This window comes from Choloepus didactylus, chromosome 4 (assembly GCF_015220235.1).
Source record: "Choloepus didactylus isolate mChoDid1 chromosome 4, mChoDid1.pri, whole genome shotgun sequence".
Lineage (NCBI taxonomy): Eukaryota > Metazoa > Chordata > Mammalia > Pilosa > Megalonychidae > Choloepus > Choloepus didactylus.
Window position 1 is genome coordinate 120026591 of NC_051310.1, and position 144179 is coordinate 120170769.

General features: G+C 39.8%; 1 protein-coding gene, 1 non-coding gene and 1 pseudogene across 3 annotated transcripts; 1 reads left to right on the plus strand and 2 right to left on the minus strand.

Moving 5' to 3' along the window:
* Window positions 1-26784: 26784 nt before the first annotated feature.
* Window positions 26785-106211, minus strand: FAM81A (family with sequence similarity 81 member A). 2 transcript variants are annotated; one of them, XM_037833822.1, is made up of 9 exons: window positions 105928-106211; window positions 75968-76035; window positions 74652-74925; window positions 59765-59883; window positions 42697-42826; window positions 41081-41187; window positions 33532-33667; window positions 31728-31923; window positions 26785-29327 (listed from the first exon to the last, which is right to left on the minus strand). In XM_037833822.1, exons 2-9 carry the CDS (start codon window positions 76012-76014, stop codon window positions 29203-29205), a joined length of 1134 nt encoding a protein of 377 aa, XP_037689750.1. In that variant the 5' UTR covers window positions 76015-76035; window positions 105928-106211; the 3' UTR covers window positions 26785-29202. The 2 variants fall into 2 exon arrangements, with proteins under 2 accessions (XP_037689750.1, XP_037689751.1); XM_037833823.1 differs by having other exon boundaries at window positions 26786-29327; window positions 75939-76035; window positions 105928-106209.
* Window positions 106212-115598: 9387 nt separating this feature from the next.
* On the plus strand, window positions 115599-115701 carry LOC119533545. Its single transcript, XR_005216672.1, has one exon. It is a non-coding gene; the product is annotated as a U6 spliceosomal RNA (small nuclear RNA).
* A 23403-nt stretch (window positions 115702-139104) lies between these two features.
* On the minus strand, window positions 139105-143562 carry LOC119532777 (annotated as a pseudogene).
* Window positions 143563-144179: the final 617 nt, after the last annotated feature.

The following is a 144179-nucleotide window of genomic DNA, read 5'->3' on the forward strand; positions in this document are numbered from 1 at the left end:
AGCCTGGAAGAGGGGCCCACTTGCAAGTCTCAGGAGCCATACGCCAATACCAAAGACTTGTGGGTCAGTGGCAGAGACAAACTGTGGCAGGACTGAACTGAAGGATTAGACTATTGCAGTAGCTTTAAAACTCTAGGATCATCAGGGAGATTTGATTGTTAGGGCCACCCCCCCTCCCCGACTGCCCAGAAACACGCCCCACATACAGGGCAGGCAACACCAACTACACACGCAAGCTTGGGACACCAATTGGGCCCCACAAGACTCACTCCCCCACTCACCAAAAGGCTAAGCAGGGGAGATCTGGCTTGTGGAGAACAGGTGGCTCGTGGACGCCACCTGCTGGTTAGTTAGAGAAAGTGTACTCCACGAAGCTGTAGATCTGATAAATTAGAGATAAGGACTTCAACTGGTCTACAAACCCTAAAAGAACCCTATCAAGGTCAGCAAATGCCACGAGGCCAAAAACAACAGAAAATTATAAAGCATATGAAAAAACCAGACGATATGGATAACCCAAGCCCAAGCACCCAAATCAAAAGACCAGAAGAGACACACCTAGAGCAGCTACTCAAAGAACTAAAGATGAACAATGAGACCCTAGTACGGGATATGAAGGAAATCAAGAAGACCCTAGAAGAGCATAAAGAAGACATTGCAAGACTAAATAAAAAAATGGATGATCTTATGGAAATTAAAGAAACTGTTGACCAAATTAAAAAGATTCTGGACACTCATAGTACAAGACTAGAGGAAGTTGAACAACGAATCAGTGACCTGGAAGATGACAGAATGGAAAATGAAACATAAAAGAAAGAATGGGGAAAAAAAATTGAAAAACTCGAAATGGACCTCAGGGATATGATAGATAATATGAAACGTCCGAATATAAGACTCATTGGTGTCCCAGAAGGGGAAGAAAAGGGTAAAGGTCTAGGAAGAGTATTCAAAGAAATTGTTGGGGAAAACTTCCCAAATCTTCTAAACAACATAAATACACAAATCATAAATGCTCAGCGAACTCCAAATAGAATAAATCCAAAAAAACCCACTCCGAGACATATACTGATCACACTGTCAAACATAGAAGAGAAGGAGCAAGTTCTGAAAGCAGCAAGAGAAAAGCAATTCACCACATACAAAGGAAACAGCATAAGACTAAGTAGTGACTACTCAGCAGCCACCATGGAGGCGAGAAGGCAGTGGCACGATATATTTAAAATTCTGAGTGAGAGGAATTTCCAGCCAAGAATACTTTATCCAGCAAAGCTCTCCTTCAAATTTGAGGGAGAGCTTAAATTTTTCACAGACAAAGAAATGCTGAGAGAATTTGCTAACAAGAGACCTGCCCTACTGGAGATACTAAAGGGAGCCCTACAGACAGACAAACAAAGACAGGACAGAGAGACTTGGAGAAAGGTTCAGTACTAAACAGATTCGGTATGGGTACAATAAAGGATATTAATAGAGAGAGGGAAAAATATGGCAAACATAATCCAAAGGATAAGATGGCCGATTCAAGAAATGCCTTCACGGTTTTAACGTTGAATGTAAATGGATTAAACTCCCCAATTAAAAGATATAGATTCGCAGAATGGATCAAAAAAATGAACCATCAATATGTTGCATACAAGAGACTCATCTTAGACACAGGGACACAAAGAAACTGAAAGTGAAAGGATGGAAAAAAATATTTCATGCAAGCTACAGCCAAAAGAAAGCAGGTGTAGCAATATTAATCTCAGATAAAATAGACTTCAAATGCAGGGATGTTTTGAGAGACAAAGAAGGCCACTACATACTAATAAAAGGGGCAATTCAGCAAGAAGAAATAACAATCGTAAATGTCTATGCACCCAATCAAGGTGCCACAAAATACATGAGAGAAACACTGGCAAAACTAAAGGAAGCAATTGATGTTTCCACAATAATTGTGGGAGACTTCAACACATCACTCTCTCCTATAGATAGATCAACCAGACAGAAGACCAATAAGGAAATTGAAAACCTAAACAATCTGATAAATGAATTAGATTTAACAGACATCTACAGGACATTACATCCCAAATCAACAGGATACACATACTTTTCTAGTGCTCACGGAACTTTCTCCAGAATAGATCATATGCTGGGACATAAAACAAGCCTCAATAAATTTAAAAAGATTGAAATTATTCAAAGCACATTCTCTGACCACAATGGAATACAATTAGAAGTCAATAACCATCAGAGACTTAGAAAATTCACAAATACCTGGAGGTTAAACAACACACTCCTAAACAATCAGTGGGTTAAAGAAGAAATAGCAAGAGAAATTGCTAAATATATAGAAACGAATGAAAATGAGAACACAACATACCAAAACCTTTGGATGCAGCAAAAGCAGTGCTAAGGGGGAAATTTATAGCACTAAACGCATATATTAAAAAGGAAGAAAGAGCCAAAATCAAAGAACTAATGGATCAACTGAAGAAGCTAGAAAATGAACAGCAAACCAATCCTAAACCAAGTACAAGAAAAGAAATAACAAGGATTAAAGCAGAAATAAATGACATAGAGAACAAAAAAACAATAGAGAGGATAAATATCACCAAAAGTTGGTTCTTTGAGAAGATCAACAAGATTGACAAGCCCCTAGCTAGACTGACAAAATCAAAAAGAGAGAAGACCCATATAAACAAAATAATGAATGAAAAAGGTGACATAACTGCAGATCCTGAAGAAATTAAAAAAATTATAAGAGGATATTATGAACAACTGTATGGCAACAAACTGGATAATGTAGAAGAAATGGACAATTTCCTGGAAACATATGAACAACCTAGACTGACCAGAGAAGAAATAGAAGACCTCAACCAACCCATCACAAGCAAGAGATCCAATCAGTCATCAAAAATCTTCCCACAAATAAATGCCCAGGGCCAGATGGCTTCACAGGGGAATTCTACCAAACTTTCCAGAAAGAACTGACACCAATCTTACTCAAACTCTTTCAAAACATTGAAAAAAATGGAACACTACCTAATTCATTTTATGAAGCTAACATCAATCTAATACCAAACCAGGCAAAGATGCTACAAAAAAGGAAAACTACCGGCCAATCTCCCTAATGAATATAGATGCAAAAAATCCTCAACAAAATACTTGCAAATCGAATCCAAAGACACATTAAAAAAATCATACACCATGACCAAGTGGGGTTCATTCCAGGCATGCAAGGATGGTTCAACATAAGAAAAACAATCAATGTATTACAACACATTAAAAACTCGAAAGGGAAAAATCAATTGATCATCTCAATAGATGCTGAAAAAGCATTTGACAAAATCCAACATCCCTTTTTGATAAAAACACTTCAAAAGGTAGGAATTGAAGGAAACTTCCTCAACATGATAAAGAGCATATATGAAAAACCCACAGCCAGCATAGTACTCAATGGTGAGAGACTGAAAGCCTTCCCTCTAAGATCAGGAACAAGACAAGGATGCCCGCTGTCACCACTGTTATTCAACATTGTGCTGGAAGTGCTAGCCAGGGCAATCCGGCAAGACAAAGAAATAAAAGGCATCCAAATTGGAAAAGAAGAAGTAAAACTGTCATTGTTTGCAGATGATATGATCTTATATCTAGAAAACCCTGAGAAATCGACGATACACCTACTAGAGCTAATAAACAAATTTAGGAAAGTAGCGGGATACAAGATTAATGCACATAAGTCAGTAATGTTTCTATATGCTAGAAATGAACAAACTGAAGAGACACTCAAGAAAAAGATACCATTTTCAATAGCAACTAAAAAAATCAAGTACCTAGGAATAAACTTAACCAAAGATGTAAAAGACCTATACAAAGAAAACTACATAACTCTACTAAAAGAAATAGAAGGGGACCTTAAAAGATGGAAAAATATTCCATGTTCATGGATAGGAAGGCTAAATGTCATTAAGATGTCAATTCTACCCAAACTCATCTACAGATTCAATGCAATCCCAATCAAAATTCCAACAACCTACTTTGCAGACTTGGAAAAGCTAGTTATCAAATTTATTTGGAAAGGGAAGATGCCTCGAATTGCTAAAGACACTTTAAAAAAGAAAAACGAAGTGGGAGGACTTACACTCCCTGACTTTGAAGCTTATTATAAAGCCACAGTTGCCAAAACAGCATGGTACTGGCACAAAGATAGACATATAGATCAATGGAATCGAATTGAGAATTCAGAGATAGACCCTCAGATCTATGGCCGACTGATCTTTGATAAGGCCCCCAAAGTCACCGAACTGAGCCATAATGGTCTTTTCAACAAATGGGGCTGGGAGAGTTGGATATCCATATCCAAAAGAATGAAAGAGGACCCCTACCTCACCCCCTACACAAAAATTAACTCAAAATGGACCAAAGATCTCAATATAAAAGAAAGTACCATTAAACTCCTAGAAGATAATGTAGGAAAACATCTTCAAGACCTTGTATTAGGAGGCCACTTCCTAGACTTTACACCCAAAGCACAAGCAACAAAAGAGAAAATAGATAAATGGGAACTCCTCAAGCTTAGAAGTTTCTGCACCTCAAAGGAATTTCTCAAAAAGGTAAAGAGGCAGCCAACTCAATGGGAAAAAATTTTTGGAAACCATGTATCTGACAAAGACTGATATCTTGCATATACAAAGAAATCCTACAACTCAATGACAATAGTACAGACAGCCCAATTATAAAATGGGCAAAAGATATGAAAAGACAGTTCTCTGAAGAGGAAATACAAATGGCCAAGAAACACATGAAAAAATGTTCAGCTTCACTAGCTATTAGAGAGATGCAAATTAAGACCACAATGAGATACCATCTAACACCGGTTTAGAATGGCTGCCATTAAACAAACAGGAAACTACAAATGCTGGAGGGGATGTGGAGAAATTGGAACTCTTATTCATTGTTGGTGGGACTGTATAATGGTTCAGCCACTCTGGAAGTCAGTCTGGCAGTTCCTTAGAAAACTAGAGATAGAGCTACCATTCGATCCAGCGATTGCACTTCTCGGGATATACCCGGAAGATCGGAAAGCAGTGACACGAACAGATATCTGCACGCCAATGTTCATAGCAGCATTATTCACAATTGCCAAGAGATGGAAACAACCCAAATGTCCATCAACAGATGAGTGGATAAATAAAATGTGGTATATACACACGATGGAATACTACGCGGCAGTAAGAAGGAACGATCTGGTGAAACATATGACAACATGGATGAACCTTGAAGACATAATGCTGAGCGAAATAAGCCAGGCACAAAAAGAGAAATATTATATGCTACCACTAATGTGAACTTTGAAAAATGTAAAACAAATGGTTTATAATGTAGAATGTAGGGGATCTAGCAGTAGAGAGCAATTAAGGAAGGGGGAACAATAATCCAAGAAGAACAGATAAGCTATTTAACGTTCTGGGGATGCCCAGAAATGACTATGGTCTGTTAATTTCTGATGGATGTAGTAGGAACAAGTTCACTGAAATGTTGCTATAGTATGTAACTTTCTTGGGGTAAAGTAGGAACATGTTGGAAGTTAAGCAGTTATCTTAGGTTAGTTGTCTTTTTCTTACTCCCTTGCTATGGTCTCTTTGAAATGTTCTTTTATTGTATGTTTGTTTTCTTTTTAACTTTTTTTTTCATACAGTTGATTGAAAAAAGAAGGGAAAGTTAAAAAAAAAAAAAAAAGAAAAAAGACAAACAAGGAAAAAAAAAAAAAACAAAAAAAAAAAACACGATGTAGTGCCCCCTTGAGGAGCCTGTGGAGAATGCAGGGGTATTCGCCTACCCCACCTCCATGGTTGCTAACATGACCACAGACATAGGGGACTGGTGGTTTGATGGGTTGAGCCCTCTACCATAAGTTTCACCCTTGGGAAGACGGTTGCTGCAAAGGAGAGGCTAGGCCTCCCTGTATTTGTGCCTAAGAGTCTCCTCCTGAATGCCTCTTTGTTGCTCAGATGTGGCCCTCTCTCTCTGGCTAAGCCAACTTGAAAGGTGAAATCACTGCCCTCCCCCCTACGTGGGATCAGACACCCAGGGAAGTGAATCTCCCTGGCAACGTGGAATATGACTCCCGGGGAGGAATGTAGACCCGGCATCGTGGGATGGAGAACATCTTCTTGACCAAAAGGGGGATGTGAAAGGAAATGAAATAAGCTTCAGTGGCAGAGAGATTCCAAAACGAGCCGAGAGATCACTCTGGTGGGCACTCTTACGCACACTTTAGACAACCTTTTTTAGGTTCTAAAGAATTGGGGTAGCTGGTGGTGGATACCTGAAACTATTAAACTACAACCCAGAACCCATGAATCTCGAAGACAGTTGTATAAAAATGTAGCTTATGAGGGGTGACAGTGGGATTGGGAATGCCATAAGGACCAAACTCCACTTTGTCTAGTTTATGGATCGATGTGTAGAAAAGTAGGGGAAGCAAACAAACAGACAAAGGTACCTAGTGTTCTTTTTTACTTCAATTGCTCTTTTTCACTCTAATTATTATTCTTGTTATTTTTGTGTGTGTGCTAATGAAGGTGTCAGGGATTGATTTAGGTGATGAATGTACAACTATGTAATGGTACTGTAAACAATCGAAAGTACAATTTGTTTTGTATGACTGCGTGGTATGTGAATATATCTCAATAAAATTATTTTAAAAAAAAAAAAAAAAAAAAAAAAAAAAGATCAGTCGGCCATAGATCTGAGGGTCTATCTCTGAATTCTCAATTCGATTCCATTGATCTATATGTCTATCTTTGTGCCAGTATCATGCTGTTTTGGCAACTGTGGCTTTATAATAAGCTTCAAAGTCAGGGAGTGTAAGTCCTCCCACTTCGTTTTTCTTTTTTAGAGTGTCTTTAGCAATTCGAGGCATCTTCCCTTTCCAAATAAATTTGATAACTAGCTTTTCCAAGTCTGCAAAGTAGGTTGTTGGAATTTTGATTGGGATTGCATTGAATCTGTAGATGAGTTTGGGTAGAATTGACATCTTAATGACATTTAGTCTTCCTATCCATGAACATGGAATATTTTTCCATCTTTTAAGGTCCCCTTCTACTTCTTTTAGTAGAGTTATGTAGTTTTCTTTGTATAGGTCTTTTACATCTTTGGTTAAGTTTATTCCTAGGTACTTGATTTTTTTAGTTGCTATTGAAAATGGTATCTTTTTCTTGAGTGTCTCTTCAGTTTGTTCATTTCTAGCATATAGAAACATTACTGACTTATGTGCATTAACCTTGTATCCCGCTACTTTGCTAAATTTGTTTATTAGCTCTAGTAGCTGTATCGTCGATTTCTCAGGGTTTTCTAGATATAAGATCATATCATCTGCAAACAATGACAGTTTTACTTCTTCTTTTCCAATTTGGATGCCTTTTATTTCTTTGTCTTGCCGGATTGCCCTGGCTAGCACTTCCAGCACAATGTTGAATAACAGTGGTGACAGCGGGCATCCTTGTCTTGTTCCTGATCTTAGAGGGAAGGCTTTCAGTCTCTCACCATTGAGTACTATGCTGGCTGTGGGTTTTTCATATATGCTCTTTATCATGTTGAGGAAGTTTCCTTCAATTCCTACCTTTTGAAGTGTTTTTATCAAAAAGGGATGTTGGATTTTGTCAAATGCTTTTTCAGCATCTATTGAAATGATCAATTGATTTTTCCCTTTTGACTTGTTAATGTGTTGTAATACATTGATTGATTTTCTCATGTTGAACCATCCTTGCATGCCTGGAATGAACCCCACTTGGTCATGGTGTATGATTTTTTTAATGTGTCTTTGGATTCGATTTGCAAGTATTTTGTTGAGGATTTTTGCATCTATATTCATTAGGGAGATTGGCCGGTAGTTTTCCTTTTTTGTAGCATCTTTGCCTGGTTTTGGTATTAGACTGATGTTAGCTTCATAAAATGAGTTAGGTAGTGTTCCATTTTCTTCAATGTTTTGAAAGAGTTTGAGTAAGATTGGTGTCAGTTCTTTCTGGAAAGTTTGGTAGAATTCCCCTGTGAAGCCATCTGGCCCTGGGCATTTATTTGTGGGAAGAATTTTGATGACTGATTGGATCTCTTTGCTTGTGATGGGTTGGTTGAGGTCTTCTATTTCTTCTCTGGTCAGTCTAGGTTGTTCATATGTTTCCAGGAAATTGTCCATTTCCTCTACATTATCCAGTTTGTTGCCATACAGTTGTTCATAATATCCTCTTATAATTTTTTTTAATTTCTTCAGGATCTGAAGTTATGTCACCTTTTTCATTCATTATTTTGTTTATATGGGTCTTCTCTCTTTTTGATTTTGTCAGTCTAGCTAGGGGCTTGTCAATCTTGTTGATCTTCTCAAAGAACCAACTTTTGGTGATATTTATCCTCTCTATTGTTTTTTTGTTCTCTATGTCATTTATTTCTGCTTTAATCCTTGTTATTTCTTTTCTTCTACTTGGTTTAGGATTGGTTTGCTGTTCATTTTCTAGCTTCTGCAGTTGATCCATTAGTTCTTTGATTTTGGCTCTTTCTTCCTTTTTAATACATGCGTTTAGTGCTATAAATTTCCCCCTCAGCACTGCTTTTGTTGCATCCCATAGGTTTTGGTATGTTGTGTTCTCATTTTCATTCGTCTCTATATATTTAGCAATTTCTCTTTCTATTTCTTCTTTAACCCACTGATTGTTTAGGAGTGTGTTGTTTAACCTCCAGGTATTTGTGAATTTTCTAAGTCTCCGATGGTTATTGACTTCTAATTGTATTCCATTGTGGTCAGAGAATGTGCTTTGAATAATTTCAATCTTTTTAAATTTATTGAGGCTTGTTTTATGTCCCAGCATATGATCTATTCTGGAGAAAGTTCCATGAGCACTAGAAAAGTATGTGTATCCTGGTGATTTGGGATGTAATGTCCTGCATATGTCTGTTAAATCTAATTCATTTATCAGATTGTTTACGTTTTCAATTTCCTTATTGGTCTTCTGTCTGGTTGATCTATCTATAGGAGAGAGTGATGTGTTGAAGTCTCCCACAATTATTGTGGAAACATCAATTGCTTCCTCTAGTTTTGCCAGTGTTTCTCTCATGTATTTTGTGGCACTTTGATTGGGTGCATAGACATTTACGATTGTTATTTCTTCTTGCTGAATTGCCCCTTTTATTAGTATGTAGTGGCCTTCTTTGTCTCTCAAAACATCCCTGCATTTAAAGTCTATTTTATCTGAGATTAATATTGCTACACCTGCTTTCTTTTGGCTGTAGCTTGCATGAAATATTTTTTTCCATCCTTTCACTTTCAGTTTCCTTGTGTCCCTGTGTCTAAGATGAGTCTCTTGTATGCAACATATTGATGGTTCATTTTTTTTGATCCATTCTGCGAATCTATATCTTTTAATTGGGGAGTTTAATCCATTTACATTCAACGTTAAAACCGTGAAGACATTTCTTGAATCGGCCATCTTATCCTTTGGTTTATGTTTGCCATATTTTTCCCTCTCTCTATTAATATCCTTTATTGTACCCATACCGAATCTCTTTAGTACTGAACCTTTCTCCAAGTCTCTCTGTCCTGTCTTTGTTTCTCTGTCTGTAGGGCTCCCTTTAGTATCTCCAGTAGGGCAGGTCTCTTGTTAGCAAATTCTCTCAGCATTTGTTTGTCTGTGAAAATTTTAAGCTCTCCCTCAAATTTGAAGGAGACCTTTGCTGGATAAAGTATTCTTGGCTGGAAATTCCTCTCACTCAGAATTTTAAATATATCGTGCCACTGCCTTCTCGCCTCCATGGTGGCTGCTGAGTAGTCACTACTTAGTCTTATGCTGTTTCCTTTGTATGTGGTGAGTTGCTTTTCTCTTGCTGCTTTCAGAACTTGCTCCTTCTCTTCTGTGTTTGACAGTGTGATCAGTATATGTCTCGGAGTGGGTTTATTTGGATTTATTCTATTTGGAGTTCGCTGAGCATTTATGATCTGTGTATTTATGTTGTTTAGAAGATTTGGGAAGTTTTCCCCAACAATTTCTTTGAATACTCTTCCTAGACCTTTACCCTTTTCTTCCCCTTCTGGAACACCAATGAGTCTTATATTCGGACGTTTCATATTATCTATCATATCCCTGAGGTCCATTTCGATTTTTTCAATTTTTTTCCCCATTCTTTCTTTTATGCTTTCATTTTCCATTCTGTCATCTTCCAGGTCACTGATTCGTTGTTCAACTTCCTCTAGTCTTGTACTATGAGTGTCCAGAATCTTTTTAATTTGGTCAACAGTTTCTTTAATTTCCATAAGATCATCCATTTTTTTATTTAGTCTTGCAATGTCTTCTTTATGCTCTTCTAGGGTCTTCTTGATTTCCTTTGTCTCCCGTACTATGGTCTCATTGTTCATCTTTAGTTCTTTGAGTAGCTGCTCTGGGTGCTGTGTCTCTTCTGATATTTTGATTTGAGTGCTTGGGCTTGGGTTATCCATATCGTCTGGTTTTTTCATATGCTTTATAATTTTCTGTTGTTTTTGGCCTCGTGGCATTTGCTGAACTTGATAGGGTTCTTTTAGGGTTTGTAGACCAATTGAAGTCCTTATCTCTAATTTATCAGATCTACAGCTTCGTGGAGTACACTTTCTCTAACTAACCAGCAGGTGGTGAGTGGGGGAGTGAGTCTTGTGGGGTCCAATTGGTGTACCAAGTTTGCGTGTGTAGTTGGTGTTGCCTGCCCTGTATATGGGGCGTGTTTCTGGGCAGTCCTCACTACATTTTTAATGGAAGTTTTTATTTGTTCCGTGAATGCTTTTTCTTAGTAATAGCTTTATCGAGCTATAATTCACATACCATAAATTCATGCTTTTAAAGTGTACCATTCAGTGAGCTTTAGCTATGTGACCATCACACTTTCTAATCTCAGAACATTTTCATCAACTCCCCCCAAAAACCCCATACCCATTAGCAGTCACTCCCCATTTCCCTGTCCCAAAGACCTTAGCAACCACTAGTCAATCCACACTTCTATGTCTATAGATTTGCCTATTCTAGACTGTTAATCTAAATGGAATCATCCAATATGTGAGTTTTTGTGATTGGTTTCTTTCACTTAGCATAGCATTTTCAAGGTTCATTGATATTGTAGCATATATCAGTACATCATTTCTTTTTATGGATGAATAATATTCCCTTGCATGGATATATCACATTTTGCTTATCCTTTCATCAGTTGGTGGACATTTTGGGTTGTTTCTACTTTTTGGCTACCATGAATAATGCTGCTATGAATATTTGTGTATAGGTTTTTTTTTGTGGGCATGTTTTCATTTCTCTTGGGTATGTACCTAGGAGTGGTATTGCTGGGTCATCTGAAACTATGTTTAGCATTTGAGGAACTGCCAGACTGTTTTCCAAACCACCTGTACCATTTTACACTCCCACTAGCAATGTACAGAAGTTCCAATCTCTCCACATTCTCACCAACTCTTGTTATTGCCCATCTTTTATATTTCAGCCATCCTACTGGCTGTCAAATGGCATCACATTGCGGTTTTGATTTGCATTTCCCTAGTGATTAATGATGCCAAGCATCTTTTCATGAGCTTTCTCTATTTCATTTTATTCTGTTAAATTCATCCCATCTCAGCTGATGACATATGTGGACTCTGTTCCTGTCTTTGCCATTCTTTCAGTTTCTGGTCAACTGCAAATACCACGGGATGCCCTCTTTACCTATAGTCTGTTCTCTGAAAATAATTACTGTACATGTTGGGTCTGGTGACAGAACTCTGCAGTATTCCAAAAAGAATACCCTTTAGATAGGCACTGAATCGTATTTAGCCACCTCTGATAAAGAGTAAATTCTTCTCTCCATAGCCCTAGCTATGGCTGTAGGACTCTCTCTCATCACCACCCACCCTGGGATTGGTTCTGTGTGCCTTTGAACTTTGTGCAGAAGCTCCTTTAGCCTTCTGGGCATCTTCTTCCTGATATTTGCCAGCTTAGTCCCCAATCTATAAAGTCTCCAGACCACATCCATGGAGAAGAACCCACGTCTGGTTTCTTGAAGAAAACTCAACACCTCTCCTTCGTGTCCAGTGGGCTTATTCCTTCCTAGGTTCATTCTCTCCCACCCAGGTATACCCAGATGAGAAGACCCTTCCAGCTCCCTGCCTTAAAGGAGGATGATCTGCTGTCTTGGAAAAGACCCAGTCTGGCCTTTGCCCCTTATGTGGCTGGGGCCCCGCACACAGGCACACTCTCCAACAGCCGTGTGGCATAGCATGTTCTGACTGAGCAGCTGGACAGAGGCTTGCCAACTAGAATGGAGTCCCTCTCCCATCTTTAGTTCCTTCATCCAGAGCAGGGATTTTCAAGATGTAGTCCAAGGACCACCAGAGTCAGACTCACCTGCTTAAAAATGGGCACAACTCCAGATCTACCAAAGCAGAATCTCTGTGGAGTGGATCCTGAAAGACATACATTTGTAGCAAGCTCCTCAGAGATTCTTATGAACACCAAAAGTGTGAAAACAAGAAATCTAGTAGCATTAGGACAGGACATTATTTTAAAGTGTTGCAAGATAGGTCAACTGCAAATACCATGGGATGCCCTCTTTACCTATAGCCTGTTCTCTGAAAATAATTATTGTACATAATATATCATACATATTTTTATAGGACTTTAAAAAAATTTATATTTTTGTCCAAAGACACGTGTCCCATAAGTAGTGGAGTGAGGACTTGACCCAGCCCTCTAAATCCTTGCTGAGTGCCCCTTTCCCCTTGCAACAGCTGCCTTGCTTTTGTCCGTGAAAACCTCAGGGGCAAAGCTTGATGCACAGGCACCTGCTCGATGCCAGAGAGACCTGTCACTTTCCAGAAGGTGAGGGGTCACTGGATCTTGCTGCACCACTTCAATTCTCTCTCCTTGTCCCTTCAAAGCCAAACGTATCAAACCCAGAATCTTGAAATATATATTGAGCAGCCATAGGATAAACATCCATATAATCTAGATATCAGTTAATTTATTACCAATCTTCTCTTATCAACTCATTCTCCAGAAAGCAGAAGTGATTGCCAGCAAGTTTAACTAACCATAGGTCCAAGTCATCTTTTTGTGTCATATAAAAGAGATTATTAGCTTACCTGTGATTGGCTGTGCTTAGTAGGGTGTCCACATTGGCCCAATCAGCTGTGACTAGGGACATAAGGTCACACGATACACAAGTGTGCTGGAAAAGTGTCACTGAAAGAGTTGCAGGCACAGCAGTCACCTTAACTGACATTTCTAGTACAATCCACAGGTGGCCAAGTCACAGAAGGACTACTGAGAGAAAATTTTATGATGGTATTAATGTTCTATCTAATTTAATGTCATTTGCTGATTCGCTAATGCTTCGAATAGAAATAACACTAGCTACTATATATTTCAATACATGTTCAGTAACATTCAATTATTCAGCTATTTTTAAAATTACCTATTAAATATTAGTCTCTTTTCTAGTCATTAGGAGTAAAAATCAGTGAAAAGAGAGAACTTCTTACCACCAACAAGCATTTTCAAAGAGGGAATTCTGAGAATGATGAACTCTAATAGAGGCTTTACTCGAAGGACCAAGCTACCCACAACCCCTACAATGGGCAGGAGAGAACTACTAGAAGGAGGTGTTACAAAAACACCTGAGAAACATGTGGCAATGTGACAAAAGGGAAAAGGGATTTTTCAGACTGAAACTAATTTTACACATTGATGCTATAATGTTAACCCACCTTTCTTCTTTTTCTTCTTCCCTTTCTATAGTTTCAAAACTCTGTCAAGTGCAGTATTAAGTGGATCTGATACAGGAGGTCTCTGAGCAGACTTCCCTCCTTCCCAGATAATTTCTCAAGTTTAGGAATGTGATATGGTTCCAGAACGAAACTCACCACACCCACAACTGAAGGATCTGGGTGCTCAGTGTTGTTTTATCAGCTGTATGACACTTTGAGATTTTTTCTCTATTTGTAGAATAGTTATTTATTACTCATTGGGCTATTGTCCAAATTAAATTAGATGTGTATTTTAAAATATCTGGCCAACTTAAAACCTCCAGAGTGTTCCTATGCCAGCTAAGTCCAAAATCCAGAGGCAACAGCCTCTTCAAGAACATCAACCAGATGCAGTCCCCTTCCCCACAATGTCAACACCCCTTCTCAATATGAACAAGTTAGGATGGTCACTGCTCAGATATCCCTGAAGATTGAGACAGTGATCAAATGAGAGGAAGGCGTAGCAACAGACAAGATAGGATTTAATAAAGGATCACAAATACTGAATCTTTATATAATTTTTTTTCTTGGTCTCTAGGGTATTAGAACAGCTAGAAGGAAATAACTGAAATAGTGGAACTATAACCCATAACATTCTTTGAAATTTGCTCTATAACTACTTATTAAAGCATACTTTTAAATTTATCACTTTCTTGTATATATGTTATATTTTACAATAAAAAATGTTTTAAAAAATGTCTGACATAGCAGATTTTCACTTAAAATTAGTAACTTTGATTTCTTCACCTGAGAATGAGAATAATGACAGTAATGCTGAGTGGTTATAAGGGCTAAATAAATATTACAAATAAAAGTGATTTGTGAATTATTAAGTCCTGTACATGTATCTGGTCATCGAAATTTAAGACATTTGGTGGTGAAGGAGGGAGAGAGAACTTGCTCCATGGTTTCTTAAAATTCTTTGCTCCATGTAGTGATAGGCTCTGTGTAGGTCTGGGTTAGTTTTAGAAGAAGAGCTAAATGAGGTTAAACTGAAATGATTTCTACTTTATGAGTCTTATGAAGCCAGAGAATCTATCCTTCCTAGATTTCAGAACTCCTGTTTAAGAGAGGTCTGAAATAAAGCTTCTTTTTCACACTGCCCAGTGATAACATGAAAAAGAGTTAACATGTATAAAAACATTTTACATGGAGTAAGTGTTCAATGAATAAGTAATTCGGTAATTGCCAATATTTTTACCTTTGTTTTGGTATTTTATCCCCAAATATAAAATATTAAAGATAAGTTTATAAAATTGCATTAATTCATCAATGATGAATTCATTTTATTTTTCATTAATCGAAGACCTCAACCAATCTGGAGCTATTAATCAGAGCTTCTAATTAATATGAGACAGGCAGCTTCACTACAAATGTGCTCTCATAACATAAGACAACATAAGGAAACCTAAAACCTCAGTTAACCTGCAAGGCTTTTCTTGGTTAGCATTGACTTCTGTTAGACATTTTGAAATATTTGGGAAAATGTGACCATGCCTTCAAGAAAATTATCCTCTAGTGATAGGACAGTCATGTAAATATAGTGGGGATAATGTGTTTGAACTATGCTAATTTACTTGTGTCATTTGCCTTTCCTTGCCCGTCACCTGCCCCCTATTCTGCAGATCCATCTATTTGCCCAAGAAGGAGTTAGGATTATTACAGCAGGAATGCAGAGAGAAGCTGTTCACATTTAGTTTTGAAACTTAGAATAGATGTGAAACCAGAGAAACACACAATAGTCTTAAAAGCCAGGCTATATCATGACAGAAAAATTTTTCTAAATTCCTTTAGCTCCTCGAAATGTGTCAAGGGCCAGAGCCGGCAGACCAGCTTGTAAATTTGCTTCCAAAGTGTAGAGAACACACCTTCTATCACTAAGGGCCTTAGATTCCCTCCACCCTCTGGAAAGAAGAAGGAAATGACAGAGAGGAAGCAGAAATGGAAAGCCCAACTCTTTCATCTCAGAGGAGTATAGGGAAGAAAGAGGAAAGTTGAGAAAACTGCCTTCTCTTTCTTCTTGGGGTGAAACCCTGATGTGGAGAAACTGTTAAGAATGCCCAGATAAATTGTATATGTGAATTATAGTGTTTGTTCAAGGGTGTGTGCAGCTAGCTCTCATATGTTCAGAGGACATAGCAATAGATGATGGATGACAGATACGGAGGGAGGGAGGGAGGGAGGGAAAGAAAGAGCGGTGTGACAGCATGTTAAAGTTGGTGGATTGGGGTATCAGGGGAGGGGGGTCAGGGTATGCTGGAGTTCTGTGTATGGGGTTTGTATTGTTTTTGCAAGTGTTCCTATAACTTTGAATTTATTTCAAAATAAAAAAAAAAAAAGAATGCCCAGATAGGTTTGAGGAAGTGAGAACGTTGTGGGGAGAATGGGGAAGGCTGACAGTGTCGTTAAGAAGCTCAGCATCTGGTCCTGCACAGTATTGTCTCAGCAGGAACACAGCAGCTGCTGGATGTGTGACCTCCTGGCCAGGGGTCCAGAGTGCCTGGGTGAGGGGTCTCGGAGGTGCTGATGGGACCAGCAGGGACCTGGGGACAGGACAAAGAGACTGTGCTGTCCAGGACTTCCTGACTGATACAGGAATGAGCGCCTAGCACAGTACCTGCCACATGCAAAAAAAATGTTAATGGTTGAGGTGGTGTTGGTTCGAGAGCACAAGGCAAACAGTTGCAAAGAGCTACATAGCTCTACTGAAGGAGCATGGCGTGGAGAAATGGTGTGATGGTCACACATGCAATTTACTCTCCTTAAGCATTATGTCAGGATCCATTCAGGAAAAGAGAAACCACCCGAGGTGGAATTTCATACAAGGAATTGATTACCCAGGTTATGGAAACTGAGAAGCCAACCAGGGGCAGTGAGGCCTCCAGAGATTGCAATAGCTGGAAGTCCCTATTAACCGTGTGGCTGGAAGGACAGCACAGTGGGAACTAGATGGACACTGAATGCCTGAACTGTAAATAGCTTTATTTCTATAAACATACTTAATAAGAGCTAATTAAATTTTTTAAAAAATTAAAATCAGCTTTAAATAGTTATCCAAAAATGTTGTGTTCTTTAATTTGTATTTTGTCTTATGTTTTAATAATTTTGAATGTTGCCAAAGAAACATAACTTTGAAAAATCTGAAAATTTCAAGTTTTGATTTATATATTTATTTTATGAAAATAGATTAATTTTTTATACTTTAAATTCTTTGTATCATTACTGTCAATAAAATATTATGTGAAAGACTTGATTATAACCACATTTGCTGAAATTAAGGCAAGAAAAATATACTTTGTAGAATTAATCCAGAAAAATGTATAAATTATGCATGTTTTTATTTTATCAATCATCCAAGCATCGCTGGCTCGTTATCAGTACACCTTGGCTTGCCAATAACAATTAAATTAATTAACTTTGGCTTCTTTGATATGAAAACCAAAGCTTTAAACATCAGGTGGGAGAATTAGAGCACAGTTTATTTAAGTCATTTTGATTCGTAATAGCAGATGGGGACCTCATTTGTATTCTTTCCTCTGGTCCTGCAAATACCTCTTCTGTTTTCTGTGTTGTATCCCAAGTCTCCTGTATTCTTCTTTCTTAGTTTACTCCCTCACTTCTGTGTGGCATATCCTCTACTGCTTCCTCCAGGAACTTCCTGAGAAAGGGAGCACTGGAGGTAAATTACAGGTCTGAAAATGTATTTATTCTACTCTAATACATGTTCTATCATTTAGCTGGGCATCAAACTCTTTCTCTTAGAATTTTTAAGGCTTTGTTCCATTGTTTCCAGCTTCCAATGTTGCTCTGGAGAATTCTGACCCCACCATAGTCCTGAACCTTTGTAAACAATTTCCTTTTTCCTCTCTGGAAACTCTCGGGATTTTCTATTTATCCCTGATATTTGAAATTTCAGAAGGATATGCCTTAGTCTGGGGCTATTTCATTTGTTTTACTGGGCTTCGGGTGTGCTCTTTCAATCTGCAGACTCAGTCCTTCAATTCTGGAAAAATTTCCTAACACAATACACAATCATTCTCTCCTCCAATTTTTCTCTTTCCTGAAACCAGAAAGTTGTTGGACCTCCAGGACTGATCCTTTTCTCTCCTGTTTCAATCCCTTTGCCTCTTTGTTGTAACTTCCAAGTTTCCTCAACTAGATCTTCCAGCTCATATCCTGAATTGTTTATAATGTGGCCCCTGCCTTCCATGTGAAAATTTTTCCACAAGTGCCTGGGAACTCCTGGCTGTTTACTATTAAGAGTGAGGCACAAAAAAATTGCCCCGATTGATGGGGAATGCTCTTCTTCACATGAGAATGCAGTTGGTAAGTGTAGATGAAAATAATGAAATGGCAATGAAAACATTCTTTAAGGATCAAACAAAATAATCATTGGGTAAAAGGTTGAAAGGCAACAAGATATTCACATAGAGCAAAAATACCATCCTCAGATTACTTACTGGTCACCAGGGGAAGATGTGACTTTACAACAGCAGAGTCAGACTGCCACCTAGAGGCCAAGGTTGGCATCATCACTAATGGGGGGGCTCCAGACCGAGTATCTGAAGATCATGATGGAATGTGACAAAAATGCCTGCTCGAGCTATTAGGGTTAATTTCCAGCTTTGTAGGAAAAACAGTACAGAGAAGTCAGTTATATGACAACCCAAAGGAGCAGTCAGACAAGTGCAGAAAGTGGGACATCTAGTGGACAACTGGCTCAAGGTCTTTAACAAATTAAAATCATGGAGAAAGTGGATGGACTTTTCTAGATCGAGAAAGACTTAAATTTAACCACGTGTAATTTGTGGCCCTTGGCCGGATCCTGGATTGAACACGCCAGCTCTGCAAGACATTTTGGAGATAACTGGGGATCATTAGATAATATTTGTTAGAGATATAAACTGAAATATTCAGAAGTGAAATGTCATACTATTTTCAATTTTAATTTAATTGAAAATATTTCAGCAAAAAAATATACATGGAATATATGACAATATGAGAGCAATGCTTAAATCTAGGTGATGGGTTTATGAGTGTTTATGGTACTATTCTCTTTAATTTTCTGATCATTGGGAGACATTTTAGAGACAGACAACCACAACCAGAATTTTGACTCTTATAGTCAGATATATATAGTCAAATATCCCTCTCTCTCTCTCTATATATATATACACATATATATATATTTATATATATATATATATGTATATATATGTATATGTATATAAGGATGCTTAGAAAGTTCCTTTAGCTCTAGATTTAGGAAGATGGCAAAATAATTTTTGAGGTCAAATGAACAAGAAACCCAGAATGGGAAATTTAATCTACCATACATTACCATAAATCTAATTGTATGCAGTCAATGCCACTCCCAGTAGGATTCTGATTTCAGCTGCCAGGGTCTCTCAGCTAAAGAGCTGATGATTGTCTACACACAATATACACTCTTTCCATCAGTCCAGCCCAGCCACACATGGGCTCTTCCAGTCTATATAAACAAGCCTCAAATGCCAGATGGCAATCCAGCCCCACCGTTCTGGATTTCATTTCCTAGCTGGAACTTTGGGCTCAGCACACTCGTCCTTAATGTCAGCTTTTCCCCCTCCTGACATGGAGCTTACCCTGCTTCAGTGGACTCGCCTCATTCTAGGCAATTCCTGGGCTGTCTCCATTTTGGTCCCATCTGCATTTCTCTACTGCTTTACTGTTCTTTTGGGTCTCAGGCTGGGCTATCACTTTTTTGGAGGTTAGCCTCACTTCCCAAAGTGATCCCAACAGAGCAGGGACAAAAACATAGACCCCAAATACCATATATATCACAACCCAATCCCACACCCCATTTTTCACCATTTGATGCCCAATATTGCATAAACTACTTGAACATTCTGAAAATTATAAACTAGTTTCCTTTATAAATTATTATAATCTCCATTCTGAATACAAGAAAAGTGAGACTCATAGAGGTGAAGAGAATTGCCCAGTGGGACACAGCTAGAAGAGGGTATTAACAGGAAAACTCCATATAGTTATTACTGAGTTTCCAGAATGTCTTGGTTTGTGATATTTTTCAGGCTGACCACCTAGTGAAGTAACCACAATTTGGAGGATTTTTTCTGGTGTTTTTTGTTTGTTTTTTCTGTTTTTCTGTCATGCTCTATACTCAACCCAACAAAACCTCTATTCCAACATAGAGACCCACAGTCCACTTCCTAGGATAGCCCAGAGCACAGGGGATGAAGTGCATGTGATCCTACAATCCTGTGGCACCACTGACCCCACCTCTCTTGCCTCCATTGACACAACCAGAGGAAGAATCTGACCCAACCTAAGCCAATAAGAGGGACTCTCTTCGGTACTTGGGATTGGGGCATTGAAAAGTGAAGGTAGGGCCCTAATCAAGATGCGAGTGAGGCACTCCACTTCAGGGCTCCATCCCCCCACAGAAGCCTTGAACAACCAGCAAGAACTGGCAGAAAAATCTTTCTGAAAGCTCCAGAAAACAGTTAAAGAACCGCAGTATCAGGGCAAATGCTGAATCAAGAAAAAGGCATCTTAAAAGTGGTAGGATCTTGTGATGCCCTGGCCAGCTCCTACCCCACTCCTCACCAGCTCAGCACAGAGCCAGCCTGTGTTCTCAGTGCAGATCCTGGGTCCCAATTCTGCAGGAAGCAGAGTAACCTTTGTACCTACCGGAAGCATGTATGTCTGGCCCAGTCGTCTTGGTGGCCTGAGGGACTGGTCGTCCCAGGACTTGCCCTGCAGGTAGAATGCAGCTGAAGAAACTCTCCTATGGAACACTGTGGGAAAGCAGCCAAGTGACTGGAACAAGGGATTGCTGGTTGTTGGACACACAGTGGAGTGCCTGGGACTGTGAGAAAACTGTTTCCTAAGACAGAGGGGACATTCCTATTCTTATAAATGGGGGAATTCCCAGGGCCACATGCATATGCCAAAGACACATGTGCAGAAGGGATCAGAGTGGCTCCTACACTTTGGCCTCTAACTATTTTCTAAATGCATTGTATAGATAAACTCTGAAGAACAGCTCTGGCACAGGTCAATGTGCAAAACTGGAAAAGTTGCTTTCTTTTCTTTTTTTCTTTCTCTTTCTTTCTTTCTTTCTTTTTTTTTTTTTTTTTTTTTTTTTTTTTTGTTAGCTCCTGACATTCAAAAAGAGCTCTGTCATTCTGTCATAACACTCGCTGGATAGAAGCTTAAGGAACAGACACTTCAGAGTCTAAATTCCAGTGATAACACATCAAAATATCAAAATGCTTGGTTTTGAAAAAAGATTACAAAACATACAAAGAAACATGAAATGGTGGTCCAGGAAAAGGAGAAATTAAAAGCATTAGAAACCATCAATGAGGTAGACTAGACCTGGGACATATCAGATAAAAATTCTAAAAAAAAAATGGTCCCCAATATGCTAAAAAAAAAAACAACAACAACAACAAAAAAAACAAAAAACAAAAAAAAAAACACTAAAGGAAGACATAGGCAAAGAATTAAAGGAAATCAGGAAAATGATAGATGAACATAAAGAGACTATTAATAGAGAGATGGAAATTATGAAAAGGAACCAAATAGAAATGTAAACCACAGAAACAGAAATTTAAAATTCCCTAGAGGGGTTCAGTAGCAGACTGGACCTGGTAGAAGAAAGAACCAGTGAACTTGAAGATAAGACAATTGAAATTATCCAGTCTGAGAAGCAGAAAGAGGAAAGAATTTTTAAAAGTGAATAGAATCTTAAGAATCTGTGAGACACCACCAAGCACACCAAGATACACACTGTAGGAGTACCAGAAGGAGAAGAAAGAGAGAAAGGGGTGGAGAAAATATTCAAAGAAATAATGGCTGAAACTTCCCAAATTTAACAAAAGACACAGCCAAGATACTCGATAAACTCCAAACAGGATAAACTCAAATAGATCCATGCTACAGCATATTATAGTCAAACTGTCAAATGCCAAAGATAAAGAGAGAATTCTGAAAGCTGCAAGAAAGATGCAAGGTATCATTTACAAGGGAGCCTCAATGAGATCTAGTGCCAATTTCTTATCAGAAACTATGGAGGCAAGAAGGCAGTGGGAAGACATATTTAAAGTGCTGAAAGAAAAAATTTGCCACCCAAGAATTCTTTATCTGGCAAAACTGTTTTTCAGAAATGAAGGAGAGTGAGGCACGGGCTAGGTGAATGAATCTTGAGGGCAGTATATTGAGTGAAATAAGCCAGAAACGAAAAGACTTATTTTATAATGCTTCACTAACACGGACTATAATGTACAAATTCTGAGAATTGAATCTGAGAGCACAAGTTATCGAGGAAAGTCTTATTGTAAAGGTTCCTAGACTGTAAGCTCTTACAGCAATCACATGTATTCCTGAGTTCTTATGGTTATGTCAAAATTCTGAGATGCTGAGCTCCTTGGATATAACCTGATCATTCCCTGGAACTTCAGGTATCTGTGTGACACCTGACACCCAGAGCTAGAGTTCTGCAGCTATGAAAGTGTTCCAGTTTGCTAATGCTGCCAGGATGCCAAATACCAGAAATGAACTGGCATTTATAAAGGGCATTTATTTGGTTACAAAGTTACAGTCTTAAGGCCATAAAGTGTCCAAGGTAAGCCATCAACAATAGGGTACCTTCACTGGAAGATGGCCATTGGCATCCAGAAAACCTCTGTTAGCTCAGAAGGCACGTAGCTGGCTTCTGCTTGCTCCCAGGTTGTGTTTCAAAATGGCATTCTCCAAAATGTTGCTCTTAGGGTGTTTTGTCTTCTCTTAGCTGCAGCTGCTCTTCAGAATGTCACTCTCAGCTGCTCTAGCAGTGAGCTCCTTCTGTCTGAGCTTTTATAGGGCTCCAGTGAACTAATCAAGGCCCATGCCAAATGGGCAGGGCCACACCTCCATGAAAATTATCTAAGCAGAGCTATCACCTACAGTTGGGTGGGTCACATCTCCATGGAAACAACCTAATCCAAAGGTTCCAACTTAATCAACACTAATACGTCTGCCTCCACAAGATTGCATTAAAGAATATGGCTTTTGGTGGGACATAATATATCCAAACTAGCACAGAAAGTCAGCATTAACCCATACAGCAACTGTTTAAAAATCTGAAAAAGAGATCAGACTTCAATTTGAGATATGAATGAAGCTGATCTGGTTAGGACTAAGGCAAATCAGACTAAAGGGTAAAGGGCAATATTGTCTGTGTTTTAAAACTTCAATTCTGTGTGACACCAAAGGAAGAGAATATTTATTTGGTGCAAAATTTATATTTTCTGTAGCACAATATGTAATTTAACTTGTATGGTCAGTCTGTTTGAATACCATGACATACCTGGAATAGGGAGTGAGATCTTCATGGTTTGTACAGGTTAGTGTGATGCCCCGATTCATCCCAGAGTAATTTGGGCAGAGAATAAAAAAGTATTTGCCAAGTCCCCTTGAAAGACTGGGGAAACATGTGGAAATATTAAACTTCCCCACCTGGGGAATTCCTGATAGTCTCGCAGGCATTGGGGATTACCAATTTAATAAGTTAAGCCCTCGATCTTGGGGCTTGCCCTTATGAAACACATTTCTGCAAAGGAAAAGCTAAGCCTGATTATAGTTATGTCTAAGAGTCACCCCCAGAGAACTTCTTTTGTTGCTCAGATGTGGCCTCTCTCTCTAGGTGGGCTCTGCAGGTAAACCCACTGCCCTCCCCTCTTTATGGGACATGACTCCCAGGGAGGAGCCTGGCCTTGCCATCTTAGAACTGAGAATGTCTTCTTGGACCAAAAGGAGGAAGAGAAATGAAACAAAATAAAATTTCAGTGACTAAGAGATTTCAGATAGGGTAGAGAGATCATTCTGGAGGTTATTCTTATGCGTTATGTAGATGTCCCTTTTTAATTTTTAGTGTATTAGAATAGCTAGAAGGAAATACCTGAAACTGTTGAACTGTAATCCAATAGTCTTGATTCTTGAAGATAATTGTGTAAATATATAGCTTTTACAGTGTGACTGTGTAATTGTGAAAACCTTGTGACTGACACTCCATTTATCTAGTGTATGGACAGATGAGTGAGAAAATAAAATAATAAATAAATAAATAATAGGGGGGATAAGGGGTATGGGTTTTTTGGGGTGTTCTTTTTTATTTTTATTCTTTTCTTTTTGAGTAATGAAAATGTTCAAAAATCAAAAGTGGTGATGAATGCACAACTATATGATGATACTGTGAACCACTGATTGTACACTTTGGATGATTATCTGAAATGTGAATATAGCTCAATAAAATTGATAAAAAAAATGAAGGAGAGATTAAGACAGTCCCAGGTTTAAAAAAAAAAAACAAAACCTGAGGGAGTTTGTCCCTATTAGGCCAACCCCACAGAGATGCTAAAGAGAGTTCTGCAGGTTGAAAGAAAAGGACACTAGACAACAGATAAAGATCTGAAGAAATCAAGATCTCCATTAAGGGTAATGACTGGGGTAAACATAAATGCCAGTAATATTGTATTTTCAGTTTGTAACTCACTTTTTATTTCCTATAGGACCTAAGGGGCAAGTGCATAAAATGCAATGATAAATCAATGGTTTTGGACTCGTAATGTATAAACATGTAATTTGTGACAAGAGCTACATTACAGATGGGGGACAACAGGATATAGGAACATAAGTTGTATATACTATTGAAATTAAGTGGGTATCAAAGCAAATGAGATTGTTATAAGTTTAAGATGTTAAATTTAAGCCCCAGGGTAACTACAAAGAAAATACCAGAAAATATGCAAGCTCATAGAGACAGAAATTACAGATTGCCAGGGGCAGGGGACAGAGGGAATGGGATTTAAGGCAAAACAGGTGTAGGGTTTCTGTTGGGGAGATGAGAAAGTTTTAGTCCTGGAAGGTGGTGAGGGTTCTGCAACATTGTGAATGTGATTAATCCCACTGAATGGTATGCTTGGGAGTGGTTGAGATGGGAAAATTCATGTTGTATATATGTTCCTACATTAAAACATAAAACAATAGAGGGGTTGGTAGCACACTATTGTGGGTATAATTAATAGTGCTAAATTGTGAGTGAATGTGATTGAAGGTCATATATGTCACCAGAAGGAAAGCTAGAGGAAAAACATGGGAATGTATAACACAGTGAATCTTCTGGTGGACAATGACTGTGATTAACAGTACAAATAGAAGAAAGTTCTTTCATGAACTAGAACAAATGTAAAACACTATTACAAGGAGTTAATAATAGAGGGGTATTTGGGAGAAAATATACCTATTGCAAACTGTGGACTATAGTTTACAGCAATACCTTTTCTTTCATTAACAGTAACAAATGTACCACATCAATTCTAGGGGTCAACAATAGGGGGAGACAAAGCATATGGGATATTTTGGGTTTTCTTTTATATTTTTATCTTTGTTATTTTTGAGTAATGAAAATGTTCTAAAATTAACTGTGACAATGATTGCAAAACCATGTGATGAACTGGGAGCCACTGATGTATACTTTGGATGGATTGTGTGGTGTGTGAATATATCTCAGTAAAATTGCATTAAAAAATAATTAAAAAATACAAAGAGCGAGCAACCACAAAGACAATGACAATTAAAGCAATATATGATCCTGGATGGGCTCTAACAAGGGAGGACAAGAAGTCTCAAAAGGACATTACTGGAACATATGGAAAAAATTGGAATATAGACTGTAACCTTTATATCAATGTTAAATTTCTTGAACTTGATAACTGTACTTAAAGTGGATACATAAGTGAATATCCTTGTTCTTAGGAAATGTACATGGCAGTATGAAGTGTCAAGGAGCATGATGTATATGCAATCTACATTCAAGTGTTCAGAACAGAAAGACAGATACCTAACTAGCTAGCTAGATGGATTGATAGATTGATGGATAAAGTGATATGGCATATGTGACGAAATGTTAAAATTGGTGGATCTGGGAATCTGGGAAACTCCCATATACGGGTATATTGGAGTTCTCTGTATGGGGCTTGCATTATTTTGGTAACTTTCATGTGGGTTTAAAGTATTTCAAAATAGAAAGTTAAATTTTTTTTTTTTTTTAATGTGAAGGTAGTCAGATGATGGAACTTGAAATTCATGTAGAGATGGCCTGGCTAGTCAGTTAGGTGGGAAGCAGGGGTGTGTGGTGCACTGATTAGGCACCCAGACTGTGGAAGTAGGCTACCTCGCTTGAATCGTGGTTCCCACTTATGAGCTGCATGATTTTGGACAAGTTGCTTAACCTTTAGGTGGCTCAGTTTCTCCATCTGTAAAATGGGAAAACAAAAGGTACTTAGTTGTTGTGAGGATGCAATAAGCTAATATGTGGCACATAGCACACACTCAGGAAAATGCTGGCTGATGTTATTACAGAGGCTAGAAGGAGGCCGAGAGGGGGTTCCCCAGAGACCCACAGGTGGAGCAGCTGCCTGTGACTCTGCAAGTCCCAGAGGGCCTGCTGGGAACTCTAACATTTTGTTGCAACCATCAGAGGATGTGCTGGTTTGAATCTATGATGCACCCCAACAAAAGCAATTTTCTTTTAATCCACCCTAGTGGGTGCAGACTTATTGTGGGTGGGGCCCTTTGATGAGATTATTTCCATGGAGATGTGGCCCCACCCATTTCAGGTGGGTCTTGATTAGTTCACTGGAGTCCTTAAGAGAGCTGAGAGCTGACACAGACCCAGACACTTGAAGATGCAGACAGAAAGACGTTTGGAAATGCTAAGCCAAGAGATGAACCTCAGAGTTGCCCCGGAGAAGCAAAGGGAGAACCCACAGATGCTTAAGGAGAAAGCCACTGGAATCAGAAGCTGAAAGCAATGCAACCTGGGAGCAAAGGACCAACAGAAGCCAGCCATGTGCCTTCCTAGCTAACAGAAGTGTTCCAGACACCATCCACCTTTTCCTCAGAGAAGGTATTTACCTCTTGATGTCTTAATTTGGACATTTTCATGGCCTTAGAACTGTAAATTTGTGAACTAATAAATCCCCATTGTAAAGCCTAATCCATTTCTGGTATATTGCATTTCCTGCAGCTTTAGCAAACTGGAACCAAGGGTTTCTGCAGAAGGAAAAGGGAGGTGTCTCCCATGGCACTTTACCTAATTAAATTTTCACCTGCATTAAAAGTCTTTTAAATTTAAAAATCATACACTACATTCATTCGGTAATTTTATTTTTCTTTTTATTGCAAATTTCTGGTAAAGGAAAGAACACGGAAGCTGATTCTCATTTAAACTTTGGTGATAAGAATAGGCTGTAGCTCAGTGGTCATAACCTTGGCTGTCCACTGAACCACCTTGGGCCTTTAATGTACACTGAAGCCTGCATCCCACCTCCCACCACCCAGAGATTTGCATTTAATTGTCTGGAAGGTGGCCTGGGCAGCGATAGTTTTCTAAACTCCCCAGGTGATTCCAATGAGGAGCCAGGGTGGAGAACCACTGGGATAGCTCATTACTTGGGGGCTGGCAACATCAGAAGCACCTGAGAAATTCAGCTGACAGCCAAGTGTCACCTGCTCATGTCACCCCATTGGCCAGTGTCCAGTTGGCATCCCCCATCCCCCTCTTCCCAGGTGTCAGATGTGCTGACTCTTCCTCCACAGAGACCCCAGAGGAGAAAGATGCTGGAGGGGGCATTGGCTGTGCTGTGGCTTGTGCTTGAAGGTGGAGAACTGCACTAAAAGAAATTCACTTTCTGTCACAAAAAGAAATTCACTTTCTGACTGCAAAAGGGCATTAACTTTTTGTTTTCCTTGCTAGGTGGGAATATTCTACCTATATAGAGATGAAAAGAAGCATGATAAAATAAGGAAATTTGTTTTGGATGACATACCCCTTATACAACATTTTGGGCCCAATTAAAAAAAAATTGTCAAGCCATTGAGGGTAAAATATTACGTACTTTAGCAGCATATTTTATATGGGCAAACAGTAATAGCCAGTTAGATATGTTATTTAAGATTTATCTTAAAAATAGAAAACACTTTTATTTTCCTGAGTCCTTGGCAAACAAACAAAAAAAAAAGTTAATTTTTTTTAAGTATTCCTGTTTTTCTTTTTCCTGGGGCCCCCTCACAGTTTAGAACGGTTTGTCTCACTATCAGCTTTTACACACGTAGGTGAACAGACAGCACTGGTTCCAATTTTCAATGACTAATCAAATGTGGCGATTAAAAATAAAACACCCATCATCTACAAAGTTGCTCAAGATGAAAGTTTCTTGACAATGTTATAAATGCAATGTCAATTTGATTTCCTGTCCATACAAAAGTATGAATTTCTATTCCATTAATAATACTGAATGACTAATGCCTTAACAGTGGTAAAATTTTTAGAACATTTAAAAAATACATAGGATCCCATTTTACATCATAATTCTGATGTATTATCATGCCTTCTATTTTGTCCGCAAAATTTTTCCAGTGCATTGACATGATAAACCCAAGGCACAAGAATACAGTTACAACAAGTGTGTATAAACCCCAGCACGTTGTGCCAATTTTGGAAACATTTAGCGAGAAGACCATAAAGCCTGAAAAATTCTTAAATCCTATTATAGTTAGTGAACAAATAATTGTACAATAAACAGAATGTTAACCACCATTCCATTATTAAATATATGGCTGTTACTATACAGGTAGTGGATAACTGAAAAATAGTTTTCTAGGTGGCCGATGTAGGCATTGTGCCTTGTATTATTTAGATAATTGCCTTAAGTTTCCATTTTAATTTTCAATGTACCTATATGGCAGTTATCAATTTTTAAAACTACTTTTATTATATAAATTGTGAGGGGTTTTCCCCAATTGTTAAAACCCTTCTCCCTACAAAAGATTGAAGATTTATAGGAAGATAACTAATATAAGAAATGCATGGACAACAATAATAAAATCCAAATATGAACTTAAAAATTGAATTCTAATCTATCAGGGCATTCTCTTAATTTAGGGTAAGGAACAACACATTCCTGTAACAATTCACTGGTTTCCAAATTTTAAAAAATCACCATGACAGTTTTCAAAATAGTAAACAGTGTTAGTAGAGCATCAGGCGTTAAAGAAATATTAAGTCTTTTCATCCATAAAATTAAGATGATAAAAGCTTTCCAAAATCCAGCGGGGGTGGGGGGTGGTGGTGGTGGTGGTGGATTCCATTGAATTTAGATAAGTGAAATAAAATGATAAAAATTGTATTTAAGATTTTTAAAGAAATTGTCATCAAGACTAAGGTAAACATTTAGACCCGTGAAAACACATTACTTGGCACATGCACACCGTGGATGACACAATCTCGAATGCAGCAACAGCCTGGCTACAGAGGTATCTAGCTCTTAGCCCCACTGGCAAAACCTTCTCTTAGGTCCTTGTTCCAACTCCCTTCACATGGGAGCTTCTGGCTTCTGCATCTGTTGGATTTGCTTCTGTAGCTGGTCCTTGTCCAGTTTCATCTTGGCCTCGAGAACTTGCCTGAGGGATCCTAAACTTTCATAGATGGCAGTAAACCCTTAAGAAAAGGTAAATTGCACAGGAGTTAATATTTTTTAAAACAGTATCAAAGTCTATGGCATATAGTAATAACTGATTCTGGCAAAAAGTATCAACAAGCCCTAAAACTACTAGGGTAAAAGTTTGATTGGGAACAGAATATTTACAATAGTTTCATAGTATCACCCTACAGGTTACTTTTTAATTACAAAGGGAAAAAGACACCATGACAATGGAGAAATCTGGCAGATAGCACTCTAACCAAGCGATAAAAGCTCACATCACCAACACTGGAAGAAACCAACATTATGTATCTCTGAATCAGATACCCTGAGAAGGACACAACATCACCTCTGTAGTTATTTCTGTACAAAATGCACAACCAGAATCTAATCAAGAGGAAACAAACAAACCCACACTGAGGGGCATTCCACAAAACATTTGCTTATAGTCTTTAAAAATGTCAACTTGTCCGAGGAACTTCCCAGATTAAAGGAGACTAAATAAACATGATGGCTAAATGTGATATGTGATTCTGAATTAGATCCTGGACCAGGGTTTACTATAAATATAGGACGTGAAACGATTGGTGAAAGTCCAAACTTGAAAATTGAAAAAAATGTCATCGGTGTTACATTGTACTATAGTTATTTAAAAGAATGTCCTTTTTCTTAAAGTGTACACATTTAAATAATAAAGGGATAAAGAGGTATCACGACTTGGGCAACTTATTCCCAAATGATACGTGGGGAGGGGTGAGGCAGTGTTCACAAGAGAGACAGAGAGACAGACAGATTAAATATGTAAAATGTTAACCATTCATGTATCTAGGTGAAGGGTATATAGGTTTTTAAAGTACTACTCCTGTAGTTTTTCTAAATTTGCAATTATTTCAAAATAAAAAGCTAAAAAATGAAAAAACCCACCATCAAAAAAAGCTTTTCATATTATTCTGTATTCCTATTGGTAGTTAAAATGAATGTTTAAAAAGCCTATCCTTATTAGAAAATACAGAATTTTCTCTCAGAAAATTTTCTTTATGTGACAGTTTATTAAAAAGGGTGTAAATTTACTTATTAAAAATAATATTCTAAGTAAAAATAATATTCTAAGTAAAAATAATATTACTAAGTAAAAAACAGATTAAAAATCAGCATATATGGTATGTGTCTTCATTTGAAAAGGTACATAGATATCCTACATCTAGAGAAAGATATACATCACAATGATCTCCCAATGAGAGGAGTTATGAGTGTATTTTTAAAAATATTCTGTGCTTTCTGATTTTCTGTTATTTTTTGTAATAAAAATATTTTTTATTTTAAACGGGCTCATATGCATTTCCTATTATGGTATTAAATATTAACAACCTTAGTGGTATGTTAAAAACATGACAATCAATTCATTTAAGAAATGATGTCAAGTTAAAATCAATGAAATATTAAAATACCATATTTTAACAGCCCAAAAGATCAAGAAAGAAAATTCATTTTATTTTCAGAAAATCTCCAAGTCATAAATTTAATTGTAGCATCTACTTAAATAAAGTAATACACTCTTGGTGGTGCTGACAGGATTATTTTTGGGCTAACTAGCTACTTTTATTTCCATGTGGCAAAAATAGAATAATTCTACCAAAGAAAATTCAAGGAATCAAAGAATTGGAAGGGATAGGGGATAATTCAGTCCCACTTCTCATACTGTAAGACTATCTTCTCTTCCCTGACCACCTTCAACCAGTCTGCACTTGAATACTTTCTGTAATGAAGAGCTCTCAAACTCAGAAAGCCACCAGTGGTCATTTTCACATACGTTACTTGAATGATACTTCAGCCTCATATTGAGTTAAAATCTGTCTTTGGGTAACTTCCACTCAGTGGTCTCAGTCTGCATCCCCGAGGTCCTCATGTAACTCTGAATTTCCTTTGCATGACAGACAGCACTTCAGAAACTTGCAATCAGCTCTAGCACTCCCTTCTAAGCAAGTGCTGACCTCTGAGTAGGGGGAAATCACTCAATACCAGGGCAGTAAGAATTTCCTTGTAGCAATACACAATAAGAACTCAAAGCCTCTCAAAGGTGTGTGCATATTTCTGAAAGATACACTGACCTTGCTATGAACAGAAAAGAATCAGCAGATGGTACTAATGAAAACACACAAGTTGCAAGCTTTAGTTATGTTTGCCTGTCCCTCCAGGTGGCTCTTCATGTACTTGCAATGGAAACAGCATTTAGTTTAATACAGCACAGCTACTTAGAAAATCACCGAAGGATGTTTCACTGTTATTACCATTAGCCTGGTTCCTAAGTAGTTGAAAGAGCCTACTAATGAGTAGGTTTTTAGATCAAGTAGAAAATAAACCATGTGAGTTGTTTTTTGTTTGTTTGTTTGTTTGTTTGTTTGCTTTTTTTAGCCTACCAGCATTAACTTCTGCTTTCATTTCCTTCAAGTTCTCAGTCATTTGTAACTCAAGCCTGCTGATTCGCCCATGGACCTTGTCTTCTTCCTGCTTTGTTCTCTGCACTTCTGTATTCTTCTTTTGACTCTCTTCTATTTTGTCAAGTCTGGCTGACATCTGGCTGAGCTTCTTCTCCATGTCCCTCTCACTGGCTCCCTAAGATCCAAAATAAGAATTGCAATTGACTACTCCAATAAAAAAAAAAGCTGCATTGCATATGCATCAGTCATAATATTTAACAACAATGAGCAGGGAACAGTCACAAAGGCTGCTGTCTTCCTTAGCAGACTCCCAATTTTCAGCTAGGTACAAGGTCACCAAGAATAAAAACTATATATTCCACTGTCTCCTGAGTTTGGTGTGGCTATGTGACTAAGTACTGGCTAATGGGATATAAGTATAAGTGTATGTGGTAGCACCAGTGAACCTTAAAAGAAGTTGGACGGGGCATACCCTTGCCCCATCTTTCCTCCTATTCCTGGAATTCAGACACAATGACTGGAACTGTAGCAACCATCTTGAATTGAGAGGACAAAGGTCACTCTCTAGGATGGGCAGGTGGTTAAGCCAGAAGGAATCTGGGTCACTGAGGATTGATGAGCCAACACATCAACCTGTAGTGCCTAATCCAAACTTCTTTTATGGGAAAGATAAATAAAATTCAATCGTATTAAAGCCACCATTATCATGGAGTTTACTGTTAATTATTAAACTAATACGCAAGTAAAGATTAACAGTGATCTGAAGACCCAAAAGCCTTAAAAAATATGGATCTAAGTAAATCAAGCAGTTGGCCAGATGAAAATATGGGCGAACACTTATAGGAAATATTAAATATTTTCTTTCTTTTCCTTTTGCAGCATGTTTAGTTTTTATGGGAATCTGTGTCTGCAGGGGAGCTATGGAGGCCAAGACTACAAACTCCAGCTGTGAGTGGTCTCGGATATGACAGCACTCTCTCAGTGGTGCTCCAGACATTCAATTCAACACCTCGGCACCTGGAGAGAGCAGAGTCGAGATGCAAACTGCACCAGTCACTTCCACTCAGTCAGGGTCCAGTGGGAGGCAGTGCAAGAAAAGAGAGGGGAAAGGGAGAAAATGATGCTAAATAACCAAAATCAGCAAAAATTAAAAATTTGCCTGCACAGTATCAGTTTCAGAGCCTACTGATTTTGAATACTATACATGCAAGGCTTTCTTGATATAGTTTTAAATAGTTTTGCAAACTTCAGTTCTGTGGGAGATTGGGGTGGAAGGAAAAGGAAGATGGAAAAAGAAAACGGTGGATTCTGTTTACACATTGCATTGTGATACCTCATACTGTGGTTAACAGTTTGATGGAAGGATCTGGAGGGAGAAATCTATTTAACGCTGGTAAAAAAAAAAAAAAAAAAAAAAAAAAAAGGAAAACCAGATCATGAAATTAAAATGAACTAGGATGAAGTTTGTAATTGTTAGTTTTATTTACAAATGTAAATAGACAATTTGGATCATTAAAGTCTTAATTTAAATTCAGCTTGGTTGAAATTATTGAAACTGGCTACTTAGCCTTTATTAACCAAAACAAGTCAAAGTGCTTCTATTTCTTTATAAAGAACACAGAGAATCAATATCAACCATGGAAATGGATTCTAAGGCAAGAAACAATCGAAAAGCTTTATGTGGTGTTAAATAAATCAGTGATAAATTTACTAGGTATTATTCAAACATTGTAGGCCCCTACTGAATAACTTTACTATTTTATTGCTAAACATCAATACCTACACTGTTTTCCTTAACAACCAAGGAAAGCTGATCAATTTTCTGTAAAAGTTCTTTTTCTATCCGTTCTTGTTCCTGTTGCAACCAGTTCCGTGCAGATAAAATCTGGTTACTGAGTTCTTCAACTGTACCTTTAAATCTAAAAAAAGAAAATTAGCAAGTCCGATGTTAAAAAACTTAAAAATGACTTCAAACAACCTCAGTCTTCCACTATTGGATCTCTGACAAATATGTCAGCATTAAACGCAGCTCATTCAGAATTAGGTGCTTACCTTTTTGTAGAATTGCACTTAGCGCTAAGCCCACGGAGGGGAGGGAGCAGGAAGGAGGGTACACAGAAAAGCACCTACTGATGATGCTTCCTACCTGTGGGGAGCCGACAGTGCAGTCATGGAAGTGACACACAGTGGCTCAGAGCCAGGCCAGGGGCTGACCTTTATAGCTCAGGTGGCTCACTGTTATCCTGGTGTAGAGGACATGGCGTCCCGGCTCCCCACAAGGCATCCCTCTTCCCCTGCACTCTTCCTCCTTGTCCCTTTTATCTCCCAGGACTGGAGCCTGGTTTCTTTCTCTAATATTCTCCAATTTGCTCTTGCCCCATAGAGATATTTCTTATTTTTGAATCAAAACAAAATTGAAGGAGAAGAAAAAGGAAAAAAAAGAACTCTCCCTCAAGCCTCCATTCCTTCTAATACTCTCTCTTTCCAATTTCCTTAAAATAATAGTCCACAGATGCTGCCTTCTCTTATTTTTTTTTGCTAATTTTTATTGTAAAATGTAATTTTACATTTTTATGGAAAATTACATGCACAAAAGAATATATGCATGCTAAATATGCAATTTAAAGGATAATAATAAGACGAACATCCATTGCAGTAGAACCACTAATTGTCCTGTAATATCTGTTCTCCTTTTCTTCCCTATTAAGAAGCCCTCAAGTGTTAAGTGGTTACACAGCTGCTCAGATAGAGACTACATTTTCCAGCCTCCCTTGCAGCTAGGTGTGGCCACATGATGAAGCTGGGCAATGGGACATGGGATATGAGCAACTTTTACACCCTTAAAAACAGTTTTTTGCCTGGGCTCTCTCTCCTAGTCGCAGGTGGCTTAGGAATGGCAAGGAATGAAGCAACCTGAGAAACTGCACTAGAAACCTGCCCTGAACCACTCACCACTTAATGTGACAGCCACAGTACGAAAGCTGCCCCCTACCTAATACAACTATGCACCCACTGGCCAAGTTAAGACATAGACATTGCCGGTACCTTAGAAGCCCCAAGTATACTCCCCAATCACAAGCCCCCTCCCAGAAGTAGCCATTAACCTGAATTTATTGTTCTTTATCATTTTATACTGGTGGTTCAGATCCCAAAACAATATACTTTTCAGTATTGCATATTTTTGAACTTTACATAAATGGAACTATAATACACTATAAGCTTTCTACTTTTTTTCACTCAATATTATGTTCGTGAGATTTGCCCATGCTGATGTGTATAACTCTAGGTAATTCATTTTCACTGTTAAAAAATATTCCATTTTATGAATATACCACAATTTATCCATTCTTCTGATGACTGACACTTTTTTCCATCTTTCCTATTAGGAACAACTATGTTATGAAAACACTGATACATAACTCCTTGTTCACACATGCAATAGTGCTCTAGGGTATGCATACAGCCAACTTTATTAGAAAAATACCAAATTATTTTCCAAAGTAGTTGTACAACTTTTACACTTTCATCAATGGTATAAGAGTCCCTATTCTCCATATCCTTGCTCACACTTTTACATATCTTAAGTGAATTTTTGTCCTTTGGATTTTTACTATCATCTTAAAGTTATACACTCTAATTCTATTCTATTAGAACTGAAATTTTAGTATTTAAAATTCACCAAATATAATTTACCAAAGTGTAAAGTTATTCAATATCTGTGCCTTGCTCCTGAAAAATTCCTCAGAACACTTTAATTTTGGAAACCTCCCTCCTAACTTACATTATTATTGACCAATATTTAATTCTGCAGTGTTTTTACACTCCATGAATTATACTTTATTGTTGTTTGTTTAGATTTGACTAACAGTCAACATATTCTTTGCTCATCATCCCTTTTTCTTATTTCAGACCTTCCTTTCACATTATTTTCCTTTTCCCTGAAGCCTATCTTTTAAAAATTCCTTTAGTGAAGGTCTATTGGTAAACTCAGATTTTGTTTACCTGAAATATCTTTTTTTTGGTCATGGGATGTATAATTCTGGATTAGCAGTTATTCTTTCTCAGCATTTGAAGGTATTAAACCAACTCCTTCCAGCCTCCATCAAAGCAGTTGAGAAGTCAGCATTGGTGTAATTTCTCTCTGTGTTTTAAGATCTTCTGTGTGTGTGGTTTTTTTGCAGTTTGACGCTGATAAGTTGTTTCAGTTTGGTAAAGCTGACAAAATGCAGTATACCAGAAATGGACTGCCTTTTAACAATGGGGATCTATTAGTTTACAAGTTTCAGTTCTTAGGCCATGAAAACATCCAAATTAAGACATCAACAGGATGATGCCTTCTCTGAAGGCCAGTTACCAACGGGCTTGGGCTCCTCTGTCAGACAGCAAGGCATGTGACGACGTCTGCTGGTCCTCCTTTCCTGGATTTCATTGCTTCTGCTTCTGGCTTCTCCATCTGTGGCTCTTTCTCTAAACTTCTCTGGGACTTTTTCTGTGAGCTTCTCTTAATTTAATCTCTCTTAGCTTCTTGGTGGCTTTCATCCTCTTATGAAGGACTCCATAGGAGGATTAAGACCTACCTTGAATGAGGTGGGTCACATCTCAACTGAAATAACCTAATAAAAGTTCCTACCTACAATTGATCCGCACCCACAGGAATGGATTAAAAGAACATGACCTTTTCTGGGGTACATACAGCCTTTTAAACTACCACATATTCTAGACTTCATTTTTTAACTCCTCTAATGCAATGTGTTGGGCTTCCTAAATCTTAGGTTTGTCGTTCTCAATTCTGGAAAATTCTCTGCCATTATGTCTTCAGATAGGTCTTCTCCCCTATCTTCTTACAGAACTCTGATTAGGCATGTGTTCTCAGTCTTATCTTGTTGTATTTGTTTTCTATTGCTATCATAAAAAAATCACCACAAATTTAGCAACTCAAAACAACACAAATTTATTATCTCACAGTTCTGTAGGTCAGAAATCTAAGAGGTTCGGCTGGGCTCTGCTCTTAGTATCACGAAGCCAAAAACCAAGGTATCCGCAGGGCTGCATTCCTTACCAGAGGCTCTGGGGGAGAATTCACTTCCAGGCTCATTCGGGCTGTTGGCTGAATTCAGTTCTTAGCAGCTATAGGACCGAGGTCCCCGTTTGCTTGCTGGCTGTTGGCCAAGAGTCGTTCTCAGCTTCAAAAAGTTGATTGCATTTCTAGGTCTCTGGCCCCTTTCCTCCGTCTTCAAAGTCAGCAATGGCCAGTTGAGTCGTTCCCATGCTTTGAATCTCTCGTCTCCCTCTTCTGCCTCATCTCTCTGACTACAGCCAGGAAAGGTTCTCCGCTTTTGAGGGCTCGTGTGATTAGACTGGGCCCACTGGATAATCCAGGACAGCCTTCCCATCTCAAGGTCTGTAACCTTAATCACATCTGCAAAGGCCCCTTTGCCATGTAACATGATATTTTTACAGATTCCAGGGATTAGGGTGTGCATACCATCAAGGAGGGGGCATTACTCTGCCTATAATACTTTTATAGCTCTTAATCTTCCACAGTTTACAATTCTTTCTACTACAATCTGGGTAATTCCTTTAGCTCTCTCCCAGTTTACTAATCCACTTTTCAGCTGTGTACATTCTGTTACTTAATTCATCTATACAACTCCTATTTTCACTTATCATATTTTTTCTCAAAGTTCTATTTGGTTCTTTCTCAATTCGTCCTGGTCATATTTGGTAATCTCCTGTTCTACAGTCATACTTTCAAACATACATATGTGTTTCTGGATATGTGCTATTTTGGTTTTCTAAAGCTGACAAAATGCAATATACCGGTAATGTGTTGGCTTTTACAACGGGGATTTATTAACTCACAATTTATAGTTCTTAGGCTGTGAAAATGTCCAAATCAAGGCAAGAACAGGATGACACCTTCTCTGAAGACTGGCTACTGGCGAGCTTGGGCTTCTCTCAGACAGTAAGACACATGGTGACGTCTACTGGTCCTTCTCTCCCAGCTTTTGTTGCTTCCAGCTTCTGGCATCAGTGGCTTCCTCTCTGAGCTTCTACATTTTTCTCCCTTTTACCTTCTGTGTCTGTTTGGATGTATTATGTCCCCCAAAATGCCACATTCTTTGATGCAATCTTGGAGGTAGATGTATCAGTATTGATGAGGTTGGAATCTTTCAAGTGTTTCCATGGAGATGTGACTCAATCAACTATGGATGAGACCTCTGACTGGATAATTTCCATGGAGGTGTTACCCTGCCCATTCAGGGTGGGTCTTCATTTAATCACTGGAGTCCTATAAAAGTGTTCACAGACAGAAAGAGCTGCTGCACCTTACAGAGACATTGTCAAGACAGCCATTGAAAGCTGATGCTTTGGAGAATGCCATTTTGAAATGCAACGTGGGAGCAAGCAAATGCCAGCCATATGCATTCCCAGGTAACAGAGGTTTTCCAGATGCCAATAGCCTTTCTCCAGTGAAGGTACCCTATTGTTGATGCCTCACCTTGGATACTTTATAGCCCTAAGACTGTAACTTTGTAACCAAATAAACCCCCTTTATAAAAGCCAATCCATTTCTGGTGTTTTGCAAAACAGCAGCATTAGCTAACCAGAACACCTTCTGTCTCTCTTAGCTTCTATGTGTGTGTGTGTGTTTTTTTTTGTTCCTGTCTTTTACCCTCTTATAAAGGACTCCAATAAGGGGATTAAGACCCACCCCAGGGCATTCATCAACTGAAATAACCTAATAAAAAGGTCCCACCAACAATAGGTCTACACCCACAGGAATGGATTAAAAGAACATCTTCTTTTCTAGGGAACATACAGCTTCAAACCATAACACACACGTGTCTCTCTGTGTGTGTGTGTGTGTGTGTGTGTGTGTGTGCGCGCGCGCATGTTTGTGTATACATACACACACACACACTTTATTTTATCTAATAATTTCTATATCTACAATCTTTAGAGGTCCGATTTTGCTTTTTGTTGTTTCTTCTGACTCTATCACTTAGTGGCTTGTATCTTTGTGCGTTTTGCAATTCTTGACTGTACATTCATGTTCCTTTTAACTTTATCTGTGGGAGGACTTAAAGACTGAGGATTAGTATTTGTTTCTGCCAAGTGCCTCAGAGCACTATCAAATCAGGTAGCTAAATTATCTCCTGTGATTTTTTTTTTCAGGACACTTGGGTAATATGAATTCTAGCCCTACATTCCTACGAGACTTGAATATGGTCCTCAATTCTCAAGAAATTCTTTTATCCCTCCATCCAGATCCAAGATTTAGACAGATCAGTTTAACTATCATCTCTTTGTGGAACGGGATTCTCCTTGTTCATCCCAAAAGGGGGTGTCACCTTTTAGGTCTCCAATCTAACCTTCTACCTAGCACAGGCCCCAGACTTTGTCTTCTGTCCTCTGTGACAAGTCCATTGTACAGACTTTATAGGAAGAAAAATAATGTTCATGTCTATTGATCTAGCAATCTCTCTCTAAGGAATATCTCCTAAGAAAATCATTCACAAAAGAAAAATATTAAGATATTTATTTTCTTCCTTAGAAGGAAGAGTATTGAGATATTTTTGTATGAATTTGACAAGCCCGCAGAATTTATGAGAAATGGTAATATAACTCAATAATTATATAAATACAGATAATTAGAGGAAAGGAGACATGGTTTTCATAAGAGAATTCCTGGTTAATTGGCAGCAACCCTCATATGGCATTAAACATGGAGGTGATGAAATGTAAGAGCCAGGAGAATGATTTGAATTTTCCAAAAGCTTGTAACAAAGTTGCTTACTCAAGTAATAGTTTAAAAATATATTAAACCAAACATATATACGTATACATACATATATAGATATACATACACAGTCACTCCTGTTCTTTCTTGGCAGGAAAATGCTGAGCTCTTGCAGAGTTAAGAAAGGAAAATGCATCCCAGCTTTGTGATTCAGCAGAAAAATAGCAGATGAGCTTCACCGTGGACAAGTACAAACTTAAAGTGTCACAATAACAAAATGGATAAAATAATAAATTGCAGTGCACTAACTAGATCTCTCAAAATCTCTCTAGTCTGGACCTCTTCCATCTAGCATACTGGCACAAAATGTACCCCTGATTACCGCTCTCCATCTCATCCCCTTGTGATTCATTTTCCAACTGCAATCAAGACCATTTTAAATATTATATATAAATCTGATTATAACTCTCCTCTCAGCTTCAAATCCTCCAGAGGCTTCCTACTTTGTTAGCATGTGGCTAACAAAGCCCTGTGAGCTGGTCCCACCTCTCCAGCCCCATCTCTCACCACTTTGCCCTCACTCTGTTCCAGCCAAACCTGTCACCTCTTGGTTTCTTGCCTGCCACAGGTTATCCCAGCTCACATGTTCTCGCCCCACGCTTGACCTGGTGAATCACACTTGTTGTTCAGATCTCACCCCAAACATCCCCTCCTCGGGAGGCCCCACAAGCAGGTCTTGTTATTCACTCTCGGGACATAGTTGATTAGTTTTCTGTTGCTGCTGTGACAAATTATAGCAAACTTGGTGGCTTCAAACAACATAGATTCATTCTCTTACAGTTCTGGAGGCCAAAAGGTTGATATCAGCTTTACTACACTAAAGTGAGTGTGCTTCAGGGCTGGTACCCTCGGGTGACTCTAAGAGAATATTTCTTTCTTTGCTTTTTCTATAATCTTGGCTTGTAGCCCCTTCCTCCATCTTCAAAGTGCATCACTGCAATCTCTGTCATACAGCCTTCCCTCTGACACTGACCCTCCTTCTTATAAGGATAATCCCCCCATCCCCAAATCCTTAATTCAATCATATCTGCAAAGTTTCATGTAAGGTACCAGATTCACAGGTTCCAGGGATTAAGAGACAGAAATCTTTGGGGGGCCATTATCCAGGCAATTGCAACCATGAACCTTTCCTTAAAAGCACATACCACACTTAGTAATAACATATTATATGATTATTTAAGTTGTCATTTTATTATGTTCATCAACTCCCTAGATTGTAAACTCCACAAGGATAAAAAATGGGTCTGCTTTTGCTTACCACAGGACTCTCAGCACCTAGGCTGGTGCCTGGCACAAAGATGCTCAATAAATATTTGATCAATGGACAGATGGATTACTACCCCACCACTGAAAACAGTAATTATGATATTAAAGTGGCAATGTGCTACATAGAAACTTCCTTTTAACTTCCATTATTGTTTCACTTTGTGCAATAAATAAAAACCAAGAGGAAAATATTGTAGTGTTGAATTCAGCTCATAAGGAACTTCAAGCAAAAAAAAAATTTTTTAATAAATTGATTACTTACTTAGTATCCAAAAGCTGAAGCTGGTGGTTACTATCTCTGTGGGACATCTTCAGTTTGGTGCTTTGCTCTGATATTGACAAATCAACTCTGTTCAAAAGCTGAGAAATCTGGAAAAGACAGCTTGCTTGTAAATCACATCTAACCTTTCAAGATGTCGTTTCAGGGAAAATTTAATAAGCTATATTCTAGTCAATGGCATGAAGGATTCAATCTAACTTAGCAAATTCAATTAGGATTATGCTTCATCTTTCCACCACCATGTTCTTTCATAAACACCCTTCAAAATCAAGACCAGTAGCATTGCCAAAATATTCTTTAGTCTCTGGGCACTTACTCTTACAGTTCTCTAATGAGCAAGTCCAGCTCCTGCCTAGGACTGCTGCTTCTACCAACTGGCATGAAATAAAGTCATTTTGTACCTTGGAATTGATACCATCAATATGACTGCTGGTTATGAGAATGGAATTCTTATTGCTTACAAAATCCATTAAGATCCTGAGTTTCCTTCCATATCAAGTCAGGTCACCAAAAAAGTATAATTTGTGGACTATATCCCTCCTCCTGCTGCTTTCTCCCCCATTTCCTTTGTCTTTTTACTAAAAGCAAATATTAACACTGGTCTTGTGTGAAATGTCTGCATTTTCTGCAAAAATTATGCTGTATAATGTCCCCTACCTAAAGACACATGGAACAAGCATTTATCAGATCCAGAACAAAGAAAAAGAATCTCTTTTGATGGATTTCTATATGTATTCTACCTGCCTTGGCCACCAAGAAACTCAAAGTTATCTTTGCCCATATACTTTTGATGTAATGGTTTTGTCCTCACTCATTCTTTAAAAAAAAAATTATTGGACTTGTCTTTTTAGTATTGTTCCATGGTTTTATATCTGCGTTTTACATAAATAGATTCATATCCTTATTTGGAGTACTTAGTATATAAATTTTTTAATCCAGTAAAGTGACCGGATGTCCCTATTTTACTGGACTAGTCTTTAATCTTTAAATCAAGACGAGCAAATTAGGAAAAAGTCCTAGAAAACAGGCACTATCATGGCAGAGGGAAACTCCTAAGTGGCCAGAAAACAAGCTATAAAATGCCAAGCATTTTGCTTTGTGAAATTAACTGTTGAATTTCAAGGTGGAACACCCTAAAATGAATTAGCTACCCTATTCGCTAGCTTGTCCTAATTTTGTCCCTCATAAAAACTATGTGATGAGAAAGTACATAAAATGAGTCCCAGTGAGAACAGTAACTGTTTCTGGGACCAAAACTGGCCAAGGGGCATGTTGCACTTACCTGTGCAAGAGGCAGTTTTGGAGATATAGTTTAGAATTTCTGGAATATGATAATTGTTTTAAGAATGAGGGAAAAGAATCTTTAAAATTAGGGCTGTACCAAAAAAAATCTTGGCAGTTTGGCTGCCAAACTCAGGCAGGGCCACTCCAATAAAATACAGGGAAAAAAGAAGTAAAGAAAAGAGACACTTTTGATTTGCATAAACTCATGCTGGGTGCCCCAGCTGGTTTCTCCTGTAAGAGACAATCAGCACCATGTAATACTCAGCAAAGAACAAATTACCCACTTTTCAAAGGCTACCTGAAACAAGTCATACCTGTCCCTCTGCATCTTTGATTTTCGTTTCCAAAATAAGTTTGGCAGCTTGCTGTTCTTTATTCAAGTGCTGGAGCCCCTCGTAGGTCGTTTTGTGCTCTGCGGAGAGTCTGGCTATGCTGGCGTCGCATCTGTCCAGACAAACACCAATGCCCACTCTCACTAAAGTTTCAAAAACATGCACCAAAGCTTTCTTACGTGCTATAAAATGCACGATCCCACTGAAAGAAACTGCACTATCAATCATCCTTTTTAGCAGAGGCTCCAGTGAATTCAGAGAGCTGCCCTCATTACAGTTTTTAAGTTAAACCGCAGGGATTGTACTTAATAAGACTAGAGATGTCCCCATGAAAGTAGCAAAGGCTTTATGATGCTCCTGTTACAAAACCATATATGCGGCGTGAGCCTAACTACATAGAACATATAGTGCACAGGATATGGTCTCTTGCTCTTCAGTACCAGCCCTACCCTTTCAAGTTCTGTGCTTCCTTGGATTTTTTTTTTTTAAATCTTCATTTTATTGAGATACATTCACATACCACGCAGTCATACATAACAAATCGTACATTCGATTGTTCACAGTGCTTCCTTGGATTTTGAAGGCAACTTCTACTACAGTTGAAAGCATTACTCCAAACCTTTTACTAAATATCCTTAGAGCTGTATGTTTTGAGTTGGGAACCAGAGCAAGGGAAGGTACAGTGGTTCTCAAAGTACCTGTGGCAGATAAGCTGGGTGTGGAGCCTCTTTCAAGCCCTGACAGGAAAGTCACAGAATGACCCTAGGAATTTACAGCAAAGTCATGCCCTGTTCTAAGACAATGGTTCCTCCATTGAGAAGTAGCTACTGGCTTGCTTTTGGGCTCTAATAGAGATTGAATGCTTAAACATGGACGTTATGTGACCATGCAACCTCGAGCAGTCCATCATGAACACTAAGCCATAAATGAGGGCACATGCAGCAGCACTCCATCTTCAAGGAGAAGGGGTATATAGAGTTCAGGCTCCAGCAGGTTCTAAAGACACAAATAAGCTACATGAGCCCAGATTTCCTGGCATCTACTCCTCTTATGGTGCCAGCTCTCCTTCAACCCAGACCTATGGCCTCTTGAAAAGTTCTCAGGGACCACTTGACTGAGCAAGAAGAAGTCAGGACTGGTTTACAGATGGTCCTACCAGCTGGAAGAAGACTACTGAAACTTATAGGCCTGCTCAGGGGTAACCTTAAGGATATTAAGGATGGAAAACACTCACAGTTGGCAGGATTTCAAATAATATATCTGGGGGTTCATTCTGTCTTGAAGAGATGGCCAGGCATTCATAGGAGGTGGCTAATGGCCAGACTTGGAAAAATTGGCAGACTGGTGACAAGGGGGAAACGTATATAAGTGTATCAATCAGAACTGACACAGAGTATTTGTGCTCTTTATGAATGCTCACCAAAGAGGATCTACTGAGGAGGAGGCTCCCAATAATTGTGGACAAGATGATACAATCATTGGATGTCAGTCACCTTTTTTCCATCCACCTCAGTTGTTGTTCAAATGGCCAACATGTACCCAATGGCCATACCAGCAAGACTCAGCAAGATGGACTTCCCTTTACCAAGGCTGATGTGGCTACCATCACTGCTGAGTGCCTGCCCTATCAATGGCAAGTGCCAAAGCTGTCTCCAATATGGCAACATGCCCTAGCTTACCACCTGATGCCAGGCTGATTGTGTTAAACCCTTTCCATCATGCAGAAGGCAGCAATTAATATCACAGGGATAGACACACATTCCTCGCCTCAGCACCTCTGTCAAGATTACCATTCATGGATTTCCTGAATATCTTATTCATCATGGAATGGTGATATCTATCACAATATTGCTTATGACCAAGCACTCCTTTTACATCCAAAGAAGTTATTCAATGGATGATAGCCATGACTGGTCTTACCAAGCACTCCATCACCCAGAATCACTGTCCTGATAGAATAATGGAATGACCTATTAACCCAGTTATGGGGCTGGCTGGGTGACAACACCCTGCAGGGGTAGGGTGTTCTCCTAACCAGATGTAGTATATTCTCTGTACAAACAAGCAAAATATGGTAGTGTTTTTTTCCCATAGTAAGATACACAGGTCCAAGAGCAAGGAGTAGCTCTTCTCACTATTACTCCTAATGATCCATTTGTAAAATGCTTGCTTCTCTTCCTTGTATCTTTGGACTCTACTGACTTCCCCAGGAGGGTATGCTTTGACCAGGGGTCACAGGAGTGGCTCCAATAAACTGGAAGTTGTGGCCACCATGTGGCCACTTTGGGCTCTTTAGCCTACTGAACCAACAGGCAAAAAGAGGGCTCAGTGTACTGGCTGGGGTGACTGATCACAGTTATCGGGAGGAACAGGTTTACTGCTACTCAGTGGAGTCAAGATGGAACCTGTATGGAATTTTCTTAATACCTCCACGCCAAATGGTGAAAGTTAAAGGGAGGTTACAATAAGCCAATATACATAATGTCCTCTAATGACTCAGTCCCTTCAGAAATGAAGGTTTGGGCCACCCTACCAGGTAATAACCATAACCAGTTGTGGTTTTCACTGACGAATATTTCATGGAATGGGTAGCAGAAGGAGGAAGTTATAATTATCAATATGGCCCCACGACCAGCTATAGAAATGAGGGCTCTGTGCAAATTTTCTTCCTTGTTTTGTACACACATATTTGCATATAGTAACCAATTTTTTCTTTCCCTTCTTCTAGTGTATTGATGATGATTAAACATGAATTTAGTCTTTAAGGTCCAGGTTATCAATGGGGTTTTTGTGACTGAACAGAAAAGGAGTAAACATCACCCAGAGATGGAACCAATAATTGATGGGACTTCAGAATCTTACTTTGGGGGAAAAAACGGGCATCTTTATTTGCACAAGTGATAGTTGCCTACCACTGTGATTGCTACTGTTTGGAGGTCTGAATATGAGGAGGAGGGTATGTACGGAGGCACCATCCCCACCAGTCCAAGCTCTTGTCTGTATAATAGGGGCTAAAGCCCAGAAACCTAACTTCCCAAACTTCCTTGCCAGCAGGTTTGTGATTTAGATTCCACCAATGAGAGGGACTTACGCAAGAGTTGGAAGGAGGAAGAGAAGGAAAAGCCCTTACTCTTTTCATCTTTTTTTTTACTTTCTTTTTCATTCTTTTTTAAATTGTACAACTTTTCTACATGTGTATCTCTGAGTTTTATAATCAGGAAAAACAATTACACAAAATATTTTAACTAAGAGCTATGTATAAAGAATGCATTACAATTTTATGGACTATGAAGTGATCTACCATTTCTGCCCAGGCCTCTTATGAAACAGAAATGAGGCTGGAGAACAAAGAAGCCAGAGCTAGAGACGTGGGATACAGTTAGTGTCATGAAAGTTACATCAGGCTCAGGGTAAGCATTCTTGCAGCTTGGGGGAACTCCTTGCTACTATCTTCTAATTCAATGACTTTATCGTCAACCACATACAGTCTAGAGTTTGTTGGGTCTATTAAGATGACTGTGTGGCTTATTTTCAGGATTTCTATATTTTTCTCTTATCCATTTGTTCTTTCATTTCTACCTTTTTGTTTAACAATTTAGAGTTCTATTTATGGATATTAACCTATCTTTGATTTGTTTATGTATCTTAAATATATTTATTCTGAATTCATTTGGTCCTAGGTTTTTTCTTTTTTCAGCTTTTTCCTTAACTAGTGGAGACAGGTACCTGGCTCCTGTCTTTTGCCATGAGTGGGCCTGGTTCTTGCCCTGTTGCTCCATGTGAACTGAAACTCCCTCTTACTTCCATCTGTTCTCAGATACGGAGCCCCAGCAGCTTATAGCTTTACTATACCTTCTATACCATCCATTTGCTTTTCATTTTCTCCCATTACCTTTTGTCCTTGTGGGTTCATACCTTTTTTATTCATCTGTTCTTATCTTTATAGGTTTTGAGGAAGGAGCCAAGATAAGGGCATATATCTAACCCACCATGTTTAGCTGAAAGACGAGGTAGCATTTTCAATTTGCAACATTTTATTACAAAGTGATTAATAAATAGGTTAGATATTCTAGCTTGTTAGAGAGCCTTCCAAGCACTAATACGTTCTCTAATCTTTATTTATGGCTTAAATACTGACGCTCACTAATATTTATTTTCTCTAGCATTTGGAAGGATTTAATGTAACCACTGAGAATATGCTGTTTTTTGATGGTTGATTGCCAGTATTCTATGTGATTTAGACTCTTTTCATATCTAAATCCTTTAGGGAATGGCTCATAAAATCTTCCAGTGCAGACATACATCTTAAGGAATACATCCCCATTGCATTTAAGAAGACAATTACCACTGAAAGAACCACTAAAGAATGTACTTCAGAAGAAGAAACGAGTATCCAAACAGAAGGAGTCGGATACAAGAAACAATGGTGAGTAAATTGATAGAATTGTTCTTATATTTAATTTATAGTTGACTCTAAAGAAAGTAAGTAACCATTTCAATTAATATTCTAAACCAAACTTCTTTCTTTCTTTATTTTTGGCTTTTATAAAAAGGGGTTTATTTGGTTACAAGGTTACAGTCTTTAGGCCACAAAGTGTCCATCAACAAAGGGTACCTTCACTGGAGAAAGGCCATTGGCATCCAGAAAACCTCTGCTAGCTGGGAAGGCACATGGCTGGCGTCTGCTTGCTCCTAGGTTGTGTTTCAAAATGACATTCTCCAAAATGTCTGCATCAGCTTCCAATAGCCATCTTCAAAATGTCTGTCTCAGCTCCAGCTCGCTCCTCTCTCGGCTTATGTGCATTCTTCAAAGTGTCCCTCTTGGCTGTAGCAAGCTTGCTCCTTCTGTCTGGGTTTACATAGTGCTGCAGTGAACTAAACAAGGCCCATGCTGAATGGGCGGGGCCACAACCCCAAAGAAATTATCCCATCAGAGTTATCACCTACAGTTGGGTGGGTCACATCTCCATGGACACTGAACCAATAGGTCCCAATCCAAGCCACATCAATACATCTGCCCCCACAAGAATGCATTAAAGAATATGACTTTTTCTGGGGGACACAAATATACAAACCAACACACTCCTAATTCAAGATCACATCACCACTTACAGTCTTGCCAAAGGGTTTGAACCCGAGTCTCATCAAGCCTCCAGAACCAGCTGCCAAGTTGTAGGAAATTCAGAACAAGTTGAATTGCGCCAAGAATATGTCATCAGCAACATCCAGCCTGTGGTAAATTTCACAAGTCAAAGGACTCAGGATTTTCAACAGATAAGCTGGACTCTGAAGAAAGACTGCTGGCATCCAGGACACCTCTGTCAGCTAAGGCACATGGCTGGCACCTGCTGTTCCTGCTCTCCCAGCTTTCACTGCTTTCAGCTTCTGGTTCTAGCGGCCTCCTCTCTGAGCTTCTGTAAGTCCTCCCTGAGCTTCTCAATGAGTGTCCCCTAATCTAAACTAAACTTCTTTAAAATCCTTACTTGGTATTGACTTACGTTTTCTCTAAGTTGAACAACTTGTTCAGCTCAATCATTTTGTTAAAATACTACAAACCTTTTGGGGAGTAGCAGAAAAAATCATCAGGATAAAATTTTTCTAAAACATTGACTCAGAACATTTTAAAAATCCAATCTGACAAACTGTCTATGCACATATGAAAAAAGTTCAATTTTTATAATAATAAAATGTATAAAACTTAAAGCAAGTATTATGCCTTTGTTTGTCTGATATTGGAAATCTTTTCTAATGTTAATGTCCAGTTTGGGGGAGGGTTTGTGGAGTCAGGATATATCATACATTGCTGTGGGAATATAAAATTTTCAGACTTTCTAGAAGGCAACTTGTCAGTATCTAACCAACCTCTTAAAACATAAATACATTTCAATCTAGATATTAACTCCGTGGAAACAAAGCAGCAAGCAAAAAAAAAGAAAACAAAATAAACCTCTGTATAAATTCTATATAAATACCCTTGAATAACTCCCTGTTGTTTTAGGATAAAGACTGAAATGCCTTTAAAATGCCCAGAAAGAGATCTCTATCCACCTACCTCCTCAGCCTCTTTCAAAATACATTTCTGCCTCTTTTTCTCTCTGCATCCAACTACACTGACTATATCCCAGGGCTATGAAATTGCCTTACTTTTCCCAGTCCAAGGCCTTGATCCATGCTGCCCTCTCTACCTGCAACACTCTTCCCGACCTCTTCACTTTGCTCAGTTATGATTCATCTCTCAGAGCTAAGCACACAAGTCACTTCCTTAAGGAAACCTTCCTGGAGCCCCCAGAGTAGATCAGGTATGCCGACTATATACTGTCAGAACACCATGCATTTCTATTTTGCTGAATGTCTCATAACTAAACTATTTATCATTTATTTTTAATATTGTTGTTGTTTTGGATCTCAATTGCTCAGAATCGGATTTACCTTAATCCTTACTTCATGACATACTCTCACCATCAGTCCATGCATGGCTCGCCTTTTCAACTAATTACTTTTAATAGCCTCTCCCACAAAAGTAAGCATTTTAAATCCTGTGGACATTCCCTTGCTTTCCTTCTAAGATAATTTATATACATATACATCTTCAAAGTATGTGTGTGTAGTTTTAGTTGAATTTAACTTTTAAAAAGGCATTTTCATATTGATCCATATTGTTATTCATCCATATTAAGCCATATTCATCCATTTATGAAAAGTTTTGGGTGTTCTTTTTGGCTTTTTTTTTAATTTTTATTTTGGAATAAGGAAAATGTTCAAAAATTGATTCTGGTGATGAACGCACAACTGTATGATGGTGCTGTGAATAAATGATTTTACACTGTGGATGACTGTAGGGTGTGAATATATCTCAATAAAACTGTATTCAAAAAAGTAAATGACAGTTCCAGCAATGCACCAGCCAGACAAGGTCTGCTAAATCCACAGGGACCATGCATTTGATGAAACTGGGAGTCTGCATTCTGAAACAAGTGAGTGAGCTGGCTGAAAGTCCAGCGGCCACGCTGTGGTGTGGGGAAACCGTGGGTTGGCATTTGGAGGCAGACTAGTTCCTTTAAAAAAAAAAAACAAAACCCAGGAGCGGCTGTGGTTACAACGGTGATACCATGCAGTGAAGCACAGCAGAAGCGGACTGTGCCAACATCTCGGTGTCTGGCGTGGAGGATAGCCCGCTGCTGATTGTCTCGGGGCCAGTGGGGCAGAGGGGAGCCAAAAGGAGAAACAAACCGCGCCCCTTGCAGCCATCTCCCCGGCGGGCGGGGGACACGCCTGCCCGGGGCCCAACCCACAGCCCAGAAATGCACCAAGAAACCCAGTGAGATGGAGAGTGTTTCCCAAAGCCGTGCACACACACCACAATATTGACCATGGACAGTGGCCTTTAGTGCACCCACAGCTAATTGTCCCGGAGCTGGGAAGGTGGAGCTGTGCGTAAAGGGGGAAATTTACACGCCCCATTCAACCATCTTTAAAGCAGGCTGGGAATGCCCCTGCGTGGCCCGGTGGCCCAGGGCTTCCCTGGAGGACCAGCGCGCACTTGTGACGTGGCACAGCCTTCCCTCAGCAGAGGTCCTGGACGAGCACAGCTGAGAAGGGGGACCTGCTCGGAAATCCCAGGGACCCTACACCAATACCAAGGACTTGTGGGTCAGCAGCAGAGACAATCTGTGGCAAGACTGAAATGAAGGCTTAGACTCTTGCAACAGCCTTAAATCTCCAGGAACACCTGGGAGGTTTGATTATTAAAGCTGCCCTGCTTCCCTAACCACCCAGACACACGCCCCCACATTCAGGGCAGAAAGTACCAACAACACACCCAAAGTTGGTGCACCAATTGAACCCCACAAGAATCAGACCCCCACACACCACAAAGACAAAGTTGGGGAGAACTGACTTGAGGGGAATAGGTGACTCGCGGACACCATCTGCTGGTTAGTTAGAGAAAGCGTATGCCACCAAGCTGTAGATCTGACAAATTAGAGATCGGTATTTTTTATATCTGGAAAGAACCCTATCAAGTAAAGCAAATGCCAAGAGGCCAAACACAATAGAAAATCTTAAAGCATATGATAAAACCAGATGATATGGAGAACCCAAACTCAAACACCTAAATCAAAAGATCAGAAGAGACATAGTACCTGGTGCAATTAATCAAAGAACTAAGGACAAACAACGAGAGCATGGCACAGGACATAAAGGACAAGAAGAAGAGCATGGCACAGGATACAAAGGACATAAAGAAGACCCTAGAAGAACATAAAGAATAAATTGCAAGAGCAAATAAAAAAAATAGAAGACCTTATGGAAATAAAAGAAACTGTTGGCCAAACTAAAAAGACTGGATACTCATAATACAACATTAGAGGAAGCTGAACAATGACTCAGCCTCCTCAAGAACCACAGAATGGAAAATGAAAGAACAAAAGAAAGAATGGGGAAAAAAATAAAAAAAATTGAAATGGTTCTCAGGGGTATGATAGATAAAATAAAACGTCCAAATTTAAGACTCATTGGTGTCCCGGAAGGGGAAGAGAAGGGTAAAGGTCTAGAAAGAGTATTCAAAGAAATTGTTGGGGAAAACTTCCCAAACCTTCTACACAATATAAATACACAAAGCATAAATGCCCAGTGAACTCCAAATAGAATAAATCCAAATAAACCCACTCCAAGACATATTCTGATCAGACTCTCAAATACTGAAGAGAAGGAACAAGTTCTGAAAGCAGCAAGAGAAAAGCAATTCACACATACAAAGGAAACAACATAAGACTAAGTAGTGACTACTCAGCGGCCACCATGGAGGCTAGAAGGCAGTGGCATGACATATTTAAAATTCTGAGAGAGAAAAATTTCCAACCAAGAATACTTTATCCAGCAAAACTCTCCTTCAAATTTGAGGGAGAGCTTAAATTTTTCACAGACAAACAAATGCTGAGAGATTTTGCTAATAAAAGACCTGCCCTACTTCAAATACTAAAGGAAGCCCTACTGACAGAGAAACAAAGAAAGGAGAGAGAGATACAGAGAAATTTAACAGACATATATAGAACATTACATCCCATATTACCAGGACACACATTCTTTTATAGTGATCACGGATCTTTCTCCAGAATAGACCATATGCTGGGACATAAAACAAGCCTCAATAAATTTTAAAAAAAATTGAATTTATTCAAGGCACATTCTCTGACCACAATGGAATACAAATAGAAGTCAATAACCTTCAGAGACTTAGAAAATTCACAAACAACTGGAGGGCAAAAATGAGGAGGAGATGAAAACATTCCCAGATAGTCAAAAGCTGAGGGACTTCATCACCAGTAAATCAGTCCTATAAGAAATGCTAAAGGGAATTGAGCAGGCTGAAAGGAAGGGACACTGAAACCAAATGAAGAAATAAAGATTTCCAGTAAAGATCACAAAGTAAATATAAATACCAATACTACTGTATTTTTGATCTGTAACTCCACTATTTACTTCCTACAGGATCTAAAATACATAAACAGTAATGATAAATCAATGATTTTGGACTCAATGTAAAATTTGTAATTTTTGACAAGAACTACATAAAGGTGGGGGAATGGAGGAGTACAGGAACATAGTTTCCGTGTCCTATTGAAGTTAAGTTGGTACCAAAGAAAAACAAGATTGTTATAGATTTAAGAGGTTAAATTTAAGTCCCACGGTAAACACAAAGAAAGTATCAGAGAATATGACCATAGAGATGAAAAGTAGAGTATGCGTTATGAGAAATGGGGGAAGGCGCAATGGGGAGTTAAGAAATGAGTGCAGGGTTTCTGTTTGGGGTGAAGGGAAATTTCTAGTAATGGATGGTGGGAAGGTGTTAGCATTGAAACATTCTAAATGTGATTAATTCCACTAATGGAATGCTAGGGAGGGGGTGGAATGGGAAGATTTAGATTTAGGCTGTATATATGTTTCCACAATTGGGGGAAAAAAAAAAGATAGTCTAAATAGATAATGACAATTGAATGCCAAGGATGATCCTGGATGGGATCTGAGGATGGAGGAGAAGAGGCTCAAAGGGACACAGCTGGGACAAAAGAAAGAAAAAAAGGAAATATAGAATGTAAGCTTTGTATCAATGTTGAATTTCTTGAACTTCTTAGCTGCACTTAACGGGATTGCATAAAAGAATGTTCTTGTCCACGGGAAAGGTATATGTGAATTATAGTGTTTGTTCAAGAATGTGTGCAGCTTACTCTCATGCATTCAGAAGACAGAGCAATAGATGATGGATGATAGGGAGGGAGGGAGGCAGGGAGGGAGGCAGGGAAAGAAAGAAATGGTGGTGTGACAGAATGTTAAAGTTGGTGGATCGGGGTATCGAGGGAGGGGGGTCGGGGTATGCTGGAGTTCTGTGTATGGAGTTTCTACAGTTTTTGCAACTGTTCCTGTAAGTTTGAATTTATTTCAAAATAAAATTTAAAAAAAATTAAAAAAAGCAAAGTGACAACAATTATGTACATGATACCACTATTGTTAAAAAAATTTAGTGGGTGTGCATATAAAATTTTTTAAAGGAAACACAACTGTGAAAAATGGTATGGTGAGAATAAACAGCATGGGAGGAAAACAAAAACAAACAAACAAACCTAAAAAGTAAATGAACAATGGTGGGGAGGAGAGGAATGGGATGTTTTGGATGTTCTCTTTTATTTTAATTTTAATTTAATTTTTTGGAGTAATGAAAATGTTCACAGATTGATTGTGGTGATGAATGCACAACTATATGATGATACTGTGAACAACTGATTGCACACTTTGGATGATTGTATGTTATGTGAATATATCTCAATAAAATTGCATTTTAAAAAAACCATGCATAAACGCCTCAGGGCTCTAACAAAGCTGCGTGCAAGGCTTAAAATCTTTAGTTGCAATGAATATGATCAGTTGTCCTATTTCATCCTTGAGGCTCTATATTATAAATGAACCAATAACACACTCATTCCAAATTTTTCCTTTTCTAGTCTGAGCAGCTGCAATCTCCCAGGTACAGTTCCTGGTCATAGCCAGCAGGTGGCAGAGTGACTTTATTGCTGAGTCATCCCAAAGATGACAGCAGGGAGAGGCCATCAACAGTCCCAAAGCATGACTCCGACAACAGGCCAAGCAGAACTTTTCTGACAGCTTGTGACCTGGTGCTATAGCACTCCAAAGGCACTGATATTTACAGCATTAATTCAGTTGCTCATTTTCCATGTGGACCTAAACAATAAACATTCATCTGTGCCAGTTTGAATATATTATGGCCCCCCAAAAACCATATTCTTTAATGCAATCTTGTGGGGGCAAACATATCAGTGTTGATTAGGCTGGAATCATTTGATTGTTTCCAAGGAGATGTGACTCAATCAACTATGGGTAAAACATTTGATTAAGTTATTTCCATGGAGATATGGACCTTGCCCATTCAAGATAGGTCTTGATTTAATCACTGGAGTCTTATAAAAGAGCTCACAAACAGAAGGCACTCAGAACAGCTGAGAGAGACATTTTGGGGAATGCCATTTTGAAATGCAACCCAGGAACAGCAGACACCAGCTACATGCCTTCCCAGCTGATACAGGTCTTCTGGACGCCATCAGCCATTCTTCAGGGCAGGTATCTTCTTGTTGATGCCTTAGTTTGGACACTTTTATAGCCTTACGACTGTAACTTTGTAACCAAATAACCCCCCCTTTATAAAAGCCAATCCATTTCTGGTATTTTGCATAATGGCAGCATTAGCAAACCAGAACTCCATCATTAAGCCCTTAAAGCTGGTGAACAACAAAAAGCTTAATGTTAACCTAATACGAGGATCTTTCATAAATTTTAATCACTGATGTATTCCATGGTTCTTCTTGCTCCTATTATTGCATTGGATGGATGGCATGTTACTGAAGAAAATCTGGCAACTGAGCTGATCAGTTTCACTTTAAATTTATAATCTTGAATCTTAAATGTTAAATAAGCCCTCAGCACTTCTGGCAATGTTCCCGTTTCTTAGGAAGCTCGCTTTTTGCTCATTGAGAATCTATTTCATAATTTATTCCTCTCTCTTCAGACCTCCTCATCCATAATGGCTGCCCTTCATATTTCTTAGAGGAAGAGAGAAGCCATCAAAACAAACTCTATAAGCCTGCCGCCACCATGCCCACATCCGTTTTCATCTTCCCGTATTCTCTCCTGTTAAAATGGAGAACGGTCCTGCTTCTGATGACAATTTCTCCACTTGTGCCCCAGACCCGATCCTGCCTCACCTTCTCCAAACTTTGCTCCTTTGGATGCCTGCTTCCCTCTGCTGGATCATTCCCAGCCACACAGACAAACCCGTGTCTCTCACTTTCCTAACCCTGTCTCCCCCTCCCACCACCCTCCCATTTCTGTTAATTTTGAAAGTCGAATTTCAAGTTAGCTGAACTCCCTGCCTTCACTTCTTCATTTTCCGTTCCTTCTTCAACACACAGCAATTCAGCCTGTGCCTTGGCAAACCTCTAAAACTATTCTTCAAGGCCAATAAATACCTCCATTTTAATAAATCCAAAAAAATATTTTCCTGTGCTCATCTTTCTTAACCTCAGTAATAGCACTACAGAGGACCACTTCTTCCTCGTGGTTTCAAAGACATCATTCTCCCCTGTTTGCCTCCCCTCTCACTACCCACCCCTTCTCTGTCTCTTTTGCGGGGTCCTCCTCCCCTACTCACAGGGTAAATTAGTTGTTTCTCAGGGATCAGACACCAGAACTTCTGCTCTAGTTCACTGTCTCCCTGAGTACTATACCATCCTTACATCAGTGTGTCCCTAATTTACTTCTCTAGCCCTGACCACTTCTTTGAACTTTTGACTACCATAGCCAAGAGTCAGGGAGGCTTCCAAAATCTTAGAGATATACCAACTTAAGATTCTGAGAAAAGAAAGACAGAAAAAAAGAAACAGAAAAGAAGGGAAGAAGGAAAAGAACAGAAAAGGAAAAATGGAAAGAAAAAAAAAATAAGCAGGAACACTGTATTTCTTTCAGTTCAATTTCCTCTCAAACCTCTCATTTCTCTCCATCCCCTTCCAAGTGAAGTCTCCTCCATTCACTAATGGTAACAGACCTGGGACCATCCTTGATTTCTCCTTTCACACCCCCTGCACATTCACTCCGCTGGCAAGTCCTAGTGGATTTCTACTGAACACCTCTCAGACCAGTCCACTCCTCCCACCCCACGGCCACCCTGGGCCAGGCCAGCAGCTCCTCTGCCCTGAGGACCGCAGCATCTTCCTCACCAGATTGCCCATTTCCCCTCATCCCCTTCTTGAGTCTGGTCACTGCAAAAGAACTAGGGTGATCTTTTAAAATTTATCTATCAGATCAGGCCAGTCACCACCTTAAAATCCTCCTGTGGCTTCCCATCACACTCAAAATAAAATCCAAAACCTTTCTCGGGACCACAAGGCCCTGTGTGGTCTGGCCCCTGTCTGCTTCTCCAACCTCATCCCACACTGCTCTCTTCCCCCTCACCATGCTCCTGCCACACTTAACTGCCTGCAGTTCTCCTTCTCTTTTCTGCCCAGCACGCCCTTTCTCCACCTCTATGTACAGCTAGCACTACCTCAACCTTCAGGTCTCAGCTTGAAAGTCGCCTTCTCAAAGAAGCCTCCCCTGACCACAATTCCTAAGGGAGGCCCCCAGCCCCAGCCTATTATTCTCATCTGGGTCCTTGTTTGTTTCTTTCATGATATGCACCAAAGGTTTTAATTATTTTATTTGTTATTTATTTTTCTAAATATTGCACAGGAGAAAAGCTCCAGCGGTCAGTTTTATTTACGACTGCACTGAGGCCAGGGCGCAGACCTTGGTCCTCTTCAGAATCTACACTTACTTCCTTGGTGATCTCATGCTATCTTGTAACGTTAAATGCCAAAAGCCATCCTGATGGCTTCCAAGTTTATATCCATAGCCTCAGTTCCAGATACCCATATCCAACTGCCTATACTCCATGGCCTGGCCCCTGCCACCTCCCACCTCCTGCACATCTCCCTGGCTTACTCCACTCTAGCCAAGGTGTTCTCGTCATTCCTTAAACACACCAGGCATGCTCCAGGATCCTTGTTCTTTCTTCCTGGGGACATCACTCAGCTAGCTCCCTCCCTTCCTTCAAGTCTTTTCTCAAATGTAATCTGCTCAGTGAGGGTCAACTGAGATAATGCATGCAAAGTACTTCTCAAGGCCTATGGGAATTTCTCAAGCATTAGTTATTTTTTTGGTGAAGAAGTATAGGGGTTGAAAGCATGGGCTCTAATGTGAGGATACCCAGGCTCTTACTCAAACACTTTTGTATCTGTACTTGCACATCAGTTAAACTCTCTAAGTCTTACTTTCCATATTTGTAAAATAGGATCTATAGGCATGTTTTCCCATCAATTACATCACCAATGGATCCATAAATATTATAAAATGAAATAGCACATAATACAGCAGCCTAGTAATTTAAGAATATCACTTTGAAGGTTCATACTCTTTCAACACAATCACATATTCAATGCATGGAAGCCAAAATTCAGCTAAAGAATTTTTATTTCACATGAGCTTCAACAACCTAAGTCTCATTATCATTCCAGGGAGAAGACAAATATAGCCACAAAACAATTTAAAAATCCCTAGTGCTAGTAACAAACATTTTTGATGGTTTTAGATTAAAAATATTTGTCACAGGGAAGGAACAATTTTGGTAGAGAAGTTTATAAGAAACTATAGGAAAAAAGTGTAGAATTCCTGAAAGTATTTCAAAATCATTTCTCCATTGTGTGATTAGAGCCAGTATCATGAGGATAACTTCACTGCTATTGCCCCTGAGATAATCATTGCTACCATTTATTGCCGGACCTCCCCAGCCCATGCCTAGCACTAAGCCTCTTACAACTACAGCCACAATGAAGATCCTCAAATTCCCCTGAAGCCCCTAGTTTGCCCTGTAGCTCTGAAGCTCTAAGTCCTCACTGTTCTAAGTCACAACAGAGCCGACTGGTTTTGTTTATTGGTTTCTTTTAAGCCAAGCGCCACAAATGAATCCAAGGTTTTTCCGTCTGAAAACAGCGATTTTTTTTTTTATCATTAATTCATCCAAACAATTATTATCTATCTACTGTTTTCCAGGCACTCAGGCCACAGATATAAAAGATAAGGTACCCCATGCTGAGACAGTGAAGAGAAGAGAGTGAGGCAGACTCAATAGAGCAGAGAGTGCTAGGGGAGCTCAAGGGAGTGGGCTGTCAGGGAGGAGGTGACATCCAAGCTGAACTTTAAAGACTGGCTAGAAGATAGAAAAGAGGGAAAAGCATCTAGGTCCAAGAACAGCAAGTGCAAAGGCACAGAGGCAGGAGAACATGGCCCATTCAGGGAATAACAAGCTGTTCATCACACCTAAAAGGAACAGAGCAAAAGCAGAGAGGGTGAGGAGGTGGCTGCAGAGGCCAGCAAGGTGTCTGCCGACAAGGGTCATACTAGGGAGATTAGAGTTCATCCTGTCAAGGACAGAACACTACAAAAAGAGGGTGGTCAGTCCGTCTTCCATTCAATCCACTCAGCTTTCTGCTATTAGACAGAACTATTAGCTAGATCCAAACACACATGCCCCACATTCAAGGCCCTTCATTGCTGTCTCCACAAATAACTTCAACACCTACCCCCTCTCGGCTCCAAAAGAAGCCTTGGATCCTGTTCTTTCCTGCAGCCCCACCCCTCATAGACCACCCTCACTTTCACCTCAGGGTGATCCAAATCAGCCCATTTGCTCCACAGGTCCATGTAGCAACACACTCATGTGCTTGGTTTTAGTAGCAGCAGAAGGCAGAAGTGGCCTATAAATACTTTGGACAACTTGGTCCCGGTCAGTAAAATCAATCTTAGAAACAGTCCTTGTGCAGTGCTTCTCAAACTTCAACATGCAAGCAAACCCAACGAATCTCATTAAAATGCACATTCTAATTCAGCAGGTCTGGGGTGGCACCTGAGATGGCGCGTTTCTACCAAGTTCCCCGGTGATGCACAGGTGCTGGTCTGGGAACCACACTTTGAGTTGCAAGGGGCTAAAAGTCATGTTTTGTAAATTTCCAATCTATCACTGACCAACATTTTTAGAAAATAAAAGAAAAATGAATTACTAGATGTAAGAATAATTAACAGCGCTGAATGGTGCATGAGTGTGGTGGAAAGGGGAAGTTTAGAGGCATTTATGTCACCAGAAGGAAAGCTGGAGGTTAAAACATGGGAATGTATAACACAGTGAATCTTACGGTGGACAATGTCCCTGATTAACTGTACAAATATAGAAAAATTCTTTCATTAACTAGAGTAGATGTATGACACTATTATAAGGATTTAATAATAGAGGGGTATATGGGGAAAATCTACCTATTGCAAGCTATGGACTATATTTAACAGTAATATTTTAATACTCTTTCATCAGCAGTAACAAACGTACCACACCAAAATTATGGGTCAATAATAGGGGGGAATAAGAGGTATGGAAGGATTTGGGTTTTCTTTTTTCTTCTTATTTCTTTTCTGGAGTAATTAATATGTTCTAAATTTGATCATGGGGCTGTATGCATAACTATGTGATGAACCAGTGATTGTATACTTTGGATAGTTTTTATGCTGTGTGAATATATCTCGATAAAATTGCATTAGAAAATGAATTACCAGAAAATGAAATTTAAAAAAAAACAAAGACATAAAAAATATTAATTCCAATTTTGTATTATTGGATTCAAGAGACATAATACTGCCTGTCAAATTACACAGGTCAACTGAGCTCTTCCATCATTTCCTTCCACAAAGACAACTCAAATTGCAGAAACACAAGAAATCATGGCATGCTAACAGTGAGGCTTAACTTCTACTGTTAGATTCCATGGGCAAAGGAGGGGATGTACTAGAAAAAGGCAAAGAATGTGCTTTTATACTTCATGAAAATATTCTCCATGAAAACGGAGTTTATGAAAAATAGTTTTTGATAAGCAGAGTCGCCAACAGTTGACCACCCACCCACCTTGCTACTCTTCCTCGAAGATCCCCCAAACCTGACAGCTGCCGCATCTCCAGAGTCTTTAAAGCAGAGTTAGTTCCATAGCTAATGTTGTCCCGGGCACGGATCTGCTCCTGGAGTACCTGGGTAACACAAAAGAACCACTGAGTCATTTGAGGATCTACATGCTGCCACCACAAAAGCATTTTATAGTTTTAGCAAAAATAAGGATATTTTACTCATTTTTTAAATGTCTCCTTTTTAATGGTCATGTGAAATACACACATACGGAGAGCCAGAACGCTTAGAAAGAGAGAGAAGATCTCAGAGATCACTCACAGTCCAAGTCCTTTGATTTAGCAATAAAAATATTGAGACTCAGATGACAAACCACTTGATCAAGTTTCCACTGTAGGAAGAGTGGGACCCTGGACTCCTAATACATAGTTCAGAGTTCGGACCACTACTCTAGGCTGGGTTTTTTTGGTAGTCATTGTTTTATGTGAACAATCCCTAAATCTCTTAAGAAGGCAATATATCAGGTCAAGAGCAGGGGGGAAAGAGGTAATGAGAGTCAGATGAACAAGTGCAAATCCCAGTTCCTCCAGCTGTGTGATCTTGGGCAAGTGTCTAAACTCATTGAACTTCCTTTTCCTCATCTGTTAAGTGTAGTGGTGACTATACTCTTAAGGCTACTGTGAATATTACATGATATTATGCATGTAAAGCATTTAGCACAACACTTAGTATACAGTAAACACTCAGCAAATGCTAATTATTTTTTCTGGTATTTTTCAATAACAGAATATTCTTACTGTTACCTGAAAGTTACTGAGTGAAACAATGCTTTTACTTAGGCTTGAGAAATCTTATGTAGCAAGGAGGACTTCTGGTTTGAAGAGGGAAGAAAGCACATACACAGAATTTCATGGGTGAAAGAAAAAGATGATCACCTCTGAAAGCTACATATTTGTAATCCCTTTGCAAAATATACAGTACTTGTGAAAAGTGCACCCAAAAGAAAGCAACTAAAAAGTTATTTGTTGCTGCAAAGGAGAGGCTAGGCCTCCCTATAATTGTGCCTAAGAGCCTCCTCCCGAATGCCTCTTTGTTGCTCAGATGTGGCCCTCTCTCTCTAGCTAAGCCAACTTGAAAGGTGAAATCACTGCCCTCTCCCCATGTGGGATCAGACACCCAGGGGAGTGAATCTCCCTGGCAACGCAGAATGTGACTCCCGGGGAGGAATGTAGACCCGGCATCATGGGATGGAGAACATCTTCTTGACCAAAAGGGGGAAATGAAAGGAAATGAAATAAGCTTCAGTGGCAGAGAGATTCCAAAAGGAGCCAGGAGGTCACTCTGGTGGGCACTCTTATGCACAATATAGACAACCCGTTTTAGGTTCTAATGAATTGGGGTAGCTGGCGGTAGATACCTGAAATTATCAAACTACAACCCAGAACCCATGAATCTTGAAGACAATTGTATAAAAATGTAGCTTATGAGGGGTGACAATGGGATTGGGAAAGCCATAAGGACCACACTCCACTTTGTCTAGTCTATGGATGGATGAATAGAAAAATGGGGGAAGGAAACAAACAAACAAACAAAGGTACCCAGTGTTCTTTTTTACTTTAATTGCTCTTTTTCACTTTAGTTATTATTCTTGTTATTTTTGTGTGTGTGGTAATGAAGGTGTCAGGGATTGATTTTGGTGATGAATGCACAACTATGTAATGGTACTGTGAACAATCAAATGTACAATTTGTTTTGTATCTGCATGGTATGTGAATATATCTCAATAAAATGAATTAAAAAAAAAGTTGTTATTGACTAACATGAAAGACAGAATAGCATCTCATAGGAGACATTAAATGAATCCAAAACTGCTTGAAGATCAGGTAACCCCCTAAAGAGTGGCCATCTCGGTATATCTTCAAAGGAAAGAGCAAGTGAGGGGGACCTCCCCAACCACCCAGTGTTTATTGAGCTATGAGGCGTCCTGTGCTGTGCCACCTGCTGACGTGCACCAAATCCCCTCAGCACCACCATGACGGAGGTCCTTCAGGAACCCCCAGCTACAGATGAGGAAACGAGGCACAGAAGGCTAAACGATATGTTCAAGGTCACACAGGTAGTAAGTGGTACAGTGGTTTGAAGCTGTATGTACCCCAGAAAAAACACGTTCTTAAAGTTAATGCATTCCTGTGGGTAGGCTCTGATGTTTCAGGTATGTCTTCCATCTGTCTTGAGGACAACTAATTCAATTCATAAAAGCAACCATCCTCACCTTTAATTCATCCACTGACTTTTGAAAATTAAAGTTCAAGGCGGAAATTTCATGTTGAACTTGGACGCCTTAAATGTTCTAATTATTTTTCATTCAGGGTCTATCTGTTTCCTCAGCAGCTCCCTTTTACTCAGGCCTGCTCTAAGGGTTGTGCTTCTTCTTCCTCTGACTGCTGGGCCCCTTAGGTGTGAAGTTCCTTTTCTCTCTCTGTTCATTAGTCCCTAAGTGGGTGGTTCCGAGCGTGTGGAAGGGACCTGTGGGCTGGAGGTGCAGCCAGTGGGAGCAGAGCCAGTCTCCAGGTAAGACCCCGGGAGGAAGCCTCTCTGCAGCCTGCTCTCCTCAACTTTCCCAGGCCAGGCAGCCGACACACCTCCTCTACTGCCCTTCTCTGCTCCGTAAGGGCCAGGAGGTTGGCACCTTTACCTGAGGGGAGGTGCTGGGACTCACTGGCCCTCCTCCAGACCTAAGCCACAGGGTCTAAACCTCACTCCAAGGATTTCCAGGGCTGCATTTCTGCTGCCTGGCCCAGGCCCTCCTGCCTGCCCACCCCAGCATTTCAGGAAGGTGGCACTGGAACTGGGAATCAAGTGCAGGCAGACACATGTCCCACTACTTCCTGAACAACCTGGTGGTTTCTTGAGAATACATTCAACTCCGTATTTATCTGCATGTATGTCTACATGTTACCAATTATTTCTAAAAACTGGATGATTTCTGGTATACTGACAATTTGGGGTCCAGTTTGCAAATGAACAGAAAAGCCCAATTAAAGACAATGTAATTATGCTTACATAAATTGTTTTTGTGCTCCCTTTTCTCAAGTATTTTTTCCCTTTTTTTTCCTTACATGCAAAAACATGCACTTACATAGATTTTTTTGTTGTTTTTAGGATTTTCAAACTTCTTAGTAAAAAGCAGAATTTAGGAATGTATTCTGTGTTTGGAAACTTGTTGGGGTCACTCTGGATGGAGTGACAGGGATGGTAAAACAACATTGCACTGAGAGGAATTTGGAACTGCTAGTCCTATCAATTATTTGCTGTAGTCTCCAGCTTTTTCTGAATGAACCTGCTCTGTTAAGAGGAAAGCAAACTAGTTACAATCACCTGTGAATGACAAAACATTAGTCATCTGAACACATTCTTGCAAGAAAACTTGAGATATGACTAATCTGGTTCTGACACTCTCCCACTGATGAAAATGCACTCTTGCTTCCTCTCTCCTTTTAATTAATAGAAAATTAACACTTATTCTCTTAGTATGTAACGCTTCAAATCTTTGTTTATAACAAGGCATAAGACAGTGGTTCTTAACTCCTTTGGAGTGCATAAGGATCATCCTGTGACACACACAAGTTCCTAGGCCCCACCCTGAGAAAACCAAAGCTAGGGAATAGAGCCCCGGAATGCAGATGTTTCACAAACAGCTCCAAGGTGGTGGCTCATAGGAAAAGCACTGCATTAGACAACATAGAAATGGCAAAGGCTATAACCAATCTTATTTCATTTTGGGTTGTTTCTCAATCAAAAGAATCACTAAACAAAGAAAATGAATAACAATTCACAAAAGAGGAGCTAGAAATAACCAACACATTTTTTAAGGTTCAGCCTTACCAGTAGGCAGAGAAACAGGAAATAAAAATCATACCACTTTCACCTATTAAAAAGCAAATATGTTAAAAACTTTTAATGCCAGAAAGTATCTCAAAAACTGAAAGGCATGACTTTTCTGGTACAACTTTTCTGGAGAATGGGCCAGCAAAATATACCAACAGGCTTAAAATTCTCATAATTTTTGACCCAATGACTTTAGTTCTTGGAATCAATTTTAAAGGAGATAATAAGAAAAATGACCCAGAAAATTATGCACAAAGACATCTTCTAGAGTGAAATATAGAAAGAGTATTTTATGGTGATACCACAGAGTGCATTTTTATGCAGCCACTAAAGAAAGAGCAGGGCTTTTAAAAGACAAGGGAAAATATGTGCATTTTAATATTAAGCAAAAAAAGAAGAAGAAGAAGAAAAGGTACAAACTAAATACACAGCACAGTTCCAGCTATGTAGTAAGAGGCATATAAAATAAAGCTAGAATGTTAACATTTTGCATATCTCTAAAGTGGGATTTTGGTTGATTCCTCTTCACTGTATTTTCCACAATGGGCTATTACTTTTAAAACCAAGGGGGAAAAATGTGGGTTTCTTTATGCTTAGAAATAAGACAGAAAAGCCCATTTAACGTCCATAATTCTTTTGAAGACGAATATGGTATTATATTAGAAGCACTTTGAATAATACTGAAAAGAACTATACCTGAGCTTAACAAAAAATTCATGTTACCAAAAAATTATGTGAAAACAAGGCATTAGAGAGTTTACTATTTAAAGCAATTCTATAATGAAACCTTAGAAAAACAATCCTTCTGTAAAGCCAGTAATTGTGCCTTAATTTTTCATTTTGCACCAATTATATCATTAAGAAGTATTTACTTCAAAAAGGGTACACATTTTAGTATATTATCAACTCTCCATTACTGTCAATTCAACTCAAGAATTGTGTCTTTTGCATGCCTATTCTGAGCGGTGCACCAAGCCTGCCTTTAGGGAACTCAGCTGCAGCAGGAAAGAATCCAGGGTGGTAAGTGCATAGCCTAAGTGTACACGAAAAACACATTTCACCCTAGCAAAGGGGTCAGCCACCTTGAAAAAGTAATATCCAGGTCTTCATTCATTTTTTTCTAAGATACGACCTGTCTTTAAAGGACCTCCCTTCCCAGGGACATCATGGCACAGGGAGCCCCACATTATTCGCTGTGCTGCATAGCACTGTTTATGCAACGGTGATGACACCATGCCCCCAGGACTCCAAACCATCCAGACAGGCTAAGGTTGCCTAGGAATGTGCAGGAAAGAAACAGCTCTTCACATGGCTCCTTCTTCAACACTTTCTAGATCCGTGAGAACTTGGAAATGAAAGTGTGACTCCGCCATTACCCAGAGAGCAGCCCACCTGCAGCAGGGCATGGCCTTCTCAGGGAGAGTTTCTCCTACATGGCACTGGCTCCCACCTTTTTATCTCTGCACTCAGACTTAACTCCCCTGAGTTGTAGACTCATGTATCAAATTGCTTTCTTGGGCATTTCCATCTGGATATGCAATGGGCCCCTCAAGCTTGCTGAGCCCAAAACAGAAGTCTACTCACCAACAACATCCGGGAATTCCTGTTAGCACTCCAAAATAAATTCAGAATCCACTCACTTCTCTCCATCTCCACCGTGACTACCCTAATTCAAGCTGCCATCACCTCTTCTGAACTACAGCAGGAGTCCCCTAACCCGTCTCCCTGCTCCCACCCTTGCTCCCCTACAATCCCCTGCAAGTGATCTTTTTCTAACATAAATCAGTCTAAACTTCACAAGGGCAAGGGTTTTTATCTTCTTTATTTGCTAATGTATCCCCAGCACCATAAATGTGAATGAATTATTTAAATTCTGTTGCTTAAAACTAAATAATGGCTCCCATTTCCAAATTCCAAACTTCTTATTGCAGCCTTCAAGGTCCTCTATCTGCTCCTCAAACACACGAAGCTTCTTCCTGCTTATGGCTTTGGGATCTGAGGTTCCCTTTCTCTGGAATGTTCTCCCCCCTCTCCCTACCATCCCCTGTCATTCCAGTCTCAGCCCACATGCCACCTTACCCCAACACCCTCTCTAAAATAGCCGACAATCGCTCTCCGTCACATTATCTTGTCTTATCGACGTTAGAGCATTTACTAGGCTGAAATTACTTGTTACTTAGTTTTCACTGTCTGCATACCCCAGAACAGGCCTGAGAGCAGGGCCCCGGTATGCCTGGGTCACTACTGCAGTCCCAGTGTGCCTCTAACGACGGCTGGCTCCCAACAGGGAACTGAGTAATTTGTCAGTATATTTAGCAACATGTTCCAGGATCTGGTCTTCCATATTCAAGGCTCAGAGACTATCTCTAGTCCATGCCTGGAGTTGACCAGGTCCTCAAAGATGGACTCAGACAAACTAAAATATACTGTAGACATAGGCAGATACCAGAACACCACTTTATTAATTTACATTGAAAAACATCCATCAAAGGAACTGAACTAATACTCACATTTCATTCAATTCACTGTTTTATCTCCATAGAGTCAAGCCACATGACAAGCCAAGTCACAATCAGAAGGTGGGTTTTATAGGTAGAGTTAAAACAAAATGAATTTTGGTGATAATCATCAAAGTCCCTCTGCTGGTATACGTGTTTCAATGAGAGCAGATCACTCATCTGCATGCTAAAATTCCCTTTTTAGGCAAAATTCATGAAGTCAGGTAGCCAAGACTCTCCTCACTAGGCAATGAAGGCTACACATTGAACCAAGCTTCAGTCTGCCCCTCCAACTATGCGTTGACATCATTTTCCACACCTCCACTTTGATACTCTAATAAAGCCCAACTCTGCAATTAACACTTGAGTTGAGAAAACTCCTCAGTAGCTCATTTGAAAATTATTAAACTAGCAAACTATGTATAATCTACTCAATTAGATGAAGGCTTGCTGTAGCTTATCATAATCCAAGTAGGTCAAAGCCGACACCCCAAGCTGGTGAGACACTATGAAGCCTGAGCACATGGAAACCAGGAGCATGTCTGCAGATCCGAACCAGTCAGGCGGCAGACCCCAAAGGCCAGTGACACAGCTAAACCCTAGGGGGACACAGGGCCCAAATGATTTCACCAAGCCATCACACTGGCATGGAAGGGAAAACTTACCCCCAAGGAAAGGGCCATGGGCTGCTTACCAGGATTTAGCTTCCAGGGATTGAAAACAGCTTAAAACAAAGACAGTATGGATAATCTAGACATGTATAATTCATACTTGACTACATTACCTCTTCTAAATTTATAATGATGATGATAATTTGTGGAAAGTTTCTGAGGAATAAATAATTGATAGCATACTCCACATCATAAAGCAAATTGCTAATGGGGACAATGGGTGAAGATGGATTTAAACAATAGATTCTTTCATTCAACATTTATCAAGCACCTACTGTGTTCTAGTGCACAAGAGTTATCTATTTTGACAACAGAATCTGCTGATAAAATAGGGGTAATGATTTCAGGGTTCTGGGAAGGGCCAAGGACCCTAGAACTTGTGATTAAGAAACACTGATTGAGTACCTACTATGTACTATATACTGTAGTAGGTGCTAAAAATAGAATAATTACACTTGGTTTCTAGCTCCTGAGGATCATGCGGGCTAATGGTTTGCTGATATATTTTACTTTTCTTCCTGTTTATAACTGTGTTCAGACCTACATAATAGAGAATCATAAATACTTATCTTGGCAAATTTAACAGGATGTAGTACTACTATAGCTCAATTTGACTAGCTCTATCAGGAGCCTGGAGTGAGCTTTAAAACACAAGAATAGCTTCATTTTTCATTTTGTAATACAAAATCACATGAAGGGACAAATTTTCACAAAACAAACACACAGTAGAATTTTACTGAGTAAATCGAAAAAAAGTGTAAAACTAATAAAAATGACTAAAAGTCAGGCAATTTACAGAAGGTCATCAAAAATCTACAAACAGAAAATACTTCTGTTACATCAGTTACATTTGAACATCTTACCTTTTTAGTTTTTAGTGTATTGGAATAGCTAGAAGGAAATACCTGAAACTGCTGAACTGCAACCCAGTAGCCTTGATTTTTGAAGATGATTGTATAACTATTTAGCTTACATGGTGTGACTATGATTGTGAAAACCTTGTCACTCACACTCCCTTTATCCAGTGTATGGATAGATGAGTAGATAAATGGGAACAAAAATTAAATGAATAATAGGGGGGATGGGGATATGGGATGTTCGGGATGTTTTTCTTTACTTGTATTTTTATTCTTGTTTTTATTTATTTATTTATTTATTTTTTGGGAGTAATGAAAATGTTCAAAAATTGATTTTGGTGATGAATGTACAACTATATGATGGTACTGTGAACAACTAATTGTACACTGTGGATGAATGTAGGGCATGTGATATATCTTAATAAAACTGAATTTAAAAAAATTTGACTTCTTCATTTCTATTTGCTTTAAATATGCAAATACCAACCTTTGCATAGTACCCACCTTCCCAAAATTTATATTGTTTATAAAAACTTCCTTTTAATACTTAAAAAATATTACTCTATACCATGGTTTTATTTTAATCAAGGCTGGCTAAAAGATAGCAATTTTTATATCCTATCAAACATCCTAGTGTTGGGTGTTTGTGTGCACATGCTTGGGCTCATAATATACACAAAACCTTATACAGTAAGTGTTTATATTGAAGTCTATTAAATTTCCAAACTCCCTGTTATTTTATTATAACATACAGCTATTACTAGTTATAAAAAAGTAAAGCTTAAGTATTCAAAGTAATTTTTTTGCCAAAATTAGACTTTACTCAGTTTTCTACAACAGAAATCATCTTTTCATTGGCAAAACTACACATTCCAAAAATATATATAAATGGAAAAGCGTGCTGTCTGGGTAGGAGAAGAATAATCATTACATAAAATGTGTTTCAGATGTTGTTGGAAAAACATCAGAATCGAAATTACTTTAAAACTTACTGCATTATAGATTGTTCAAAAATGGTCTTAAATAAATAAGTTTAGGGAAATAATTAGCAGAAGTCTAGATGATTGATGGCTTTGGATTTCTGGGTATGTTTACTAATAACCCTAATAATCTAAGCAATTCAAGTGAGCTTTCATCAAAGGAATGATGGGGCCTGGTCAAACTCCATGAGAACTAAAGCTAGAATTATCTGGTATTATGAACAAGTTCTTCCTGAATGGGAAGAAAGACTCAGAAAGGAAAGAGTGGCTAAACAAGATGGGCTGTCACATTTGAGAGTTGGGTTCTAGGGTTCAGGGTTCTAGAAAAGCGGCCAAGAGGCAAAGCAGAAAAGTGAAAGGAGCAAAGTTTTAGAGTTTGACAACCCACTTGAGTCTCAGTACTGCCACTTACTGGTCTTGAGACCTCGGGCAAGTCCTTTCAGTTCCCTGGGCCTCAGATCTGAAAAGGATGCAGTTTGCACAGATGGCCTCTAGGCTCTCTCCTAGTCCGTTTTACTCCCAGCAAATCTGCAATTGGCTTCTCTCTGAATAGGGCATTTATTCACTCACGTATTCATGGCATTTTGCTCCAAGTATCGAGCTGGAAAATGCCAAGATGAATAAGACAAGGTTCCTCTCTTTTTGAAGAGGTAGTAGATTGCAGAGTGTCCCCCACAAAATTCATGTCTACCTAGAACCTCAGAATGCAGCCTTATTTGGAAATAGAGTATATGCATATGTGATCAGTTAAGACGAGGTCATACTGATTAGGGTGAGCCCTAAATCCCATGACTGGTGTCCTTATAAGAAGACACAGAGAGACACAGGGAAGAAGCCATCTGACAGTGGGGGCAGAGCTTGGGGTGATGCTGCCACAGCCAAGGAGCTTCCAGTATCACAGCACCCACCTGAAGCTGGGAAAGAGGCAAGGAGGGATCGTCCCCTAGAGCCTTCAGAAAGAATATGACCCTGCTGACACCTCAAGTTCAGACTTCTAGCCTCCAGAACTGTGAGAGAACACATTCTGACATTTTCAGCTACCAGCCTGCAGTAATTTATTACAACAATCCTAGGAAACCAATAAAGAAGGGTTCAGAATTTATTAGGGAAAACAGATGTATAAAGAAAAAAATGTCAGTCCTATGCAGAAAATGCTACACCAACAGTACTGAGTGTTAGGAGTACTTTAAGGAAAAGGGAATGGGGGGAACTGGCAGGGAGGGCTTCCTAGAATGAAGGAACAATTAACAGCATTGAGGGCTCCTCTGAGGTTGGAAATCACATATATTTAAATGGTCCTGACAAGTAGATTAGTACTATCAGTTACACACAGCAGCCACAAAAAGAGGAATTATTCCCTGGGTCCACAGTTGCGGCTAAAGACCATCACCTCTTAAGTTGACAGAAGAAATTAGTCCAGGGTTTTCTAAGGTAGGGTTATACTCTATCTTTACCTGAAGGGGGCAATAATGCCAGAATAGGTTGGCTCCTTTCTTTAGTCTACCCACCCACCCATATGAGTTCAGGGAAATACTGGGTACGGAAAGAATCGGGAGAACATACTATTTTCTATCACTGAAACAGGGGCGTTTGTACTTTTTATGACACACTTCTTGGCCATTGACTAAGCAGATGGGAACCTGAGAATCATTATTTATCCCCAATCACTCTGATTTTATCTATCTCCCTCTTCTACTTTTGGGTGTAGCAGGGCCATCTGCCCCCTAATGCATCTCCAACCCTTCTCAAAATTGAAACTTTAATTTGGGGTTCTTCAGTTTTGCGAAGTTGCCAACTAAGGTTGCCAAGTTATTTAACTTCTGGGATAAAAGTGCTTTGGTACCCAAATATAAAATTTGAAAGATCATTCTAAACATACATACCACTTTCTAAACACATGCAAATTACCTATAGCAATCTCTTAATCCTCTATGCCCCTCTAATGTCATTAGAGTCATTAGAAGTCTCTGGTTTTTGACAATCGAATTTGACTCGGGCTAACTTGAGGGAATGAGAAGAATTTATTGGAGTGATATAGCAGAGAGGTGCACACAATTGAAAGGGAGGCTGGCAACCCAGACTAAGGAAAAGACACAAAACAAGGCATTTCATAGGGTCCAGGCAGCAAGAACCACTGGATGGTGTCCTACAAGCACAGCTGCTGCAGGGAAGGTGCTCCCTCCAGCCATTTCCCATCTTAGATCAGTCTGCTCAGGTTTCAAATTCCTGGAAAAGAACATCCCAATGTGCTCACCTGGGTTATGGGTCCCAAACCCCTTTGCTGAAAAGGTGATAAATAGCCACCCCCTTGATTAATAGCCACCCCAGTCTATATCCACAGGCAGAAATGTAAGCCCCAAAGAAAACCAAAGTTCTGTGACCAAAAGAAATTGCAATGGAGGCCAAGCAGCCCCCAAAGCAACAAAGGTCCACCGCACCTTCATACTAACAAACACTTCCTTTTCTTTAAACATCATATGAAGTATGGAAAGCACATTTTACAACCCTGAAGACAAATGCACCTCATTTAGGGTGCAATTCTGAGTGAATCCCTGTCCTTAGTAAGCGTGTAAGAATCTCAAAGAGTAGTGGAAGTCAGTAACCATGCAGTAGACCAGGAAAAAGGAATAAGCTAAATGAGAATTATCAGAAAAGAAAATGAACTATGCAAAAAGTAGCTATAAGAGAGAGCTGGAGTAGCTATATTGATATCAGACAAAATAGACCTTAAAATGAGAAATATTACTAGAGACAAAGAGGGACATTTTATAATGAGAGAAGGTTCAATACATCAGAAAGATATATACAATTATAAATGTTATGCACTGAAAAACAGAGCCTCAAAATACATGAAGCAAAAACTGACAGAATTGAAAGAAGAAACAGACAATCCGACAACGATAGGTGAAGATTTCAACAACTGAAAGAATGAGACAGAAAAGCAGTAAGAACACAGAAGGCGACAAAACAAGAATCAATATATTTAAAGAGACTGAAAGTATGCAAAGCATGTTATGACCACAGAGGAATCAAACTAGAGATCCACAACAGAAATAAATTGGGGAAAACCAATTTTTCCAAAAATAATTTGGAAATTAAACAACATACTTCTAAATAACACCTGGGTCAAAAATAAATCACCAGGAAAATTTAAAAATAATTTGAACCCAATGAAACCAAAACACAACATATCAAAATTCACAGAATGCAGCCAAAGCAGTGTGCTTAAAGGAAAATTTATAGCTTTAAACATTATCAGAAAAGAAGAAAAGACTCAAATCAATAACCTAAGCTTCTACTTTAAGAAACTAGAAAGAAAAGAACAAACTAAACCAAAGTAAGCAGAAACAATGAAATAATATGAATTAAATCAATAAAATAGAAAACAGAAAAATAGAGAAAAACCAATAAAGCCAAGAGTTAGTTCTCTGAAAAGATCAAAGGCTCAATATCCTTAAGATGGCAATTTTTCCCAAATTGATCTATACATTCATAGCAATCTCTAGCAAAATCTCAGCAGTCTTTTCTATAGAAACTGACAAGCTAATCCTAAAATTTATATGCAAATGCAAAGGACCTAAAATAGCAAAAACAATTTTGAAAAAGAATAGAGTTAGAGGACATACACAACCTGATTTCAAATGTTCTCTAAATCAAGACAATATGGTATTGGCATAAGGAAAACCACACAGATTGATGGAATGCAGAAATTAAACACTTACATTTATGGTCAATTTTTGGCAAAGGGATAAAGATATCAAGACAATTCAATAGGGGAAGGTTAGTCTTTTCAATAAATGGTGCTGTGTTATTCGGATATCCATGTGTAAAAACAAATAACAAAAAAGAACTTAGAACCCTATCTCACACTATACCCCAAAATTAACTCAAAGTTGATTGCAGCTGTTTGGGGTGATAGAAAAGTTTTGATAACATATAGTGCTGATGGTAACACAACACTGTGAAAGTAATTAACACCACTGAATTGCATACATGAAAGTAGTTAAAATGGGAAATGTTATATTGTATATGTTACCACAATTTAAATAAATAGGGGAAAAAATAGACCACAGACCTAAAAGTAAGCACTAAAACAATAAAACTTTTGAAGAAAGCATAGGAGAAAATCTTCATGACTGAGTTAGGCAGTTTTCAGATATAAAACCAAAAGTATGAGCCATAAGAGAAAAAAATTGATAAACTGGACTTCATTAAAATTTTAAAATTTTGTGCCTCAAAAGATACTATTACGAAAGAAAATACAAGCCACAGAATGGGAAAAAATATTTACAAATTATATATCTGATAAGGGACTTGTACCTAGATATATAAAGAACTCTTGTAACTCAATAATAAGGCAGCCCATTTTTAAAATGGACAGAAGACTTGAATAGACATGTTGTCAAAGATATTCAAATGACCAAAAAGCTCATGAAAAGATGTTCAACATCATTAGTCATTAGGGTAATGCAAATTACAACCATAATGCGATACTACTACACATCTGCTAGCATGACTATAATCAAAAAGACAGATAATACCAAGTGTGGGTGAGGATGTAGAGAAACTGGAACTCTCATATAGGACTGATGGGATTGCAAAATGGCACAAGCACTTTGGAAAACTGGCTGTGTCTTAAAAAGATGACCATAAGCTTACGATAAGACCCAACAATTCCACTTCTAGGTATTTTACCCTAGAGAAACGAACACTTGTCCACAAAAACACTTGTACACAAATGTTCATAGTGGCTTTATTCATAACAGCTAAAAACTGGAAACAATTCATATGTCCATCAACCAAGGAATGGATAAACAAAAAGGTATATCCATACAACTGAATACTATCTGGCCATAAAAATGAATGAACTATTGAAACATGCTAGAACACACTGAGTCTCAAAAAGTTATGCTATGTGAAAGAAGCCAGATACAAAAGACATCATACTGTATGATTCCATCTATATGAAATGTCCAGAAAAGACAAATTAATAAAGACAGAAAGCAGATCACTGGTTGCCCACGACTGGGATGGAAGTAGGGATTGGCAGCAAATGGATTTGTTTGAGTTTTCTGGAGGGTTATAGAAATGTCCTAAAACTGAACTGTGTTGGTGGTCACTCAATCCTATAAATTTACTAAAAACCATTGAATTATATACCTACAATGGGTGACTTTGTAGCATTTAAATTATACCTAATTAAGCTGTGAAAAAAATAAATTCAAATCTGACAATGGGGGAAAAAAGAAATGAGGCTTAATTTCAGAAAATATAAAGACACAATCTCTGTGTCTTAAAACAAAGATTTTACTTAATCTAGCCATATATCTCTTATTCATATCTTTTATTCATGTATTTTTAAATTGCAGTGGAAGGATATTAACATTGTGCAGTGATGGAAGCCCAAGCCCTAAATGATCTTCAGTTTTTTGAACTAAATCATGTGGTCCCAGTGATTGTTCAGTGAGTAGTAGTCAATTCACCAGTTCTAAAAATAGACAATATTGGTCTTTTATTGGGCCCATTTCTAAGAAAAACAGAGCAATAAAAGGGGAGTCTGAGAAGCAACTCAAATACCTAGATTGTTGGAATAATAAACTGTTATAAAAAAATCATTATGACCTAGAAACATTCAATCTAAAGCAACCAAGGCTGACCCAGTAACTGATTTAATAGCTGTGTTCAGAGATCTGAAGGGTTTTACAGGGAAACCATTTGACTAGTTCTTCTCTCTCTCTCCATTGAGAGCCAAACAAAACAAAGTGGATTTAATAATCAGCAAGGTAAATTTAGGTTAAACATCAATAACAGTGGCAGCAACTGTTATCAAGTACTGGAATAAATTTAACTAGGATATTTGTGCAAGCTGTTTCCTTGGCAATCATTAAGAATAGAAGACAAGCAGCTTTGGTCTAAATTCATCACTGCCTAAGGGGTGGGAATTAGCCTTGGCTACCTCCTGAAAGGCATGCAATGCACTTGACTTTCACACACCTTACCTCAATATCCCGATTAAGTTGCTTCACTATGGCAGTTATGTTTCTGATGTGCTCCTCCAAGAAAAGCCTGGCCAAGCGGTCACCACCCCCTTTGTTTTGCATTTTCTGCAGACTGTTGACAATGTCGTCCTTAATCCGGAAGGCGTGCTCCACCAGGGCAGCAGTCGTCTTCTCGTGACAGAGGATCCTGTCTTCCAGCTGTTCCACTAGACTTACAGATGAGTAGGGGGCCATGGTCAGAGACTGGCTGTGTCGGGGCATGGTTCTAACTCGTCTGTGGAAGGGAACCACAGTGGGAGGGTTGCTAACTGGAAAAAAGCAATGCTGAAAGCTAGAGTCAAGATTTCCCGGAGAAGGAAATACAAATGATCTATCCCTGCAAGCTAACTGGGGTTTAAGGCAGGGTTTCTGCCCAAAAGGGTTTTCCTCATGAGCCAGGCAGCATCTGTAAACAACTGTGTCCAGAGTGATAAATGCACTGGTATCAGGCTCCATGATCTTGAGGAATTAGAGGCCGTCAGAATGAAGCAGATGGGATGTTTCCCCCATATAGGCCATGTTACCGACATCAAGCTTATTGACAAAGTCTCCTGACATGCCCTCCACCTTCTCCCTCCCTCTAATGCAGTGTTTCCAAATTCAAACGCCTGCAGGGGTCAGGCAGAGGACCTTTATAAAGGAGTGAAGCTCACTATGAATGATTCAACAGGAAGTGGTGGGGGCTTTGGAGAACTGGAAAGGGCATTCCTCAGCTAACGGAAGCCACAGTTCAGATTCACCCATGGGTGAGCATCTGGAAATGCAGGTCCATTTTCCCAGATCTTGTGATATTTCGAGAAGAGCCAGGGAATCCAGGCTTGTAGTGAACTTGACTGGTTCTTAAATGTTGACAGCTCTTACTAAAAAGTATTCAAGATCATGCAAGCCAAGCAATGTACTTCCGTGAGCCAATTTTAGCCTATGGACTCCCAACTTGCAACTTCTGATTTAAAAGGGTTAACAGGAACACTAGCCCCCACACCTCCAAAGTTATATTTTGCTGTTGGCAGGAAGTACAACCCTACCGTAGGTTAACTGTGAAATCTTCACCTCTCAGGGTCACTGAGTGGTCCCGAGCATCATACACATTGCAAGCTGGGAGAGGGGACAATACTTCTCTAGCACTTGCTGGAAACCATTCTTAAATAATGTAACTTCAGTGAGGCTTCAATTATAATGACCACCACACCCACTGGCACTGCCCACCCCCCCACCCCGCCATGGGATTGGTGGAAAGGAAAAGTATACCTTAGATGCATATTTTCCATATATTATACCTTTCCTCGGTGACAAGAGAAGGAAATGTAGTGCTCCGTTGGGCCATTTTCTTTTTAATAATTCACATCTGTTGAAAAAATAAGCATTAAATTATTTAACAGTTTATATCTAGAACTTGACCTCAAAAGCTTATCATTAAGTTATTAAGTGAATGATCAATTATGCTGACACATTGATCAGTTATATTACTAAATACCTTATATATTATATTTGAAATAAACAGCAAATGTTTCCAAATAAGGGGAAGAAAATATTGGTCAGTCTTGCTAGACAGATCAACAAGGACCATTAATTGGAGTTTTCCTAAGTGTCCTTGTCTCTAGTCTACATCTCAAGCTTGAAAAGTCACTTTGACAGCAAGGAGACCATTCCTTGAAGAGGCTTATTCTATCTTGTGCCTCTCTGTAGAAATTTGCAGGAAACTACCTTACTAAATTTGATCACAACAAATGTAGTAAATTCCATGGCAGGTTAAAAATTAATCTTGAATAAAATAACACATGATTAATGTGATCTGATTTGGAGAAAGCTATCTATCCACTAAGAGAATGAGAATGATATTCTTCATTAAAACTTTAAAACTTTATTATAAGGCTCGTTCATATCACATCTTGCATATTAAAAGCATTTGATCATCCCAACTGATTAGAAATCTGAGCAAAACAGGAGGGTTTTAAAGGTATTTCATCACCAAGGTTTCTCAATAATATTGTTAAATGCCTTAAAACAATGAATGCCTAGTAACTGTGATGTGATTCAGTAATTAGTTCTCATTTAGATGTTAGATTCAGAAAGCATTTCTGATTGAAACCATTGTTTTGGCATCATCTCTCCAGTGTTTTATTTTTAGAGTTTCAAAATGTGAACATTTCACTTTCCTAGACAAAGAACTTTGAATTTCAAACAAATTACATTTAAGAAAAAAAGTAAATCATGCCAGACAAGTTATGATGTCCAAGGAATTCTTAAGTATCAAGATAACAACTCCTGCCATTTAGACTAAACAAAATTATGCCAGTGGGAAAAAAAAAATCTGTTTTTTAGAATTATAGAAGCTTATGATTTTAAAGTTATAAGATACCTTAGTTGAGATATTAACCTGTGGAACAGCCCAATTAAGAAACATTTACTTGGCACCTATTATACAGCCAAGTAACCTAAGATGGTGTACCTGTTTGTAATACATCAAAGCCATGTTCTTTGATGCAATCTTGTGGGGCAGACATATTAGTGTTGATTAAGTTGGAACGTTTGGATTAGGTTGTTTCCATGGAGATGTGCCCCACCCAACTGTGGGTGATAACTCTGACTGGATAATTTCCATGGAGGTGTGGCCCCGCCCATTCAGCATGAGCCTTGATTAGTTTACTAGAGCACTATATAAGCTCAGACAGAAGGAGCGAGCTTGCTACAGCCAAGAGGAGCTGCAGATGAAAGAAAGTGTGAAGATGGCTGTTGAAAGCAGACTACTGCTCCGGAGAAGCTAAGAGAGGACAAACGTCCCAGGAGCAACTAAGAGTGACATTTTTGAGGAGCTGAAGCCTAGAGAGGAACGTCCTGGGAGAAAGCATTTTGAAACCAGAGCTCTGGAGCAGTCGCCAGTCACGTGCCTTCCCAGCTAACAAAGGTTGTCCGGACATCATTGGCCATCCTCCAGGGAAGGTACCCTTTGTTGATGCCTTACCTTGAACACCTTATGGCCTTAAGACTATAACTGTGTAACCAAATAAACCCCCTTTTATAAAAGCCAATCCATTTCTGGTGTTTTGCATTCCAGCAGCATTAGCAAACCAGAACAGATTGTAAGACAAAAATCCCTTCCCTCGAAGGCTACGCAGACTAGAGAGGAAGGTAGACATCTAAACCAACCATAAAACAATGGGATAAGTGGCTGTCAATATGAACAAAGACACACTAGGAGAAAAAAAGGAGAGGGGTTAACTTTTCCCGGATAGCAGCTAGGACAGGGAAGAACTGATTGGAATGAGTAGGGTTTTCTCAAACTAGAGACTGGAGAGTGGTCCATAACTTCAATTCCCTCGTAAACAGCTCCAACCCTACCCCCACTTTCTTTACTCTCAACACACCATGTTCCAACCCATTTTTTCCAGCCCCTTAAATTTAGCCACCCCTCACCATACTCACCTGCTCCAGCCAAATCTAACCATGCCCACTACCATCCCACCCACCACCACCCTTGAATATGTCATGCACCTGCTACCATCATACCTTTGCTCTTGTGCTCTATTGGAAATGCCCGTCCCATCCCTGCCTAGAAAACTCGTATCAATCCTTTGCGGCCCCACCAGCCTCTCAAATGAATAAAATGGCTCCCTCTTTTGTATTTCTTCCGTCTTTATTCTGCGTGTCTTATGGTACTTATTAGGCTCTATTATTTTTAGCTGGCTTCTGGTCTGCCTCCCCCACTAAACAACTTGTTCCTTAAAAGCACTTTCAGATATTAATAGCATGCTACAACATGGATGAACCTTGACAACCTCACTTTGAGTGAAATAAGCCAGACACAAAATGACAAATATTGTATGATCTTATATGAAATAACTTGAAAATGCAAATTCATAGAAACAGAAAGAAGACAGGGTATCGGGGGGGGGGGCGGTGAGAGCAGGGATTGGAAAGTTAATATTTAATGGGTACAGAGTTTCTGTTTGGAGTGATCGCAAAGTTTTGATAATGGATAGTGGTAATGGTAGCAAAATATTGTGAATGTAATTAACCCTACTGAATCGTATACTTGAAAGTGGGTAAAATGGGAAATGTTATTGTGTATATGCTATCATAAAAATTTTTTTTTAAATCTTAATAGTGGTAAAGCTGACACAAAAGACTCCATACATGTTTGTTAATGAGTGAATGACTAGCATTCCAGGATAAGAAACTGCAGGAATAGAGCATTACAGAACATGGTTTAGTTTAAAAGTCTTGTTCTTTCGTGGTTGTGCATCCCAAACATTAGACACTCAATAAATATCTGTGAATAAATGGAGGCTTTTGGAATCCCCTTCTCTGGAATCATCCTGCCTGTGCTACAGAAGCTTACCCACATCAACTTCTTCTGGAAAAGAAGTCTGTGCACCACTGACTATCTGAGATTGTTTCTCATCAACAACCCTTCCTATTACTGAGCACCTAGTAAGTGCCAGTCATTGCATTCTCTATGACAGAAATTTTATGCAGCATGAATTTACACACCCACATTGATATCTGTTCAGAAACTGAGTGTTTTCACACATGTGGTGAGGATCTGTTTATCTGTTGGGTTGCTTGGTTTGTTAGTGTCAAGAAGAGCAACTAGAAGTAACATTTGAAAATTCTTTGCCAGAGCAATGGGATGGATATTGCATATCAATAAGGATTAAAAATTAATAAATAAATGGATTAAATAACTTCCCAAAGATTGTTTCCAGATCTCCCCATTGTCAGTTCTGGCTTACCTGCCTGAGGTTATCATCTTTTGTATATTTATACATCTGATCTCTGACACTGCAAGTGGGTATACAGCCTTATTGAGCAGGTCTGGGTTGCATGCTATTTTGATTGTGCCATGTCTCACTGTTATAATGAACAATGTTCTGTTTAGAAATTTAAAATACAGGGGGATATTAGAGGAAAGGACAGGTAAGAAAAGTAAGGAGAGAAGACTTGAAAGAAATAAGAAAAAGTAAAAGCAAAATGCCCCAAATATGCAATATATGAATAGAATTTGGAGGTTTACATAAAAGTAAAAAGGAAACGCTACTATCTAAACCAAAATAATCTGTGATTAGGAGGATTCTGTGAAGAAGGGAGAAGCAAAAAAGACATATTTGGTATTTTAATAACAAAAGGAGATAGTAATTAATGCCAAACAATTATGTTTTTGTAAGTAATCTGACATTGTGTAGAAGAAATACCTACAATACTATTTTAACATAAAATGGTACATGAATTTAATAAATTAAAATGGCATTTTTTTTTTATTAAATTCAGTTTTATTGAAATACATTCACACACCATACAATCATCCATGGTATACAATCCACTGTCCACAGTGTGATAACATAGTTATGCGTTCATCACAATCTATCTCTGAACATTTTCCTTACATCAGAAAGAACCAGAACAAGAATAAAATATAAAAGTGAAAAAAGAACACCCAAATCATCCCCCCATCCCACCCCATTTGTCCTTTAGTTTTTATCCCCATTTTTCTACTCATCCATACACTAGATAAGGGGGTGTGATCCACAAGGTCTTCACAATCACACTGTCACCCCTTGTAATCTACATTATTATATAATTGTCTTCAGGAGTCCAGACTGCTGGGTTGGAGTTTGGTAGTTTCAGGTATTTACTTCTAGCTATTCCAGTACATTAAAACCTAAGAGGTGTTATCTATACAGTGCATAAGAATGTCCACCAGAGTGACCTCTCGACTCCATTTGAAATCTCTCAGCCACTGAAATAAAATGGCAATTTTTATTGAAAAATGTGCTAATCACATAAAAACAGTTTTTCGGTTTACTATTAAAATATAGTATTCTGTTGAATGTCAGAATAAAAAAAAATAGACAGGGAAAGCACTTATGACTAAAGTGGTTGTAATTTTATGGTGAAAAAAAAGCCATTTCCTTATAGTTAAAAATAGAGTGAAAGGATAGAGGGTAGAGAATAACTGAAGGTGTGTCTGCAGAGACAGGTGGGAGTTATTCTCTAACTCATCCTAAGGGCCATAAGGAGTGATCTGGTTGTCATGAGACTCAGACAAGTTTCAAGGGTATCCCAGGTAAGTAGACATCAAAAGAGCCACAGGGAGGATGCAGGCCCAGGAATTTCACCAGCAAAGGAAAGGGATCTGGCTTGGGAAGGCGGAAGTGCTTGAAGGCTCACCTAGAGCGTCTTTATTTCCCTCTCTCCTTCTCTTTTGCCTCTCTCCCACACTCTCTTCCAGCTATTCTCCCTCAACTTCTCACTGCTTTCTCTCATTTGATTTCCCTTTTCTTTTCCTGCCGTTGATTACTCTCCACTTGTTTTTCTTTTCCCTTTCCCTTCTCTGTACCTCCCATTTTCACTGCCCATTTTCCTTCCCTCCACTCTCTCTCTTTTCCTTCCTCTCATTCTTTTTTCACAGCTATGGTCCAACATATTTTTCTATCCTGGAAAACTTGGGTGGTGGGGTGAGAAAGACCCTCATTTACCCCTGGCTTCCCCACTGACTAACTGTATGATCTCAGCAGGTGGCCTGTCTGTTGGATTGGGGAATCACATAAATAATAGCTGCTACACTTAGCAAGGCTTACCCTGTGTCAGGCACTGAAGAAGCACTGAAGAATCCATTCAACTCATCCTCACAATACTTTTTGAAGGAACTACTCCTATCTTCATTTATCTCCATTTAACCAGAGGACGCTGAGGCTTTGGAATATTCAGTAAGTGGCCCAACATCATGTAGCCAGGAAGATCAGAACAGGAATTTGAACCCAGGTCCTCGGCCTCTTCATCACCAGGCATTACCCACAGGGAGGCCTTGGGGTATCCTGGACACCCTTCCAGCTCCCAGGCGCTGGATAAGCTTCCAATAAAGACTGGTTCCTTTCCCTTCCCCAGCTACTCTCCCTGCATGTGCATCTGATAGAAAATGTAACTTTATGTAAAAGGTTTGAGCAAAGAGTATTCAATTGTTTTAACTAAAGAGATATTATACTGTTTACTGCCTGGGGTTAGCAGAAAAAATTATTAGGTACCTGTTATAATCTTTTCATATGGCCAAAGCTATTGTTCCCGGCATCAAGGTGTGCTGCTGAGTTTACAGTAGATTGAAACAATGTTACTGTTACTTTTTTTTTTTTTTTTAAACATATGCCCATACACGAAAAGAACAATTAGCAACCCACAAATTTTGTTTAAAGAAATTTGGAACATTTTAAAAAACACCTTTTCTTAAACTGAGAAGTGCTTTTTTGATTAATAAAGAATACAATATTAAAACTTAGCCTCTAGCTAAAGGTGTAAAAAATAATGTGAAAATCACCATTTGGAAACTGCTGCTGTTAATATTTCAGTTTGCATTTTTAAGATTTCTCTCTCCAAAATACATACACTTCCTTTTAAAAATGAAATATATTTTCATAATATGTGTGCCTTTCATTTACTAATTGACACTGTATAATGAACATATTTCCATGTCAAAATACAAAGACAAGCATCACCATTTTAATGCCTGCATAATATTCCATTGAATGTGTATGTCATAATTTTCATGGGCATTTACACTGAAATGTTATTCATAATCATGGTTGAGTTCAACCTTTTGGTTTGTTATTTTCCTTTCCTTTTTTTCTACAAAATGACACAGGTAGTATAGAAAATCAACGGGGCAGATTGCAAACTACTTTCAAAATTGAAGTAAAGGTGAGCCTCTGACAATGACATTTAAAGAATCAAAAAAGGATGAAAACAGCAGATCTGTAAAAATGTTCCAAGAGACTGCCGACATTCACAATCAGACTGAGACACCCATCACAGTTGTGATTCCTGCTTCAGCGTCAGTCTTTTGCTCTGAGAGCTGTATTGCCCATAGCTATATCTCAAGTAGCTGCTCAATAAATATTTGCAGGAGGAATGAATCCCAAGGAGAGCTGACTGAATTGAAGTAACTTCATAAAGTTGAGCTTGATCAACTGAGTTACATTCTGTCTAGAGAATGAATATGCAATGAGAAAGGGAGATGATATACACAGCATGTCTAGCAAAAACTTGAGTCTGAAGAGATGAAATGTATCAGCGTTTCCAGGAACCTAGGAATCTGGGGCAGCAGAAGGCATTCTATAATGGAGAGGGATGCATTAGGCTCTCACGGTCCAATGACATTAGCCATTAAAATAATCCTGCTTACTCTCTGTGCTCTGAGCCCAAATTCACTAAGGACATCAGTTAGCTTCCCACGTGGGTGTGCCTAAAAGGAGAGCACGCGGCAATCAGCAAACATGAGCCACAGTCTCACAGCTACTTCTCTCATTGTGAAATAATATATCGGAATACTGGACTTGGGTGGGTCAGCCCCTGAAGCGTGATTGTCTCTGAATGCACCAGCAATGCTGATTAAACCCACGAAGCTGAAACGTGATGATCACTGCACGGAACTTGGTCTGGCAAACAGACTCACAGGGTGGCCTACCTGATCCCACCTCCTGGTGTTCAAGCCTTGTGTTTCCTCTCCTTGGGTATGGGCGGCACCTGTGACTTGCTTCTAACCTACAGAATACAGTTGAGACCAGCCAAATGAAAGTCACTGGCACATGGTCAGCAGTTGAAGTCAGCTGGTATTCTGACCCCAAATCACACAGGGTATAATTCACAAGGAAAAGAATATTTTATAACCTAACTTTTAAGTCATTTAACAGACATCCAAATGGTTGTCTTGTTTAGGAAATCTCAAAATAATATTCAAGAAAGAATTAGAACTTCAACACATTTTTCAGAACATTGGCTCTGTTCTGGCCAGTGGAAGCAAAGTATAAAATAAATCTGATTCTCTATAAAAAATGAAACAATGAGGAATATCAGTTTCCAGATGTCAACCTCACTATGAATTAGAGAGACAAAATTTCAAATCACAAGGGATAAAATTTCATACCCATCAGATTGGCAAAAATGAGGTCTTATAAGATCAAGTATTGACAAGACAATGGGACAACAGGAATGCCCAAGGGGGATGTGAACTGGAACTACCACTTCTGAAAGCAATCTTCAATATCTAGTCAAGTTGAAGATACACAGACATCACAGGCCAATAATTCCACTGCCAAGAAATACACAAAACACCCTTCAAAAGGAGTGTTCACAAGAAGACACTGACAAGAATATTTAAGGCAGATTTGTTTCTAGTAGCAGAAGTGTAAGGGACTCAGTGGGTAAACTCACTGCCCTCCCCACTACGTGGACTCTGACTCCCAGTGTTGTAAATCTCTCTAGCAACGCAGGAGGATCCTGCACCAGGCACCGTGGCATTGAGAACATCTTCTTGACCAAAAGGAGGAATAGAAATGAAACAAAATAAAGTTTCCATGGCTGAGAGATTTCAAGTGGAGTCGACAGGTCACTCTGGCAGGTATTCTTGTGCACTATATAGACATATCTTTTTAGTTTTTAGTGTGTTGGAATAGCTAGAGGGAAATACCTGAAGCTGTCGAACTGCAACCCAGTAGCCTTGATTCTGGAAGACGATTGTATAACTATGTAGCTTACACAGTGTGACTGTGTGACTGTCAAAACCTTGTGACTCACACTCCCTTTATCCAGTGTATGGTCAGATGAGTAGAAAAATGGGGACAAAACTTAAATGAAAAATAGGGTGGGAGTTGGGGATGGAATGTTTTAGGTGTTATTTTTTTTTTTTTTTAATCATCATTTTATTGAGATATATTCACATACCACGCAGTCATACAAAACAAATTGTACTTTCGATTGTTTACAGTACCATTACATAGTTGTACATTCATCACCTAAATCAATCCCTGACACCTTCATTAGCACACACACAAAAATAACAAGAATAATAATTAGAGTGAAAAAGAGCAATTGAAGTAAAAAAGAACACTAGGTACCTTTGTCTGTTTGTTTGCTTCCCCTACTTTTCTACACATCGATCCATAAATTAGACAAAGTGGAGTTTGGTCCTTATGGCATTCCCAATCCCACTGTCACCCCTCATAAGCTACATTTTTATACAACTGTCTTCGAGATTCATGGGTTCTGGGTTGTAGTTTAATAGTTTCAGGTATCCACCACCAGCTACCCCAATTCTTTAGAACCTAAAAAAGGTTGTCTAAAGTGTGCGTAAGAGTGCCCACCAGAGTGATCTCTCGGCTCGTTTTGGAATCTCTCTGCCACTGAAGCTTATTTCATTTCCTTTCACATCCCCCTTTTGGTCAAGAAGATGTTCTCCATCCCACGATGCCGGGTCTACATTCCTCCCCGGGAGTCATATTCCACGTTGCCAGGGAGATTCACTTCCCTGGGTGTCTGATCCCACGTAGGGGGGAGGGCAGTGATTTCACCTTTCAAGTTGGCTTAGCCAGAGAGAGAGGGCCACATCTGAGCAACAAAGAGGCATTCAGGAGGAGACTCTTAGGCACAAATACAGGGAGGCCTAGCCTCTCCTTTGCAGCAACCGTCTTCCCAAGGGTAAAACTTATGGTAGAGGGCTCAACCCATCAAACCACCAGTCCCCTATGTCTGTGGTCATGTTAGCAACCATGGAGGTGGGGTAGGCGAATACCCCTGCATTCTCCACAGGCTCCTCAAGGGGGCACTACATCTTTTTTTTTTTTTTCCTTGTTTGTCTTTTTTCTTTTTTTTTTTTTTTAACTTTCCCTTCTTTTTTCAAATCAACTGTATGAAAAAAAAAGTTAAAAAGAAAACAAACATACAATAAAAGAACATTTCAAAGAGACCATAGCAAGGGAGTAAGAAAAAGACAACTAACCTAAGATAACTGCTTAACTTCCAACATGTTCCTACTTTACCCCAAGAAAGTTACATACTATAGCAACATTTCAGTGAACTTGTTCCTACTACATCCATCAGAAATTAACAGACCATAGTCATTTCTGGGCATCCCCAGAACGTTAAATAGCTTACCTGTTCTTCTTGGATTATTGTTCCCCCCGTCCTTAATTGCTCTCTACTGCTAGTTCCCCTACATTCTACATTATAAACCATTTGTTTTACATTTTTCAAAGTTCACATTAGTGGTAGCATATAATATTTCTCTTTTTGTGCCTGGCTTATTTCGCTCAGCATTATGTCTTCAAGGTTCATCCATGTTGTCATATGTTTCACCAGATCGTTCCTTCTTACTGCCGCGTAGTATTCCATCGTGTGTATATACCACATTTTATTTATCCACTCATCTGTTGAAGGACATTTGGGTTGTTTCCATCTCTTGGCAATTGTGAATAATGCTGCTATGAACATTGGCGTGCAGATATCTGTTCGTGTCACTGCTTTCCGATCTTCCGGGTATATCCCGAGAAGTGCAATCGCTGGATCGAATGGTAGCTCTATCTCTAGTTTTCTAAGGAACTGCCAGACTGACTTCCAGAGTGGCTGAACCATTATACAGTCCCACCAACAATGAATAAGAGTTCCAATTTCTCCACATCCCCTCCAGCATTTGTAGTTTCCTGTTTGTTTAATGGCAGCCATTCTAACCGGTGTTAGATGGTATCTCATTGTGGTCTTAATTTGCATCTCTCTAATAGCTAGTGAAGCTGAACATTTTTTCATGTGTTTCTTGGCCATTTGTATTTCCTCTTCAGAGAACTGTCTTTTCATATCTTTTGCCCATTTTATAATTGGGCTGTCTGTACTATTGTCATTGAGTTGTAGGATTTCTTTGTATATGCAAGATATCAGTCTTTTGTCAGATACATGGTTTCCAAAAATTTTTTCCCATTGAGTTGGCTGCCTCTTTACCTTTTTGAGAAATTCCTTTCAGGTGCAGAAACTTCTAAGCTTGAGGAGTTCCCATTTATCTATTTTCTCTTTTGTTGCTTGTGCTTTGGGTGTAAAGTCTAGGAAGTGGCCTCCTAATACAAGGTCTTGAAGATGTTTTCCTACATTATCTTCTAGGAGTTTTATGGTACTTTCTTTTATATTGAGATCTTTGGTCCATTTTGAGTTAATTTTTGTGTAGGGGGTGAGGTAGGGGTCCTCTTTCATTCTTTTGGATATGGATATCCAACTCTCCCAGCCCCATTTGTTGAAAAGACCATTATGGCTCAGTTCGGTGACTTTGGGGGCCTTATCAAAGATCAGTCGGCCATAGATCTGAGGGTCTATCTCTGAATTCTCAATTCGATTCCATTGATCTATATGTCTATCTTTGTGCCAGTACCATGCTGTTTTGGCAACTGTGGCTTTATAATAAGCTTCAAAGTCAGGGAGTGTAAGTCCTCCCACTTCGTTTTTCTTTTTTAAAGTGTCTTTAGCAATTCGAGGCATCTTCCCTTTCCAAATAAATTTGATAACTAGCTTTTCCAAGTCTGCAAAGTAGGTTGTTGGAATTTTGATTGGGATTGCATTGAATCTGTAGATGAGTTTGGGCAGAATTGACATCTTAATGACATTTAGCCTTCCTATCCATGAACATGGAATATTTTTCCATCTTTTAAGGTCCCCTTCTATTTCTTTTAGTAGAGTTATGTAGTTTTCTTTGTATAGGTCTTTTACATCTTTGGTTAAGTTTATTCCTAGGTACTTGATTTTTTTAGTTGCTATTGAAAATGGTATCTTTTTCTTGAGTGTCTCTTCAGTTTGTTCATTTCTAGCATATAGAAACATTACTGACTTATGTGCATTAATCTTGTATCCCGCTACTTTGCTAAATTTGTTTATTAGCTCTAGTAGGTGTATCGTTGATTTCTCAGGGTTTTCTAGATATAAGATCATATCATCTGCAAACAATGACAGTTTTACTTCTTTTCCAATTTGGATGCCTTTTATTTCTTTGTCTTGCCGGATTGCCCTGGCTAGCACTTCCAGCACAATGTTGAATAACAGTGGTGACAGCGGGCATCCTTGTCTTGTTCCTGATCTTAGAGGGAAGGCTTTCAGTCTCTCACCATTGAGTACTATGCTGGCTGTGGGTTTTTCATATATGCTCTTTATCATGTTGAGGAAGTTTCCTTCAATTCCTACCTTTTGAAGTGTTTTTATCAAAAAGGGATGTTGGATTTTGTCAAATGCTTTTTCAGCATCTATTGAGATGATCAATTGATTTTTCCCTTTCGAGTTTTTAATGTGTTGTAATACATTGATTGTTTTTCTTATGTTGAACCATCCTTGCATGCCTGGAATGAACCCCACTTGGTCATGGTGTATGATTTTTTTAATGTGTCTTTGGATTCGATTTGCAAGTATTTTGTTGAGGATTTTTGCATCTATATTCATTAGGGAGATTGGCCGGTAGTTTTCCTTTTTTGTAGCATCTTTGCCTGGTTTTGGTATTAGATTGATGTTAGCTTCATAAAATGAGTTAGGTAGTGTTCCATTTTTTTCAATGTTTTGAAAGAGTTTGAGTAAGATTGGTGTCAGTTCTTTCTGGAAAGTTTGGTAGAATTCCCCTGTGAAGCCATCTGGCCCTGGGCATTTATTTGTGGGAAGATTTTTGATGACTGATTGGATCTCTTTGCTTGTGATGGGTTGGTTGAGGTCTTCTATTTCTTCTCTGGTCAGTCTAGGTTGTTCATATGTTTCCAGGAAATTGTCCATTTCTTCTACATTATCCAGTTTGTTGCCATACAGTTGTTCATAATATCCTCTTATAATTTTTTAATTTCTTCAGGATCTGCAGTTATGTCACCTTTTTCATTCATTATTTTGTTTATATGGGTCTTCTCTCTTTTTGATTTTGTCAGTCTAGCTAGGGGCTTGTCAATCTTGTTGATCTTCTCAAAGAACCAACTTTTGGTGATATTTATCCTTTCTATTGTTTTTTTGTTCTCTATGTCATTTATTTCTGCTTTAATCCTTGTTACTTCTTTTCTTGTACTTGGTTTAGGATTGGTTTGCTGTTCATTTTCTAGCTTCTTCAGTTGATCCATTAGTTCTTTGATTTTGGCTCTTTCTTCCTTTTTAATATATGCGTTTAGTGCTATAAATTTCCCCCTTAGCACTGCTTTTGCTGCATCCCATAGGTTTTGGTATGTTGTGTTCTCATTTTCATTCGTCTCTATATATTTAGCAATTTCTCTTGCTATTTCTTCTTTAACCCACTGATTGTTTAGGAGTGTGTTGTTTAACCTCCAGGTATTTGTGAATTTTCTAAGTCTCTGATGGTTATTGACTTCTAATTGTATTCCATTGTGGTCAGAGAATGTGCTTTGAATAATTTCAATCTTTTAAATTTATTGAGGCTTGTTTTATGTCCCAGCATATGATCTATTCTGGAGAAAGTTCCGTGAGCACTAGAAAAGTATGTGTATCCTGTTGATTTGGGATGTAATGTCCTGTAGATGTCTGTTAAATCTAATTCATTTATCAGATTGTTTAGGTTTTCAATTTCCTTATTGGTCTTCTGTCTGGTTGATCTATCTATAGGAGAGAGTGATGTGTTGAAGTCTCCCACAATTATTGTGGAAACATCAATTGCTTCCTTTAGTTTTGCCAATGTTTCTCTCATGTATTTTGTGGCACCTTGATTGGGTGCATAGACATTTACGATTGTTATTTCTTCTTGCTGAATTGCCCCTTTTATTAGTATGTAGTGGCCTTCTTTGTCTCTCAAAACATCCCTGCATTTGAAGTCTATTTTATCTGAGATTAATATTGCTACACCTGCTTTCTTTTGGCTGTAGCTTGCATGAAATATTTTTTTCCATCCTTTCACTTTCAGTTTCTTTGTGTCCCTGTGTCTAAGATGAGTCTCTTGTATGCAACATATTGATGGTTCATTTTTTTTGATCCATTCTGCGAATCTGTATCTTTTAATTGGGGAGTTTAATCCATTTACATTCAACGTTAAAACCGTGAAGGCATTTCTTGAATCGGCCATCTTATCCTTTGGATTATGTTTGCCATATTTTTCCCTCTCTCTATTAATATCCTTTATTGTACCCATACCGAATCTCTTTAGTACTGAACCTTTCTCCAAGTCTCTCTGTCCTGTCTTTGTTTCTCTGTCTGTAGGGCTCCCTTTAGTATCTCCAGTAGGGCAGGTCTCTTGTTAGCAAATTCTCTCAGCATTTCTTTGTCTGTGAAAAATTTAAGCTCTCCCTCAAATTTGAAGGAGAGCTTTGCTGGATAAAGTATTCTTGGCTGGAAATTCCTCTCACTCAGAATTTTAAATATATCGTGCCACTGCCTTCTCGCCTCCATGGTGGCTGCTGAGTAGTCACTACTTAGTCTTATGCTGTTTCCTTTGTATGTGGTGAGTTGCTTTTCTCTTGCTGCTTTCAGAACTTGCTCCTTCTCTTCTATGTTTGACAGTGTGATCAGTATATGTCTCGGAGTGGGTTTTTTTGGATTTATTCTATTTGGAGTTCGCTGAGCATTTATGATTTGTGTATTTATGTTGTTTAGAAGATTTGGGAAGTTTTCCCCAACAATTTCTTTGAATACTCTTCCTAGACCTTTACCCTTTTCTTCCCCTTCTGGGACACCAATGAGTCTTATATTCGGACGTTTCATATTATCTATCATATCCCTGAGGTCCATTTCGAGTTTTTCAATTTTTTTCCCCATTCTTTCTTTTATGTTTTCATTTTCCATTCTGTCATCTTCCAGGTCACTGATTCATTGTTCAACTTCCTCTAGTCTTGTACTATGAGTGTCCAGAATCTTTTTAATTTGGTCAACAGTTTCTTTAATTTCCATAAGATCATCCATTTTTTTATTTAGTCTTGCAATGTCTTCTTTATGCTCTTCTAGGGTCTTCTTGATTTCCTTCATATCCCGTACTAGGGTCTCATTGTTCATCTTTAGTTCTTTGAGTAGCTGCTCTAGGTGTGTCTCTTCTGGTCTTTTGATTTGGGTGCTTGGGCTTGGGTTATCCATATCGTCTGGTTTTTTCATATGCTTTATAATTTTCTGTTGTTTTTGGCCTCGTGGCATTTGCCGACCTTGATAGGGTTCTTTTAGGGTTTGTAGACCAGTTGAAGTCCTTATCTCTAATTTATCAGATCTACAGCTTCGTGGAGTACACTTTCTCTAACTAACCAGCAGGTGGCGTCCACGAGCCACCTGTTCTTCACAAGCCAGATCTCCCCTGCTTAGCCTTTTTGGTGAGTGGGGGAGTGAGTCTTGTGGGGCCCAATTGGTGTCCCAAGCTTGCGTGTGTAGTTGGTGTTGCCTGCCCTGTATGTGGGGCGTGTTTCTGGGCAGTCGGGGAAGGGGGGTGGCCCTAACAATCAAATCTCCCTGATGATCCTAGAGTTTTAAAGCTACTGCAATAGTCTAATCCTTCAGTTCAGTCCTGCCACAGTTTGTCTCTGCCACTGACCCACAAGTCTTTGGTATTGGCGTATGGCTCCTGAGACTTGCAAGTGGGCCCCTCTTCCAGGCTGTGCACCCCGGGTCCTCTGTTGAGGGATGACTGTGCTATGTCACAGGTGAGTGCCGTCCCCCCAGGGCAGTTCTGGGCTGCTGGGCTGTGTTGGGAGGCTCCCAGTCTGCTCAAATGATGGCTGAATGGGGCTCTGTTAATTCACACTGCTCCCCCTTCCCAGCTCTGGGACATTCAGCTGAGGTTGCAGGGAAGGCTAATGTCCACGCCCAGTTTTGTGGTGTGTGCCTGTTATTTGAAGCACTTCCGTCACACTGGGTTGTCTGGGGCAGCTCTGGGCTATGGGGCTGGCGATGGGCAGGAGTGTTTCCTGTCCACCAGGATGGTGGCTGTGAGCGGACACCCCCCTTTTCTTGGGAAGCTGTGTTGTTTAGTGAATTTTCTCAGCCACTGGATTATTGCCTTTTGTCTCAGAGCTCTCTTAGTTCTGCTCTTGACTTGACGTGCCCAAATTTCAATTCTTTGAAGCTTTCTGTATTGAGCTTCTTAGAGTAATTGTTTTAGAAAAAGCAAAAAGGATTTAAAAAAAAAAAAAAAAAAAAAAAAACGGCCCTCCTCAGAGATCTAATGGGTTATTGAAATGCTAATAGACAAAGCAACCAGGGCCATTAAGGAAAGGTGCCCAGGGCAGAGAGATCAGCCTTGCTTCGGGATTTGCATATGCGCCTCAAGGCCTGATCTCCGCCCTTCCCCTTTCTGTGTTCACCAGAACTCCAAAAATCCTCTGCTTTTATTTTGGAGTTTTTCGTGTTGTTTTTTTTCTATGCCTGTCTCCTCTCTGCTGGGCTGGCTGCTCTCAGAGTCTCTGGTGTCTGGCCTCAGTCTATCTATGGTTGGAGTTTGAATCAGTAGAATGAGTTTCCGATAAGAGCAGCCACTGCAATTCTCCCTTCTCCTTCCTGGAGCTGACAGCCCCTCCTCCCCCGGGACTGAGCCTGGCAGGGAGGGGCGCGGGTCCCCTGGCCGCAAAAACTTACAGATTTCGCTGATCTCAGCAGTTCCACGTTTTCATGAGTGTTGTATGAAGTATGCCCAAAGACAGATTGCTCTGTGGTGTCCAGTCCACGCAGTTCCTGGCTTTTTACCTACTTTCCTGGAGGAGTAACTAAAACATACAGCTCACCAGTCTGCCATCTTGCCCCGCCCCTTAGGTGTTATTTGTTACTTCTTTTTTTTTTGAGTAACGAAAATGTTCAAAAATGATTGTGGTGATGAATGAACAACTATATGATGGTACATTGTGGAAGATCGTAGAATATGTGAATATATCTCAATAAAACAGTATTTTTTTTTTAAAAGAGCACTTTGAATAAAAAGAGTAAGGGGGAGAAATAAATGCCCATCATTAGGCAAGTGGATGAATAAACTCTGATAAATTCATACAAAGGAAGAACAGGAGTAAACTAAATGGATTAGAACTACAGGTATCAATGTGAATGAATCTCACAAATATAATAACATTGAGTGAAAAAAGCAAGTTGAAGAAGGATATATACACTATAATGCCATTTTACACAGGTTTGAAATATGACAAACAAAATTCCAAATTTATAATATCTAAAGACAAATACAGAAATGACAAACACCAAGTCAGGGTCAAATTTATCTCTGAATGGGAGATAGAGAGATGGGATCTGGCAGAGGTAAAGAAGGGGTTTTGACTAAATGTATAATGTTTTACTTCTTAAACTTAAACCTAATTTTTAATTATATTTTTTATTATCTTCTTGGATGTCCAAACTAATGTATCATCAAAAAAGAAAGAAAATTATTTCTTTCTGTCCACATGGGGGGAAAAAAAAAGAAATATTTAAAGACTCTGAGTCCGAAGGGGAATCAAATTGTTAGCCTCTGAAAGGCATGCACAGAGCTCAGTCTTGTTCTATACATCCTGGGGGCCACAAAATTGGAATTTCAGGGCAACAGTAACTAATTTTTGCTAAATCTCTACCCCTAAAGTATTTTACCCATACTCAATATGGGATCTTACCCAGATGTTAAGATCCCTATAAATGGTTATGGGTTTAATGTCCAAAAATGGAAGTGAGATTAATTAAAAATGGCACATTTACCCCAAGGAATATCAACAGCTATTAAAAATAATGTTTACCAAGACTATGAAGTAACATGGAAAATATTTATATGCTGTACCGGTTTGTATATATTATGTACCCCAGAAAAAGCCATGTTCTTTGATACAAGCTTGTGGGGGCAGACATATTAGTGGGGATTAAGTTGGAACATTTGGATTAGGTTGTTTCCATGGAAATGCACCCCACCCAACTGTGAGTGATGACTCTAATTGGATAGTTTCTTTCCAAGGGAGTGTGGCCCCGCCCATTCAGCACGGGCCTTGATGAGTTTACTGGAGCACTATATAAGCTCAGAGAGAAGAAGAGAGCTTGCTACAGCCAAGAGGGACACTTTGAAGAATGCACAGAAGCTGAGAGAGGAGCTGCAGATGAGAGACAGTTTGAAGACGGCCATTGAAAGTAGACTTTTGCTCTGGAGAAGCTAAGAGAGGAAAAATGCCCCAAGAGCAACTGAGACTGACATTTTGAAGAGGAGCTGTGGCCTAGAGAGGAACATCCTAAGAGAAAGCCATTCTGAAACCAGAACTTGGAGCAGATGCCAACCATGTGTCTTCTCAGCTAATAGGTTTTCCAGACACCATTGGTCATCCTCCAGTGAAGGTAACCAGTTGTTGATGTGTTACTCTGGACACTTTAAGGCCTTAAGACTGTAACTGTATAACCAAATAAACCCCCCTTTTATAAAAGCCAATCCATTTCTGGTGTTTTGCATTCTGGCAGTATTAGCAAACTAGAACAGATTTTGGTACCAGGAGTGGGGTGCTGCTGAGCTTGTAAATACCAAACATGTTGGAACAGCTTTTTAAATGGATAAGGGGAAGATTCTGGAGGAATTGGGAGGAGCTTGATAGAAAAGGCCTAAACTGCTTTGAAGAAACTGTTTGTGGAAATATGGACTCTAAAGATACTTCTGATGGGGCTTGAGCAAAAATGATGAATGTGTTGTTGCAAACTGGAAGGAAGGCGATCCTTATCTTGAAGTGACAGAGAATTTGGCAAAATTGAGTCCTAGTGTTGGATGGAAGGCAGAATTTGAAAGCAACGACCTGGAATATTTAGCTGATGAGATCTCCAAGCAAAATATGAAGAAGTAGCCTGGTTTTTACTAGCAGCTTATAGTAAAATGTGAGAGGACAGAGATAAGCTGAGAAATGAACTCTTGGTTTCAAAGAAACCAGAAATTGATGGCTTGAAAAACTCTGGGCTTCCAGGGGGTGAAACCCGAGAAGCTGCAGCCCAACATAAGGATGTAACCAAACATGGAACCCAGTCACCATTTCAGTATAAGCCAAGATTGGAAAAGCAGATAAGCAGAAAGGATTTGTGGTAAGTCGTATTGTCTGACGGTTTTGACCCCTGTGTGCTTCATGCAAAGCCAACAGAATTTTTGCAAGCTCTTTACAGACAGAGCTGCTGCATGTGTTACATTTTTTCAATCATTCATTACCCTAGCAACCCAGAAATCCTTCAACCATCTTGAGGAGTGTGTCACAGGGGTTCCAGTGTTGTAAGTACGATTATATTAATATTTTTTTAAACAGTAAAAACAAAAAAGGAAAACAAATCAAAATGTAAATAACCACCCTTGGGCACATTTTATTCTACTTTTCCTTATTTTCAAAATACTCTTTAATAAGTGTACTATTAAATTTAAATAAATACTTCTTGAATAAAAGAATGACCCATTGGACAAAATAAAACACAGAAATTGCCCATTTACAGCTATTGAAACCAAGAGACAAGCCTGATTCTGGGTTTTAAAAAACATATGGCTTAGCTAAAGTAAATTTGCTGTTAATTTTCACCCTAGCCTCATTCCCTTGTGGGCACATACTGAGGCTTTAGCCTGATGCCCTTATCAAAGCCCTGGATTTCCCGTATATCAGGGCATCAGGCCTGGTAGACAGGTCCAGTGGTGCTGTGGATGCCACCAGCACAGCATTTCAAAGCTTTGTGTTTCCAGGAAAGCGTGAGTCTCTCCACAGGGTCCCAAGGCAGACACTTCCAATGACCTTTGTGAAAATGGCCTTGGTTCCACTTTCTAAGACTTGTCCTTCCTTTCCAGTCTATCATATCCACAAAGGGTAAAGATGAAGGGTGGCCATGTTTCTAATCCTTAAAAAATGAACTTCAAATGCTCAAAGAATTTACCCATAACCTCCCAGCCAGCACAGGGTACTGCGTCACTGAGTGGACCCATCAATCTGCAGCATGCCTGTGGCCACTGTCAGGTCCAGACAGATTCACACAGGCTGGTATCATCTGAACCCCAAAAACAAGGAATAGCCACTGATGCTGCTTTACTCCACTCCCCACAGCTTAAAATGACATTAACATTTTTAGAAGAACCCCTGCAAAAACAGATTGGTTTTTGTTCTCATCTATTAATAACAGCTATTTTGAAATGCTATTTAAATCTTCTATTGTTATTTGAACTTTTCATGTATTGTGTTTCCCAGTTGAGCTGCTTTTGGGCACAGGGACCACATCTTACAGGAACCTGTAATGTCCATGAAGCCTAGTACAGAGCATCTTCACAGATGCTCATGAGTATTTGCTCATTTGCTTTTTGTTTCCCTAACTTGGTAAAGCCTATCGTTTTAATTATTGAGTTGCTTTGCCCAAATGACATATTGGTTGCTGACTCAAGGTCCCTCTCCAGCTGGGAGCCTGGCAGCCTGTTCCAGGCTGCCCTAGAGTTTGCACAGGCACTCACACACACCAAAAGAGAGGTGTCTTAATATTACTTTAAGGGTGTTTTATTATGATCAACAGCTATATTTGGCAACTTTTCTTTCTAGCATGAGAAAAGACACATTACCAATTGTTAAAAAAGGAATCTGCCAAGTGCAACAGCTATAATAGAAAAAATAATATTGAAATCCAGTGTATATCTAATTTAACCATGTATGGTCGGTTTATTTAAACAACATAATTACATGGAACCCAGAATAGGAAATGAGATCTTGTTATTCTGTACAGGTTAATGTAATGCCCCGATACATCCCAGAGTATTTTGGGCAGAAAATAAAAAAGTATTTGCAAAGTTCCCTTGAGGGACTGGGGAAAAATGTGGAGATATTAAACTTCCCCACCTGGGGAATTCCTGATATTCTCGCCAGCATCGTGGACTACCATTGTAGTAGGTCAAGTCTTCATCTTGTAGCTTGCCCATATGAAGCTTGTTACTGCAGAGGAGTGGCTAAGCCTACTTATAATTGTGCCTTAGAGTCACCACCAGAGAACCTCTTTTGTTGTTTAGATATGGCCTTTCTCTCCCAGCCAACTCTGCAAATAAACTCACTACACTCCCCACTCTGTGGGACGTGACTCCCAGGGTTGTAAGTCTCCCTGGCAACGTGGGACATGACTCCCAGTGATGAGCCTGGCCCTGGCATCATGGGACTGAGAATGCCTTTTTGACCAAAAGGGGGAAAAGAAATGAAAAAAAATAGTTTCAGTGGCTGAGAGATTTCAAATAGAAGTGAGAGGTCATTCTGGAGGTTATTCTTATGCAGTATATAGATATTTCTTTTTAGTTTTTAGTGTATTAGAATACCAGAAGGAAATACCTGAAATTGTAATCTAGCAGCCTTGATCCTTGATGATGATTGTATAACTATATAGCATTTATTGTGTGACCATGTGATTGTGAATACCATGTGACTGACACTCCCTTTATCCTGTGTATGGGCAGATGAGTAATAAAATAAAGACAAAAAAATAATAGGGAGGGATAAGGGGTGTGGGACGTTTTGGGTGTTCTTTTGTATTTTTATTTTCTTTTGGAGTATTGAAAATGTTCTAAAATTGATTGAGGTGATGAATGCACACCTATATAATGATACTGTGAGCCACTTGATTGTATACTTTGGATGGATTATATGGTGTGTGAATATATCTAAAAAAAATTGCATTAAAAAATAGCCAATGTAAACTCTCCAGCTACTAACCTCTGTACCTACAGCCCCAGATGCATCAAGGGTGATAAAGAGGAGGGGAAGCCATGCCCTTGGGTACTTCTGCAGACACCGTGCTAGTTGTGATTTCTGGGTTCTATTCTATATGAAGCTCTGACTGAAGAGCTAAGAGTGGACTTGGAAGAAAAAAGCTTCAGCCTCCAGTCTATGCCCTTTTCCTCATATGCAGAGAGAGGGGGTTGGACTTCTCTGTTTAGCACTGGAGTTTATGAGAGACTCTTATTTGAAGTAATGGCTTGAGTTCAGCACATTAATTTTATAACCATTTTAGAAAGAGCAGGGGAGGACTCCTGAACTCTTCCAGAGATAATTAAAAATGGGGTAAAAAGAAATCTGAAATAAACAAAAAACAAGCTGAAGGCACCAGGGGTTTCTGAATAACATCTTCCCAGTTAAACAATTTTAAGAATTCCATAATGTGAAAGCAACCCCCACACATTCTCTCCCACATAAACACGCTTTTTATTTAAGCCACACTCGGCTACAGCAGCAGAATCTCTCGCCTTCACTTCTGTAGCTACCTCATCTAGAGAGAATATCATCTCCACAAAAGCATTTTTCAGGAAGAAAAAAATGCACTGAACATCATCCAGCAAGTGCTGACCCACTTTGGGGTGTGTCTCCATTAACCTCAACAACTCACCACCCTAAAATCCAACTGCTGACCTCAAATACTCATTTTCCCTTATCAGAGACCAAAAAAATCAGGCCTTTTGATGTCAGTCAACGAGCAGATTCCCAGTATCTTTTTGGATGTACTAAAAGGAGGTAATTATGCTCAAATAAATCATTGTATTGTCAACAAAATGGGGAAAGTCAACAAAAGGCCCCAGTAGTAAAAAGCAATTTAGTTTTATCCTTTTTTCAAAACTCATCTGCTTTTATATTAAAAACACATGGAACATAAAGCCACATCCAATAAGCCAAAAAATAAACTATTAATTTGGGGACATTGGAAACAGAAGAGTTCTTAAGAGAAAGGAACAAGCAGAAAGAACGAAACGAGGAAGAGAGGAAGAAAGGCGAATGGAGTATGGAGGGGGGAAAGCAGGAGAGAAAGAAGAGACCAGATCACAAAGAGGAGAGAAACAGGTGGTTCCAGGGCTCGGAAGGAGGGTGTGAGCCTCGGAGACTGCTGCTCTCACCATCAGTTGCTCATTTGGGGTGTGAAGATAGATGGGCCATTTTTTAATTTGCTATATTAGGTTTCTCTATTCTTTTTTTTTTAAATCAAATATGTCCTTTCTTTGTCTTGACACATACACACAAAGTTAGGATATCATCAAGGAAAAATAATTTATTCCACTTACAAACTGGAAATATCTTTTCTAATTACTCATAGTTTTGCTAAAAGATCCTATTTTGAACCAACACCCACCTGACTCTTGGGGTGAGGCCTGGGCCTCACATCCCCCATCACATACCAGATGCCAGCAGACAAGCTTAAAAGGAGGCTGCACATTCACTTAATGATTTTAATCAAGTAATTTAATCCAGTGAACAAATATTCATTGAGCCTCTACAGCACTGAGCAAGACACAGTCCCTGCACTCAAGGAGCTTCAGGTCAATAGGGAATAAAACAAACAAGGCGCCATGCATGCAAGAAATGAGAAGCTGGTAAGTGCCACTGAGTGGTATAAACCAGGCATTACCACCGGGTGGAAGGCAAGGCCACTCTGAACCGGGCAGCAGGAAAAGCACATGAGAAACAGGCATCTGAGTTGGATATTCGAAGGGATAGGCCAGGAAAATGCCAAGCAAAGGTCTCTAAGGAACAGGGGGGAAAAGAGTGGAGAGAGGACAAAGCAGAAGCAGCACTGGCTAGTGAAAATTCCTGTTGATAAGTAGTGGAAGGTAAGGCTGGAACAGCAGACTGAGGCAAGTGTGCAGAAGCCCTGACTCCACAACTGCCTGGAACAAGAGGGAGACTGCAGGAAGGAAGGGACAAACTGAGAGACACCGTGCAGGAAGCACCTTCAGCACTCGATGACCAACCAGCTGTGGGAGGACGAAGATGAGCAGAAAGGCAGAGTAACCCAAAGCATTCAAGTGCAGGTTAGAGAGAGGATGACGATACCACCCAGGGAGGCACAGAGAAGAGCACACCGTCAGCTTTGTGGCATGCCCACCTAAAAATGCATAACTCAATCTATCCATGAGAAAACATCAGACAAACTCAAATTAAAGGGCACTCTATAAAGTAACTGGCCTATGCCCTTCAAAAGTGCCTTGGACACGAAGAAAAAAGAACAACTAGAGAACGGTTCTGGATCAAAGGAGACTAAAAGGGGCACGATAATAATGCAACTCAAGATCCTGGACCAGGAAAAGAACTCCCCTCTCCCCCTTGGCTATAAAGAATATTATTAGAACATTGGTTAAATCTGAATAAGGTCTGCAGATTAAATAATAGTATGGAATCAATGTTAATTTCCTGATTTTGATGCTTGTTAGGCAAGAAAATGTCCTTTTATTCCAGCTTTCCCCCCGCCCCCCACCCAGGAAATACACACCGAAGTATTCAGGCAACGTAAAGGAGCACCATGTCTGCGACTTAACTTTCAAGGTGTTCCAAAAAGTACAATATACAGATGTGTAGGAGCATGCACACAGGCACACATGCATGTGTATAAATTATAGATGAAGAGAGGGGGAGAGAGAAGGATAAAGTAAGTGTGGTAAATAGTTAACATTCAGAGAATTTGGGTGAAATGTATATGGGAATTATTTAATATGAATTGTTTCAAAATAAAAAGTTAAAAAAAGGAAAAAATCAGCAAGGATTCAGGATGAAGCACTGTTTAGAGACAAAACAGTCAGGTGTCTGAGTATTAAAGTCTGAAAGGAACTTGGGAGAGAGGACAGAGCTGGGAGAGATTAGAAGGCATCTGAGAGGCCTGAGCAAACCATGGTTAAAAGTGGGGCTCTAAAGTCAGATTGCTGGGGATCCTTTCTGTGGTCTGCTACCAAACAGCTGGTAACTAACTTACATTATCTAATTTCTCTATACTTCAATTTCTTCACCTATAGAACAGGAATAATAAGAATACGTGCCTCACAGAGTTGGAGTGAGGATGCAAAGTCATAATCCAAGTGAACCACAGTACTAAGCATAGGCTAAATGCTCACTGCTATCAATACCCTTGTGGGCTCAGAGAAGAGGGGGATGCCGCGAGAGACAATGAGATCTCGAAGGGAGAAAGGAGGAGGCCAGGAAAGGAAGAGGAAAAGACCAAGAGCAGGCTCTCCTACAACTCTCATACTTGAAGGCCAGGAAGAAGGAGACAAATGAGTAGCACCAGGATAACCAGTGACATGGAGACAAGTCATGAGAGAGGCTCAGCAGGAAGAGGACCCCTGACAGCAGACACCAGGCAGCGGCCAAGACACAGTGGAGGCCTCAGATCTGCAACCAGAACAACCCTGCTGAAACCCCACCAGAAAGCAGTCTCAATAGAAAGGGGAAGGTGGTGCCAGAAGACATGAGTGGGCAGTTTGTGGTGGCTTGGAGTTATGTACCCCAGAAGCACATACTCTTAATCTTAATCCATTCCTGTGGTTGTGAACCTTTTGTAAATAGGCAATCTTGATGAGGTTACTTCGATAAGAAGGTGTGGCCCACCTCAATCAGGACGGGTATTAACCCCATTACTGGAGTCCTTTATAAGCCGAATGATGTTCAGACACAGAGAAAGAGAAAGCCTTGGGAAGAAGCTGGAAGTTAACAAATCCAGAGAAGCCAGGAGAGGCCACCACGTACACTGCCATGTGATGGGAAAGCCAAGGGCCAAGGATCACCAGCAGCCAGCCCCAGAACACCAGTCTTCTGGGAAAAGGTATTGCCTTGATGACGCCTTGATTTTAGACTTCTCCTAGCCTCAAACCCATGAGTCAATAAATTCCTGTTGTTAAAACCAACCCTTTCCATGGTATTTCTTTTAAGAGCCAGGAAACTAAAACAGCAGTAAAAGGAGAGAAATCCAAGGGCAGTTCAACCGAGTAGCATGGTCTAGAACTGCACAGTCCAATACAGTAGCCATTAGCCACATGTGACTACTTAAATTTAAATTAACTTAAAATTAACTAAAGCTAAAATTTGAGTTCCTCAATCACACTAGCCATATTTCAAGTGCTCAGCAGCCACATGTGGCTAGTGGCTACCATTCTGGATGACACAGATACAGAATATTTCTATCACTGCAGAAAGTTCTACCGGACAGAGCCAAGACAAGTTCTTTTCCTGTGAGAAGGAGGACCTGAGTATGTGGTGGAGTGAGGGTTGGGACAGGCTAAGGAAAAACCAAAGAAGCTGGAAAAGGAGAATAACAAGCAGAGCAAGTTCCCAAAAGAGGCGAGAAGGAAAGACAAAAGGATCGGGTGGAAAGCATGGAGAGCGCAAAGTGTATGTGGGTTAATGTTGGGAAAAGGGACATGTAGACATTTTCTCCTTTTAAGAACGAGAAAATAAAGAAGGACAAAGATAAGTAAAGAAAAATGCTTGGGGTGGTAAGGAACGTATCGTGGGAGTTTATATTGAGGTAGAGGACAGTAATCCAGGATGTAGATGGCCTTAGTCTTTTTTTTTAATGCAATTTTATTGAGATATAGTCACAAAACATACAATCATTCAAAGTGTACAATCAGTTGTTCACAGTATCGTCATATAGTTGTGCTTTCATCACCACAAACTTTGAACATTTTCATTACTCCAGAAAATAAAATGAAAATTAAAGTAAAAAAGAATTTCTAAAACATCCCATTCCCCTCCTCCCCCCATTGTTCATTTACTTTTTTTAATACAGTTTAATTGAGATATATTCACACCCCCTACAGTTTTCCACAGAGTACAATCAATTATTCACAGCACCATCATACAGTTGTGCATTCATCACCAGAATCAATTTTTGAACCTTTTCCTTACTCCAAAATAAAAATAAAAGCAAAAAAGAACACCTAAATCTTTCCATCCCCCCAATCCCACCCTATTCTTCATCTAATTTTTGTCCCCATTTTTCCACTCATCTGTCCATATACTGGATAAAGAGAGTGCAAGCTACAAGGTTTTCACAGTCACACAGTCACAGTCCACTATGCAATCTACATAGTTATACAATCATCTTCAAGAATCAAGGTCACTGGGTTACAGTTTGACAGCTTCAGGTATTTCTCTCCAGCCATTCCAACACACTAAAGACTAAAAGATGATATCTATATAGCTCATAGGAATACCCACCAGAGTGCTCTCTACTCCATTTGTAATCTCTCAGCCACTACTTTGCTTCATTTCTCTTCCCCCTCTTGGTCAAGAAGATCCTCTCAATCCCATAGTGCTGGGTGCAGGCTCATCTCCAGGAGTCATTTCCCACATTGCCAGGGGGATTCACACCCCTGGGAGTCACGGACCACATAGAGGGGAGGGTAATGAGTTCACCTGCCATGTGGGCTTAGAGAGAGGGGGCCACATCTGAGCAACAAAGAGGCTCTGGCGGGGTGGGGGGCGGGCACTCCTAGCCACAATTATAAGTGGGCTTAGCCTCTCCCTTGCAGCTACCAGCCTCGAAGGGGAAGGCCCCCAGACTGAGGGCTCGGCCCACTAAATTGGCAGTCCTCAATGTTCGTGGGAAAATCAACAATAGCCCAGGTGGGGAAGTCCAACACTTCTGCATTTCTCCCCAGCTCCTCAGGGGCCCCGCAAATACACTCATACTCTCTGCCCATATCACTCTGGGATGTGTTGGAATTTCATTCCAGCCTGTACAAACTCACCAAATCCTACTTCCCATTCACTGCTCCCTGCACCTATGGTATTCAAACAAACTGATTGTACAAGTTAAATTATCTAGTGTGCTACAGAAAATATAGATCCTGTACCAGATAAACATCTCCTCCCTTGGTCTCACACATAAGTTGTAGTTTTAAAACCCAGTCAGTATTGTTCTTTACCCTTGGATCTGATTTGCCTTAGTCCTAACCAGATCCTCTTCATTCATATCTCTAATTAAAGTCTGAATTCTTTTCCAGCTCTTTCAACAGTTGCCAAATGGGGTAATACTGACATTCATAGCTGCCGAGTTATGCTTCGAGTCTAGGCCTTAGTCTTATCAGTGAAAAAAAAGGCTATCAATGTAGAGGAATCTGACAGGGAATTTAAGGAGTGGAAAAGGTCTGACATAGCTTCTAAAGGAATGCAGTAGGGAATCAGTAAAAGATGGATTTTTTTTTAACAGAAAAGCAAGACCTGAGTGGAATTAGACCTGGCATAAATTTGCAATGGAACCAGTCTGAAGGTCTTTGTAACTTTCTCCTGACATCAACTTTGCAGGCTGGAAGAAGAAAAAACAGATAATGAGAGTAATTTTGGATTGAGGACTGGAATACGAGAGGCCCAACTTGTTAAGAAGACAGAGGATTCCAGGATATCAGACAGAACTGAAATGGCTGGTGATGCACACACTCCAAGTGAAGAAGTGAAGCCAGAAAGGGGCTGAAGGACTGGATCAGCAAATGATTAAGGGGGACCAGAGTTCTCGGTGATGGTTAAGATCAGGTACAGAAAGTGGAAAGAATCAGTTAAGCAATCACCTTCCAGATGTTCGAAGTGGAGGAATTCCCAAGACTGAACAAGTCCAAAATGTCAGTGGTTGAAACGAAGGCCATAGGAGTTGATGTTGAGGGGCTCCAAGGTAGTGAATTAATAGAGGGAGAGAAGAGAACCAAGCTAGTTGCTTGCTTGCTTTCTTTCTTTCTTTTTCTTTCTTTGGAGCCTCAAGTAAAACTGATTCCAAACCTGACCGTATATCGGAATCACCTGGAGAGCTTTGCCTTCCCTCTTCATCCTCCTTCTTCCCCCTCCTCCTCCTTTTTTGTTTTGTTTTTAAAATAAGGATTTTTAGGTCTCACCCTCCACAATGATTCTAATTTGGCATGCTGGGGAAAGTCTAAAGAGCCACATATTTCAAAATGCTCCCAAGTGATTCTGAGAGGTCAAGGGTTTGGGAACTACTGATGCAGAAGACCAGAAAGAGGATAAGGAGGCACAAACAGGCAGCACTAAATGCTAACAATAAGAGTTTTTTGATGAGGGGACAATGATTTGGAGGTGGCAATGAGGAGCAAGGGGATGAGCAATCCCTGCTCCCACGAGGTGGGAGAGGATGGTAGAGAGGGCTGTTCTGAGGAAAGCTGTTCACTCAGCTCAGATGCTAGGGGATAGGCTCAGCTACAGAAAAATGAAAATACAGGAGTATGGCTGAGACAAACGGGTTTAGTGGCCTCCACAGCGAGGAGTGTGTAGCTTGCTAAGGGTTCCAAATGTAATGAGAAGTGGTTATTAAAGGATTTGTAGGACTTAATGGTTGAATTCCTGAGGAGTAAGGATTTTTCCATCTGAATGCTATCAGATTTCTAACATACAAACCACTAAAGATTAACTGCTCAGGTAAACAAACTTGCAGAAGCTTATTTATTAACATTGAAAACTTTGTCCTCCCAACCCACATTTGTATACAGACTAAATCAGATTCAAAAGAATATCAAGGGTAGCCTGAAGCAGAAAGTCAGAAAGAGAAGTCAGAGGAAACTGTGAGACAGATACAGGGCACCTGCTCCCTTCCCTCTCCAAGGAAGATGGAAGTTTATGGGCTCAAAGCACCAAAAGGGGTCTGAGTCTTTTTAGCACCAGCCTGGGCTAAAAATAGAAGAGGCACCACAGTCTATTGGGTCTCAAGAGCACCCTCCTCCCAGACACACTCTCTACTACAGGGTCCAAGGCAGACACAATCTGTGAATCCTAGGGCAGTTTTCATTAAAGAACATATTGGCTTTCACAAACCTAACTTCTATTAAAGAGTATGAAACAAATTTTTGCACCAGCTGCTGAGAGAGCTGCACTTCTTTGGACTCAGATCATGCTAGCATTATTACAGGTTACTCCTATAAAATTAATTTTTAACACGGACATACACAGACTTCAAGCTGAGGGCACACACAGGTGCACGCACACACGCACACACATACACAACCTCATACATATTAAGGAAATGACTCACTTAATTTGCTGCTGTCTGCCACTATTGGGTTTTGATTTTACCTGTTCAAATACAAAGTTTCCTATTAGATTAACTATAAGAAAGAAAAACTCAGGAGCATGATTTTGTTCATGAGTTGGGGACACCAAAGTGGTTTTGACCTGTGCATTTTGAGAAGCCACCCCCTGGACCACCCAATGCTCTCTCCACAATCTGCCATAAAGCCATAACATTTCTTTCCACTTTGGGAACCAATGGAAATCTCTTAAAGAATAAACATGGTTAAGCCTGTTGTACCCTGTACCTGCGGAATCGTACTTAGGGGTTCTGTCTCAGCTACAGCACAATGGCACAAAAGCATTGTGGAACCGCAACGAAATCAAGTGCCTCCTTTTAAAGACGAGCAAAAAGGGAGGGTTCAGAGAGGTTAACCTGCCCAAGGTCACTAGTGGGTCGGCTGACTCGCCACCACCCCCTTGGCAATCTATGCACCACCTCAGACACCCCAAAGACATCCTCGGGGCTTCTGCTGGGTTGCTAGCGTGCAACCTACCCCCCATCTTCCACGAAAATGCAATGCCAGTTGCGCTCTGTGCCCAACTTCAGCCCTTCGCGTCAGCGTGCAGTTAACCCTCTCGCCCGCAGCCTGTCACATGGACCACGCGCAGCCCTCTCTCCCCCAAGCCAATCTACCAACCGGCTGCCCCGAGGTCCCCGGTGGTCCCAGGGGGCTTCCGCCGCCCAGGACACAGAACGATGCCAGGCCAGGAGCCCGGAGCGCAGCACTCACCAGCGCGGGGAGTGGGCGCGCGGAGGCAGCCCATGTCCTCGCCGGCGCGTCTGGGTGCGGCGACAGCTCGTGCGGGCTGTGCGGGGCGCCCGTCTGCGGGCCCGCGCCGCGGGGAGCGCCGTCCAATCAGCGCGCGCCTGCCGCCTGGCCTGGCGCGCGGCCCGGCCGGGTTCGCGGCTCCTGGGGGGCGCGAGCCGCTGCGCGCCGCCCAAGCGGCTTCCGGGCGCGTTGCCTGGACGCGGTTGCCGTGGCAGCCCGAGCTGGAGGCTTTCCCCGCGCGCCCGAACGGAGCCCAGCCTGGCGGCACCGCCCCTCCTCCCTCCTCGTTCCCACACCCAAAATAGCCTCTCCTCGTCGCTGCTGTTTCCCACAGAGCTCTCATCCAAACGGCTTGGAGTTGGCGGGGCGGGGATTTCGCTTATTGGAAAATAAATCCTGTTGTAGGGCTGGTTGACTAGAAGGGCGAGGTGTTGGAATGGTGCCTGATTAAGATAATAGCCATGGTGGTTGCCCTATAATTCTTTTCAGAGCCGTAGCATCCTTCATTTAGTAAACCTCTTTCCCACAAAAATAGTTCTTTATTCCCCCTTCCCCTAATCGGGAAGAAGTTGTTTGATAAGGCCACAGACTGGTTAACAGCTCGCGCGTTGGCGCCCCACCTGTGCAGGTGAACGAACCCTGCTGTGACTGCTAAGTGCCATTTAATGAATTACCTTGACACCTGCAGTTGGGACCAAGGATTGTGTCTCACCACACAGACACCACGCGAGAAAGAACTGCTACCACCCTTCTTCTCCCCATTCCTTCTTTCTCTCCTCTGGCTCATACCCCTCCCCGGGCGTCCTAACTCTTACCATCTTCCTCGCACTTTGAGATGCTGAGCAGGATCACAAGCGGAATCATTCTTAATTTTACTTCCTCTCAGTGGGTGGGATTTAAGCAGAGTTGGGGGTCCCCATCTTTGCCCGCCTCCCATTTGCAATTCATACCTCTAGACCCTAGCCTGAGCCAACAGACTGAGCCCCTCCAAATTAAAGGAAGGAGCATGATTTGGTAGAAACAACCTGGGCTGTGGTGTCAGGCTGAGGTGTTTTGGAATCAGGACTCTAGTAGTTACTAGTGAATGATCTTAGGTTTTGTGTGGCTATTTCCTCACCTATAAAATGGAATAATACTCCCACAAAGGGTTTATGCCTCTGTAATATCCATTCAGTCAACAAATATTTATTGGATGCTTGTGTATGCTACAAACTATGCTTGGCTCTAAGATACAATGGTGTGGAAGAAGAAATAATGCAATCCAGCTCTCTGCTCTCATGGAGCTGACAGCCTGACCACGTTAATCAAATTAATCACAGCACATATAAAAGACCATGTGTGTGCATATGTGTGTGTGTGTGTGTGTGTGCTTTGATAGCCAGTAATGTGGAGAACTGACCCGACAGCATCCCTCTGGTGCTATAAAGTCTCAATGAAGATCCTTTTCTTTTCTTTGTTATATTCCCATCACAGTAAAAACATACTGAATGCTCAGTAAATACATACGGAATTGAATCACGTGTCATGGTAATGACAGTATCACTCAGTTTCCCAGCAACTTTCTTTCACTTAAAAGATTTTGAGACACATGTAACCTGGCCATTATGACTGCAAACATGTGCAGGTGTTTTTTCAAGAATGGTTTTGACTGTAACTCAGTTCAGGGAAAGGATTTTTTTCTTATATTACTTTAATTAAAAAGCCATGGTTCACCACAAATTATTTTATAATGGCAAATCTTAGGTTATCGAAATAGTTTTATCAAAGAGAGTAATTTATAAACTTGATAACTTAATACTATTCACCAACCAGTCATTAAATGCAAAGGACCCATGCAGGATATTGTGCTAGAAGCCAAGAAGATTTTGTAATTGATTTATTGCACAGCTGGGTCCTGGTCCTAACTGAATCTCTGCTCAGACTCTAGTCATGAGGATAAGATATACAGGACATTTGTGGGGCCAACAAGCAGGCTAATCTAGGTAAAGGTCAAAAACGGTATTTATGAAAAGGCTGGAAAGCAATAGGACCAAGAATGTGGTGAGCCCTGCAGGATGAATGAAGTGATAGCACATTATCTTTAGATAGCAGTTCTCAACCTTGGCTTGTAAGGCAGTGGTGTGTCAAGATACATCATGAACTGTGTCATGCATTGTTCATCACTAATAATAAGATGCCAGTGAATTGAACCACAAGGAACAGTCATTTATAGGAGCCAGGAGGAGGAAGAGGGTCCCACAAAGGAAACATTGAGGAACAGCCAGAAATGTAAGGGTAGGGACCATGTCAGAGAAGACACAGGTGAACAGGTTCAAAGTGACAATTCTTCAGGAATCCAAGGATGCAGCGAATAGGAGGTCACTGGTGACCTTCATGGGTATTTTTTAGTTATCACATTGCTGAGAGTTTAGACTGGTTGTTGAAGAAATGCAAGAGCAGATGTGGGCCACACTTAGAGAAGTTTGGCTGTGTAGGGAAGGTGAAAAATAAGATCAATACAAAAGTCTTGAATGCCAAGTGAACACTTTTGAGATATGAGAAAATAGTTTAACTACATGTACTGTCATAGTAGTTGACACAGGGAGAGCACATTGTTTTGCTTTGACTGCCTCAGTCTAAATTGTACCATTAATTTTATCATCACCACATCCTTTGCCCTTTTTAAAAAATGTTTCATCAAGTAAGAGAACTCTTACCTAGAGTGAAGTTGAGGTTCAGACCTTGGGACATTATTCTTTTGAATAACCAAATAAAAACCTGACACAGTATGTTTTTCTTTATGCCTTTTGTTTCTTGGTCTTCTTCATTCATAACAGTAACATCTTAGAATTAAGGAAATCCCTTTTTTCCTCATATATACAAAAATAATGGATTTTCCTGTGTTTTGAAGTAAACTGTAATAGATTTTTGTTTTTGCTAATAATTTCCTTTTATGTTTAGGCTAATTCTCTCAAATATTATGTTTTGCTTATGGATTTGTCCATCCGTCTCACAAGGATATTTTAAATTAACTACAGTTAAGGCACAACCATCAGGGAATGCATAACATATTGGGAAGATTCTTCCTGGTAGTGTTTATGTCTTAACTTAGATAATTGCTGGTATATATAGTAGGGCAAAGTCAGCCTTGGGTTGTGTTTAAATAGCATCCCACTGAGCCTTAGCATAACACTACTCACCAGAGTTAAATCTGGTATAAAGGAGCCTTTGTCTAACAAGTTTATGGCCAAAAATCCTAGAATAAACTCATAATAAAATGGATTCATCTAAAACCCGGTCCAGAAGCAAGGGGAACATTATAGAAAATTCCGTTGCGCACTGGTTTTGGAAAACTTCTCTTTCCAATGATTTTTGGGAAATAGACCAAAAACATATACACAAGCTTTAAGCTACTCTGGAGTTTGATGACACTTTGGCTCAGTTCAGTACAGTTCAGCAAACATTTATGGGCTACTACTATTAACCAGTCACGATACCACAAGTTTAGACAATGAAGCACCACAGCATAAGTTACACACATTTCGACTTCTTTGCAAAGTAGTACATTATTGGATGGTGATCCTTATTGGTAGGACAATTAAAATACAACTTTCACTTCTGTTCAACACTGACAACAAAGAAAGGACAATATCAGCTCCCTGAGCTGTGGTATACTATGGCATGCAAGCTATGTTGAAGCCTGAAGCAAAGGAAAAAGCCATCAAACTAACCCCATCCTTATTTAAAATTTTGGTATTTCATTCTTCAGGGATTTTTGCATTAATTTCAATTTTAAATATTGCATTAAAATATCTGAGCATAACATTGCACATGTAGTTTACACCACTGAATTGTATACCTGAGAGAGGTTAAAATGGGAAATTTTATGTTGTGTATGTTACCACAATAAAAATTTTAAAAAACAAACACATAGAACTATACAACATAAAGAGTGAACCCTAATGTAAGCTGTAGACTTTAGTCAAGAATATAACTATAATAATATTGGTTCACAGTTGTAACAAAAGCACCATACTAATGCAAAATGTTAATAGAGAAAACTGTGTGGGTGAAGAGGCAGTATATGGGAACTCTGTACTTTTTGCATGATTTTTCTGTGAATCTATAATTGCTCTAAAAATAAAATAAAATTTTAAAATATATTATTTATCTTGACTACTAAGGTCTTTTTTTTTTTTTTGGCACCCCTTAAATTTTATATCTGAGGTGAGTGTTTCATTCACCTTACCCTGTGCTGAATGTGTGCCCTATAGTGCTTCATTTCTTCCTTGCAAAATCTTTGAAACAGGCACTTTAATTTTCATAACCATGAGTAAACCGAGGCTTAGAGGCATTATATGGCTTGTCCACGGTCCCAAAGCTGTCAAGTGGCAGAGCTGTAATTTGAACTTGGGCCCCTCTGATATCACAGCCTGTGCCTTTAACCAGCAGCTATAGTGCCTCCCTCTGAGCACATGAGATGAGGTGGGAAAAATGCATCACACAAACTTCAGTAGGCAAGGTGTGTGGCATAGTGAAAAATAAATAAATATTTGGTTCCCTTCCCCTTTCCTCCCTGCAAGGACAGTACATGTCAAAGAATATGAATAGCAACATATAAACAAATTATTTTGAGAAAGTAAGTTAATTTAAATTTCTATCTGATTTCTTACCCCTTCATCCCAGGTCTACATTAGCAAAGAAGTGAGTAAAGATTTAATGCAATTATCCAGATGAATCTGATAAAGAAAAGAATCTTTCATTTGAAATATACAGAGTCAAAAATGTTTGGGGGCTTTGAGCATCTTCCTTAATAATGAAACTGTAGCAAATTCTTTATGAGTACAAGCTTGCTGACAAAAGGCATATAAAGTGTTATACTTTTTAAAGAGATCTAATTAATGGATAATACATATCCTGCTATTAAACTAAAACAGAATTAATATTATGCAGTTGCTCTTAAAAAGAGGAATAGCAAGTATGGTTCCTTTGGTTTCCCCTCCAACATGTGGATACATGTTAATCATTTTCATGCACACATATACAGATTTCCCAAGGCAATGTGAGTGGGTTGTAGGATTCTTTATCAGGAGCTAGAGTTACGCATAGTCATGTGCAAGGTTATCATCACTGTAAACTCAGGAAATAGCTCCCACTTCTCTTTGGAAACATAAAACATAAATAATAAGATTGACACATTCTCTTTTCCCTTAGAGAAAATCATGCTGTGAAGGTGCTGGAAACTGTATGTACTTGGGCAAGTTACTTAATCTTCCCTTGACTCAGTATCCTCATCTGTAAAATGGGAATAATATAGTACCTACTTCAGTGGGTTCTAATGAAGATTAAGAGCACCAATTCATGTAAAAAGCTTAGTACAGTACCTAAGTATTATTCAAAACATTACATCTAATATCATACAGTTTTTATTATTATTGTTTTCTCCAAGACCCAGTCGGAAGAGTGAGGTCTAATTAATATTGGCTCAACTATTTTATTTTACATATGGAAGCATAATTCAGTAATTACTCTGATTGACTCTTCCCTCATACTACTACTGACTCGGCTTGCCTTGGTTCAATTCTAAGCATCCTTCTGGTGTCAGCCACACCCCCAAAACATCTCTTTCCCTTGCACATAGCTATGAGTGTTATAGTCAAATGTATGTACAACTTCTAATATCCTGGATCATTTTGGCTGTATCTAACACAAATTTCAAGATTTCTCTTCTCCAAGAACAATTAATGAGATTGTAATAGAATGACTTCCGCTTTGTGTATCTGAATTCTTCCTGTCCCACCAGCATGATTCAACCAAACTAAGCACCTATCCAAAACCTTATAAAGGGAGAGGTTTATGCATTCAGTGCTGTGGGAAAGGTGGAAGTGGCTTTGCTCACCCATCCTCCTTTCTCCCACCTCTCGTTAAAGTTATTCTTCCTCACAGTGGACATCTTTGGGGATGAATGTAGCTGACAATGTCTGTGGAAGCCATGATACCACCACCCCAACCAAACAATTACCAGGCCCCTGCTTTCAGTTGTTTGGCTCATTCTCGTGAAAAACAAAATAAGATTTCAAAGCAGCACAAGAACAAGGAAGATCTGCACCTCCCTAGTCCCATCACCTGACCTGGGCTCTGTCCAGTAAGACTTTTTCTCCCACCTGGATACCCTGCACAGAACATCGGGAGGGAACCTGGTAACTCCCCTAAAGACACAGAAATTATACCAAAAAATTTCTTAGCATCAAAGGACGTGAGTATCTAGACTGAAAAGGCCCACCAAGTGTCTAGCAGAATGGGTGAAAAAAGATCCATTCTAAGGCAACTCATTTTGAAATTTCCGAACACCAAAGATAAAGAGGAAACCCTAAAATCTTCCAGAGAGTAAAAGTATGAGGCCACACACAAATAATCATAAATCAGACTGACATCAGACTTCTCAGTAGTAACACTGAGAGAAAGAGCAGTAGCTATAAAGTTCTGAAAGGAATTTATTTCCATTCTAGAATTCTACATCAAGCCAAACTATCAGTTGATGGGAGAAAAAAAAATTTTCATACCTGCTAGTTCCCAAAAATCTACTTTAATGCACCATTTCTCAGGAATTTTCTAGCAAAATGAAAAAGCAAGCCAAAAAGGAAGAAGACATCGGCCCCAGAAGTGGAGGATCTACCCCAAAAGAACAGTAAAGGGAATTATTAGGGATACAATGAAGGTAAGCCCAAGAACTGATGCCCAGCAGGTATAATCGAAACCAGTCAGACCGGAGGAAGAAGATAGAGCACTCCAGGCTCAGCATGCACAAGAAAATGAGAGAGAGAGAGAGAGAAGCAGACTAGTTAAAATCTTTGACCATAGTGAGAGAGGTTGCAGTTCTATAGAAAGTTCAGAGATGAATTAATTACTGATAGTTTCATAAAAACTAAACCAATGGCCAAAAGGTGCAATTATTAATGCCGAAAATAAAAATAATAACAGTTATACAAGAAAAAAAGTGAAATCATTCTTGGCTCAGCTATGAACAAAAGTCATAACAACATAAATACTAATTATTAGTTTAATCAAACAATTGTTATGTCACTATATTGGGGGGGGTTTGGAGAGAGTAAAAGTATATGTGACAGAAGGTGGGTTGGGGGTTATAAGAGAGCTAAATCCTCATCTTCCATGGCAGGGTTTGGAGAGAGTAAAAGCGTATGTGGCAGAAAGTGGGTTGAGGGCTATAAGAGAGCTAAATCCTCATCTTCCATCGTAGTAAATCAGTAGACAATGTCTAAATGAAAGAGCAAAAAACATCAGTATAAGCATGTTTTACTTTATAAACTAAGTACATGTATCTCCTTGATGCAAAATATAAAAATAAAAGAAAACCCAAAGTTTTATGAAAAATAAGTCATAGAGTGCATTTAAATACATGTACTTATTATTTTGAAATTCCCTGGGTTATTTACTTAAGAGTTATATTACTGCCTTTCTTCCTAGGACATAACTTCTCTATTTCTATTCTAGGCACATCCACAATGTGTGGTTAACAAACCACATTTCTTCTGGTTTAGAATGGCATTATGAAACCATTTTTAGAAGATTTAAGACACTAATTTTAAAAATAATTTTGTTCAAAAGAACATAAACCCATCAACAACACAGTAAATTTTTCCAAATATCCTTTAATAACTTTCCAATGAAAAAAAACAGTATTTGGTTTTTACTGTCAGTTTTAGCCCACTATAAATAGAATAGTCAAGGTAAATCCTATTTTATTAATACAAAAATATTCTCCAGCTACATCAAGTATTCATTTAAATTATGTGTTTTTTTGTTTTTTGTGGTACTATAATTAGGTTTTAGAGCAAGGAAAGAGAAAAAATATATACTTTTAGTTAGCTTTTTGTAAGCATTACAAATAAAAAAAGGTCAGGCATCCTTTTTCCATTACTTAGATAATTAAGATAATTACCTGCTAAATACACTTCACATGAAGCCTCATGTGACAGAAGGACTCCACAGTAGTGATTGTGGTTTCTATGCCCTCATGGAGCTTATATTCTAAGTGAGGAAGACAACAAGCAAGCAAACGAAGTAATTTTAGATAGTGATGAGGATCAGAAGAAAATGAAAAGGGCCAAGTCGTAGTTACTGGAGTAGGCATGAGGGATAGTTTAGAAAGGGTGGTTAGGGTAGGATTCTCTAAGAAGGTGGCATTTGACTGACAGCTGGATGATCTACAGACAGTTTATGTGAAGAGCTAGAGAAAGAAAACTCCAGGCAGAAGGAATACTCAGTGCAAAAATGATGCTTGGTGTGTTTGTGGAACAGGAAAAAGACTGATGTGGCTAGAGCTTTAGCAGTGGGGAGAGGGGTACTGATGAATTCAGAGGACAGTGTAAGCAGGAACTTGAAAGCCACAGTAAGAACTTTACTTTTATTGAGATGAGAAGTCACAGGACTGTTTGATCTGATCTGATTTACTCTGGCAACTGTTTTCAGAATTAACTACAGGGGGAGCCATAAAAGGAAGCAGAAAAACCAATTTTAAGGCTTTTACAGCGGTGAGGTATGATGGCGGCTTGGATTCTGATGATTGCAGGGGAGATGGAAAGAGGTAGAGGTGGCTGACTTTGGATAGAGAATAAAGGTAGAGCTAAGTAAACTGAAGGTGGGTTATCCTTAGGGATAAAGGAAAGAGGAACCAAGTATTTTTGTTTGTTTTTATTTGTTTTTTACCTGAGCAACTGGGTACAAATGAAGATGCTATTTATGGGATAGTGACCACTGTGAGAGGGGCAGTTTTAGGGACATGTTCCTTTAAGCCTTTAGAAACAACAAGGTGGTAGCTGGAGCTATGAGTCTGAAATTTGGGGAAGAGTTTGAGCAAACCAAATCTAAAAGCACATCAAAAGAATTATAAACCATGATAAAGTGGGATTTATCCCAGGTATGCAAGAGTAGTTCACCATTAACAGAATGAAGAGGAAAAACCACACAGTCATCGCAATTGATACAGCAAAGGCTTTTGATGAAATCCAGCACCACTTCCTGATAAAATGATTCAGAAAAGTAGGAATATAAGGAAATTTCCTCAACATGATAAAGGGCATATATGAAAAACTCACCACTGACATCATACTTAATGGTGAAAGACTAAAAGCTTTCCCTCTAAGATAAGAAACAAGACAACAATGCCCACTAGCACCACTGTTATTCAACTTTTTACTGGAAGTTCTAACTAGAGAAATTAGGCAAGAGAAAGAAATAAAAAGCATCCAAACTGGAAAGGAAGAAGCAAAACTTTCAGTATTTGCAGATGAAATGATCCTACATACAGAAAAGCCTGAAAAATCCACAACAAACCTACTAGAAGTAATTTTAAAAGTCAGCAAAATGGTGAGGTAAAAGATCAGCACTCAAAAATCAGTAGTGTTTCTATACACTAGTGATGAACAATCTGAAGAAGAAATCAAGAAAAACATTCCATTTATAATAGCAACTAAAATAATAAAATATTTAGGAATAATTTTAACCAAGAATGTAAAGGACTTGCATGCAGAAAAGTAAAAAATATTGGTAAAAGAAATCAAAGACCAAAATGAATGGAAGAACATTCTGTGTTCATGGATTAGAAGACTAAATATTGTTAAGATGCCAACTCTGTGCTCGCTTTGGCAGCACATATACTCAAACTGGAACGATACAGAGAAGATTAGCTTGGCCCCTGCGCAAGGATGAAACACCAACTCTACCCAACATAATTTACAGATTCAATGCAATTTCAGTCAAAATTCCAATACCCTTCTTAGCAGAAATGGGAAAACCAATCATCAAACTTACAGGGAAAGGTAAGGGATCCCAAGTGGCCAAAGCCATCTTGAAAAGAACAAAGTTGGAGGACTCATATTTTCCGATCTTAAAACTTATTACATAGCCACAGTAATCAAAATACTTGGTACTGGCATAAGGACAGATATAAAGACCAATGGAATCAAATTGAGAATTCAGAAATCAACCCTCATATTTATGGTCAACTGATTTTTTACAAGCTTGCCAAGTCCACTCAATTGGGACAGAATAGTCTCTTCAACAATGGAGCTGGGAAAACTGGATACCCACATGCAAAGGAATGAAGGTGGACCCCAACCTCATACCATATACAAAAGTCAACTCAAAATGGCTCATAGACCTAGATATAAGAAATATAAGAACCAGAACTATCAAACTCCCAGAAGAAAACATAGGGAAGCATCTTCAGGACCTCATGTTAAGCAATGGTTTCTCAGACTTTACACCCAAAGCACAAGCAACAAAAGAAAAAAAAAAAAAAATAGATAAATGGGACCTCATCAAAATTAAAAACTTTTGGGCCCTGAAGGACTTTATCATGAAAGTAAAAAGACAGCCTACATAATGAGAGAAATTATTTGAAAACCACATATCCAATAAAGGTTTAATATCCAGAATATATAAATAAATCCTACAACTCAACAACAAAAAGGCAAAAACCGAATTAAATATGGCCAAAAGACTTGAATAGACATTTCTCCAAAGAAGATATACAAATGGCTAAAAAAAGCACATGAAAAGATGCTCAACATCATTAGCCATCAGAGAAATGCAAATCAAAACTACAATGAGATACCATTTCACACCGATTAGAATGGCTACTATTAAAACAAAAACAAGAACCGAAAATTACAAGTGTTGGAGAGGATGTGGCAAAATAGGAATACTCATTCATTGTTGGTGAGACTTTAAAATGGTGCAGCCCTTGTGAAAGACGGTTGGCTGTTCCTCAGAAGGTTAAGTATAGAATTACCATATGACCTGGCAATCCCACTACTAGGTATACACCCAAAAGAATTGAAAGCACGGACTTGAACAGATATTGCACACTGATGTTGATAGTGGCATTATTCGCAATTGCCAAAAGATGGAAGTAACCCAAGTGTCCATCAACTGATGAATGGATACACAAAATGTAGTATATACACTTAATGGAATATTATTCAGCCATAAAAAGGAAAGAAGTTCTAATACAACATGCAACAACATGGATGAATCTTGAAGACATCATGTTGAGTGAAATAAGCCAGACACAAAAGGACAAATATTGTATGATCTAACTGTTATGAAATAATTAGAATAAGGCAGCTCAGAAACTAGAATATAGGTTACAGGGGGCTGGGGTAGGAGTAGGGAATGGGAAGTTAATGTTTAAATTGTACAGAGTTTCTATTTGGAATGATGGAACAGTTTTATGATGGATGGTGGTGATGGTTATACAACATTGTTAACTAATTAACAGCACTGAATTATATACATGAACATAGTTAAAAGGGGGATGTTTTAGGTTATATATATGTTGTTAGAATAAATTTTTTCAAAAATTCCATAGGACTGTGCAACACTGTGAACACCAGTGTAAACCACTGAACAGAGTTAATAGTACAATTATAAAAATGTTCCTTCATCAATTGTAACAGATGCAAGCTGTTAATAATAAGATTGTATGTGGAAATGCTGCATTTTATGAATGATTTTTCTGTAAACCTACAAAATTGTCTAATAAAAATACATTTAAATAAATAAAAGAATATAAATAAATAAATAAAAGAATATAAAAATTACACCATCATCATTATGATACTAATACCTATTTCCTTAGATTTTTCTGAGGATTAGTTAGGAAAATATATGTTAAGTGTCTGGCATAAAGTAAGCACTCCATAGATAAGAGCTATTATTATCATTATTATCATTACCTCAGAGACAAGCAAAAAGGTGAAAAAAATTATTCATATAGTTAAGAAATTTACAATTGTAAGATTCAATAAATTGCCTACTGAATTCAACAAATGACAGAAATTTCTTCTGAATCACTCAAATAATCTCCAGCTTTGCTTTCAAAAACTGCATTTAACACTATGTTTTCCTTGTTTTCTTTATGAAGATAGAGCAGTGATTGTAAATGGATAGATGAGATAGGTAGTATTCCGGTTTGCTAGAGCTGCCATTGTGCAAAATACCAGAAATGGATTGACTTTTATAAAGGGGAATTATTAGGTTACAAATTTCTAAGTTTTAAGGCCTTAAAAGTGTCCAAACTAAGGCCTCACCAAAAGGGTGAGGAAAGGCCGATGGTGTCCAGAACACTTCTGTTAACTGGGAAGGCATGTGTCTGGCATCTGCTGGTCCTTTACTCCCGGGTTGTGTTTGTCTCCAAGCATCTGGGAGTCCTCTCTTAGCTTCTCCAGGGCAAACTCTGGGCTTCATCTCTTAGCTCAGCATCTCTAAATATCCTTCTGTCTGCATCTCCCAGCATTTTACAAGTGTCAGCGGCTGTATTGGCTCTTAAGCTTTCTTAAGTACTCTAGTGAACTAATAAGACCCACCCTGAATAGGCGGGGTCCACACCTTCATGGAAATAATTTAACCAGAGATCTCACCCACAGTTGGGTGAGTCACATCTCCATAGAGACACTCAATCAAAACATTCCACACTAATCAAAAGACTAAAAAGTCTGCCCCCACAAGATTGCATTAAAGAACATGGTTTTTGTGGGAGACATAATGGATTCAAACCAGTACAGGTAGATAGGTAGGTAGAGAGAGAGAGAGAGAGAGTTTGATGGTTTAGAAAATCTGTCCCCTAGGATAACAGCTTAAAGACCGCCACACCCTATTCCAGGGAGGACCAAGTGCTCTGGTATAGACAAAGTGTAGTCAGGCAGCAAAAGCACAAGTAGGGCACAGTTACAAGCAAGAATTTAGATTAACATTTTAGATAAAAGAACAGAAATTCAAGAAAGGATGCTGTGAGAAAGCAAACTTGGAAAAAGTGTTGAGCAGCACCAGGGAGAGCTCCCAGCCAGTAAACATTTCCTACTACAGCCTAAGTAGGACAAAGTTATCCATTTCCCCCTAGAAGCCCAGATTTTCCCCGCTTTGTCCTGCTTTAAAGCAGAGTCATCTAGGATTTAAAGACCTTTCTGGCCTCCACTGATACGTTAACACAGGGACCTGGATTCTGCCTTTTCACCAAGCCCCAGTTCTGCCTAGAACATTGCTACCCAAAATGTGGTCCATTGGCCAGGAGCATCAGCAGCTCTACTCATGTCAGGAATGCAGAATCAAGGGCTCCACTCCAGAGCTACAGAATGAGAAAATGCTTTTTAACAAGATCCCCAGTTTATATGTGTGCACATAAAAGTTCAAGAAGAATTGGCCTAAAGAGCGATTCTGGCAGTAGGGACTCTGGTCACTGGCACAGTTTGGAATTTTGTGTATAAAAGAACCCCAAGTTACGACATGCCATTTTGAAGATATAAGGAGTATCTATTTGATTGTCTAGTAAGTCTTATGGAGCCCTGGGAAGAAATGTGATAAAAATCAAGTAACAAAGGGGAAAATTCTCTCTCAGCTAATATTCAATCTGCAACAATATGCTACTGATACTCAGTATAAAATGTGTTTATTTTTCCATTAAACTCAGCTGTCCTAATTTAAGAGAGCCTCCAAAAATATCAGTTGCTGTTTAGCTTACCCTGGTTAAGAGTTGTTTAATTTTGTGGTTCTCATCACTGCAGCAGGGAGAAGAGAGTATAACAAAGTGACAGAGGATGCCCCCACCTACACACGGTCACAGTGCCACAACTTGGGGACGCTGTGACTGAAGGCATGTCCTAATCGTACACACTTATAGGGATATGATGGAGCTCTTCAGAATCAGTGCGAGAAACTGAATATAAGTGGTGTGCTTCCTGCTTGCATTCGCTTTTTGCATTTCAATTTCCCAGCAGGAATATTTTTGCCCTGCCTCTTAGACGGCAGTCCCTGAGGAGCGATTCTCCATTTTTATCCTGCAATAGATTTTCAAGGCCATCATTTCAGGTAAACTCTCTGTGAATCAATCAAGTATTCACCAGACACTTGCTCTGAGTCCAGCTCTGGGATAGGATATACGAAGGGGACGGGGGGCTGTGGAGTGAGAACCAAAATGTGTCTAAGTCACACAATCTCTATCATTGAGGGGTTTCTTGTCTTGTTGGGCAGAGTTAAAAGAAAAAAAAAAGACATACAAAAAATAAGAAACCATGGGGAAGAAATGAAAGACAGAGAAAGTGCTAATGTATATGGTTCACACTTTGAGTGCTACAGAAGGTCAGAAAAGAATTTCTTTTCATGTGAAAAGAGGAGAGGAATGTTTAAGATGAGCCCTGATGAGTGTGTGGCAATTTAATTTCTAGAAAAGGGATGAAGGGTAGTTCCTAGGGAGCAAATAGGGAGAGCAAAGACACAGAGGTGAGAGTTATTTAATGTCTCATAACCTTACTTTCTGCTTCTCTACATGGGAAGAATACTGTTTGTTCTGGTTGAGCCATAAGGTTGTTATGAGGATTAACTGAGATGGTAAATGCTTTACAATCTAAAATGTTATTCAAATCATTCCTTGTAGTTGTTTTGTTTTATACCATGCTTGTGGTGTTTAGGATATGCTAGGACCCTGGGTAATCAAACCGGTGAAATGACATCAGTAACTAAACTTACTCACAGTGATTTAAAACCAGAATGTTGATTTCTGATTTTACAACTGGAGAGAATACCAGCCAAAGATTTTTATCAGTCTTATGCAGAAGATAATTTTCTTCCTGCAGACTTCATCTATTCAGAAACCAAACTGAAGATCCACATAATGATAATGAAAATACTGGTCATCATTCATCATATATGAATGTGCAAAGCTCTTTGCACACTTGGCTGTGTTGATCCCTCACAGCAGTCCTGTGAATAGGAATCACCACCCCCACTCTACAGACAAGGACACCGAGGCTCAGAGAGTTTAAATAACCCATCCAAGCTTCACAACCAATTAAGTGATGAAGGCCGGATTTAAACCGATGCCCATCTGCCTTCAAAGCCCAAGCTCTCAGGTATGAAAAAAGGAATCAGAGCCAGGAAAGTTATCCTTGAACTTTTGCTCCTACCAAACCTGTTTTTTGGCATGAAGACCAATACATGGAAGGAAAAAAAAAGCTGAACAAGTGAACTAAACTGAACGTTATACCAACCTCAAGGATCACTTTTGCAACTAAGGTTGAGCTATAGGTCAAACCAAATTCTAGCAATGCTTCTAAGATTTCTTTCCTTGCTACTGAAGAAAACATACTCGAGAGATCAAGAAACCAAACTGCTTTCCCCTGTAAGTTAGAGAATGTTGTTTACTGGAAGGAGAAAAGTGGAGTTACAGATGATGGAGCTGATTGATTGTAAAAATCAGTTTGGACAAATTATGTCCAAGGTATCTCTTTTCTACATAAGGTAGATTTTTTATTGTCACTGTTTGTTAGCTCACCTCTGCAGCTAGCCTGTCAGCACAACCTTGGGACAACCTCACAGTTTGTTTGCCTTCAATGTGTTTGCCCTATGAAGCTTATGCTATGACATTCAGTTCGTTCCTGTGAAGAGAGAAAAGTGTCAGCTTACTTAATGCCTCCTAGTAAAGTAGAATGAGCCCTTTTATAAGTAGCAATATTGAATTTGGAGTAAGTTTAACACTTAGAGCATGAGGAGGCAACATTAAGAAAATCAAGTAAATATAAAAGGGGAGATGACAGGTTGGGTTGGCATCCGAGCCACTGACTCAGCATCCACAGGCTGGGAGGGACTAAATCAGGATGCAGGAGAGCACAGCCTGGTTATTCAGCGCTCGTCCATCTGGACCTTCAGCAAGCTGAACTCACTTTCTATCTATAGCATCCCTCATTTTGATTTTCCTTTTTAAAATTTATTTCCCAGGATTCTTTGAGGTTAACCACAGAAACTCCTCTAACTGCTTCACACCCTTCTCCCTGATGCCCTTCAGACTCCTTTAGTGATTCTGGGCCTATCACCAGAGGAAGACATGTCAGAGGTCTAGGACAGTGTTTGACAAACTTTTTTTTTTTAGAGAAATTTTAAACTATTTATTGACCACTGTTCACCAGTATTTACAATAAAGTAAACAACATACAGTTGGATAACATTCTGATTAATATAAGGTAATTGTTTTCCTGGCTTCTGCTGCATCAGGAACCCAAATACTGAAAAGATTGAACCTACATGGAAGGAATGCATTGGGGTAAAGAGAAAAATGCAGGTCAACAGTTTAGATTATAAAAGTCTGTTTACCCGTTTATGCCAGCATGTCCTAAACCGCAACATCTGTAACCATCTGATTAGGTTCCCATGAATCATGACCCTTTTAGTCAATACAGCACAGGGATTTCAACTTTCCGTAAAGTAATGGCTCTCTGGAAGGAACCTTTAAATGTCCATTTAACTAAGCCTTGCTTGGCTAATGAAAACACATTTATTTACCATGTTTTTTCATCTGGGCAGGGAGATTGTTGGTTGTGGTAGCTTTTTCTTTCAGAGTTTTGCAAATATTTTCCATGTATATGACTATAGATACAGACATGGATTTTGCTCTGGCTGCTTTAAATTATGTAATTTAAATTATTTATATTATATTTAAATTGTTCAGTTAATTGCTGAATCATCTATTTGATTTGAAAGTTTATGCCTCAGGAAAATTTTCAGTTTAACTTGAAGTGATTTCTTGCTCAGAATGATGGCATCCCATAAGTACCATAGATTTATCCATGGTTGTGAAATGCCATTTTTGTTTTGAATGGTTTTGTTTTTCATGAATGTAAAAAATAATTTAAAAATAAAAAATAAAAATTTTGTATATATTTATATATATACTCACACAAAAAATAAACAAAAAAAAAACCAGAATGGTCAGAATGGTCTCATTAGGCATATATGGGGTTAAACACAAGTTCTAATTCAGTAATTACTGTGGAAATTTTTTGCCACATTTAGAAAAGCTGTTCTCTAATGCAAAGGAAATAGTATACCATGGTATCAAATGGTCTTTTCTGATAGATGAAGCAACTACAGAAAGCTTTTATTTGTTCAAAGTAACCAGTGATACTGATGGAAAAACAAAACAAAACAAAAACCAACACCCCCCAAAAAACCTAACAACTCCCCCAATAATACATATCAAACTTGATTTCCATTAGGACATAGTTATTCTTCACACTAGTAAATCAAGAAACCTATACCCTGCTTATATATATATAAAACAATGCAAACAAATATTGAGCTTCATCGTCTGGACAAGAATGCCTAGTTAGTCTCGCTTCATAAAAAGCAACTACAATTTGAGGACACTTCCTGTTTGCCCCTCTGACAGCCCCAAGTCTGCCTCATCTGAATCTCTCCGTTTCTTGAGAAACATTAATTCTCCACTGCTGTCTGTGGCACCAATCATGCATTCAGGATCAAGACCTCTAGCAAAGCCTCTTGGTTTGTCAGCAGCATCTCTTCTTAGATTTGCTGTCTTCAGATTCACTGTCAGATAAAGATTTTCTTGTTGTACCATCTTTTTCTTTACCAGCTTTTTGAGAATTAAGAAATTCTTCAATTAACTCTGGGTGATCTAAATTCTCTTCAGGCTCCCAAGTATCGTCAGCATCTGCAAATCCCTTCCACTTCAAGAAATACTCCACCTTCCCATTAGCTACACGTCGATCCAGTACTTTTTTCCACCACAAATTCTTCAGGCTCTGCCTCTTCAACTTTTTTGCTCTTTCCACTCTGCCCTTTTCCCATTTTTTTTGCTTTCGCCATGTGGCAGAGGGAGGGGGGAGGGGTGGAGAGGATAGTGGCTGGAGTCTTCTCAGTGAATGCTTTTCTCTGACAAACTTTTTAATTGCTTACTCACAAAAAGAATCTTGAAAAATTATCTACCCTCATGTTATAGGTTGAATTATCCACCCCTCACCCCAAAAAAGATGTGCTGAAGTCCTAACCCCAGGATCTTCAGAATGTGACCTCATTTGGAAATAAAGTCATTGCAGATGTAGTTAGTTAAGATGAGGTAATACTGGAGTAGGGTGGCCTCTTAATCTAATATGACTGGGGTCTGTATAAGAGGAGAAGAGTCTCAGAGATGCAGACACAGAGGGTAGAAGGCCATGTGAAAATGGAAGCAGAGATTGGAGTGATTCATCTGCAAGTCAAGGAACACCGAGGATGGCCAGCAAACCCCAGAAGCTAGACGATGCACTGAAGGATTCTCCCCTGAAGGTTTCAGAGGGAGCATGGCTCTGCTGACACATCTTAATTTCAAACTTCTAGCCTCCAGAAATGTGGGAGGATAAATTTATGATATTTTAAGCCACCCAGTTTGTGGCACGTTGTTACAGCAGCCCTAGGAAATGTTTACATTCCATGTACATTTTTAAATTGACATCTAAAATGTATCACCATAAGTTCAAATTGTTGCAAAAGATGTAATTTCTGGCACAATGATATTTTAAAATAGAACAGTTACAACACTCTTTGCGATGAGTCGAATGTTCTCCAAGCACCACAGCTATTTGATACCTACCTCACAGAGTTGTTATGTAATTCAAGGAGTTAATGGATACAAAATAGATGTCCAGTGTCCAATACATGGTAAATCCTGTGTGTGTTGTTATTTACGTGGGTATATATGGAGAGAGACAGAAAGGAGTGGAAGATATCAGCAGTGAATCTTTGTAAGGGATTGTACCAGATGATGCTGGTGCCCGACCCCTCAGCCCCCCAGCCCACGTTTGAATTCCTCTTGCAGTTGTGGTTCAGTTCTGCCTCGCTGAAGACTGCACACATCAAGTGGAAGCATCTCCCTGCTTCCCAGCCAAGGGCTTTCACCAGCACAAAGGACTTTGTCAACACTGGAGCTCCGACACAACCTGGAACTGGGCCATTGACTCCCTCAGGGTCAACCCTCAGCCAATGGGGCCCGGGAGGCAGTGGGAAAAGTCCCTGGTCTCCCCTTCCCTTGGGGGGATAACTCCAAGCTTGGACACGGTTCCCCAGAAGGTCCCAGCAGGACTGAGCTCCGGTTATGCAGAGTGCTGCCTGACATTAATGCACATCACCACCATTTTCCCCTTTCCTGTCTCACCTTCTGCGCCCCCTCACTTGGGCTTCCTGGGATCACTTCTCAAAAATAACTACCTGCACCCAAGTTCTTCTCTCAGGATCTACTTTTGGGAAAACCCAAACCGAGGCTGGGATACATGGGTGTTCATTATAATATTCTTTCTGTTTTTCCGTGGCTTTAAGTTTTTCAAAGTAAATAAAGAAATAACTTTTAGAAATGATTTGGAAGAGCTGCCCCATGGTGCAGTCGGGCGTTGTTCCTGACTGTGCCCTCCAGAGCCTGCTCCTATGGAATGCTCTGTAACCAACTTAATGACCCTTAATAAATGCCATTTCTGCTAAAAAGCAAATCCTTGATATTGATTTTTGTTTGTTTTTGGTAGCGAGAGGTACAGGAGAGAGGTTCCAATTGGGGGAATCCCTATGTGACACAAAGGTAACTAACCCCCTCTGAGCTTCTGTATTAGTTTTCTACTGCTGCTGTAAAAAATTGCCACAACCTTGGGGGCTTAAACAACACAAATTTATTATCTTACAAGGTAGGTCAGAGAGGTCTGACACAGGTCTCTCTGGACTAAAACCAAGCAGGGCTGCATATATTTCTGGAGGCCTCGTGGGAGAATCGTTTCCTTCCCTTTCCCAGCTTCCAGAGCAGATGGTTTATGACCCCTTCCTCCATCTTCAGAACTGGCAACAATGGGTTGAGTCCTTTTCACACCACCTCTCTGATCCTCTCTTCTGCCCTTTCTTCCATTTTAAGGACTCATTGGGCCCACCAGGATAAACCAGAATACCCTCCCCATCTCACTATCTGTTGATTTGCAACCTTAATTACCTTTTGCCAGGTAACTGTGACGTACTCACAGGTTCTGGGGATTAGGAAGTGGACATCTTTGGAGAGTCATTATTCTGCCTACCACAGCCTCACAACACCTTGACTCCCAGCTTTCTTCTCCAGAGAAAATAAGGACACCTGGGAGGCAGTTGTGGTCCCCAAGATGACAGGTTTCCAGGCGTTTGCCTAAGGAAACAGAAACTGCTATCCCCCACTGACTTCAACAGGAACTCTTGGACAGCAGGTAATGGCTTAGAACGTTCCCAAATTTAGGCTTTGGTGGGGATACTTGTAAATGTCCCCTTGTTTATTTCCCCTAAAATAAGGAAATGAGGTGTTAATTCCTAAGTTCACAAGGTAAATGTGCTTAACTGATTTTTCTCACTTTTTAAAAATGTTGATGGATTTTTCTCCCTGTGAAGGGTTTAGGGAAGAATTTTCTGAGCCGGCTCAAGGTTAATTTTAATGCTATCAGAGGAAAGTCCAGAAAGGCCTGAGGCAGCTCTGAAGACTCCACCCTGCCAGTCTCACCCCTGAGCTCAGAGCCCTCGGGCCACTCTGTCACAGAGAAAGGCAGATGTAGCAGGTGGGGAGCAGATGCCAACAGAGAAAAGTGCAGGTGAAAGGGAAACTCCCGTAACTATTTCTCCAGAACTGGCTTTCGGTTGGTCTCGAAAACCAGCCTCCAAGATAGCAACGTGAATTCTAACTGGAAGAACAACTTCCTCTTCACAAATACTTCCAACTGCTTCTCAGAATCCTGATGCTCCAAGTCTTCCCATTCCCAGTGAAATCCCGGAAACCCCCTGTGCTGCCATAAACTCTAAACCATCTGCCCCAAACTTCTGAGCTTACCTCTCCGTTTTACAAATCCTATTCCCCTTCTCTAATGAGCCCCAACTCCCTCTCCAGCATAATCTTCACACCAGGAGGAGCAGAGAAACTGGGGCCAGACACACACATGCACTGGAAGCCCTTCCCCTCCATGTACCCTCCCCCCTCCCATCTCTCTATCGCGTTCTCCCACTTTCTCGTCACCGGGATCCTCTCTCTTTCCCTCTATTTTCTCCTACCCACTCAAGTAAGGACTGCAGTCAGTTCCACACACAGGCACAGACCTCGGAGAGATAAAGAAAAGACGCTGTATTCTTCTTTTGGCAAAGGGAGGGAATTTCACTCTTATGAAGGTGGGAGGATGAACAAAATTTCCTACGCTTTCGTCTTTTCCCTGCTCTGAAGAAGTGGGTACCGATTTGTTGAATTTGAGGACAGCTGTATAAATTCCCATTAATACTCTGAGTAATTTCCTTCCCCTGTTAATGCTTCCAGCTGTACTATCTGTAAACTTTTCTTGGTGGGAATTCCAGTGGCCCTTACTGAGAAATGCACACCACATTTGTCTGTGTTTTCTTCCAGTTCTTGGAGTGCAGCTATGGGCTTCCCACAGCCTCACAGAGAAAGAGCCCCTCCCTCAGGCATGTCCCCTGCCCAGAGGCCATGTGCAGAGTAAATCCAGCCTTGGTTCTGTGCTTTTTCTACACCCCCACCCCACCCCCCACTTCCCGATCTGTGGGACGGAGATATGGGCTCATTCATAGAGTGAAACCCTAGAATAAGGTAACCATGAAGCTAATCTAATTCAATGCAACTGTCGAAAGTCAAATAAAAAGTCTATTGTAATATTTATACTCAAGAAATACCTGTTGCCTGAGCTTAGTTTAAGTGCAATGTTGTTCCAACTCACCTCTGACTTTTAAAATGGTTGCTGCAGAACACAGGATGTGGAAACCTTTCCCAGGTTAATTAGTTACCCATTACCCTGTTGGCTCTGGTCACCAGAAAGGACCTAGAGTTCTCCTTCAGTCACTCTGGTTGTTTGTCACAGGCCCAGCTGGCAGATCCTCCTCCCTCCTCCCCACCCTCCTCCGCTGCCTTGGGGTAACTGAGGAAGGGATGAGGGCGGGGGACTGAGTATTGTTTAATGGTTAAAAGCTAAATCTCTTGGGTCAGACTGAATTTAGTTAGTTCTTCTTAGCTCTCTAAGCCTCAGTTTTCTGTAAAATGGGGCCAATAATAGCACTGGAATTATTTTATTTTTTGTACTAATATTTCTGTACTAATACTTAAAGTTTTCTGTAAAATGAGGCTAATAGCACTACTGCTCTTATAAGGTTATTCTGAGCATTAAATGGGGAAAAAAATAGAGTATGGCACATAGTAAGTGCTTAATAAATGAAAAAATATTAGTTATTATTATTGTTGTTGATAGTTGGTTCCCTAATCCAGTCCAGACTTTTAGTTAGTTGGTTTCCTAATCCAGCCCAGAGAACCCAGAGAAACTTGCAAATAAATCTTAAAAGAGGCTGTTTTCAGGTCTATCTTGGCACAGAAAAGGTGGCCCCCAAGAAAGTTGTGTGGGGAGGGGAGAGCAGCATCTTTCCCTGGAGCCCATCAATGAGCCTCTCCACCTTTGAATATATCTGTTCTGGTGAGAGAAATGGAGAACGAGGGGTTGGCATGGACCTCGCCGTCACGGATTAGGGGATTTTGTCCTCCCTCTGGTGGCATGGGAATTTCATTCAGCAGAACAGATGATGGGCAGGGAGGAAGGAAGGGGTTGGCCTCTCATTTGTCTCCCAACCTTGAGGAGGCAGCTTCTGACTTTGCCCCAGAGAAAGGCGTCTTCGGGAGTAATGGAGGACGCGGGACAGTGAAACCCCTAGAAAGCATCAGGTCACTAGAAATGAATATTGCAAACCTTTCATGGCCATAAATGGTGGTGTTTGGGAAAGGGAATGATAGGGAGTGGACCCTTTTACTATTGTCTTCCTCACTTCCCTTTTAGGGAGGAGCTTCCTTACTGGATGGGGGGGGCTGATTTGGTTTCAGGTTGGCCCTTTACATTTTTTTAAATTAGATTTTTAGGCCTTCTTTTTGTTTTCTGTATTTTATTTTACATGTAGCCATTTCTGAAACTATTTGGCATAGAAGCCCATGAATCAAGACTCACTATTTCCCATGTTTTATGAAGTAAAAGAAAAGAAAAATCAACTTGTATGATTCCACCACCACCCTGACTCCCCAGTTCCAGCCTGGCAGTGCCCAGTTGTGGGTCCTAAGAAGCCTGGAATATGAAAACAACTGAAAACTTTCCCTCCAGGTCTTCCGCAGAAGCAGAGGTAGATACCTGCCTACTAGGTTAATCCAATACTCACCTGCGAATGCTGAGAATTGAGCTAGTATAGCCTTCACAAAAAATGCAATTTTTAAAAGATAACATAAGATGATTATTTACATGAAAAGTCCAGGGAAAGCAAATTTATAGAGACAGAAAGCAGAACGATGGCTACCTAAGGCTGGGAGTAGGAGTGGGAATTAACTGCAAACAGGCACAAGGAATTCTTCTGGGGTAGGGGAAATGTTCTAAAACTGATTGTAGTCATGGTTGTACAACTATATGTCTTTACTAAAATCACTGAATTGCACACTTACAATGGGTGAATTTTGTGATATGCAAATTATGTCTCAATAAAGATGTTTTTTTTTTTTTTTTAAAGTAAAGTAGGTAGCATTTAGATTGGGATGTGTGATGATTTGAAGCTGTATGGACCCCAGAAAATTATGTTCCTAATGCTAGTCATTACCGTGTGGACCCATTGTAAGTAGAATCTTTTGGTAAGTAGGATCTTAACTTGTTAAGATGTGACTCACCTCATTCAGGGTGGCTCTTAATCCTCTTATTAAAGTCATTTATAAGAGGATGAAATTCAGAAAAGCCATAGAAGCTGAGAGAAACCACAGAGGCAAGAAACTGAGAGCAACAAAACCTGGATGAGAAGGGAGACACCAGCAGACACCACCATGTGCCTTGCCATATGACGGAGGATCCCTGGCAGCCTGTCTTCAGGAGGAAGGTACGGTTTTGATGATGCCTTGATTTGGACATTTTTGTGGTCTCAGAACTGTAAGCTAGTAAACTAACGCCCACTGTTAAAAACCAACCCATGTCAGGTATATTGCATCTCAGCAGCCTGGCAGACTAAAACAGTTCTGGTTCCACTTCTTTCTAACCATGTTAACTGGAGTAAATTACTTAACATTCCTCAGCCTCAGTTTCCTCATCTGTAAATTAGAAGATGACAATGTAAGCTCATAAAGTGGAACACTAATTAAATGAGACAGCTTACATACAACAGCACAGCAACTGGCACACAGTCACTGCTACTTAAAGGATTTTATTTTCTTTTAGAAAGATCTAGGAAGGTCCTGTAGGAAAGTACGAATGTTGATTATTTCTTGACTTGGAGAGGGAATTTCATTCTTAAGTCTGGACCTTTCAATCAGAATGATTTGGAAAGGAAATGCTGCAGCATTTTTTAATTGTGCTGTTTCAGATGGTTCCAGCACTCCACTTTCCCTTCCCAGGAGTCCCAGGGCAGTGACTTTCCTCTCCTCCTGGGTCAGGCTGTGAGGTGGAAAGGAGTGAGCTATGTGACCGGGCAGATGAAGAGGACAAGAATACTGCAGGTACTCTGGGCCTCTGTTCTGCTCCAGGCTGATGGTAAAAGGAAAAATTTTAAGATAATAAAAGAAAATGTCAGGGAATATTTTTGTGTCCTCAGAATGAGGAAGATTTTCCTAAAGAAGATCCCCAAAGTAAAAACTATGAGGGAAAAAATTATGAATTTGACTCCAAAAAATAATAAGGCTTTATGTTCCATGAAGGCACTATTTTGGTTTGCTAAAGCTGCCGGAATGCAATATACCAGAAATGGACTGGCTTTTAACAATGGGGATTTATTAGCTTACAAATTTATAGTTCTTAGGCCTTGAAAATGTCCCAATCAAGGCTCCACAGGATGATACCTTTTCTGAAGACCAGTTACCAGTGAACTTGGGCTCCTCGGTGAGATAGCAAGGCACATGGCGAAGTCTGCTGGTTCTTCTCTCCTGGGATTTGTTGCTTTCATTTTCTGGCTTCAGTGGTTTCCTCTCGGTTTTCTATGTGTTCTCCCTCAACTTCTCCAGGGCTTTTCTCTATGTGCTTCTCTCATTTTCATTTCTTTGCTTCTGTATGTGTTTTATCTTCTTATAAAGGACTCCAGTAGGAGGATTAAGACCCACCTTGAATGAGGCCGGTCACATTTCAATTGAAATAACCTACTCTCTAAGAGATGAATCTTGAAGGACATTCAGCAGTCCCAGGGAATCCAACACCGCTGGGGGAGGCAGATACCCGTTAGCAGCAGATTTGGGGTGAGGAAAAATTTGGTCTGGGAAAGAAGAGAATGCAGTGAAATCTGTTGGTTTATTGGGGGTTTAAACATTTGCCATGGCAAAGCCATATCCAAAGATTGGGGAGATTGCAAATAGGGGGCTGGCATTCCTAGACAAAAAATATCTGATGTGTTGCATCATTTGGTCAGACTCAGGTGAGAGAACTCTGGAGAACAGCATGGGACCACAGCATTTCTAAAGAGATGAGTCAAGGCTTAACAGGGTTGAGCATGTGCAGTACAGACCTAACTAGACTGACTATGAGTGTTCCTTAACAAAGTACAGATTATCTTATGGGGGAAAGAATTTGTCAAGCCCATTAGTGTGAAAATATTTTCCTTATCTCTAAAGTGCTTCAAAATAGAGAACTTCTGATGACTCTACTGGACAAAGAACAGATAGCATGTATTATGTTATAGAAGATAGAGACTAAGGATTGAAAGCGAGCCACTCCTAAACCAGATTCTCCCCTTGAACCAGTGGAGGAAACCCTTTCATACAGATCTGAAGAAGGTGGTTTTAAAAAAAAACAACAGGGAAATTGGAATGGCTGGCTCCAGAGCTGACAAGCAGAAGCCCACGCCCCTGGGACCCCTATGTTTGTGAGCGCTAATTCTCACCTAGATATTCATTTAATCTAGGGTCATGTGCTTCACACTCAAGTCCCAAGCAGTTGATCTCTGCTCCACAAGGCACAGTCATGCAGGAATCTCCAACTCAAGTGTTCTCCGGGATCAGGCAGATGAGATACATCTCGACAGGAATCTGTGTCATCTGCCCCAAAGCATTCAAGTACAAAACAATTTTAAACATCCTTCTAGCCAAACAAAACACATCTAATGGACACATTTGGCTGTAGGCCTCCAGTTTGTAACCCCTGGTGAGTAAATGGGTACGAAGTTGTTCCCAAAAGTAGAGATATGGGAGACAGAAGAATGCGAGCAGACCCTTCTTCCCACTAGCTGCCTCATCATAAGCAGCCCTCCCAGGTCCCTTGGCCCTCAGATCCTAGTGGGAGGTGGAAGCAGAAATATTCTGGGGCTGAAAAACAATTAAGGAATACTAAGACAACCCCATCAAGAAAAAATTAGAGCATCTTCATAACAATATCTACAGCTGACCATTCACATAGGGGAGAAAAACTTGGGTTTTTATTTTATTATCAGAATAAAGCAATAGCAAAGTTAATATAAAATCATTATAAAATAATAATCCTTTAGGACCCAAATGTAAAATACTCCTCTTAACTGAGAATATTAGAAAAGATCACTTTCCCTCTAAATATGCAAAGGGAGAATGTTTTCAGAATTAATCTAAAACCTTTGTAGCCCTTTGGCTGAAAGAATCACAGACTGAAAATTCCTTCTTACATTTTGCCATTTTGGACTTTAAAGACAAAAGACCTGCCAGAGGAACACGGAACCCTGATATCTGAGACCATCCCTCAAGTACAGAATCCTGCCAGCCTGAGGCACCCTGGTGTAGAAGCTTTTGTTGACTGGCTCAGATTGAGGATTGAGATGGAAAATTGGTCCTAAGCCCATTCCTCTGTGTTTTCCTTAAAAGGAGCAGACTGCACAACAGTGTGAATGTATTAAATGCTGCTGAATTTTACACTTCAAAGTGGTTAATTTTACATTGTGTGAATTTCAGCTCAATGAAGAAAATGCAGAAAAAAAAATGTCATTACCTTACAATTTGATAATGGCCTTGAGGAGGAAGGGCAGGGGGCTGAGGGAATGCAGGGCAGCTTGCCTCACAATCTGGAAGGATGGGAAAGAGCGACTGAGCATGACACCTGAAATACAAGGTATGGCCGTGTCTTTCCGAAAGCACTCAGCACCGCCGGGTTTGATGTTTGTCATTGACAGCCATAAGCTGAACAGTGTCTGGCTTACAGTGGGAATAAATATTGGTTGAATTAAAAAAGAGAGAGAGAGAAGCAGAGTTCTGTATGCTTTTGAGGTTTATTCCTGTCTTCAAAATATTAAATTCCCATTAGTGCTCCCCACCACCAAGAATTTTCATTTTTTGGTGTGGCTACAAATTGAGACACATAGTGAACTGCTTAATAAAAAGGTAAAATTAGGGGTAAATTCCTATTTTCAGTGTTTTATGATAAAATGAATTGGTTAATTTACCACATTTTATTGGACCTGTACCACGGAGCACAGTTCTGAGTCCTGCTTTCCTTGTCCTCAACTTATGCTTGTAGCACCCAGGGGCCCTGAGCTTTTGTGTGGGTGATTCACCACTATGGGTGCTTCAGCAGTGGAGGCGTTAATCAATGTGTCACATCAATCAGTTCAATTAACCAATGAATGTGGAATTACAAACCCACATGTATACCAAAGCAAAGAAACATGGGAGATGTGCAAGGAGGAGTCCTACCAGACTGAGAGTATAGGAAAGATTTCCCCCAGAAAGTGATGGGATCTGAGAGCAAATAGATAATCCCATATTCATGGGGGAGAAGGGAGGAAGCTTTCCAGCTTGCAGGGAAGTCCTGAAACAGAAAGCAGCAAGGAATGTTGGTGGAACACAAAGTCAAACAGGATGGCTGAAGTGAAGGGCATATGGGAGGCTGTGATGCTTGAGAAAGCAAGAGAGGTGTGGAGCCAACAAGCCAGGGCTGGGTGGGCCACAGTGAGAACACCACTACAGGGGTTGTTGTTGTTCCAGATATTTTTTTTTAATTTTTTATTTCAAAATACATTCAAACTTACAGCACAGTTGAAAAAATAACATAAATCCCATACAGAGAACTCCAGCACGCCCCTATCTCCCCAGATACCCAGATTCACCTATTTTAACATTTTGCCACATTTGCCATATAATTCTATCTATATCTATCTATCTATCTATCTATCATCTATCGATCATCTATCCATTTTCTGAACACCTGAGTGTAGGTTGTATATGTCATGTTCCTTGAACGCTTTATGTTGCCATGTACCTTTCCTAAGTGAAACAAGGATATTCACTTGTGTAACCACCTTAGTTGCAGTTATCAAGTTCAGGAAATTTAATTTTGATATTAAGCTTCCTGTCGACATTTCAGTTTTTTCATATGTCCCAATAATGTCCCTCTGAAACTTTTGTCCTCCCTTGCTAGATCCCCTCCAGGATCATGTGTTATATGTAATTGTCGTCATTGTCTCTTTACTTGCACTTTTTTTTTTTTTTAAGTATAGAAACATATATACAACATAAACTTTCCCATATCAAACATTCCCAAGCATAACATTCAGTGGGATTAATCACATTCTCAATGTTGCAGAGCTCTCACCACTTCCCATTATTATAACATTCCCATCACCCCAAAAAGGAAACTATGCCCTTTATATAAATTCCCTATTTCCACCATTCCCCACCCTGGCAACCTGTACTCTAACTTCTGTCTTTATGAGCTTATATATCCTCCACTTTTTTTTTTTTTGTAGTAACTATGGGGTTTAAATTTAACATGATAAATCTGTAACAATCTCTTTTGTGTTGATATCAACTTAACTTCAATATTATACACAAACTGTGTTCCTATACCCCTCTGTCCCCCATTTTTATGTAGGTTTGTCACAAATTACATGTTTATACATGAATCCAAAACCACTGATTTATCATTACAATTTATGCATTTGCCTTTTAGATCCTGTAGGAAGTAAAAAGTGGCATTACAAACCAAAACTACAATAGTACTGGTATTTATATTCACCCATGCCATTACTCTGACCAGAGATCTTTATTCCTTCATGTGGCTTCAATCTATTATTTATTGTCCTTTCCTTTTAACCTGCAGGACTCCCTTTAGCAGCTCTTCTAGGGCCAGTCTAGTGGTGATGAATTCCCTCAGGTTTTATTAATCTGAGAATGTCTTTCTCCTTCGTATTTTTCTTTTCTTTTTTTAATTAGAAAAATTGTGGCTTACAGAACAATCATGCATAAAATACAGGCTTTCCATACACCATCCCATTATTAACACCTTGCGTTGGTGTGGAACATATGTTATAAATGATGAAAGCACATTTTCATAGCTGTACTATTAACTATAGCCCATGGTTTAACTTATGGTTCACTGTGTTATGCAGTTTCATGAATTAAAAAAAAAATTATTCTAGTACCATATACACAACCTAATGTTTCCCCTTTTCACCACATTCAAGTATATATTTCAGTGCTGTTAAAAACATTCACAATGTGGTGCTACCATTGCCACCATCCATTACCAAAACGTTTCCATCATACCAAATAAAATCTATGTACATTTTAAGCCTTAACTCCCCATTCCCTACTCCTACCCTGTTCTTTGGTAACCTATATTCTAGATTCTGACTCTGACTTTGCTTATTCTAATTATTTCATAAGAGATCATACAATATTTGTTCTTTTGTGTCTGGCTTATTTCATCAACATGATGTCTTTAAGGTTCATCCATGTTGTCACATATTATATTAGAACTTCATTCCTTTTTGTGTCTGAATAATCTTCCATTGAGTTCCTGCTTTCAAGTTTTTTGGGTGTATACCTAGTAGTGGGATGGCTGGGTTATATGGTAATTCTGTACTTAAACTTCTGAGGAACCACCAAACTGTCTTCTACACTGGCTGCACCATTTTAAATTCACACCAACAGTGAATGAGTATTCCTATTTTGCCACATCTTCTCCAACACAGGTAATTTTCTGTTCCTGTTTTTGCTTCAATAGCAGCCATTCTATTGGGTGTGAAATGGTATCTCATTGTGGTTTTGATTTGCATTTCTCTGATGGCTAATGATGTTGAGCATCTTTTCATATGGTGTTTGGCCATTTGTATATTTTCTTTGGAGAACTGTCTAGTCATGTCTTTTGCCCATTTTTAATTTGTGTTGTTTGTCTTTTTGTTGCTGAATTAAAGGATTTCCTTATATACTTCGGATATTAAACCCTTATTGGATATGTGGCTCCCAAATATTTTTTCCCATTGTGTAGGTTGTCTTTTTACTTTCATGATAAAGTCCCTCAAGGCCCCAAAGTTTTCAATTTTGATGAGTTCCTGTATATCTATTTTTTTTCTTTTATTGCTTGTGTCTTCGGTATAAAGTCTAAGAAACCATTGCTTAACACAAGGTTCTGAAGATGCTTCCCTATGTTTTCTTCTAGGAATTTGATAGTTCTGGTTCTTATATTTAGGTCTATGATCCATTTTGAGTTGATTTTTGCATATGGTATGAGGTAGGGGTCGACCTTCATTCTTTTGCAAATGGAGATGCAATTTTCCCAGCACCATTTGTTGAAGCGACTACTCTTTCACAATGAGTGGTCTTTGCCCCATTGTCAAAAATCAGTTGGCCATAAATGTGAGAGATGATTTTGAGCTCTTAATTTGATTTAATTGGTCTATATGCCTCTCTTTATGCCATTTCCATGCTGTTTTGATTACTGTGGCTTTGTAATAAGTTTTAAATTGGGAAATGTGAGTCCTCAGCTCTGTTCTTCTTTATCAAGATGGCTATTTGGGCTCCCTTACCCTTCCCTATAATTTTGATAGCTGGTATTTCCATTTCTGCAAAGAAAGTTGTTGGAATTTTGATAGGGAATGTGTTGAATCTGTAAATCATATTGGTTATAATTGATATCTTAAAGATATTTAGTCTTCCTATCCACGAACATGAAACGTCCTTCCATTTATTTAGTGCTAAATCACTCCTTCTTGGCTTATCCAATGAATAGCTCCATGCTAAACTTAGGAGCCTCCTTGATCTTTTCTGTGTATGTGTTTTATCTTGGGTGTGCACATGTGGCCCTAGGAATTCATTTACATGTTTCCAAATGTCCCCTCTTCCCTAAGAAACCATTTCCTCATGGTCCCAGGCACCCCACTGTTTGTCCTTCAGTTAGTAATCCCCTGCCCCAGGCAGCACGACGTGACTGTTCTTCAGAGAGAGTTCTGTTGGAACTCTGTGAAATGCCTTCTACACCAAGGGCAAGTTCTGGGTTAGCAAGTCCCTTAGGCCATCACTAGTTAGATGAGGCCAGACATACATGCTCCCAGCAGGTGCACAAGGGCTACCCTGCTCCCTCAAGAACTGGGACCAGGGATCTGCCCCAGGAGCACAGGCTGCCACTGTGCCGAGCCAGTGAGGGATGAGAGTGGGGCCAGCCAGAGTGCCATGAGATCCTACCACTTTTAAGTAGACTTTTTCTTGATTTGGTGCTCATCCTGTTTCTGCAGCTCTTTTTTTAAAAAAAGGTTGTTTTCTGAAACTCTGTATCTGCCATTTGTTGGTTGTTTAAAGCTTCTATGGAGGGTCTGGAGCCCTGAAGTGTCTCATTCTGCTATCTTGATTGGGGCAGAGACCACCACCAGATTTTGTGTGGTGGGGAGGGGGTGTGGTGGATCATGATCCATTTTATGTCGTGAAACGACAACATTCCTGCGGTATGATCAGAGAGTAGAGGGTCTGAGCAGGTGCAAGGCAACCAAAGAAGGCTACTGCTGTAAGTCAGAAGTAGATGGTAGTGGCATGGACTAGCATGGGGCAGTGGTGATGAAGTGGGGTAGGCAGATGTGAGAGCTATTGAGGAGGCAAAATCACTAGAGCATGTGGGTGGTTGGATGTGAGGGACAAGGAAGAGAGAGATGTCCGGGCTGCATCCTGACTTCCTTGCTTGAGCTTTGGAATGTGTGGAGGTACATTCACATAGACAGCAAACATTGGATGAAGGATGGATTTGGGACTAAGAGCACGAGTTCAGTCTTAGACAGGTTGGCTTGGAAGTGCCTCTGCGATCTCCTAGTGACCCCTGCTTCTGTCTCCCAGTTCACAGATCCTGGTTGTGATTGTCACGACATGAGGTGAGCTCCCAGGTGGAGGGGACAAAAGGGAGCTTCTTGGGTCCTTCATCTCCCATCCCCTCCCTGGTGCCTCTCCAATATAAGATTCCTTGTTTTTCATTCTGCTCCAAATAAGAGAAATCTGATTCTCTTATTTTGAGAAAAAAATTGGGGGGCTTTCTTAACATGGATAGGGTGTACCATGTCCTCTTTCTGTTCCTACCCTGGAGGGAATGGCCATTCATTATAAACTTGTAGAATAAAATACATCAAGAGGCAAGGAAGAGAGCCAGATCTGTGAGAGTAATCCTGGAGAGTAAGGACTGGCCTGAGGAGTGAATTCTGCCTTCCTCTTTATAATCCAGCCAGAAGGAGTGACTTTTAGTTCCTTGAGCATGCCATACTTCCTCTCACCTAGGACCTCACACCTGCTTTCCCTTCCTTCTGTCCCACACTCCTTTCATCTGGGTGAGCCCTGAATTATATTTCATTCTGTTTTCAGACATCACCTCCTTCAGGAGGTCTTTTCTCATGTCCCATGGTTGAATTCAGATCTGTGGTAGACACTGCTAATACTCCACCCAATATTCTTTCTCTTTTTCCTTCTTGGTACCAAACCCTTAATGTTTAGCTAAGCATATGGCTTCTTGGAAGAAATACTACACTTTTCAGCATCTTCTGCAGCTAGATGTGGCCATTTGGCTAAGTTCTGGCCAATGACATGAAAATGGAAATGTTCCCTACTTCTGGGATGTAACTGTATAGGAAGGGGACATGCCTTTCTTATCCTTCCTCCGTTTGAATATGATCGCGACTGAATCTCTATCCACCATCTTGGACCATGAAGACACACAGGCCATACCCTAAGGGGTGGTGGAAACTTGAACTGGAAAGGGGTTTGGTTCATCTCGTAAAGACTTTGTGGAGCTTCTGTATAGCCTTGAACTGCGTGCTTCCTGCCTTTGTTTATATAAGAGAGAAATAAACTTCTATTTGGGTTAAACCACTATTATTTTGGGGTTTTGGCCACATACAGCCAAATCTAAGCCTAACTTATCCAGTGTCCTTCCCATGTGTTTATTCCTATGAAAACACTTATAACCTGCATCATCATTGTCTGGGTACTAATCTTAGTGAAACAAATTCTGTCCTGCCAGAGCTTACACACTTCGTACTGTGTGCATGGCTTCAAAGACGCCCTCACCTAAAAATCCATCATTCACAAGGGTTCTTTTCTTTTCTTTTTTTAGGATTCCATCATTTACTTAAAGCAACACCACTAAAAAAGTGTGCGCCTGCTTCATTATAGATGATATCACACATCTTTTGAAATACAAACAAGGATGGTTTTTTCTCCTGTGCTCCTGACTTCTCAGCTTTGAATTCCTCTAGTTTCTTCTTATGGAGACTGATGAACTAATCATTGGTTCAATCCCTGCTCTCTTCAAATTTTTCATGATCATTTCAAGTCTGAGCACTGATCACTTTCCTTCAATCTTTCTTGTACTCAGCTGCAGAGTAAACTCCTGGAAGCCCAGAAACTTATAGGTGTCCACAGCACAGGTATACCTAATATCTTTAGTTCCATCCAAGTGTGAGAAAAACACCAGTCCTGACAACTTGTCTACCTCCTGGAGGTTCACTTGGAATTCAGTTAAACGGGACTGAAAGCCAGTGGCCTCAATGGGCACCACAAAGGCCTCTAGCACCAGCAGTTCAGTAAAAACTGGTCTTCTGCAAGCCAAGATCAACTTATGAAGGTTTGAGGGGACTGCACGCTGCCCTCACCAATGACCTGGTAACTAACTGGTTTCTTTCCCTCGTCTGCAGTCTGAGGTAGGATCAAAGGTCCAGGTGCTATCCCAACACCTTCAAGTCTTTGTCAGTACTTGTGGCACATTTTTATTCTATTACCTCGCTTTTGGGTATATGTTCAAGAACCCATTTAGGTACCCACTTTGCCTAATCTTAAAATGGGGGCATGATTAGTGTAACACCTAGTCTCTCTCTCAATTAAAGAGAATCCAAATTACTCCCAGAGGGCCTATTTGGCAGATCTGGCCAGAGCCCTCCCCGCCTCATTGCCTTGACTCTAGGGGAGCGGCTGGGCTCTGAGCCCAGCCTCCATGGAGCCCACAACAGCTCCAGCCATGAAGCTGCCCAAAAAACGCCAGGACCTTCAGAGTCAGGAAGCAGAATTCTTCTCACAAGCATTCGTCAAGTGTTCGGAAGTACCTGGAAAGTCAGGCCCAGCTATCCAAAGGCAGTGCTGCGGACCCATTTCCAACACTGCTTCCCAGCCTCAGGGTTCACAGTCTGTAGGTGATGCTGTGGTTAGGCCTGTCCTCATTTCTCCCCTGGTGTCACTTCTTTCTCTTCTGCTGCCTCTGGAAAAAACAGCAAGGCAGAAAGCACACATAATAAATGTCTTTTAACTGGCATTTCCTAGTCTGCATGTCCTGATGTTGTGTTATTTGGAAAATCAAAATTTTTAAAATTCTGATGGTTTGGCATTTGGAATATTGAAAGCAATCTGCAAAGTCCCAATAGCCCAGCATTTGTGTCTCCATCACTAGCTGCAGAAACAGATTTTCAGGATGAATTTCAGTTGGATCAGAGGAGTGAGTGTATCCGGGTGGATCAGCTCACTTGTAGCGGCATTAATGGATTTTGGTGACACACTCTTAACAGGCTCTAGTAGTGTTTCTATGCTGATTAATTCAGGTTCTTTTCCCCCAGAGACTTTCAGAGATCAAATACTGTGTGATGGTGTTTTTACATCAAGGACTTCCTCCTTTAATTGGCTAATTTGTAATTGATAAAGGTTTCCAGTATAAGTAAAAGTAATAATGGCCAAGAGACAGATAGAAAGCATATAACCCGGACAGTTTCCTAGAAAGCAGAAATAAATACAATTAAACATTATCAACAAAATAAAGCCAAAAGTCAGGACAAATCTTATAATCCTAGAGAGTTGAAGTCCCGATAAAGCTGGATTTTTGGACTTTCATTGTCTTAAGCCAGCAGAAGCTGCAGTAAAAACCCTTACTTGGGGAAAATAAATATTTAATAATGAAAATGACCAGTTAGTTTACTATGTAATATTCTACCTGATTCTCCTTTCCCAGCTCCAAAAGTATAGCCACATGCCACAACTTGGGACAAGAAACATCCCTCCTTTATGACTCCTTTCAAAGGGCTCCACAAATTAGCCTCTATCCAAATCTAGCCTCTAGTACAGGGGTCAGAGAATTCAACTTGGCAATATCTATTCATGTATAGTCATCAGAGAAATAATATAAAATAAATGGAAGTCAAAATAATACTACAGGAACCCCTCAAAATGATTTCTCTCCCTTAAGCTACATGAAACCATCTTTACCTTCTACATCGACTGTGCACGTAATATTCTAGCTAATAGCCTTCTACCCACCTGGCTCCAGGGGTCACATTATGACTGATGTGTCAGTGGTTTCCTTAGCACAAAGGTTCTGGACAGGGAGACTTTCCTTGTAACCTTCTAAGGGAAGAGTTGTACTTACAGGAGGACACCAGCAAGAACTCTTTGCCTCAAGGTCCTTCTCACTCATTCAGTTAACACCGGTCAAATAATTTTGGGGTGCTTACTATATGCCAGCACTATGCTAGGCACTTAGAGATACAATGTGATTTAAAAAAAAAATAAGTAGGGACCCTGCTCTCAAGGAGTTAAAGCCCACTAGATAATAGCTCATGCCTATTGAGCACCTGCTGTATACTTTATATACATGCCTCATTTAATCTTCAGCCCTATAAGGCAGCGGGTTATTGTCATTCCCATTTGACATGAGGACGCAGGGGCAAAAAAGGGCTAACAGCCAATGTTTACAAGCAAACACAGTGAGAGCTGGGTGCGGCCCCCAGGCAGCCCGACTGCTGAGCTGGCTCTCTTAATCATTGTGCTCCGCCTCCCCTCTCCTGCTCTCTGTGGGGCCCATCCTAGAAGCAGAGAGAGAGGATCTGGGCACTGAATTCACCAGACACTTCCAGGAAAAAGAGAATTACCCGTCGAAGATAGAGACAAGAATGAGATGAGAGAAATGTTTTTCTAGGAGAAGTCAAGAGGAAGTGGTGGGCTTTGGAGAGGTTTGAGTTTTATTCTTTCTTTGAGTTGAAACTATATCACATAGGCTGATGAGGAGAGAATGGAAGGGTAAGAAATTTTGTGTTCATCACCCCCTGCTCCCCACCATGTGTCTGTCTAACTGTGAGCCTGCATCTGAGAGAACATGGCAAATTGGGGATGGGGTGGGGGTGGAAGCATATCTCCCCAAAGAGGATCTTTGGGGAGCATCCACACATTGGAGAGAATCCAGAGTTGCCACATCGGTATGAGGCTAGACTTGCCTTTTTGACTGACTGGAAGTCTCTCTAAGATCATGGTTAGCAAAAGTCAAGTGCTTCCTGGAGGTAAGGTTGAGAAGATTTTTGTTGAGGCTGTTTTGTGGCTATGGATCAGCTCCTGGGAGTAATTTGCATGAAACTTGCCAGAAGTATATTTTCAAGCCCAAAACCAAACAACTCAGGTTGCCCAGTTTAAGCTAAGGACTCATGCCCACCTGACATCTGCCAATAAGCCAGTTCCCAGGCCAACATTTCAAGAAGCAGCTGGGTCTAAAAATAGAATTTGAGTTTGATTTCTAAGGGTAGAGAGTTATTAGCAGGAACTCTTCCCATAAGTGATATTGGGCATAAATAGAAGCAAAATGGATTCTGGAATTTAGACAACAGTACAAATGCCCTGGGGTAATTTCCTCAAGGCTTCTCTTCATTATTACTTCCTGCTAATATCAATAGAGTGCTGCACATCCCTTCTGCCCCCTCCTGCTCTACTCCCACCCCAAGCCCATAGCATTCCCTCTCTCAAGAAACAGTGCAGGTTCTCCACCACATAAGGAGAGCTATGACTTCCTAAGGATGCTGTTATATGACTCCAATGCAAACCTGATCCCCTGGACTCCATTTTCTTCAGCCCATAATATTTAGGAGTTATATAAATTCTCTTTCCAAACTCCAATGGCATTTCCCTGTTATTTTACTTTAGGAATGAAAAAGCAGGTGGCAGAGCAGGCAGCAGGGGCTCTGCTGAACTTTAGCTGCAACCCAGGGTAGCATGTCTACCTGTAGGTGTGTTTTTGCTGGGACAAGAGGCACAGATCTCAGAAAAAGGTCTGGTTGTGAACTCTTCAACTGCCCTACCCTAAAACACTTTCTTCTGTAGGTTATGCCTTGAGGTAAGGCCGTGTATGTGTGTGTGTGTGAAACTCTCTCTGGAATTTTCATGTCCAGTCCTTACGCCATTACTGGCTGAGGTCACATGGCGTGTGCCTTCATGCCGGTGACTCTCAGAGCCTGGTAGCTAGGACGTGGGAGGAAAAACAGCTTGATTCATTCCCTGCTTTCAGAAAACACCCATCTCCCTCCCAGCTTGAGTCAGACGAATCGAATCAGAGACCTCAGCAACACATGCAGGCCCAGAGCCTCACGCTTAGCTCCTAACCCCTCCCACACCTCTTCCCTTTCAGAGCTGCCCAGCTTCCAGGCTGGGCCCACACCATCTGAAGGGGGTCTCAAGGCCTGTGGTCCTTCTCCCTGCCTCCCGACAGGACTGATGGCACCTGAACCACAGGTGCAGAGATAGAATGAGCAATGGCCCTTCTCCAAGTCTTTGGTCATCCTTTAACTACCCTCCTCATACTCTCCCTCTACTTTCCCACCTAGGTGTCAGGAAAGGTTAATTTTTAACAAATCAGGGAAACGAAAGATTCCTGCTGATATGCTCTGCCTTTAAAGGGCCTCTTTCTTGGTACTCATCCCTGACAGTGCAGAAAGCTGCAAGAAACAGAGGGGCACTTTGCTCCCTGCCAGAAGCTGGTCAAAAAGACTAAAGGAGGTGGGCTATGGTCTACTGAGCTTCCCCAAAATACCCTGTTCAGCAGGAGACTGAAGTAGAAAGAACAACCTTTAGAAGTCATAACATCCAGACCCTGCCTGCTGGCAGCTCTGCAAGCTAATAAACAGTGACCTTGGCCTTGAATTTCCCCATATCAGTTTGGGTAGTACCTTCAAAGCTTATGAATCAGGAGAGGACTATTTAACACACACACACACACACACACACACACACACACACATTTTTTGGACAACACATGAGACCCCAGAATTCTCTGTCCATATGTCTCTGAGCTTGCTTCCAGGCCCAACAAAGGCCTTTTAATGATCAGTTCTTCTAAGGGTGAAACCGATGCTAGTATGTGTTCAAGGGGTAAATAAAGAGTGGGTATTTGTGTTTC

Bases quoted from the DNA above. Each gene is read 5' to 3' on its own strand.
- FAM81A (XM_037833822.1), bottom strand. From the start codon at position 76,014: ATGGCCCAACGGAGCACTACATTTCCTTCTCTTGTCACCGAGGAAAG. The intron at 59,884-74,651 runs GTAAGGTGTGTG...TGTGTTACCCAG, and splicing joins AACTTAATCGGGATATTGAG to GTACTCCAGGAGCAGATCCG. The intron at 29,328-31,727 runs GTAGGCTAAAAA...CCTTTTCTTAAG, and splicing joins GAAAGCAGAAGTTAATGCTG to GGTTTACTGCCATCTATGAA.